Here is a 144,179-nt window from a genome sequence, read left to right as displayed (position 1 = left end):
AATAGTTGATTTTTGTAGAACAATTTTTAAGTAAAATTCAAGGGGCGACTGTTACATACATACTACTTTTGATTATGGGAAGTACCTGCTGCTTAAGGCGCCAGGAGCTTGGATGGGCAGACGGAACCTTGGCAAGAGTCGGCAGCCGGGGAGCTTGGATGGGCAGGCAGCCCAGGCCTAGACCAAAGTCTGCAGTCAAGGCGTTGGGAACTCCAGTGGGCTGGCGGCTGGAGGCCACGGTCACGGAGTCGGGAGCTCCAGTGGGTGGGCAGCTGGGCCTGAGATTTTTGAGCCAAAAGTAAGGGGCCAACTTTTAAGTCATCGACTATTACAAGCTTATACCTGACATTTTCACAAGATGGCACCAGTGTGTAATGACTCTGCGAGCCCTTGAATAGCACGCAAAAATAATCTCAATGCATGTGACAATAATACACACAAAAAAGAAATCAAAATCTGGGAAAAAAAAGTACTTTAGTAAAAGCATCGAAGAGCAGATTGTATATCCACACAAATGAACAGTCCGAAAATTACCTCCAACCACTTTTTAAACAAGGATACATGTTATTGGTGTCTGGAATTCTTCTAAACATACAGTGCAGGATATAATGCCTGTATTCCTTGCACGGTCCCTGGGAAAAGGCAGAGAAAGAAAACAACAAAAACACAACATTTGAATATGTTACTTCCAATATCAGACCAGCCCAGATCATGTGAAAATAGGAAACATTATTCTGCAACTCTACCCTTAGATAGTATCTTGGTACAACCAGATATAGAAATGATGACAAACAGTATTTAATTTGTAAGCATTGACATTTAGTTTTTTTTGGCTTGAAAAGACAGTAATTCCACTACAACTATTCACTGGCGAATCCACTGGTGCTTGGCGACTCGTCTGCTTCTCTTTCTCTTACTGAAAGGGGCTCCGAGCGACAATAATGGCTGCCTTGTCTCAAGACAGGCAGAAGACTATTTTGTGTATTCAATTCAGCTCAAAGATCATCTAAACAACTCACCCGTAATACAGAATAGAAACAAATATAGTAAGCCCCCCCCCCCACCCACGGTATCTGGCACCTATGGGGATTTGTAGATGCAGTTGCTTGAGATTGCCTGCTGTGTGTTTGGCAAACAGACCAGCTGGGGGTGGGAAGGGAAAAAAAAACACCAATTTTAAACATATTTATTTTCCACGATTTCTTCTGTCAGTTGCTTGAAATTCAGATAACAGGGATGTTAATGCATTCAGCTCTTAAAACCTCCAGTCTAACAATCTGAATAGGTAAAGGAATAAAATCCAAATGCATCAACTCCAAAATATTTCACCTCAAGAGTAGCATGCACCAGGTCAGAAAGTCTAACAAGAATGCCAATTATAGACATCATAGTGTGGAACAGTTTCTGCAGAGAAATGGATTGGAGGTCAATCCACAGGACCATAAGACTGGCATTAAAAAAAGAGAGGGAGAGAGACTCCAGTGATCCTCTCTGATCCACCAGGATCGCTCTGTGAAGAGGGTGCACAAAATCATTGAGGACCCCTTCCTCCTTGCACACAGCATCTTTTAGCTGCTCCCATCAGGAGAGAGATACAGGAGTATCAGAGCCAGCACCACCAGGTTGAGGATCAGCTTCTTTCCATGGAGAGTGAGAATGCTGAATGACCAAAGGAACTGTTCACACTAACCATCCGAGACACTTATATTCATGAATCAATAGTTTTTTTTGTATATATATTGTAGTCTGCATGTTATGTCTGGTTGCATGTCTGCTCGTTTTGCACTGAGGACCAGAGAACCCTGTTTCATCGGGTTGTTCTTGTACAATCAGATGACAATAAACTTGAAAATAAACACACTTACATCTTAACATCACATGACTTTTCGTGATTACAGAATGGACAAGTGAACTGTGTTTCTAGTGTGCCAAGCACTTTCTTCTTCGTGGGAGGCTTTCTCTTCGACTTTCTGCGACCCATTGGACCTTCAGTGAAATATAGACAAGTTGGAAAGCACTTCAAAGTTCAGATCATCTTGTAACCATATACAGTAAAAGCTATTGGTATCTATGTTGGATTGGTAGATACCAGATAAGCAAGCTTGTTTTTCTGAGACTCACTTTTAAAGTGTCTAATTAAGAATAAACAGTTTAAAAGACAAAAACTATACTGTAATCTCACTGAACAAACTTCACTTGCACGAACACATAAATCTTAAAGCATTACTTTATTTTCACATTCTTTGAAAACATTTAACCTCCCAAAAGACAAATATAGATAATTAAACCTGCCTTCCCCCAAGTTTACAGATAAAACCTTACTAATATACTTTATAATATATGAACAAAGATATATTCCCTATGCCATAGGTGCTCTGTGATTAGTAAGGTATGCAAGTGGAAAGAACCGGTTTGAAAACCATTGATGTAGACTCTTACGAGGACAAGGAGGTACTTTAAGAGTCATCCCCATCAACAAGCAGCATCAACCAGAGATTAGGAAGAACTTCTTTAGCCAGAAGGTCGTGGATCTGTGGAACTCGCTGCCGCACACAGCAGTGGAGGCCAGATCACTGGGAATATTTAAACAAGTATCTCATCAGCGAGGGCATCAAGGGATAGGGGGAAAAGGCCGGAAATTGGAACTAGTGTAGATTTATGGAACAGACTCGATGTGCCTCGTGGCCTGCTTCTGTTCCTTTATCTTGTGACTCCATTTTATTCAAGAAAAAACCTTATTCAAACAGCTACTACACGTAAAGCCTTATGTCGAAGGCTCTCCACTAGCTGAATATTTGCACCCATCTTCACCAAAGGTTTGTGTGTCACTTTAGAGAACATCAATTTTACACTTATTTAAATTTTTACTTATTCTTATTATATTTATTTTCCTTAATATTTTTACTGGTTTCTTGAGGTTGAACGGATTGAAATGTTGTTAAACATAAAACTTACAGTTTACACAAAAACACTGGAGAAACTCAGCAAGTCACCCAGCATTCTTTAAATAGCAAAAATACATAACCAAAGTTTCGGGACTGAGAACTTCATCAAGGTATGAGCAAAATATATAGGCAGGTGTCCGAATCAAAGGATGAGGGGAGGGAGAAGCACAATCCCAGAGGCAGGAGTTGAGAGGTGGATAAGGGAGGATATGGTGTGAATGGGGAAGGAAGGAAGGAAGGAGACAGAGGGATGAGGAAGAAAGGGAGACAGGGGAGTGACCAAATGGAAAGCAGAGAACTTCATGTCAATGTCATCCAGTTGGAGAGAGCCCAGACGGAATATTGGGTGTTGCACCTCCAATTTATAGGTGGCCTTGGTTTGGCAGAGCACGAGGTCATGGACTGACATGTCAGCACGGGAGTGGGACGCAGAACTGAAATGATTGGCCACTGGGAGATCCCCACCATTGCTGAAGACAGAGTAAGGTGCTTAGCGAAGCGATCGCTCAGTCTCTCTGTTGCAGAGGAGACCACAATGGGTACACCAGATGCAGACAATGACCTCTGCAGATTCACAAGTGTCGCTTCATTTGGAAGGAATGCATGGGGTACCAAATGGTGGTGTGGGTGCAAGTGCAGCAATTCGTGCGATCACAGGGGTAGGTACCAAGTGGGCTATTAGTGGGAAGGGATGAGTGGACAAGCAAGTCTCAGAGAGAGCGGTACCTAAAGACATGTCTAGTGGTTGGATCATGTTGTAGCTGATGGAAATTGCTGAGGACTGAAATGTGTTCACTTCAGTACAAGTTCTATTACAGAGACTTGGCTGCAAGGAGGACTGGATTGACTGATGCAGGTACCAGGATTTAGATGTTTCAAAACAGATAGGAAGGGAGATAAAAGGAATGAGGGAATAGTATTACTAATCAGGGATAGGATCACAGCTGTAGAAAAGGAGAACATTGTAGATGGAATTCAGAAGCAGGAAGGGAGTGTTCATTCCCAAAAATAGCCCTTGGAACACTAAGGAACAGTTAAGGAGGTAGATTTTGGAATAGGTCAAAAATAACAGGGTTGTTATTTTGGGAGACTTCTGTAATATCCACTGGCACCTTCTTCCTGCAAGAGGGATAGTTTGTCAGGCATGTCCAAGAAGGATTCCTGACAAACCATGTAGAAAAGCTGACTACAGAGGAGAGCATACTGGATTTAGTACCGGATAATGGACCTGGACAAGTGACAGCGGGGAAGCATTTCAGTGACAGTGGCCGCAATTCCCTGACCTCAGCGTAGCTATGACCTTAGCAATAGCTATGGGCCAGGGATAGGAGGTAAAAATGTCTAATTATGATGGGATTAGGCAGGAAATGGGGAGAGCAAATTGGGAAAGATGTTCTCAGGGAAAGCACAAGTAATATGGAAGATGTTTAGGGACCACTTGCATAGGGTTCTGGATAGATTTGCCCATCAGATGGTAGGGTAAGGAAACAGTGGCTGACGAGACAGCTCATTAAAGAGAAAGAAGGAAGCATATACAAGGAAAAAGGAAACAAAAGCCAGGAAGGGCTCATGAGAATTTTATGGTGGCCAGGAAGGAACTTAAGAAAGGGCTTGAGAACTGGAAGAAGCCACGAGAAACCTTTGGCAAGTAGGAATAAGGAAAACCCCAAGGTGTTTGTGCGCATGAGATAAACAGGATGATTGCATTAAGGTAGGGCCACTTAAGGGGAACAGAGTAAACATGTGTCTCAAGGCAGAGGAGATCCTAAATGAATACTTTGACTCAGTGTTCACAAGAGAGAAGGATATTGGTCAAGGGGAGGTCAGAATAGAATAGGCTTATGTGCTGGAACAAATTGAGGTTAAGAAAGAGGCAGTTCTGGATCATCTTGAAAACATTCAGATTGATAAGTTCACAGGACCAGATAATACATACCATCGGTTACTACAAATACATGAGGCAAGAGATTGATGGAGCATTAGCAATGAACTTCATATCCTCCCTGCAACACAGGAGGAGCCCAAGGATTGGGGAGTGGGAAATGGTAACAGAGAAAATCCTGGGCATTATAGACCAGTCAGTCATACATCAGTGATGGGAAAAATCTTGGAGATGACTCTAAGGGGCAGGATTTACAAGCATTTAGATTCATTCCTTTTCAGAGAATGGCAGCATGGCTATGTGAGGGGCAGGTCGTACCTCATGAGCCTGAGTTATTTTTTTAGGAAGTGGAAAAAATTGAGGAAGATGAGGTGTATGTGGATTTTAGTAGCAAGGCATTTGACAAGGTTCTCCATGGTAGGCTCTTTCAAAAAGTAATGAAGCATGGGATCCATGGAATCTGGATACCTGTGAAGTGATGCACTTTGGAAGGTCAAACTTGAATGTGGAGTGCATGGCAGGATTCAGTGGTATCAGAATTGGCTTGCCTGCAAAAAGCAGAGGGTCGTAGTAAATGGAAGGTCAGTGACTAGTAGAGTTTCACAGGGAGCTGTTCTAGGATCCCTGCTTCTAGTGATTTTTAGAAATGACCTGGACAAAGAAGTGGAAGGATGGATCAGTAAGTTTGCAGATGACACCAAGGTTGGAGGTGCTGTGGACAGTGTAGGTAACAACAGGATGTAGACAGGCTGCAGAGTTGGGCAGAGAAGAGACAGATGCTGTTCCATCTGGATACCTGTGAAGTGACGCACTTTGGAAGGTCAAACTTGAAGGTGGAGTACATGGCAGGATTCAGTGTGGAAGAACAGAGGGACATTGGGGTCCAAATCCATAGATCTCTCAAGGCTGCCAGGTTGGTGGATAGGGTAGTTAAGAAGGCTTTTAGCATGCTGGCCTCCATTAGTTGGGGGATTGAGCACAAGAGCCACGAGGTTGCAGCTGAATACAACTCTGATTAGACCAAATATGGAATATTGCATTCAATTCTGGTCACTGCATTACAAGAAGGATGTGGAAACTTTGGAGCGGGTACAGAGAAGATTTACGAAGATGTTGCCTGGAGTGGAGAACATCTTCTGAGGCAAGGGTAGATAGGGTGGACAACCAGCAAATACCAGAGGACATCTTTTTAAGGTGAGGGAAGGAAAGTTTAGGGAAGATATCAGGGACATTCTTTTTTTAAATAAACAGAATAGTGGCTGTCTGGATTGTATTAGCAGTCTGGTACAAATAGGACATTTAAAACACTTAGGCAGGTGCATGGCTGTAATTAAAAGAAATTGGGTTATGGATGCAAAGTAGGGATGGTTTCAATTATTCAGTAGGTTTATATAGGTCGATCAACATTGTAGCTGAAGGGTCTGTACTATTCTGTGAAGTTCTATTATCTATACAACTAAATACACTGTAATTAGATTTTCCTGTCACCATAAAAATCAACCAAATTGTTAGATTAGGATTTCACAAACTTATTAAATCTCAAACTAGAGTCTTTTTCCATCCTCTTATGCTTTGATTTTTTTGTAGCACAAGATAAAGAGGGCAGGATTACTGTAGGCGTGGATTCCCTGGTGCCCACAGTTGTTCATTTACACTGGCATAATGAGGCCATAATGGTCATTGACTTGATCTCCCACACATGGGTCATCGCAGATGTGTGGTCAACAAACCAGTGAAGTAAGGTTCTTTACACAGAATTATCCCGTCAACGGCAGTACTGACCTGTTCTGCAAATGTAGTAACAAACACTTCTCCAAGAACACTCAAGGCTGAAGACGTCAGCTTCAGGTTGGAATTTTAGCGGTTTATGGCTACAAACTTTTCATGAGAATTTCTCAGCAGCATTTCACTCCCTGTGAAGAGACAGGGATTTCAGTGAATGGAAAATGTTGTAGGTCAGAGTTCTAGGAGTTCAGGTTCACAGTCCCTTGAAAGTAGTGGCACAGGTGGACAGGTTATTGAAAGCATTTGGCATGCTTGCATTTGTATGTAGGAGTATTCAGTTCAGCAGCAGGACACCACATTAAAATTGAACAAGACATTTGGAGGACTGTGCGCTATTCTGGCAAGGGCGTTACCAAGTTAGAAAGGGTGCAGAAAAGATTCACGAGGATATTGCCAGGACTGGAGGGCTTGAGTTATAAAGGAGAAGCTCAATAGGCTGGCTCATTTCTTGTTAGAGCAACAGCTGAGGTTATAGAGCTATACATAATCATGAGGGGCATGTACAAATTAAATAATTACCATATGCACCAGCATATGACAGGATTTGAACCTTCAAAATGTTACCCCAAAACCAAGGTTATATTATATGCCAAGTATAAAATCTGACCTTGATATCCCGTGATTTAAAGTGCCCCATGGCAATGCAGAACAGCACAAAACACTGGCATACCTCCTGCAGTCCTACCACTAAATAATATTCCATTGAAACTTGCACTTGGGAAGCTGGATTAATAGTAATATTGAAACAATAAAAATGTATTATAAATGTATTTTAATGTATGTCTTAACACCACAGCAAACGAAGCTAACAGAATACACCAGTTACCATTTGCAACAGTGAACAAACAGCCAAATCTCAGGGATCTCCCTTCCGCCCAGTCCAACTGCCCTTGGCTCCGTACAGACTTCAAACAGCCTGTTAAAGGAGCTGGTGGTTTATTTTAAAATATGCAAATAAAATTTAAACCTTTACTGGCTAATTTGCTTTTAAAATATTGTGACAGCATCACTCCACTGGTCAGTGGGATGTGGTAAAAGACTATTGAAGAGCCAGGGTTGGGTAATCTTCTTCAGCAAGTACAGCTCAAAACCTACATGTTAAGTGGAAATTCTGGGGTCGTCTTGTATGGCAACATATACGTCGTCCATTTCCGCCCCCGCCCCCACCCACCCCAAGGATGAGAGAGTCTAAAACTATAGAGCAGAGATTTAAAATGAGAGAGGAAAACATTAAAAGACACAAGAAGTAGGTGGTGGATATATGGAAGAAGCTGCCAGAGGAAATAGAAGTGTACAATTGTAATAGGCAGAAGACAGATAGGAAAGATTGAAGGATTTGACCAAACACAGGCAAATGAATCAACTGATAGTCAACGTGGACAAGTTAGGCCAAAGACCCTACGTATTATAAAATTGTGACTATAATTGCAGGAGTCCTCTCTGTGCAAAGTGGTCAATTTGCAACTTCCATATCTCACATGTATTAAACACCTAGAGTCACATGACAAAAGCCAGTGATCCCAAGATTAAGTAAATTGCAGTGAAGTAAAAATTGGCCTATTCATTGCTCAGAATACAGAAAAAGTCTTAAAATCCAGATATGCTCAAGGGATCGAGTAAGTCCAGATTTTTACTTTTAAAATTCAAAGTTCTAGAGAATAAAGAAGAGATGAATAAGTAAATTTTGAAAGCTTATTTACAAAACTTTTTCATAGAACATACAAAGTGCAAAAAAAACAAATAAATATGTCAGTTTCTGCGCGTCTGTGGCGCTTACGCATGCACAAAAAAACCCTCTTAATTTTAAAAGTTTGAGAAGTCCAGATTCTAGGGTGGGCCAGATTTCTGGCATCAGGACTTTTGGAGTTTTACTGTACAAAGTGATTGATAGTTTGAGACCACAGGCACTTGGAATTAAGAGAGGTGGCAGGCAATGGAGTGAGGTCACCGGGGAAGTAATTGGGCCAAGATATCAAGCGTTATTGTGGGTGGATTTATGGACAGATAATAAACCTTAGACCTTACCTCCCCTTTTCGCACAAATTGTTAATTTTTAAAATATTGTATTTACAGAAATGTAATTTATTACAATTTTGCACCTTCAATGGACAACACGGCTGGAGCAAAACGCCAATGCCAAGTCGCCCAAAGCGTAAATGCAGTGAGGAGATTTGGAATGTCCCCAAATTTCTACAGGTGCCCAGCGGAGAGCATTCCAACTGGTTGCATCACTGGCTGGTCTGGAGGTGCCAATGCCCAGGGCAACACTAAACTCAGCCGGCGACATCACAGGGATCAGTCTGCACCCCAGCGATGGCATCTACAAGAGGCAGTGCCTTAAGAAAGCAGCCCCTCTCCTCAAGGACCCCCACCATCCAAGCAATGCTCTCTTCACATTGCTACCATAGGATGGGGGAAAAGGTAGAGGATCCTGAAGATGAGCAGGCAAAAATACAAAAACACCTCCTTCGCCTCCACCATCAGATTTATGGACAGATAATGAACTTTAGATTCTTCCTTGTTTCTTCCCCCCTTTTTGAACATATTATTATTTTTAATATTATAATTTATTGCAATTTTGCACCTACAATGCACAACACGGCTGGTGCAAAACAACAACGTTTGTGACATGCTCATGACAATGAACCTGATCCTGTCGCAAAGGGTCGGAGGAGTAGAGGCTCAGCCAGGATGACAACTGCGCCCAGGCCTCGGGGCCTCGCCCATCCACGCGGTCCCCCTCCACCCCGTGGCAGCGGCAATTGCCGCTGTGCAGGCTGGAGCTTGCAGCCATTCCCCCACCACCCGGCTGCTGCCACCCGGCCCGACCCGCCGAGCCTTTACCCTCACCCCAACCTAGTCTGGTCCACCGGGGCCTTCTCCCTGCGGGCCCAGCCCTTGCGCCAGTCAGTCCATTCATTATATACGCAGTGGCGTGATTGGTCGGCTCACCTGCCAATCACGACCTCCACCTCTCATTGATCACCATCTCAATCCGATCCACGCATCCTATTGGTCGGCGCGACCGTCAATCATACATTCAACACAGTCACCATGATCACCAACTTGAACGGCCGGCTTTTTTGACAAGCTCCATCGAAATGCACCCTCCATAGTGCGACCGAGCCCGCATTTTCTCCCTCCCCACGACCCCGAGCTCAGCATTTACCTCCTCCAACGACGTCCACGCACACTTCCCGCCGCCGCCGCTGTCCGGAGCAGTGGTCGCCTACCCAACGGAACGCCTACCTCCGTGCGCTGCCTCATTGGCTGCGTTGTTTCCACACTCAGCGTGTATTGGTCGGTACCGCTGTCAATCAGCCGAATGGCTTGGTGGGCGCTGCCAATTGCCTAACGCTGACGTTAAGCGGTCCGGCCAGGGAGCCCGCATACACCCATTGGGAGGGTGGGAAGAACCTTAAGCGGACCGTATGGCAGGCGCTGGATTCGAATTCATTCGCCAGCGCTGCAATAGAGTCTCACTGCCTTTTAAACACTGAATATTTTTTATTGTAATTTTATATTTTTCACACTGTGAACCATATCAACCAAAATATATACAAACGTTTCTCATTAAATATACACAGTGGCATTTTCTCCCTTTTTCCCCCTACTCTGCCTCCCCCTCCAAAACCAATAAATATTTAACATAACAATTACAGCACAGAAACAGGCCATTAGGCCCTTCTAGTCCGCAACGAACCAAACACCCCTTTCTAGTCCCACCTCCCTGCACAATGCCCATAACCCTCCATCTTCTTCTCATTCATATACCTGTCCAACCTTTTCTTAAATAATACAATTGACTCCGCCGCCACTATTTCTCCCGGAAGCTCATTCCACACGGCTACCACTCTCTGAGTAAAGAAGTTCCCCCTCATGTTACCTCTAAACCTCTGCCCCTTAATTCTTAACTCATGTCCTCTTGTTTTAATCTTTCCTCCTCTTAACGGAAATAGTCTATCCACATCCACTCTGTCTATCCCTTTCATAATCTTAAATACTTCTATCAAATCCCCTCTCAACCTTCTACGCTCCAAAGAATAAAGACCTAATCTGTCCAATCTCTCCCTATACTCTAGATGCTTAAACCCAGGTAACATTCTGGTAAACCTTCTCTGCACTCTCTCCACTCTGTTTATATCCTTCCTATAATTAGGCGACCAGAACTGCACACAGAACTCCAAATTAGGCCGCACCAACGTCTTATACAATCTCAACAACACCTCCCAACTCCTATATTCCATGCAATGATTGATAAAGGCCAGCATACTAAAAGCCTTCTTCACCACCCTATTCACATGAGTTTCTACCTTCAGGGAACGATGTACCGTTACTCCTAAATTCTTCTGCTCTTCTGTATTCATCAATGCTCTCCCATTTACTACGTATGTCCTGTTCTGATTCTTCTTACCAAAATGAAGCACCTCACACTTATCAGCATTAAATTCCATCTGCCATTTTTCAGCCCACTTTTCTAAGCAGCCCAAATCCCTCTGCAATCCTTGAAAACCTTCTTCGTTATCCACTATTCCACCTATCTTAGTATCGTCTGCATATTTACTAATCCAATTCACCACCCCATCATCGAGATCATTAATGTATATAACGAACAACAATGGGCCCAATACAGATCCCTGAGGCACACCACTGGTCACCGGCCTCCAACCTGACAGACAATTTTCCACTACCACTCTCTGGCCTCTCCCTTTCAGCCAATGTTCAATCCATTTGACTATCTCAAAATTTATACCTAAAGATTGCACCTTCCTAACTAACCTTCCATGTGGTACCTTATCGAAGGCCTAACTGAAGTCCATATAGACAACATCCACCGTGCTACCCTCATCCACATTCCTAGTCACCTCTTCAAAAAATTCAATCAGATTGGTCAAACAGGACCTTCCGCCCACAAATCCATGTTGAGTGCTCCTGATCAGACCCTGTCTATCCAGATGTTTATAAGTACTATCTCTAAGAACTTTCTCCATTAATTTACCTACCACAGACATCAAACTTACAGGCCGATAATTGCCAGGCTTCCTCCTTGAACCCTTTTTAAATAACGGAACCACATGCGCAGTATGCCAATCCTCCGGCACTATCCCCATCTCTAATGACATTTGGAAAATTACCATCAGAGCCTCTGCTATTTCCTCCTTTACTTCTCACAATGTCCTGGGGAAGTTCCTGTCTGGTCCCGGAGACTTATCCACCTTTATATTCCTCAAAAGCCCTAACACTACATCTTTCGTAATCACTATATTCTCCATATTTAACCAATTTGCGTTTTTTATCTCACATATCCCAATATCCTTCTCCTTGGTGAATACCGAAGAAAAGAAACTGTTCAATATCTCCCGCATTTCTCTTGGCTCCACATACAGTTTTCTGCTCTGATTCTCTAAGGGACCAATTTTGTCTCTCGCTTTCCTTTTACCATTAACATATTTGTAGAACACTTTTGGTTTAATTTTCACCCTGCTTGCTATAGTCTCCTCATACCTTCTTTTAGTTTTCCTAATTCCTCTCTTAAGATTCCTCTTACATTCAATGTATTTTTCAAACATCTCCTTAATTCCATGCTTCTTATACCTAATGTACGCCTCCCTTTTTCTTCGAACCAAGTTTCCAATATTCCTTGAAAACCACGGCTCTCTCAAACCTTTTGCCCCTCCTTTTAACCTAACAGGAACATAAAGCTTTTGCACTCTCAAAATCTGATGTTTAAAAGACTTCCATCTCTCTACTACATCCTGCCTATAAAACAAATTGTCCCAATGCACACCCTGTAAGTCATTTCGCATCTCCTCAAATCTAGCTTTTCCCCAATCAAAAACCTCAACCCTTGGCCCTGACTTAACTCTTTCCATAATGACATTGAAGCTGATGGCATTATGATCACTGGACCCGAAGTGATCGCCAACACTAACCTCCGTCACTTGACCCATCCCATTTGCCAACAGTAGATCTAACACTGCTCCTTCTCTGGTCGGCACCTCTACATATTGTTGTAAAAAACTATCTTGCACACATTTCACAAACTCTAACCCATCCAGCCCTTTCACAGAATGTGTTGCCCAATCTATATGTGGAAAATTAAAATCTCCCATAATTACAACCCTGTGCTTATCACTATCCACTATCTCCCTACAGATTTGCTCCTCTAGGTCTCGGTCCCCTCCGGGCGGTCTATAATACACCTCTACAATGTAACCTCTCCTTTCCCACTCCTCAGTTCCATCCAAATAGCCTCCGTGGACGAGCCCTCTAATCTATCCTACAATACAATAAAACCATTAAAAATGTCTTCACACAAAGGAAAATAAGCAAGAAAAATGTGTCATCTACTTTTACACACTGGATCAAGTCGTTTTGTCTTCTTATCACTTTAGGGGGTGGAGGTTCGAGGCAAGCTCTTTCTGTCATGTTCCATGTACGGTTCCCAAATTTGTTCATATAATGTAACTTTATTTATTCAATTATATATTATTTTTTCCAATGGAATACATTTATTCATTTCCATGTACCATTGCTGTATTCTCAGGCTCTCTTTCATTTTCCAAGTTGACATTATATATTTTTTTGCTACTGCTAAGGCTATCATAATAAATCTTTTTTGCATTTTATCCAATTTGAGGCCTAATTCCTTACCTCTTATGTTACTTAGAAGAAAGATCTCTGGATTTTTTGGTATGTTATTTTTTGTGATTTTATTTAATATCTGATTTAGATCTTCCCAAAACATTTTTACTTTCTCATATATCCAAATTGCATGTACTGTTGTTCCCATTTCCTTCTTACAGAGAAAACATCGATCTGATAATGTTGGATCCCATTCTTTTAACTTTTGAGGCGTGATATATAACCTGTGTAACCAATTATACTGTATCATGCGTAACCTTGTGTTTATTACATTTTTCAAAGTTCAAGAACATAACTTTTCCCATGCTTCATTTTTTATCTTTATGTTTAAATCTTTTTCCCACTTTTGTTTAGGTTTAGAGCTTATTTCATCATTTTCCTTATCTTGCAGCTTAATGTACATGTTTGTTATAAATATTTTAATTATCATTGTGTTTGTAATGACATATTCAAAGCTGCTTCCTTCTGGTAATCTCAGTCTGTTTCCCCATTTATCCTTTAAATAAACTTTCAGTTGATGATATGCAAACATTGTACCATGAGTTATTCCATATTTGTACTTCAACTGTTCAAATGTTATAAATTATTTCCTAAAAAACAATTTTCTATTCTTTTGATTCCTTTTCTCTCCAATCTCTAAAGGAAAGGTTATCTATTGTAAAAGGGATTAGTGGGTTTTGTGTCAATAACAATTTTGGTATTTGGTAATTTGTATTTTTTCGTTTCTAAGTGGATCTTCTTCCATATATTAAGTAAATGATGCAATACTGGTGAGCTTTTATATTGCACCAGCTTTTCATCCCACTTATAAAGTATATGTCCAGTACCTTCTCCCCTATTTCATCTAGTTCTATCTTAGTCCAGTCTGGTTTTCCCCTTGTCTGGTAAAAATCTGATAAATACCTTAATTGTGTGGCTCTATAATAATTTTTAAAGTTTGGTAACTGCAAACCACCTTGGTTATACCTCCCTGTTAATTTATCTAAAGCTACCCTCGGTTTCCCCCCTTCCACAAGAATTTCCTTATTATTCTCTTTCGTTCATTAAAGAATTTCTTTGTTTAGGGAATTGGCAACGATTGAAATAAGTATTGTATCCTTGGGAAGACATTCATTTTAATGCAATTTACCCTCCCTATCAATGTTAGCGGTAATTCTTTCCAATGTTCTAAGTCTTCCTGCAATTTCTTTATTAGTGGCTGATAATTTAGTTTGTACAGGTGGCTTAAGTTATTATCTAACCTGATACCTAGGTATCGGATAGCTTGCGCTTGCCATTTAAATGGTGATTCTTTTTTAAATTCTGTAAAATCTGCATTACTCATTGGCATTACTTCACTTTTATTTGCGTTGATCTTGTACCTCGATATTTCTCCATACTCCTTCAATTTCTTATGTAATTCTTTTATTGATATTTCTGGTTCTGTTAAGTATACCATGATGTCATCTGCAAATAAGCTGATTTTATACTCCTTCTCCTTTATTTTTATCCCTTTTATTTTATTTTCTGTTCTTATCAGTTCTGCCAATGGTTCTATTGCTAAAGCGAACAATGAGGGGGATAATGGATATCCCTGTCTAGTTGACCTACTTAATTTAAATTGGTTCGATACACATCCATTTACTGTTACCTTCACCAATGGACAATTATATAATGCTTTAATCCAATTTATATATTTTTCTGGTAGATTGAACCTCTGTAATACTTTAAGTAAATAGTTCCATTCTACTCTGTCAAAGGCTTTTTCTGTGTCTAAAGCAACAGCCACTGTAGGCTTCTAATTTACTTGTACTGCATGAATTAGATTAATAAGTTTACAGACATTATCCGCTGTTCGTCTTTTCTTAATAAATACAGTTTGATCTTGTTTTACTATCTTTGGTACACAATCGGCCAATCTGTATGCTAATAATTTCACTATTATCATATAATCTGAATTAAGTCGAGATATTGGTCTAAATGATGCTGGTGTTAATGGATCCTTCCCCATCTTTGGTATTACTATAATTATTGCTGTCTTACATGAATCTGGCAAGTTTTGTGTTTCTTCTATCTGGTTCATTACTTCCAGGAGAGGAGGAATTAATAACTCTCTAAATGTTTTATAGAATTCTATAGGGAATCCATCCTCTCCTGGCATTTTATTGTTTGTCAGCTTCCTCTATTTCAAATGGTTTTATCAGTTTGTTTTGTTCTTCTTCTTGCAATTTTTGCAGTTCAATTTTTGTTAAAAACTCTTCTATTTTATCATCTTTCCCCTCGTTCTCAGTTTGGTATAATTCTTCATAAAATTCCTTAAAGTCCTCATTAATCTCTATTGGGTCATATGTAATATGTTTGTGCTGTTTCCTTGATGCCAATACAGTTCTTTTAGCTTGTTCTGTTTTAAGTTGCCAGGCTAATATTTTATGTGTTTTTTCTCCCCGTTTGTAAAACTTTTGCTTTATTTTCATTCTGTTCTTCTCCACCTTGTACGTTTGTAATGTTTCATATTTTATTTTTTTTGTCCGCAAATTCTCTTCTTTTCATTATATCATCCCTTTTTACTAGTTCCTTTTCTGTACTTACTATCTCCCTTTCCAACTGCTCTATTTCCCGATTGTCATCCTTTTTCATCTTAGTTACATAACTTATTATCTGCCCTCTAATGAAGTCTTTCATTGCGTCCCATAATATAAATTTGTCTTTCACTGATCCTGTGTTTATTTCAAAATATGTTTTAATTTGACGTTCAATAAACTCTCTAAATTCCTGCCTTTTAAGTAGCATGGAGTTTAACTTCCATCTATATGTACTTGGTGGGATGTCCTCCAGTTCTTTTGCTAATAACAGGAGTGAATGATCAGATAGTAATCTAGCTTTATATTCAGTTTTCCTAACTCTCCCTTGAATATGGGATGACAACAAAAACATATAAATCCTTGAGTATGTTTTATGCCTACTTGAATAATACGAGTATTCCTTCTCTCTTGGGTGCTGTCTCCTCCATATATCCATAAGTTTAATTTCTTGCAATGATTTAACCATAAATTTGGCCACTTTATTCTTTTTGCTTGTCTTTTGTCCAGTTTTATCCAACATTGGATCCAAATTAAGGTTAAAATCCCCTCCTATCAATATATTTTCTTGTGTATCTACAATCTTCAAAAAAATATCCTGCATAAATGTTTGATCCTCCTCATTAGGTGCATATATATTGAGCAAATTCCAAAATTCTGAATATATCTGACACTTTAGCATTACATTACTTCCTGCTGGATCTATTATTTTCTCCTCTATTTTGATTGGTACATTTTTATTAATTAATATATCTACACCTCTAGCTTTTGAATTATATGATGCTGCCGCTACGTGTCCTACCCAGTCTCTCTTTAATTTGTTTTGTTCCACTTCAGTTAGATGCGTTTTCTGCACAAATGCTATATCTATGTTTTCTTTTTTCAGTAAATTTAATAGCGTCTTCCTTTTAATTTGGTTTTATATTCCATTAATGTTTATAGTCATATAGTTCAATGTGGCCATCTCATATCCTGTTTACACCTCATTTCTGCTTCCTCACCACCATCTTTCCCCTTTTCCCCATTTTCATCTCTCAGTTTTCCCTTTTTAAACTCAATGCATGATAACACATTTAAAACAAAAAATACTCCAACAAATCCCACATCCAATATTACCTTAACCCCAAGTGCCCCCCCTCTCTGAGTTGCCCCTTATCCCTTGCCAGGCAACCACAACTCCCCTTTCCATTTGGATTGCAATCCTGTCCGCAAGCGTCAACTGATTTCGCAGTGATGGTTATTCTCTCCCCCCTCAGAAAACACTTTTTTTACACATTCTCCCTTTTTTCTCCTTCCTTCCTTCCCTTCTCTTTCCCTTCTTTAGTTCTGTACATATACATTGTTTTTACAACTTTATATATACTTTATCGCCGTTCTTCATTTTTATTACATCCCTTCATCTTTCCTTCTGTCCTGCAAACGTTCTGCAAATTCTTGTACTTCCTTCGGATCTGAGAACAGTCTGTTTTGCTCCCTGGGGATAAATATTTCAAGCACAGCTGGATGTCTTAAGATGAATTTATAACTTTTTTTTTCCATACGATCGATTTTGCTGTATTAAACGCCTTCCTTTTCTTTAAGAGTTCAAAACTTATGTCTGGGTAAAAAAATATTTTTTGACCCTTGTATTTCATTGGTTTATTGTCTTCTCTAATTTTATTCCTTGCCTGCTCCAGTATATTTTCTCTTATCGTATATCTCAAAAACTTTACTAAAATGGATCTTGGTTTTTTATGTATCTGTGGTTTCAGAGCTTGTGCTCTGTGTGCCCTTTCTATTTCCATTCCTTCCTGTATTTCTGTCATTGCCAGGACCTTCGGGATCCATTCTTTTATAGATTCCTTCATATCTGTGCCTTCTTCATCTTCCTTCAGGCCCATTATTTTTATGTTGTTTCGCCTACTATAATTTTCCAACATATCAATTTTCTGAGCTAACAACTCAGGCATCTCTTTAATTTTCTAACACTTTCTTCCAATTTTCCTCTTGACATTTACTTCCATTTCTACAGCCGTTTCTCGTTCTTCCACATTCTCTACTCTTTTCCCTATTTCTGTCATGACTAATTCTAATCTTTGCATTTTATCTTCTGTTCTTTTCATTTTTCTTTTAATTACACTAAATTCTAATGACAACCATTGCTTTAATGCTCTCATTTGTTCTTCAAAAAAAGCTTTATCTATATTCTGTCCACCTGTTTTACCTTCTATTTCTCAGTGAAGATCTTGGTCTTCTTCCTCTTCTTCTGTGTCTGTACCTGTATTTGTGTCTTCTTCTTCTTCTCTTTGTATCTGTGTCTCTTCTGATTTTCATGATGAGTTGCTTGTCTCACTTTGTCGGGCCTCTTCTTGCTGGGCCTCTTACTGTTGGTCCTCTCCTTCTGAGCTGTTCATCTGTCAGGCCTCTTGCTGCTGCTCCTCTTGCTGTTCACCCCATCGACTTTCTTCCTCAGCTGCTACTTCACTTCCTCTCCCGCCGCTTTCCTCATCTTCCAGCTGAGAACCCTGGTGTTGGGAATCCCTCAGCTGGTCATGCCATGGTTGCCCACTCCTCAGCTGAGCCCCCCTCCCATCAGTGTTTTCTTTTACCTTAGATTGCGCACTGCTCATGCGCGAATACTTGCGCATGCGCAGTTGCGCAGTTTTGTTTGGCTCAGAGAGCCATTTTTGCAGTCCACCAGTTGGGGGTTGCGACTCCGCAGGGCCGACACCAACCTCAGAGATCAGACACTCTTTGCCACTATGGCTCCCTGTTCCTTCGTGCAGGTAAGGCCTTCTCCTTTCTTTTCTGGTGTCTTTTCTTTTTTTCCCGTTGTTTTTACTTTTTCCTCCTTGGGTGCCATCTTCTTTCTCTTCTCTGCAACTTTATCTTTTATTTCTTATATTTTATATTTGTTGAACTTTGTCTTTTCTTGACATTTTTTCTCCTTTTCTGGAGACGGCTGGTTTTAGCCGACCGGCAACTACTCCATCACGTGACTCCTCCTTAAACACTGAATTTCATGACTATAAATTCTGATTCTGATTTCCCTTATTGCACAATAAGGGATACTAATATCTAGTCCTACATAACATACCACATATCTAGGGATGACCTGTACTGAATTCGAACCCAAGAGCTGCAATAGGATCGTGTTGCCTTTTATTGCCTCACATTTCAGACGTTACACATTTATCATTAAAGCACATGGCATCTACTATACTCGATGTGTGGAAGCCAATAAACATTGTGAAAGGCTCCATGCATCCCGCACGTAAACTGTTCTCCCTTCTGCCATCTGGCAGGACATAGTGAAGCATTCGGGCCCTTACGTCCAGAGAGGGGAACAGCTTTTCTCCCCCCTCCCCCAGCCATCAGGCTCCTGAACTCCCAGTACAGATGTGCATAGTGCGCCATGGACTTTCAGTGTATACGCCTTAGTATCTTAATATTTTAATGTGTTAATTGCTTTCCTGACTTACATCTATGTAAATATGCTCCGTGGTCCTGGAGAAACATTATCTTGTCCTACCGTGCGAGTATGGTATGAATGATAAATGAAGGTGACTTGACTTGACATCAGTGGCGTCACTAGGGTTGGTGTCACCCAGGACGGTAACTCATGGTGTCACTCCCTCCCTCATGGTTATAGGTTACCATTATTATATAGTGTTTGCATTTGTCATTTACAAAATACTATTTAAATTTTATTTTATTTTTAAACACGTTGTGCATATATGCCAGTGTCGGTGCTGTGCAATTGGAGCTGTAAGATCAAAATTCAATTTATTATCATAGGAATAAAACAGTGTCGATTGCATGAAATTCCTTTTTGTATGCTGCAAGGCAGACAGATTCACCACCGATAGGAATTGCCAAAGCACCTCTTACAGTCAGAGAGGCAGAAGCAAAAGAGAGAACCCCCAGAGTCACCAAGAGTCCGTAGATTCACCTCCAGAGTTCCCGTAGCTACACAGAGTCTAGTCCAAGCCACTGGCGATCCGAGTTCCAGACCCAAACCTTCCATCCAACTGGGCAAGGTGTAGGACCTGTTTAGCCTCGTGTGAAGAAATGAATTGCAGATGGTGGATGGATTTTACAGCAGATTCTGCAAATTGGGATTACGGTTGTAAAACGAAAAATGCTGGGCAGATGAATCTGCCAATAAATGGCCAGGGTTTACCTGTCCAGTACAGATACTGCAACTAAGAAGGCGACGGGAAACCACTTCAGTATTTTTCCCTTTGTATAATCATGAACTCAACATCGACCACGGTCTCAGCTCAAAGTGGAGCCTTCGCCAAAGGAGAAGAGGCAACAACTACAATTAGGAGGGTCAGAGATCATGATGGATAGAGAGACATGATCATCCACACTGAACGGCAGAGCACCTGAATGAGAGAGAGAGAGAGAGAGAGAGAGAGTGCGTGCGTGTGTGTAAAACCACGTTCTCCTTTTGGAATGGATACCCCCACCATGGACCTCCTCCTGTACCAGACCATACAGAATCCTTAGTGATAGTTTTTGTACTAAAGCTACCCATAAATCATAATGTAACAGAGATAGTAATGAGATAGCAACTAGCAAAATTTAAATTACATCTTTAAATTACAATATGATATGCGCGGTCTAAAGGTATTTACATAGTTTAAGGTGGTTAAAGTGAAAATTCAGTAAGAAAACTCCATTCTCAAAAATGTTACTGATCTAGGTTCACAAATACTAATTGTAGCTAAAACACCAGAAAATTTGAAAAAAGCAGCGACTATAAAAACATCAGCAGCAACAAAAAGAACAGCGTGTGCTGGTGGCGCGGGCAGACGGAACCACGTGATTTGAAGCATCGTGGTAATTGGGTAATAATGACAGCTCTGGCCAGAGTGCAGTAGAAGGTTCAAAAAGTAAATGAGCATCGACTTTTAGCCTTGTAGGTGTATTGATACATGTAAGATGGGCTTACCAAGAATGTTTTTGCTGTTATAACAACAGGAATATTTTCATAAAGAATAATAAATTTCTGCTGAAATGCTGCACAAAAATTTTATAGACAGTCACTTTGGTGCCATCCTCTCTGATGGTGTCACCTGGTACGATCCTCATGCCCTGCACCCCCTCCTCCCCACAGTGACGCCAGTGCATCACAGGCAACACTGAGATTCTTTTTCCTGTGGCCCAGGATGAATGTCCTCGTATCGGCAGTGAAAAAACTGTACTGAAGAAAAGATATGTATACCAAAGAGAGAAATACTGCGAAGAAGAGAGAAAAAAAATCAATAAAGTGCAGAAGTAAGAATAAACACAATCATGGAGAAACTCAGCCAGTGTCCTTTATATAGCAAAGAAACAGATCATAACCAATGTTTCAGGCTTGAGCCCTTCATCAAGGAATCAAAGTTTTAGCCCAAAATGTTGGTTATGTATTTTTATATTTGCTGTATAAAGTACACTGTTGGACCAACTGACTTTCTCCAGCGTTGTGTTTTTACTTCAATCATTGTGCCTGCAGACTTTCGTGTTTTACTCTTGCACAAGTAAATGAGTCCCTGATTGAATTTTTCGTTGAGGAGTCTGATGGTGGAGGGGGAGCAGCTGTTCCTGAACCTGGTGGTGTGAGTCTTGTGGCCCCTGTACCCCTTTTCTGATGGCAACAGCAAGAACAGAGTGTGGTGCAGATCTTAGATAATTGATGCTGCTCTCCGACAGCAATGTTCCCTGTCGATGATGGAGAGGGCTGTGTCCATTACCTTTTGCAGGGCTTTACTTTCGGAGGGGTATTGGGTGGCCCCACACCAGACTGTGATACAGCTGGTCAGCACACTTTCCTCCACACATCTGCAGAAATTTGCCAGGGTTTCTGGTGCCATACCAAATTTCCACAAACTCCGGAGGAAGTAGAGGCGCTGACAGGTTTTCTTCACGATGCCATTTGAGTGCCGGGTCCGGAAAAGATCCTCTGAGATAGTGACTCCCAACAACTTAAATTTGCTCACCCTCCCCTCCTCTGATTCCACCATTGATTATTGGATCATGCACCTCTTCCTGAAGTCAACAATGAGCTCCTGGGTTTTGGTGGCATTGAGTGTGAGGTTGTTGTTGATGGACCAAGGTTTCAGGCAGGGCCCTTTACTAAAGGCTGAAGTAAAGGGAAGAGTAGAAGTACGCTCCAACAGAAGCCGCTTTTAGGCGGCCAGAATACCCCAACGTAAAGCCACCTAAAATACCCGAATGTGGCTGTTGGGAGGCCACCTGAAAGCGGAGAACCCTGACCCGAGGAATAGTTACCCCACCCTCCTCAGGTGGGTGTGTTCTCCGCTTCTGAGCGTTCCCCCAAGGCACCTGAAAGCGGGTGGGATTACGGCCATAGTCGACAGGAGCCGGCATTTGCTCCGCAGCGCCTCTCATCGCTGCGGTCCTTTCAGGTGCAAGAACAGCACCTTCAGTGCTGGCACCTGAATGTCATTTTGCACACACCTGCAGCTGGCTCCGGAGTCGTATTCTCCCAGCTATTCCACCTGAAAGCGGTGAGAGAAAAGGCGTTAATTGGATATGATAAGAGGACAGAAGAGAGGGAAAACATGGTGCTGGATAAACTCAGCTGGTCAAACAGTGTATTTTATATGGCAAAGATAAAGAACCCATGTTTCAGGCTTGAGCCCTTCATGAAGATATCAGCAAAATATAGATAGTCGCCTCCTTTAATCTTGAATCACGGTGTCTGCAGACTTTCATATTTTACTGAAGGAGAGAGAATTGGTTGGCACTGTGAAAGGAGGCAGAGGGAAAAGGGAAGAGAGAGAGAGATAGGCAACTAGAGGAAAGAAGACATGGGGGAAGATGTGTGGGGGAGGGGCTAATGGAAACTGGAGAATTTGATCTGGTTGGAGGGTTCCCAGACGGAAGAAGAGATGTTGTTCCTCCAATTTGCAGGTGGTCTCAGTCTGGCAGTGCACGAGACCACGGACAGACACATTGGCAAGGGAATGGGATAGGGAATTGAAACAGGTGTCCACTGGGAGATCCACGCTATTTCAGCGGGCAAAGAAAAGGCGCACAACCAAGCAATCTCCCAGTCTCTCCGATGTCGATGAGGCCACCGGATGCTCCCGATGACCCCCGCAGGTTCACAGGTGAAGTGCTGCTTCCCTTGGAAGGAATGTGTGGGGCCCTGTGAGGGAAGAGGTGTAGGTCTGCGGGGGAAGATACCAAGGGGGTGATTGGTGAGAAGAGATGAGTGGGCAAGGAAGTCACAGAGGGAGTGATCCCTATGGAAGGTGGAGATAGAGAGGGAAAGATGTGAAACCTGCAAGTGGAACACCTCCTGCGGACACAGGAGTGTCAGACTGAGACCACACAAATTGGTGGAACACCACCCCATATTCTGTCTGGGTTTCCTCCAACTGGATAGAATATTCTCTGGTTTCCGTGAAACCCTCCATCTTTTCCTTGTCTCCTTCCCTCTAATTTGGGGAGGGCAACCTTTTACCAAGTGTGGGCCGGATGGTGTGTTAATGATTGAATAGCGAGCTGCGCTGAAACGATCATAAATGAAATAAATAAATAGATAAATTAATGGAATAAATACAATAATGCCTTTCAGTTCAGGGAAGGCATCTTCAAATCTGGAAATGCACCAAAGGTTACGAGTTAGGTATTAAAATGACACAATTTTTAAAAAAAGCCGAAAAGGAGAAATATTAGTCATGTTGAAATCAAAATAATTAACCCCAAAACAGACAGCAGTGAGAAGGGAGAATGTCACAGTAGAGTAGGCGAATGTCACACAAAGAATGGGATTCACCCAGAGAGAGGGAGTCCAACCCGGGGAGAGGGAGTGCAATACACTGCGAGGGACTCCAACACAGAGGCAGATGACAGCAGAGAAACACACACACACACAGAAAAAGTCTCACATTCAGAAACATGAAGTGAGAGAGAGAGAGAGAGAGAGAGAGAGAGAGAGAGAGAGAGAGAGAGAGAGAGAGAGAGAGAGAGAGAGAGAGAGAGAGAGAGAGAGAGGAGTTCCACACTCAGATAAGTTGAAAGAGGTGGAGGATCTCACAGAAAGCGGGATAACGTCATTGTGAGAGGGGGAGAATGACACGGGGATGAAGAGGTTTCATGCAGAGGGTGGGGGGTTTCTCACTGAAGGTGGTGGGTGTCACATTTGTGGCCTGAAATGTGAAATTGATAACACCATCAACACATGATTTACCTGTTGAACATCAGCATGTCTTTATTTCTCTGCTTCCATTATTCCACCATTTCACGCCTGCATACAACGCGCGCATGCCCACTCACTTCCGGTCAGGTTAATACCTCAACCTCTATCTGCAAACATCTCATGCATATTCATTATCATGACATCCCTCCTTTCACCGGAAATAAATTTTATATCTTTATGTGTCTTAACCTTTCAATCTAAGTGTATATCTCATATGAATATCACCGAACATAATACATTGCTGTGTTTCTTTCTGTTTAAATGCAAACACTTTAACACTATCAATAGCATTTTTCTGCCTTCAAACCAACAAAAGCAAAATCAAATTCCCTCTTCATAAAATGTAACGTAACCATGTTATAACCAAATGTAATATAATGGCTCAACATTTCTTCTGTAGTTATACTAATACAATGGTCACCTCATATGCAAAATGTACAAGTTTAAAATTATACTTTTTTTTTCATTTAATACCAAATAGTCGACCAAAACAAAAATGCAATTCTTCCAGCACTCATACATGCACATTATGATGTATTTATCAAAATCACTGTCCAAATGTTCCCCATATCATTCCTCTTCCTGCATCAAAATACTTCTGATTGTTGGTTACTGCTACTGATGGTCCAAAGTCAAACCACGTCAAGTATAAAATAAATGTTGGGCGCACAGTTTTCTTTTTCTAATTACGCTAAACACAACAAAACACCGATGATCCAGGTAATCATAGCACAACTTCGCAAAGGTCTCTTTCTCGGAGTTCGCAATGGGTTCTTTCCTGACCTCCACATATACGCATTCACTGCGTTTTTCCACAAGGGCAGCGTTCAGCGTACACCCTTTTCATTATTTCTCTTTCTTTTTCACAATCATCACACATTTCCACTTTTCATTGGCGTGTATCATTACTGCGCTTCCAATGCACTTTTTTTTTCTTCATTGAAACTCATTCCAACTATCACAAACTTTCACTTTCATGATAATAACATAACATAACATAACAATTACAGCACGGAAACAGGCCATTAGGCCCTTCTAGTCCGCACCGAACCAAACACCCCTTACTAATGCGGGCACGATTAGAAATATGGCACAAAATCTTCATATCGCTTAGGTGGTTTCCTGTCCCGTCTCATCCTTCCTGCAATGCTACTGTCGCGACTTGGTTGCTCACCCTTAGCACTGGAAATACTGCTCGCTACGGCCTCTGGTGTTTCTGGTACTCTGGCCACTTCATCTGGAAAACTGGTAACTGGTCCCTCAGGTTGAGCAACTTGTACTGGAGTTCCAACCACTTCACTCGGTGCCATTCTGGATTGGTACTTTTTGACACCAGACACATTTCTTTTGTAGAGGACTCCAGCTGGAGACCTGACTGTCACCATACTGCCGCTTCTGGATACAACAGTGTAAGGTTGATGGTAATAAGGTGTGTCTAGCTTACCACCACTCTCTTGCCTCACAAGAACATTATCTCCGGGCATGATGTCCGAGTACCTGGCCCACGTCTCGAGTCTGCATCCAGCATTGCTGCCCCCTTCTTTTCAGCATCGTGGTCCCTCATCTCCTGGTCATCCCTGATTTCCTTCAGTTCGGGAATTTTTCTGCAGATTTTCCTCCCGAAGAGTACTTCTGCTGGACTTTTTCCTGTGGTTGCATGAGAGGTTGCCCGATAGACAGCTACATAGGATAGCAATGCTTCTCTCCAGTTCTGTCCTTCTGCATGAGCGATCCGTAGACGTTTTTCAATGGACTGATTTTGTCTCTCTACTTCTCCGTTGGCTTGCGGCCATTTAGGAGTTACTTTGTGATGATGGATGCCTGTGGTCCTCATATATTCAGCAAATGTCTCTGAGATGAACTGTGGACCATTGTCAGAGTATAGCGTAACAGGCAATCCATGTCTCGCGAAGATCTCTGCCAATGCTTGTATCGTTTTTTCAGTGGTCGTTGACCTCATCACAGAGTACTCATAGTATCTGCTGTAGTAATCTACCACTACCATGATAGACTCACTAGTTGGTAAAGGTCCGAGAAAATCAACAGCTACATCGATCCACGGTCCTGTCGGGAGTTGTGTACTCCGGATTGGCTCTGGGGGATTACTCCTACTTGTGAGTTGACACCAATGGCAGGTTTTGACAAATTTCTCTGTGTCTTTATCACAACCTGGCCACCATACTTTACTCCTGAGGTTTTGCTTGCTACCAACAATACCTAGGTGTCCTTCATGAGCTAATGATATGATCTTCGGTCTCAACCTCTTTGGTATCACCAATCTACAACCCCTCAACACACACTGCCCGATGCAACAAAGTTCGTCTCTAATGGGAACATATGCCTTGTGAGTGCACTTTTCCCATTGTCCACTTTGGATACATGCTCTAACTTCCATGAGTTCTGGGTCATGTTCGGACTCTCTCTCGACTTCCCTCGTTGTCACAGCTCCCGGTGTCGACTGGATAGCTATGAAGCGTACAAAGCTCTCTGCTTCTGTCCCCAGTTCTGACTTGAATTGTGGGCATCCATCTTTCAACAATCTGGACAGCGAATCAGCAATGTTTGCTTTCCCAGCAATGTGGACTACTCTGTACTTGTACGGTTGGAGTCTGAGCACCCATCGTTCTATCCTGGCATACGGTTTTGACCTGGCAACGTAGATCACCTCCAATGGTTTATGGTCTGTGATGAGTTCAAATTCAATGCCATACAAATATGCATGGAATCTCTCGCAAGTCTGAGTGCTTCTTTCTCTGTCTGAGAATATCTCCTTTCCACATCTGTCAAAGATCTGCTGGCATAGGCAATGATTCTTGTTCCCTCATCATACGTCTGGACCAACACAGCTCCTAAACCAACAGGGCTAGCATCCGCTATGACTTTGTTTGGTGCATCCGGATCATAATATCTAAGAGTATCAGCATTCGTCAGACTTTGTTTCAGAGCTGTGAATGCTTCCTTCTGTTCAGGGCCAAAATGGAATGGTACACCTTTCCTGGTTAGTTTCCTCAGTGGTTCTGCCAGTGTAGCAAAGTTAGGGATGAACTTTGCGCAATAATTGACCAATCCCAAGAAACTCCTCATCTCCATTGCATTCTGGGGTTCATGTGCATCGGCAACAGCTTTCACCTTGGCATCAGCTGGGTTCAGTCCTTCCCGTGTAAGCCTGTGTCCCATGAAGTCCATCTCTGAGACATCGAACTGGCACTTGTCTCCATTCACAGTAAGGCCTGCCCCCTGTAGTCTGGATAGCACAATCCTCAACCGTCTGTCATGCTCTTCCTGTGTAGCCGCATGGACTATCATGTCATCAGAAATGTTGGCGACTCCAGGAATGCCTTGAATCACTCGATGGATTTCGTACTAGTAGATCTCAGGAGCTGCATTGATGCCGAACGATAGCCTCTTGTACCGGTACAATCCATAGTGAGTCACAAATGTTGTCATGTCCCTGGATTCTGGGTCCAGCTCTAGTTGATGATAGCCCCATTTTAAATTGATTTTTGAGAACACCTGACTGGTTGTTAACTCCTGGAGTACTTCTTCTACTGTTGGTATGGGGTGTCGTTCTCGAATTATAGCTTCATTGGCCATCCTCATATCAACACACAGTCTCATGTCACCATTTGGTTTGGGCACGATCACTACTGGGCTGACCCATTGCGTTGAGTGTTCTACAGGTTCAATAATATCTTGCTCAATCAACTCTTTGATTTTGGCCTCGACTTTCCCACGAAGTCCAAATGGGGTTCTGCGCACTGGTTGCGCCTTGGGTGTGACTGTTTTGTCCACTGTTAGCTTTAGTTGTCGACCTTTCAGCTTTCCTACTCCCTGGAAAACTGCGGGGAATTCTTGCTTCATATCCTTGTATGACTGAACAGAATTGACACGAGCTCCACTATGAAGTATTGCCAGATCTTGTGCCGTGCATCTACTCAGCAATGGTTCTCCCCTCTCATTTATGACAAGAAACTCTGCTTCGGTGTGCTTGTCACCAGCTTCAACAGTGAAACATCCAATGGTCTGCAATGGCTTGGTTTGCTGTGTATGGATACAGTTTCTTTGAATACTTCTTTGACATACAAATGATCTTTTTTTTCAATTTCTCCCATAAGTGTCGGTCAATTACATTACTGTCACTGCCTGAGTCTACAATGACCGGAACTGGCACACCATCAATTATCACTGGGACTTTCTCATGATGGTCATCATTCAATGTAAACTGATAGTATTCCTGCCCATTCTGGTTGTCGTCATCATCGTCAATTTCTGCATCACCTTCTATATGGCGAATAGTGCCTTGCTTTCTGTCCATAATTGTCTTTCTTTCCAGGAGACTTTCCTTTCCCCCAAGCTTTGCCCTTAGAAGTTGTACTCTTCCCATTCTGGTTGGCATTTGACTTGCTTTTGCACTTCTTTCCAAAGTGGTCTTTACCTCCACACTTTCTACAAACTTTGCCTTTTGCTGGGCAGCATGGGTCTTTTCCAAAATGACCTCTGTCTCCACATCTGTAACACTCCAAGTCACGTGTCGGCATATTTCTTGGCTGGCTATGGCTATGCGAGAGCCTATTTACTTGTTGACCAACTTTGTCTTTACTGGGCTGGCTTGAGTTGTCTTTCAGTTTCATGGTATGAAATTGCCCCTCAATAGCCTCTAATGCAGCAGCAATTGCTAAAGCATGGGTAAGTTTCAACTCACCCCCTTTTTCCAGCAATCACCTTTTTAGTTTGTCTGATCTGCAGTGCTGCACAACTTGATCCAATAACTGGTTGTCCAAATCAGTTGCCACGTTATTGCATCCAACAGCCAGTTGTCGCAATCTCGTCACGTACTGGGCGACCGTTTCCCCATCTTCCTGTTTTGTTTTGCGAAACAAATGGCGTTGAAATGTGGCATTCAGTGTCACTATATAGTGTGCATTCAATGCATCTACAGCTTTCTGGTATTCCTCCTTCCTTCCAGTATTCGAAAGCGTCTTAAAAGTTTCCTGAACTGCAGGTCCTGCGGTGAAGAGAAGTAACGCCCTCCGCTGCGCTTTCTGCTCCACCGTACTCCCATCGAGAAATAGGCCACGACTGTCGGTGTAAGCTTCGAACTCTTCAAGCCATGCATTCCACTTCACGCTTACAGTGCTTGCATCGCCCGTCGGGTCAAAATGAGGAACACCGCGAAGTGCTAGAAATTCAGCTCCAGTGACTGCCATGATGAAACGTTCCAGCTCAAAGCCACGGATTCAAAATCCAAAATGTTTCTCCTCGTCGCCAATGTCACATTTGTGGCCCGAAATGTGAAATTGATAACACCTTCTTCTTCTTTCTTTCTTTGGCTTGGATTCGCGGACGAAGATTTATGGAGGGGGTAAAAAAGTCCACGTCAGCTGCAGGCTCGTTTGTGGCTGACAAGTCCGATGTGGGACAGGCAGACACGATTACAGCGGTTGCAAGGGAAAATTGGTTGGTTGGGGTTGGGTGTTGGGTTTTTCCTCCTTTGCCTTTTGTCAGTGAGGTGGGCTCTGTGGTCTTCTTCAAAGGAGGTTGCTGCCCGCCAAACTGTGAGGCGCCAAGATGCACGGTTTGAGGCGATATCAGCCCACTGGCGGTGGTCAATGTGGCAGGCACCAAGAGATTTCTTTAGGCAGTCCTTGTACCTTTTCTTTGGTGCACCTCTGTCACGGTGGCCAGTGGAGAGCTCGCCATATAACACGATCTTGGGAAGGCGATGGTCCTCCATTCTGGAGACGTGACCCATCCAGCGCAGCTGGATCTTCAGCAGCGTGGACTCGATGCTGTCGACCTCTGCCATCTCGAGTACTTCGACGTTAGGGGTGTAAGCGCTCCAATGGATGTTGAGGATGGAGCGGAGACAATGCTGGTGGAAGCGTTCTAGGAGCCGTAGGTGATGCCGGTAGAGGACCCATGATTCGGAGCCGAACAGGAGTGTGGGTATGACAACAGCTCTGTCAACACATGATTTACCTGTTGAACATCAGCGTGCCTTTATTTCTCTGCTTCCATTATTCCACTATTTCGCGCCTGCATGTCCTCTCACTTCTGGTCAGGTTAATACCTCAACCTCTATCTGCATACATTTCATGCATATTCATTATCATGACAGTGGGAGTCTCACACAGAGGGCAGGGGGAGTCGCCCAGAGGGTAGGGAGGGCTCACAGGGTGGGGGAGCCGCACATAGAGAGTGGGAGCCATGCCCTGAGGTGGAATTCGCAACGAGGGGTGGGGGGGGGGGAAAAGAGACGCGTACAGAGTCGGGGAGAGCCTCACACCGAGGGGGGCAGCTGCGAACTGGGCCAAAAAAATTTGGAGGTTGCCCACCCCTGCTCTAATTCTTTCTCTCTCTCCTCTGTCAGACACCTTTTGTCTGTTGGTCTGTACACTCCCTCTCCCATTCTTCCCATTTCACCAGCTTTTTTTAATGTCTGCTTTTTGCTGATGGCCCGAAACGTTGGTAATATTATCTTTACCTCTTACAGACACTGAGAGACCTGCTGAGAACCTCCAGCATTTCTGTGTTTTTACTACAATCTCAGCATCTGCAGACGTTCATGTTTTACTTAGATGGTTGAATTTGAATTGAAGTCCTGTGGACCATCTAACACTTACCTCAGACTCCTTCCAGCCACCTCTTTCTGCCCACCTCTTCAGCCTAAAGTTCAGATTTATTTGTCAGGGTCATGATATCACATATGACCCTGAGATTGCTTTCACTGCGGGCCAGGCCAGTTCATGGGAACCAAGTATCGGAACCAAGATTCGCGAGGGGGCTGAGGACAAGAAGGGCTCCTGAAGGGCCTCGGGCACTGAAGGCTTCCAGATCGTGTGAGAGGTTTAGATCTGGGCTCTGGTCACCAATGGTGTGAACTGAACTGGAGTCTCGTGTGGCTGCAGGAGGGCTGGAGGCAAATCCATGGAAACCTCTGACACTGAGGGGACTCTTGTTTTGCTTCTCGGACTGTAAGGTCATGCCAATGGTGAATCTTTTTCTGCCTTATGACAGGGTAAATTTTGTGCAATCTTATATTTCTGCCTTATTACATGACAATAAATACATATCATCCGATTTCTACTTCAGATTCAAGATTCCTTTATTGCCATGTAATAAAGACGGTGCCATATTACACAGAATTTACTTTTGTCTGCCATAAGGCAGACAGATTCACCATTGGGAGAAATTGCCTGAAGTGCCTCTTCCAGTCAGAGAAGCCAAAGGAAGTTCTCCCCGAGTGCCTGTGGATTTATCTCCGGCACTGCCGCAGGCAGACCAATTTCAATCCAAAACACCAGCAATTTGAGCTCCAGATCTGAACTTTCGACACAATCAGGAAACCTCCAGTGCTCTCAGCACCCTCCGTGAGTAACTGCATAGCAGTGAGTAGAATTAAATATACACACAAGAACCTTTACTTGTGTGTGAAGAGTGTTACCATAGTCAGATCAGTAAAATGACAAGTGCTGTTTGGTTCAACACAGTGTAGTTATAAACTCTTCTGTAACATTACAGCACAAAAAAACTGGCCCTTCGTCTCATCTAGTCAGTGCCAAATTATTATTCTGTCTAGACCCACTGATCTGAACCCAGTCTAGAGCCCTCCCATCTATATGTCCAAGTTTTCCTTAAATGTTAAAATTGAGCCCACGTTCTTCTGGCACCTCGTTCAACACTCCCATCACTCTCTGTGTGAAGAAATTCGCCCCAAACTTCTCCTTTTAACCCATGCCCACTGGTTTGTATTTCACCTAACCTCGATAGTTTAAAGCCTACTTGCATTTACTCCAGTGGATGTCAACCTTTTTCTTTCCACTCACATCCCACTTTAAATAATCCCTGTGCCATCAGTGCTCTGTGATTAGTCAGGGATTGCTTAAGGTGGGATGTGGGTGAAAAGAAAAAGTTTGAAAACCACTGTTTTAATCATACCTCATTGACTCGTTATGTGCACGGTTTCAGAACTCCAAAGGAAATGGCCAAAGACCATTTTTCTCAAGCCAAATATTTCAGTAACAATTGGGTCTAGAGCAGTGGTTCTCAACCTTCCCTTCCCACTCACACACCACCTTAAACAATCCCTTACTAAGCACAGAGTACCAATGTCATAGGGATTATTAAAGTAGTATGTGAGTGGAAAGAAAAAGGTTGGGAACCACTGATTTACTCTATCTACACCCCTCATAATTTTACATGCCCCTAACAAATCTCCCCTCATTCCATACTCTCGGGAATAAAGTCCTAACCTTTCCCTGTAACTCAGTCCCCCAACATCCTAGTAAATGAGAAGATTTTGAAACTGTTCTGTAAAAACTAAATCTACAAATAATAACTAATTAGTCTTCAATCCTAGTCACAAACGGCATAAAAGGAATTGGCTGTTCAGTTTGTGTCCAGCTGCGGCCACGTGTTGCAGCCTAACGTGTGCTGGTGCTTGGCTCGTGGTCAATGCTCAATCAGCGTGATCCGATACTGAGCTTCGAGCGCATGTAAACAAATCTGACTCCTTCAACGCACAATTTTAATTTAGAAATGACAATAAAATGAGGCAACTATTTTAAGATCTATTCAAAAGCTCCAAAGTCACGAATCAACAAAGAATCTGAGAATTTGGAAGGGTTTACATCTGAAATCAGATTTTAAAAATGTACCAAAAGTTCAAACATTGAATCAGGATGAAGGTAAAAGTCTGAAAATCAGGAGATTGCATTGGTCTGGATTTTTACATTTTTTTGGGCATTACTTTTAAAAATTCAAGTTTAAGGAGGAATAAAAAAAAAAGATGAACAGGTACATTTTGATAGTTTATTCATTAGCAAAAACAACTCGCTTCATTTATCAAAATTAGCAACTTTAAAGAAAAATAAAGTCAACACTTGACAAAAATGAAAAGATAAAATGTTAATTACAGAAAAAAATGTCTAATGCTTGAAATTATGTTTAAAATTGAACATTGTGAAAGAAAAATACATATACAAATGAATTTCTTTGTATTAAGCGTGGTCACTTGTTGCTGCTGTGCATCTGTGGCGATTACACACGCATGAACGCTGGCATGCACACAAAACCCCGCTAAATTTAGAAAGTTTGAGAGTCCCGATTCTCAGGTGGTCTGGATTTTTGGACTTTAACTGTGACATGAGCTGCAGCAAATATAGTCATAAATTATATGAAATGCTGGTATAACTGGTATTGTTTTGACTGTGGTACCAGCAGTCAGGACCTGATTACCCCCAGTGGCTGCAATGTGGGTAGTGAGTAGTTGGGATTTATCTGCAAATAAAGCTTTGTAACGGGTTGAAAATACTATTGTAGAGAAACCTGCTGGGTCACAAGTGCTATCAGAAGCAGAGTGCTTGTTGCTTGCTGTTCAATATGGCCAATGCAGTTTGATATATCTATATATATCAAATTACATTTGCAGTTATTGAAAAGCAAGCAACAAGCTTGACTGTGTTTGCAACCACCACAAAAAATAATGAGATGGACTAACCAGGGATACCTGGAGAAACTTAAGAATGAAATTTGACATCCATATCCCAGCGGGACAAAAAGTTTCTGCTGGAGCCACAGTCATTCATCGTGTCTAGTAACTGCTCAGATGCCAATCATAAATGTAAATGGCATTAAAAGCCAAGATCAATGGAAGTGTTGGAAGGCATTGAGTTAGAATTTGATGGGTGGTGGGGTGGGGAACATGACTAGTTTCGGGTCATGTGCTTTGAATTAAATATTAGAATGCTGAGTAACACAAAAACGGCAGTTGCTGGAGCCTAAAGCAGACAGAGTTGCTGGACGAACTTAGCAGGTTAGGCAGTAACGATGGTCTCGACAATGGGCCTTAACCTGAAATGTTGCCTGACCTTTTGTTGGTTTGTATTGTGCCCCAATTGTTTGAGCTCTGAGACTTTCTGATAGATCCTGCCTTTTCTGATTTCTCCTACAGATGCTGAATAGACCGTCTGAGATCCTCCAGCATTTCGTTGTTTTTACTACAATCGCAGCGTCTGCACCCTATCGAGTTCCCACGGCAGCTCATTGTTTGCTCAATAGATCAATGCATTCTGAAAAGCCTTAAATGAAAGCTGTAGAGAGAAACATGACAGGCTATATGAATCAGCCCTCCTGGGTCCCAGGTGCAATTACTGGGGCAAAGGTACGTCCAGCACCTTTTAAGCTGCAGGGGGAAATCGACCATTAAGTCGCAAAACCACGCAATTTAAGGGGGATCCCGCCCCCGCGATGATGCGTTAAGTGATGCGTCACACACTCAGGGGAACCATCTTAAGCCTCCTTCCCCCCCCATCCCTCCCTTCTCACCCCCGCGGCAGCGACCCCTCTCCTGCTGATTGTAGCAAACATCCCCCCTCACCGCGACATTGACCTCTTCCCCCATGGCAGCGACCACATTCCCTTCTGAGGTAGGTCAGGGACCCGGTTGGATTTGGACTACGCTGGTTGGACCCTTCCAAGCTGCTGCGTGAGTGGGGCGCTAACCGGGCAAATTGCCGGTTAAACCCATTTTACACGGCAGCTTGAAAATAAAGACCAATGAAGTTGTATATTGAGGGAAAAAGGGGAAATATAAGGCAATAAAACTTTTCTCTGAGGTGTACAAAATCCTGGAGGATTATATGCTGTTGCAGACAATGTGTTAGCTGTATAGATTCCCTGAGAAAATGCAAGAAGAAAAAGCAGACCAACTAAATCCCATTCCCTGGAATTTGTAAGATTAAAAGGGGAGATTTGGGTGTGAAGTTATGAAGCAATTATTTCTGACACTATGTAAATTAAAATTGACTAACAGCAATGACTAATCTTAATTTCAATAGGCGACAGGTGTTTATTAATTGATGATATTGAAGGATATGGAGCGATTGCATGTGTACGGGATTAGATTACAATAAAGACAATAAATGCTTTTTCATCTGGCAAGCACCCAGCCAATTTTTTCTGGAACTGAGTGCAAGAGGTCGTAGTTTTGAGCAGATGATTGTGAAAGCACAGCTCTTTATTCTACTCAAGGCCTTCCCTCTAATACACTCCGTAAGTCTGCATTACTGCTAGCCCATCACCAAGTGGGTCTTGTTCTTCCTCGATCTGTGGTCTAATCTGAAATGAAATTATTCTTCTGATGCATTTCTGGCATTGGCACACCAGTGAACCAAGGATATAGGAGAGTAATTGTCAAAACACCTGAGTGCAGTGAAAGTATTGCAGAGATGGAAGGAAAGGAATCCTCAACACTCGCCTGCCTATGTGCAGCTTTTGTTGTCAGGTCCCAAATATTTGTATGGATAGGAAATTGATGACTGTTCCATTTGAAAGATTGGGCTAAAGAGTACAAAGTTTCAGCAGACAAACCAGCTTCAAGAGCAGGATTTGTCTAACCCGTCGGTTAAATGAAGCAAGGTCTTTTATTTTCCCTCTTCAGGCGCTAAATGGCTTGAAATTTCACCTGCTCGATCGTCTAGGGATGGTAGTCCGATACAGTGATTTGCCGTGTGCCTCGATGTAGGTGATAATCATCTGCTCCGGAACTATCTCCACATAAACAAAGCCCCCGAAGGAGCTAATATCCGCGTAGAAAAATTTCAACCAACCCTCTGGAACATGGTGCTTGTGCTTGGTTGAATTTTCCATGAAGTTTCCAGCTCCACTCAAGACATAACCAATCCCATCACTATCCCGAATAAACTGAAACAAAAGAAGAGGAAATTCTCAAACTTTGGATTTAAATGAGCCCTATACACTGTACCTAGAGACTCTGTCATTCTCTTTACCACACAAGGTTAGAAAGGCAACCGATGACGGGAGCCACTGTATTCAACAAACTATCAGTTTAACTTTGAGAGATCATAATTTTCCCACGGATCGGTCAATAACTATGTCCAGCATGCTGGTCCATTTTGGTAGATGTGGGCAAAATGGTTTAAGCTTGTGCCAAAAGGTTCTGCTATTTCTTCACCCAAATGGTCCAAGGATTAGTCTATGCTGAGGTAGTTAGGTTAAACCAAGAGAAAGAGGTAGAGGTGCCACAAGACTCCTCCCACTAGGTCCACCATCACACTCACGAGACTCATTTAAGGACTCTTACTTTGCACGTTATTTATCATTGAATCTTTATTTTCCGTGTTGCACAGTTTGTTTGCACTTTCAGCTTTCTTTACATTTCTCTCTTTTGTATAAGTATGTTTCTCGAGTACAATTTTTTTTTGCACTGCCGATAGGTAGAAATTCTGCCTGGCCCACAGGGAAAAGGATCTCAAGGTTGTATTTGATGTCAGGTATGTCCACTGACATTAAATCTGAACTTTGAAGTTTGCTGATGTCCAATTGAATTCAGTTCTCTAACCAAGGAAAGAGGGAGAATCACACAGGGGTCCTTTTATCCCATTAAATCAGTATGTCAGATGCTTGTAGGCCAGTCCAACCATTAGCCTGTTCTTTTGCTATAGTCCTGCAATATATTTTCCCTAGTGCCTTTCCAATTCACTTTCAAAAACCACCTTGAAGGTTACAAGTTCCAGACCTTAAATACTCACAAAAAAATCCTCCCATTCCCTTATACCTTTTGCCTAAAATTTTAAGCTTACATCACTAGGTTCTTGACCCAGTCATTATTGGGAACAACGACTCTCTAATTATTCTATTCAAATCCTCCACAAATGCATCAAGTTTTCTCTCAGTCCCAGATTGAGGAACCCCAGATTCTACAGTCTAACTGAACGGTTAGTGTCTAACGACGCAGTTACAGCACCAGTGACCCGGGTTCGAATCCGGGTGAAGAGTTGGTACGTTCTTCCTGTTTCTACGTGGGTTTCCCCCGGGTGCTCCAGTTTCCTCCCACCCTTCAAAACATATGGGGATTGCAGGTCAATTGGGTGTAACTAGGCAGCACAGGCTTGTGAGCCGGAAGAGACTACTAGCATGCTGTACACCTACATTAAAGTTAAATTCCAGCAGATCTCTCTCAACACTCTCTAGAACCTTCACATCCTTCCTCTGCGAAAGAAGGTCAGGAATATAACATAATATTTTGTGGCTGAACCGATGTTTTATGCACATCGAACACAACTTCTGCTTTTCCATGCTATTCCTCCACTGACAAAATCCAGCCAGGATTTAAACACTCTCATCCAATGTTGTAGAAAGCCGATATAAATATGGAACAAAGGCTGAGTATGTCCAGTCATGACTGCCCCACGGTCAGCTTATTGTCAAAAACAATTCACTCAATTGCTTGAATGAAGGCTGCAAAATTCTACAGAAAAGCATTTAATGTCAGTAGATTTAGATTTCAGATTTATTATCGGATACATACATGACATCACATACAACCCTGAGATTCCTTTTTCCTGTGGGCACAGCAGAATTACCACTAACTGGTAGTGCAAAAATACATTTTACACAGTGTGAACATGTAAACAAATAAAGAACTGTAAACAGATAAAGAAAATCAATAAAGTGCACAAGTAACAGCCCTTAAATAAGTCTCTGAGTTTGTGGTTCTGGTATATGCAGTATATAAGCACCAGTAGAAAATTCTCAATCTCATCTATAGTAAAACCCCAGTTTTCTGGAATTCAAGCAACTGTCAGCCTCAAGCAACCGGCAAAAATATTTCTGAAAATAAATAGGTAAAAAATACTGATGTTTTGGCACGCCTCGCCATTAGTTTGCCAATCATGCAACATGCAATCTCAAGCAACTGGAAAATTCACTTATCCGGCATCTACCAAACTCCATAGGTGCCAGGTTATCTACTGTATTAGTGGATAGTATTCACAAGATGTTATGCAAGTTTTGGGGAGACTGAATACAAACAGTAAAATATTATTGACCTGCACACCTCTCACTTTTGCTGAACCCTACCTGCAGGTTGTGGTCATGTCCACAGAAGTATGCACTGACCCTGTACTGAACGAGCAGCGGATACAACTTCTGAACCAGACACTTGGTGGGCCCATGTTCAGCAATTGACCAAACAGGATAGTGACCAGCTACAATCAGGAAGTCAGACCTGTGAAAAAAACAACTTAAATCAGTAAACATTGACCCAATTTTCTCTATTTGCTTTCCCAAAATCTCAAGAGACATTTTATGCCTTAAAGACACTATAAAAATTCACATAGAGGATGCAAGTCTGAGGGATGTAGGATGGGTTGTCGGATGAAGAGGAAGCCATGGTAAGATTTATAAACCAGTATAGGGTTTCTGGTGACATGGAGCAGGCCAGGAGATCTGGAACGCATTACATGTAAGATAGAAACATTTGTTACTTTACATCTGTGAATTAAGTTCCAAACTGTGAGAGTATACGAGGCATTAATAGATCATTCCTCTGCCTTCATTATTAAATAGCTTTCTAAAAAATTACTGTAATTACTCAACAACTAATCCTTTCCAAGAGTGTGGAGAATTTATCTCGAGCTCATAGATATACAATGTTCTCGACATTTTTAAAACTAAGTACTATCTGCTTGGAGTGAAAACACACAAAATACTGGAGAAACTCAGCAGGTCAAACAGTGTCCTTTATGTAGCAAAGGTAAAGATACAGAACCAACGTTTCGAGCTTGAGCCCTTCATCGAGGTTTGAGAAAATGCCGGAAGGTGTCCCAACAAAAGTGCGGGGGGGGGGGGGGTGGAGATTTAAGCATTTTATTACACCAGATTATTGGGAAACAATTGCCCCAAAGTCCACAATTGTTTCTACAAGGAAATATTATGGACATAAAACCTAAAATTAGGCTGTCCAACTACCAATTAGAATCTCTTAAACTTGCACTGGCAGTGGCCAGGCAATCTATTTGCAATATTCTTGGCACTTGTCTAACAGCAAATTATTCAACATAAATCATTTACAATAGGAAACTGGTTTAATGTCTTTTCCCATTAGTTTCATATCCAGACATTTGCATCACGGTACAGGTGGTCCCCACTTACAACCATCTGTAAATGGGAAAAAAAATAAAGAAAAAATATATGTAAATATAAAAATTATGCTTTTGGGGTGAAAATAGGGGCTTATCTATGGAAAATAGCACCTATAGCAGGGGTTGGCCAAATTCTCTTGAGAGCTGGCCTCGGTGGTCACCATGTTGTATTTGATGACTGATAAAAACGAATACAGTGAAATTCCGACTTGCGTCCATTTCCAGATCTGACTGGTCGGTCAGAATGGAACACGGTTGAAAGCTGACGACTACCTGTACATTATTACATTCCCCTCTATTTTCACCTCTGGGCCTTAGCCCCTCGATGCATAGTGATGGAAGAACCAGACATTCTCAACGGGAGCCCTACAGCTACCTTGGGGGCCACAGCGTATTAAAGTAAAAGCCTTGTTTTCTTTTTACCTCTTATAACATTATTTTTATGCATAGGAGAGAAGTACTAATGAAACCAAAACTGGATTGATTCACAGGGAAGGGGGCCCACAAGCTTTGAGCAGAGACCAAAGGGGACCAAAGCCAAGTAAAGGTTGAGAATGGCTGCTCTGTGGTCCTTCTCCGCAGTGCCCTTGTGTTGGCTGCACCAAACCTCAGTACGTCCTCCTGCAGCCTGGAATGTGTCAGTCAGCAGCAGCGTTCCTGTCCCGATGTCTCTGTGTGCTGGCAGAGGTTTCAGGCAGACCAAAGCGCATCTTTCACCATGTCAATGGTCTCCCAGCAGTTCTGGATGTCTGACTGTTTGCGTCCCCTGGGAATAGCCCATAGAAAAGAGAGTCCTCTGTCACGCTGCTGCTGGGGTTGAACCGTGGCAAGGACCTTGCATCCTTCTCCACACGCTCTGAGCCAATCTGCATTCTGCAAAGAGGTGGATGACTACCTCCACTCCACTGAGGTCCTCTTGGGGATGGCGCATGTTGTGGATGATGTTCTGGTTGTACAGGAAGGATCTGACTGGGAGGCCAAATCCTGGAGCTGGTTTGTGATTTAGCTTTATGCCAGATGTCTGGACGGTCTACTCCACAGTGCCCATTGAGTCCTTGTCTCTCAGTTGTCTGCAGGGCTTCTTGTGCTGACCACTCTCTGTTCCTTCTGCATTGGAAGGGTGAAGAACAGTGAGAGTGAAGCCACATTCCCCTTTGCCAGGGTTGTAGACCATTTTCTGCCATTCTGCCAATGTTTTGAATGTCACATTGAGGTAAAAGCGGGCCTGCAGGTGCAGCAGGCGGTGAGGAAGGCGAATGCTATGTTGGTGTTCATAGCAAGAGGATCGGAGTACAGAGATCCTGCTACAGCTGTACAGGGCCTTGGTGAGACCACATCTGGAGTACTGCGGGCAGTTTTGGTCTCCTTATCTGAGGAAGGACATCCTCACTGTGGAGAGGGTGCAGAGAAGATTCACTAGAATGATACCAGGGATGGAAGGACTTGCATATGAAGAAAGATTGGATAGACCAGGCTTGTATTCTCTGGAATTTAGAAGATTGAGGGGGGAATCTTATAGAAACAAAAAAAATCTTAAGGGGTTAGACAGACTAGATGCAGGTAGGTTGTTTCCAATGCTGGGAAAAAAAACAGATCCAGGGGTCACAGTTTAAGGATAAGGGGGAAGATTTTTAGGACTGAGATGAGGAAAAATTTCTTCTCTCAGAGGGTGGTGGATCTGTGGAATTCTTTGCCACAGAGAGTAGTTGAGGCCGGTTCCTTGTCAATAGTTAAGAGTAGGTTAGATTTGGCCCCTGTGGCTAAGGGGATCAGGGGGTATGGGTAGAAGGCAGGATGCTGATCAGCCCATGATCATACTGAATGGTGGTGTAGGCTTGAAGGGCCAAATGGCCAACTCCTGCATCTATTTTTCTGTTTCTATGACTGTTATTCTGGACGTCCTAGGGGGGTGGGGGTCGTAGAAGTCTTTGCTTCAAATTGGCAGTATTGCATCAAGATCTTCCAGGTGAAAAGGCCCCAGGAAAACAGGGGACCTTCTCTACCACCTTGATTGTGATCCAGATTCTTTGTCCTCCCCAGGGGTTAGCCACAGCGGCCTTCCTCATGAGACTGGTGGAGATATACAATCAACAATTTGGGGCTGAGCCCTTTGTCAAGGTATGAGCAAAAAGCAGTCAGGCACCTGAATAAAAGGTCTGAGGTCAGGAGCAGTGCTGGCCAACAGGTGATCATTGAACATGGATAGGAGGGCAGGAGAGAATTGGTTAGAGGAGGGTAAATACAGAGCTGGAGGAAAGGAGAGGGAAAGCTAGGGGAAAGGAGACATAGGGATAGGGGAAGAGAGAGGCAGGTTGCGGGGAGGGGAGATGGAAACTGGGGAAGATTTAATGCCATCTGGTCGGAGAGCGCCCAGTCGGAATATGAGGCATTGTTGCTCCAATTTGTGGGTGATCTCATTCAAGCAGTGCATGAAACCAGAGACAGATATGCCAGCATGGGATGGCAATGGGGTGGGGAATTGAAATGGGTTTCCACGGTGGGGGAGGTCCCGGAATTGCAACAGACAAAGCAAAGGTACTCAGTGAAGTAATCTCCTAGTCTGCGCACAGTCTCTCTGATGTAGAGCTCAGCAGAAGCATCGGATGCCAAGTGTAGGTGCCAAAGGGGGCAATTGGCGGGAAGGGAGAAGTGAATGAGGCAGTCATGGAGGGAGGGAGGTCCTGATGGAAGGCAGAGAGGGGAGGAGAGGGAAAGATGTGTATGGGGGTGGCAGACATGGTGGAGGATAATGTGGAGGCTAGTAGATGAGGAGGTGAATCCTGTCCTTGTTGAACTTGAGGGCAGACGGGGGCAGGGCAGATGTGCAAGTAATGGAGGATATCCGGGTGAGGGCCAAATTGATGCTAATGAAGGGGAACCACGTGTTTTGAAGGAGGAGGACATCTTGGAAGTCCTCGTCATGGGAGGAGATGTAACAGAAATAGAGGAATTGTGAGAAAGGAACAGAATCCTTACGGGGCATGGGGTGTAAGAGGTACAGTCAAGCTAACAGAGATGCGCAGGGATTTCTTCAGCCAGATAGTGGTAAATCTTTGGAAATTTCTGCCTCAGATGCCCAAGACATTGATTGGGTGCATTTAAGGCAAAGATTGATAGGCATCTGAATAGTCATGGTATCAAGGGGTTATGGGGAGAAAGTAGGGGAGTGGGGCTGAGTAGGGGTGAATGGTTGGAATGACAGAGTGAACTTGATGGGCCAAGAAGCTTATTTCTGCTCCTACCATATGTCTTACGAGGTTAACAAGTTGTGGGTGCCTATTGATCAGCCTGAATGTGGTGGCCATGCGCTACCACATGCTGATTCTTTGATCTAGCCTAATATATATTCTTTCAATGTTGCATTTTGCTGTGCTCTCTACAGGACAGGTTAACAATCAGAAGCAGCTGAGTTCCTGATCCTGTAGCTCAGAGATGAACTGCTTGCTCAGTTGTGTCAAATCAGCCTGTTGTCTAATCCTGTATGAGTAATTTACACCAATGCTGACATTTAACAACTCATCACCAGGGAACAAAGGCTGTTCGCAGATCTTAAGTGCAAGTTCCCAAATTTAAAAACAAACTGCACTGTCGGATCAGTCATCGGACTCTTGCCCAATTCCGATCATCACTGGTTGAAGTCCAATTCCTGGACTTGAGTGCACGACGTAGCACAGTTCTGAGAACCATAGCATTTATAAAATAAATTTAAATTTAGACATGTCGCACAATGACAAGCCCTTTTTGCCCACAAGCCTGTGCCGCCCAATTACACCCAAATGACCTACAACTAGCGGTAACATTTTGAAGGATGGGAGGAAACCAGAGCCCCTGGAGAAAACCCATGCAGACATGGAGAGAATGTACAAACTCCGTGCAGATGGCATGGGATTCAAACCCTGGCCCCAATCGTCAGTGCTGGAACAGTGTGGCACTAACAACTGCGGAAACCGTGTCATGACCCCAGAATATTGAAGAATCACAAATTGCCCTGTTCTCCAAGTGTGGATCCTTTTGCAACAATTTGTCCACAAAGCTGGTTACAGTGACCATGCATGATAGCATATTCACAAGGAGTTATTTGTTGATGTGTTTTGACAGGCGTCTCCAAGTGATACATGAAAGTTCGCAGGCGCTGTGATTGCAGTAAAAAACACACAGAAATGTTGGAGGATTTCAGCCGGTCTCGCAGCGTCCATAGGAAGTAAAGATATATCACTGATGCTTCGGGTCTGAACCCTCTTCAAGGAATAAGCAAAGAACAGGAAGGTGTCAAAATAAAGACTGTAGACTGGCCTGGGGAGGAGTCCAGACCAACAAAAGATACTAATTGGATATGATGAGGAGAGGTGAGGATGGTTTTTGGCTCTGTTAAAGGAGACTGAGGGAAGAGGGAGAACTGGGGGTAAGGTGACAGGGTAGAAGAAGGAGGGGTGGGTTTAACTGAAATCAGATGTCGATGGAAAGAGAGAAAGAGCTGGGGGAAAGGTGATGGGGAAGAAGGCGGTGGGGGGGGGAGGGGGGGAAGAGGGTTTAACAGAAACTGGATACGTTGTTTTGCAGCATTCTCTGAGACTGAAACAGTTGCTAAAGTGTCTCCTTATCCCTGCTTGGTAAAAGTCACTCTGGTCAGAGGCTTTATCTATAAACATTGGCGGGGTGGGGTGGGAGGGGTGTTAATTATCTATAATGTTATTGTTCGTCTTTCGGGCTGCTCCTTGGAGGGGGAGGAACCTGCAGATGCAGCGATGGTTAAATGTTTTCAAAGAATGTGACTGAAAATATAGTAAAATGCTTTAAGGTTTATATATTCATGCAAGTGAAGTTTGTTCATGTAAGTACAGTAGAGTATTTTTGTCTTTTAAACTGGTTATTTTCAATGCAGGTGTAGTAGTTAGGCATTGTAATAGTCTCAAGCTAATGGAAAACGCACTTATCCGGTGTGATAGTACAGGTCTATCACCAATGTACATAGTGTATATAGTTACTGTATCTAGACTGTGCTTACAGCGATTGGCTGAGAGCTAAGCCACTCCTATTGTCTGGGCCTTAAAGGGTTGTGTCCCTAGCCAGGTCGGATCATTCCGGACTGGTCGGCCACCTGTGAAGAGCTCCGGTCTTTTGCTAATAAAAGCCTTGGTTTGGATCAACAAGTCTTTGGTTCTTTCGACGAGCTCTACATCCGGTATCTACCAATCCACATAGGAGTATTACACAGGAGCAGGAAGTATAAACACTCCATACCTCAGCTCTGATTGCAAACCTAACCACGTTCCTAACCTCCGATGTTTGAGACCCTGCCCCTCATTTATTGCACATATCTGGCCCCCGGTCCATGATCTAGTCACTGGTTCCAGACCACTGGACTGTGGCTGCACACCCTGCCCACGATTCTGGATCCCTGGTTCCCTCCCTGATCTAATAGTTCGGCTCATCGACATGATTTCTGAACCATTGGGAGCTGCATCAAACTCATTAGTGCCTTTAGAAAAGTTGAAAAGGTCTTCTTGGTGGGCAGCAAAGTAGAGAAAGCCGTCACTATTCCTTGCTCAAGGATACCATAAACTTAAACATGCAGCATGGTAATAGGTCCTTCAATCCCATGAACTCGTGCCACCCAATTACGCCCAATTGACCTGCAGTCCCCGGTACGTTTTTGAAGGGTGGGAGGAAATTGAAGCCCCCGGAGAAAACCCATAAAGACACAGAGAGAACCTACAAACTCCTTACAGAGAGCGTGGGATTCGAACACCGATTGCTGGCGCTATATCAGCATTGCGCTGACTGCTACACTAACCATGCCAAACATACTGACAGAAAGAAATTGGGTAACATTTCAAAACTAACTATGGAGTACTAATAAAATATTCCAAAAATATGAAGTTACAAATGCAATTTTTGTCTCTTCAGAAGAGTTAAACATTGCAAGTTTACAGAACAGTACCACAAAGACTGCTCAGTTATTGCAACAAAAAAAAAAGCGGCCTGTTTACATACCTGGAAGTCTTCAATTTCTCCTGAACCCACTGAAGTTGTGCGTTGGCCACACGATGATCCGATGGTCCCTCTGGTCCCATTCCCATGAAGTCGTCAGAATTTCCACACAGCAGGACGGTGTCCAACATCAGTATTGTAATGGTGGTATTGGAGCCTGCTATGGCAAAATTCAGGTCGTAGTAATAATGTGGAAAATTCCTGAATTAAAATAAAATTGTACAGAATTTCGTTCAGAGTAAAATGAGTCAGGAAGAGTGGAGATGTTGGAGAAGTGGGAAACTGCAGGGAATAACCCATCTCACCATCGCTTGGACACTTTGGAATACTTGATCTGTGCAGTGACATTGCCTGAGTGATCATGGTTTCCTGCCACAACATACCAGGGCTTGTCCTTCAATGAGTTGGCAGAAAAGATATCCTCAAATGTTTCCTGTGATCACAAAGAAACACTGCAACCTCTGAACATCAAGCTGTTTGTCTCAAACTATTTCACCAGTGTGTGCCTTTTGAAACTTATCTCACACCAAGGTGGGGAATTCTCACTCCACTCCTTTGAGATGCCAAGTTTGGTGGAGATCTCTGTGTATCTCACCACTGTTGAATCTCCATACCCTCTCACCTCATCTCTATAACCTGTTCCACCCCTTTAATCCTTCATTCTCTGCTCCCTTCCATCTCTGGCCATTGACAGATAGCTGAATTTTGGGGACCAATTTTCTGGGTCAAATTTAGGGGGTCGATTTTTACACAGAGTCGACTTTTGACCACAGTAAGTACCATTCAAGGTGCTGGGAGCTTAGACGGCTGGGACCAGGTTGTAGGTCCGCGTTCGTGGCGTCGGGGAGCTTGGACAGGTGGGCAGCCGAGGCGAGGATCCGCAGTCCAGGCATCGGGAGCTCCAGGGGTGGGGTGTGGGGAGTCAACTTTTACACGAGATATATGGAAAACACACAATATTGGAACAAAAAATGGGGTCGACTTTTACACAGGATCGACTATTACAGGTGCAAATATTTCATTGGTGCCGTACTTAGGATCCTTCAGTTACATGGGCCCCAATCTACAGTACCTAAACCACCATCTTACTCTTCAAGTGCTCTATTAAAACTTCACTTAACTTGTACTGAGGTCTTGCTTTGACCTCAATGCCAAATTTTTGTAATGGTCCTGCAGCATCTGGAATATACATCACACTTTTAACAAGGTGAGACTGTGACTGTTTGGGTCAGCGCCAACTACTCTCGCACTATTCTTTGTCAACCTCCATTCTCGCCTCTATTGTGCCTATTGGCATCGGGTTAACTGGTGTTCACTAGCCTTGTTCACACACAACTTGTCCACCTGCAGGTAGGGCTATTGCTGTTCTCCCCGGGATAAGAAATTTACAAATCATAACAGTACCTGAAATCTGTGGTCAGTGACGTTGTTAACTCCACTGTAATAAAAGTTATCCCCCAGTGATAGAATAAAGTCAATGCCCATTGTCTCGGCTACAACCCCCATTTGATGGGCTGTATTCTTCTCCACAGGCGTTGTGTACGGTTTAAATGGGAGTCCACCCCAATCACCAAGTGCCAAGAAACGGACAGATTTGGAGTTATCTGTAAGGGATAATACAACAGAGTTACACAGATTATACAACTACAGAAAACCCTTGGTATCTGGCATCTATGATAGATAGGAATTTTTCGGTTGCTTGAAACTAAATGTTTGGCAAACTAACTGCTAGGTGGCGCTAATTTTACCCATCCCTGTATTTTTCTACCTATTTACTTTCCGTGATTTTGTTGCCGGTTGCTTTGAGTTAACAGGGGTTTTACTATATTCATCAAATAACTGATGTAATGAGTTGAATAGACTTTGCCTCTGCTATAATTTTACAAGGTAAACATTTGATTTGTAATCCATCTTTCCCCACCTCTTTTGGTTTCTCTCTCCCAACCATCAACCCACAATCAGAATTTGTAAGCTGCACAAAATCTCAAGATGAAAACGGGAATTCCCTGGGTTTTGAGATTGGGAATATAAACATGAAGGAAGAAATTAGCAGATCAACGAGACGACCGAAAGTAACAAACACGGGCACACAGGTTTAACTCTCATCCAAAGCCCACAAACTTCAAGGAATTTCAGTCCACTTGTGCCATTTTGCAAGGAGTTTCCCAATTGCCAAACATCATCCAGATAACCTACAGCAATTCTCTCACCATACCTTGAGTTCTTTGTAAACATCTGGACAGATGGGGCATAGAATAAAATGGTAGCGCGGCTGCTGGGTTGGACCCAAGCAAGTGAAGTGTCAGCGCTCTGCGTCAGGGGGTCCAACCGCCCAGACCAACTGCCGTTGGCTCTATAGAGGCTTTAAGAGGCCTGTTAAAGGAGCCAACGGTGGTTTATTTTAAAATCCCGCGACCGCGGGTTCTGGGCCCAAGATGGCAGTGCCTGTGATCAGCAGCTGCCACAAGGGTTTGCAGACTCCAGGGAAACAGAGGACTGGTGCAGGCACCAAAAAACAGGGAGACCATCCCCTGCTTGAGAAAGAGAAGCAGAGGAGATGACCCACGGGATGGTGACCACAGTGGCGGACCAGCGAGGGTCTCGGAGACTGAAGTGCACGCAGGAGGCAGGCTGCCGTGACTCGAGGCGAGGTGCCCACAGAGGATACAGACTGCTGGCGACTGCAGTCAAATGGCTTGCACTGGGCTGTGGACTGCTGGAGACCATCTCGAGACTGGCTGAAGGGGTGCCAGGTATCAGAAATGGGACGAGAGGAGGGTGCCGTTAGTGCTGGAGACTTCCTGATCATGCCAGAGCTTTGCACCTGGAGCTTTGTTTGCTGATGGTTCAATCTGAAGGCTGCGTGACTGAGGGAGTGCTGAAGGTGAACCCATGGACACCCAATGGCCCTGGCAGTTTTTTCTTTTGCTTTTCTTTCTTCGTACCTTGATGAAGGAACAGCTCAAGCCCAAAACGTCAGTTATATATTTTTATCTTTGCTACATACAGGACACTGTTTGCCTGCTGAGTTTCTCCAGTGTTGTGTTTTTACTTCATCCACGGTGTCTACTGACTTTCGTGTATAACTTTGGGGGCTAGGCAATCTTTGCTGAAGGTGAATCTTTTGTCTGCCTTACAGTAGTCTAAAAGAAATTTAGTGTAATGTCACATTTTCTGTTTTATAACATGAATCTTGAAGAAACACTGAACAGTGCAGCCTTGCAAAGAGTTGGAAAAAATAATCAGTAGAGCCAAGTCCCAAATTTTCATTCAAGCATTGAAAAATGTGAAAGTCCCTGCACTTAATCAACATGGATGAGTAGCTGCATAGACAAATATATTGGGAATGTTACAGTGATCATACGCTACACAGCTGGGGCAAATTAAAACCATGGCTAAATGCCATGGTTAGAGCAGTGGTTCTCCACCTTTTTTTCTCCCACTCATACCACCTTAAGTAATCCCTTGTTAACCACAGAGCTCCAATCCCATAGGTGCTCTGTGGTCAGTAAGGGGTTACTGAAGGTGGTAACCATGGGGCTAGTGTATTGCTCAGAGCTCGTGATGCTGCCTTCAGATTGGGTAATCAGCAAGAAATGCCTCTGTGCAATTGGGAATACAAAGTGTGGCTCTGAACGGAGAATCCACAGATGCCTGGGTGACATTGGCAACACAAGGTGAATGTAGCAGGGTATTCAAACCAGAGACAATGATGCCTTCCTCCCTGACAGGTTGAATACCTTCTATGCACCATTCAAAGAGGAAAACGACGCCACAACCCAAGAGAGTCCCATCTCCCCCCTGCAGAGCAGGCACCCTGCGTACCTGCAGCTGAGGTAAAGGAGGATCCAATCCAGGGTGAACCCAGGCAAAGCAGAAGGATCAGGCCACATATCTGGTCGGGTGCTGAAGGACTGGGCAGCCCAGCTGATCTACAGCATCTTACTGGAGCATTCCTCTGTCCCCGCAGGGTTCAAGGCAGCCATTGTCATCCAGGCGCTCAAGTGAATGACATTAACTGGACTAAATAGTGCCCAGTGGCACTGACCTCTGTGACCATGCTGGAGAAACTCAGTGGATTAAAGAGTCTACTTTATATAGCAAACTTCAAGCTACATAACTAACGTTTCGGGCTCAGGCACCTGCCTACATTTTGCTTAGAGCTCGACGAAGGCCTCAAGCACAGAACACTGGTTATGTATCTTTACGTGCACTGTTTGACTTGTGTTTTTAATCCAACCAGACCTTCGGGTTTTACCTTAATGATCATGAAGTCCTTTGACTGACTGAATGGATCAAATTGCACCTTCCAGCCACACTGGACCCACTCCAGTTTGCCTATCATCAAACCAGACTACTGATGATGCAATAGCCTCGACATTCCAATCTGTCCTGACCCACCCAGAGAACAATGCCTCATACACCAGGCTGTTTTTTTTAAACCAGCTCAATATTCAACACAAGATGAACTGTCCTCCCTGGGACTTAATGCCCGTCTGTGCAACTGGATCCTGGACTTGGTGACTGAAAGACTACGCTCTGTCTGTGTTGGTAGCTGGCAGGAAAACCTCAAGCCCCTTCAAACTGAGCACTGTCACACCTCATTACTGTTTACACACCACTGACTGCCCGATTCAGTTGTAACAGAATCATTGACCATTGTCCATTACACATCACTGGTTCAGTCAAAGTTCCTTCGTGTGCATATAAAGGACAACCTACCCTGCACCCTCAATGCCTCTTCATTGTCCAGGAAGGCACAGCAGCACCTAATCATGCTAAGGAGGCTGAGGAGACGGCAAGGCTACCGGCCCCCATCTTAACAACATTTTACAGGAGCACATTTGAGTGTCCTTCTGGCTGCATCGTCGTGTGGAACGGTAGATGCTAAGTGTTGAACTGGAAGTCACTACAGAGGATCATCAAAAAGGCTGAGAAGATCACTTGGGTCTCCTTTTCCCCTAGCGATGACATTTACTGGGAGCGTTTCTTAAATAGGGCTCAAAGGATTATAGAAGATCCTTTCCACCCCCATTATATATCTTTGACCAACTACCGTCAAGCAGGATTGTCAGGCTTGGAAATGATTTCTTTCCATGGGCAGGGAGACTGATAGACAGTATCCTGTAACTGAATAAATCAATCCAACACACACACATTCTCTCAATCTCCCTCTCACACACACACTCATTCTCTCTCCCCCTCTCTCACATGCACACACTCACAGTCATTCTCTCTCTTCCCCCTCTCTTGCACACACAAACACGCGCACACCCACACTCAGTTCTCTCTCCCCTCTCTCTCACTCACACACTCATTCTCTCTCCCCCTCTCTCACACACTCATTCTCTCTCCCCCTCTCTCACACACTCATTCTCTCTCCCCCTCTCTCACACACTCATTCTCTCTCCCCCTCTCTCACACACTCATTCTCTCTCCCCCTCTCTCACACACTCATTCTCTCTCCCCCTCTCTCACACACTCATTCTCTCTCCCTCCCCTCTCTCGCACACACTCATTCTCTCTCCCTCCCCTCTCTCTCGCACACACACACTCATTCTCTCTCCCTCCCCTCTCTCTCACACACATTCATTCTCTCACACACACACACACACACACACACACACACACACACACACACACACACACCTCGAGACTGTGATTATGATGTACGGACCAGTAAAACACTGTTTCGTCAGGTTATATATGTACAGTCAGATGATAATGAAATTGAACTTGAACATTTGCAGAAGTGTTGACCACTTGTTTCTTCAACCCTACTCTCATTGGTCATAAATTTATCTGCACCACATTCCACTGATAAAACTAAGGAAAGCAGTCTGCAACATCACAGTTGCCATATCCTACACAAACAACTTGGTAACAGCACTTTGTGTGTTTCCTCACTTGTGGGCATTGCTTGTTTATTAGAGAAGGCAAGCTAGCAGCATCATTTGGGCAAATATGGAGCTGCGTGGTTAGCACAATGCTGTTACAGTGATCCGAGTTCCAATCCTCCGCTGTCTGTAAGGAGTTTGTAAGTTCTCCCCGTGTCAGCGTGGGCTTCCTCAAGGTGCTTGCCGCCCTTCAAATCGCACCGGGGTTGTAGGTTCATTGGCACGGGCTCGTGGGCCGAAAAGGGCCTGTTACCGTGTTGCGTGTCTAAATGTAAATGAACAATACTTACCCCACTTTGCAGCAGGCCTGGGGCTTACCACTACACCCTGGAGCATGAGTGGGAACATCAGTGCAATTTTTGCAAATACGGCCATCTGAAATTGTTACACATTTTGGTTAATACCCCGGTGAAATTTACCCTGTGGGAATCTTAATACCCAGACAATTCCTCCCACCTGGCTCTATGAATATACATGTCTTCTGCAATTTCCAGGATGCATCCCCAAACTTGCAGAATTAAACCTTTTCCAGCATATTGACTCAGCTCCAGGTTCACTTCCTGTCATTTGATTTCACAGAGATTTTTTTCCACCCCAGTGACCCAATTATCTGCTTTCTTTGGTCTGACAACCTGGGGCCGAGGATTTGGACTCTGCTCCAGAGCAGATTACAGCATGCTTTGTTTCTGCTTTAATCACATTCTATGGCAATTGTTCCAGCTTCCAAGGTTATTCCTGCTGACTAAAGCCTTTGTTTAAGGTAATGTAATGCAGGGGACAGAGGCACATGGAGCAGGAACCAGCAATTTAGTCCCAGGCTCTGTTTTGTATTCTGCACTTCCGTTTTTCTAAATTTGTTTTCATTTTCCTAATTTTGCTGCCTTGTGAGATCTATACATTTTAGTCATAAACTCAAAGTGAACATTATCCCTCCCACCTTCAATTTCAAGGTTTGTGGCTTCTTGTTCCAATTTTCCACGTTAAAAGAAATAATTCATCTATGTGCAGTCTATGATTTTACACAGATTGCCATTCGATCTAAACTTAAGGAATTGGAGGCCGGGTTTATAACCTCTGAAGATGCAAGAGATTTATGGAATTTAGAGCAAAAAAATAAATGTGCGGCTGGAGGGTTTATATTGGTCGGAGGTGAAGGGAATAGTCGGTTTCGGGTCCAGGCCCTGCATCAGGACTGGGAGTGCAGAGGGAGAGGGGTGAGACAACGGTCAGTAGGACCGAGGAATCTCGGGCAGATGGAGCCAGAAAAAAAAATATGGAGTTGACCTCTTTTTTTAACCTTCTAAAAGCCCTGGTACTAATTTACTGATTCCATCCAAGGCTAATATATTATTCTACCAAGTTGGAAACCAAGTATCAAGGGCTGTTGTCCAACAAACCTTTACTTCAACTTTCTCCTTCCCCTATCTCGCTTGTTCAAAACTCATTTATCGTTAACCTTTGAATCATAACGGAACTAGAAACATCATTTCTTATCATCTCCCCACAGATGCTCCAAGATCGAAGTACTTCCAGTCTTTTCTATGTAGTCACCCTCCAAGCTTTGTGGGTTGCTTTTGCAAACATTATTTACCCACTAGAGTAAATAATAACTCACTAGAGCAAATATTGACTCCACGAAACAAAGCTCTGGAAAATTCTTCTCAGCGCCAACAGATGGATGAATCTGTCCACTAGGCTGAAACCAAGCCAAATGTCAGGATGAGTGAAGGGATCTGGAATACTTTTAGAACATAGAACACTACAGCACAGTGCAGGCCTTTCAGCCCATGTTGTTGTGCCGACCTATGTATACCTAAAAAAATAACTAAACCCTTCCTTCCTCATAGCCCTCTATTTTTCTTCCATCCACGTGCCTGTCTAACCCCCTTTCACACTGCCATCCCTCCTGGGAAGTGAGAAAACTTATCAAGCATGCTTCTTCACTCAGGAGTCTTTCCCCCTGCACCGACTTACCTTGTTAATCGGCAACCTGGTAGAGAGCAGGTTGTGCTTTCACACCACTAGAAAGCGATTAGTAACCATATTTATAACCACAAAGCAATTAAAGCACAGAAGCAGGTTAGTTCAGTCCTTCTAGCCCATGCCAAACATCTTCTCCCTCCAAGTCCCATTGACCCGCGCCTTCCATACCTCTCTCATCCATGTACCTATTCAACTTTTCCTTCAATATTAAAATCGAGCTCACATCTACCACTTTGGCCAGAAGCTCATTCCACACTCCCACCACCCTCTGAGTGAAGAAATTTCCTCTCATGTTTCCCCTAAACTTTTCCCGCTTCAACCTCAATCCATGTCCTCTTGTTTGAATCTCCCCCACTCTCAATGGAAAAAGCCTATCCATATTTACTCTATCTGTCCCCTCATAATTTAAAATTCCTCTATCAAATCATCCCTTAATCTTCTACACTCCAGGGAATAAAGTCCTGGCCTGTTTAACCTTTATCTGTAAATTCAAACCCTGAAACCCAGACAACCTTCTTGTAAATCTTCTCTGCACTCTCTCTATTCTGTTTATATCCTTCCTATAATTCAGCGACCAAAACTGCACACAATATTCCAAATTTGGCCTTACCAATGCCTTATACAACTTCAACATGACATCCCAACTCCTGTACTCAATACTCTGATTTATGAAGGCCAACATACCAACATCTTTCTTCACCACCCTATCTACCTGTGACTCCACTTCCAGGGAATTATGTACCAGAATTCCTAAATCCCTTTGTTCTACTGCACCCCTCAATTGTTTACCATTTAACGTGTATGACCCTTGCTGAGTATTCCTACCGAAATGTAGCACCTCACACTTCTCACTATTAAACTCGATCTGCCATTTTTCAGTCCACTCTTCTAACTGGCCTACATACCACTGCAAGCTTTGAAAACCTCCCTCATTGTCCAACAATCTTAATATCGTCTAGATACTTATAAATACAATTTACCACCCTATCATCCAGATCATTAATATATATGACAAACAACAATGGACCCAGTACCGATCCCTGAGGCACTCTACTAATCACCGGCCTCCAATTTGACAAACAATATTCCACCATAACTCTCTGGCATCTCCCATCCAACCATTGTGGAATCCATTTCACTACTTTAACATTAATATCTAATGATTGAACGTTCCTAATTAACCTTGTATGCGGAACCTTGTCAAAGGCCTTACTGAAGTCCACAGCCTTCCCTTCTTAGTAACTGCCTCAAAAAATTCTATAAGAATTGTTAAGCATGATCTACCACACACAAAACCATGTTGACTACTCCTAATCAGTCCCTGTCTATCCAAATAATTGTACATTTCATCTCTAAGAACACGCTCCATTAATTTACCTACCACCAACACCAGACTCACAGTCCTATAATTTTCAGGTTTACTGTTAGAGCCTTTTTTAAACAGTGGAACAACATGAGCCACCCTCCAATCCTCTGGCACCTCCCCCGTGGCTAATGACATTTTAAATATTTCTGTCAGAGCCCCCGCTATTTCTACACTAACCTCCCTCAAGGTCCTCGGGAATATCTTCTCAGGACCCGGAGATTTATCCACCTTTATTCTCTTTAAAATTGCCAGTACTACCTCCTCATTAATCTATATATTATTCATGACCTCACTACTAGTTTTTCTTACTTCACTTGGCTCAACATTCCTTTCCTTAGTGAATACCGAAGAAGAACAAAAATCATTTAAAATTTAAAACTCAGAGCCCACCCATCTTATCCTCAAGGGAATTAACTCAGTGAAGTGTGTCAGAGCCCAGTTGAATTTAACTCGCCCTGTTAGGTTGGGAAGGTTCACACAGCGTGATTACCAAACGGACCTGCTAAATTATCCGGTTCAACCCACCGGTAATCGGAGTGCGTGACAGCCTCTTCAATGTCTCTATTGAACCAGCCTCCACCATCACCCCGGCAAGGCATTCCAAGCACCCACCACTCTGTGCAAAACAAAACTTACCCTTGCCGGCTCCCCTAAACTTTCCTCCCTTCACTTTGTACAGGTGTCCTCTAGTGTTTTCTCCTCCAGCCCCGTGGAAAACAAGCTGCTGGCTGTCCACCTTACCAATGTCTCTGTTAATGGAAAGGGAGCAGAGCTCGTCAGCTTAAAATGTGGACCACATGTTACCCCAGGAAGGAACCAAAGAGCACAGGACACTACAGCGCAGGAGAGCCCTTCGGCCCTCAATGTTGTCCCGACCCATAAAGAAAACGAAGCCTTTCCTCCCCCTCGAAGTCTCTTAAACGCCCCTAATAGTTCCAGTCTCCACACCACCACCCTCTAGGCACCCACAACTCTGCTTTAAAAAAAAAACAACTGTCTCCCCTAAAGTCAGCCTCTGTTCAAAGTTTGAGAAACTGACAAGAGACGTTCACAGGGTCCTGGGCCTCTCGTTGTCTCTGCAGCAGACAAATTGCTCGAAGTAGCACCCACCCCCTCCCCGAGCCCATTCGGATCTCATCTCGCCTCTTTCTTTCTCTCTCTCTTTCTCTCTCTCTTTCTTTCTCTCTCTCTTTCTTTCTCTCTCTCTCTGTCCCTGCTCTCCTTTATAAAAGTTGGAAGACCGATCCTGCGATCAGAAAGTGCTTCTTAAGTACGCAAACCCACCTCCTCCTCCCGCCCCCATCTCACCAGCTCGCCTGGACCTTGCCCCGTGCCTCTCCCCGGGGAGCGCTGTTCCTTGACCGACCGCAGGCCAGACTTCGAGGTGAACCCACAGCCTGGCGTGGCGTTTACAAAGTGAGCAGGGTGTGGGGGCAGGTTCCACCTCCTGCCCTTCCGTGAACTGCGAGCCGCGGTGGAGCCTTTGCTCCCCGCCTCTGTCATGTTACGTCCTCTTGCCGGGGGTGGTGGGGGGAGGCGCGAAGGTGCACCGCCCAATATTGCAAACCCCCTGTCCTTTCCGCAGACTTCAAACCACGAACTATTGGAAATAGAACGCAATGCAGGCCTTCCATATGGTTCCGACCCATCTCTTCCTTTAAAAAAATACTTCCCCCTTCTTCCATTCATGTGCCTGAATCTCTTAAATGCCCCTCCACCACCATCCCTGGCAAGGCATTCCTAACCCTAACCCACAGGCTCTGTGTATAAAACTTACCCCTGATCTTCCCTCCCTTCACTTTGTTCATATGTCCTCTGCTGTTTGCTGATCTTGTCCTGGTGCTGGCTGTCCACCCTATCTATGCCTCTCATAATCTTGTAGACCTCTATTAAGTCTCCCTTCTGCACTCCAAAGAGAAAAGTCCCAGCTCTGCTAACCTTGCCTCATAAGACTTATTATCCAATCCAGGCAAAATCTTGGTAAATCTCTGCACCCTCTCCAGAGCTTCCGCATCCTTCCTACAATGAGGTGACCAGAACTAAACACAATTCTCTACCTGTGGTCTCACCATGGCCTCTCGACTTCTGAGCTCAACCCCCCCTATTAATAAAGCTCAACAGCACACAGGCCTTCTTAATTATGCTAGCAATCTATACAGTGATCCCGAGGGATGCGTGGATTTGGATCCCAAGATCCACACTCTTGTCACTGACCATTAACCCTGTGCTCAGCCTTCCAAAATGCATCACCTCACACTTATCCAGATTGAACTTCATCTGCCACTTCTCCGTATGCTGTCCATATCCTCTTGTAACCTTCAACTTCTTCCACAGCTCCTCAAACTTTTGTGTCAACCTCAAACTTACTGACCTTAAACTTTTGCCTCTTCATCCAGGTCATTTATAAAAATCACCAAGAGCAGGGGTCCCAGAACAGCAGTACTTCACTAGTCACTGGCCTTCAGGCAGAATACCTTCCTTCCACTATTAGTCTCTGCTTTCTAATTTCAAGCTAATTTTCTCTGCAAGTTTGAAAGAACCAAGAAAACAAATATACTATCCTTCAAAAACATCATTTAAAATCTTTCCCATCTCTTCTGTCTTTACACATAATGCCTATCTTGAATCTCAAGGGGACTTCTTCTTTCCCTCATGACCCTTTTGTTCTCAGTACAGTAGAATCCCTGTTACCCGGAATTCAAGCATCAGGCAGACTCAAGCAATGAACAAAACAATCATGGAAAGTAAATTGGTAAAAAATATGGAAATTTTAATTGGTGTGCCTTGCCGTTAATTCTCTAATGCACACAATATGCAATCTCAAGCAAGCAGAAAATTTGCTTATCCAGCAACTCGCAATCCCCAGAGGTGCTGGATACCAGGGGGCCAAAGTCACCTCAAACCCTCTTTTAGCCCACCTTTACAATCACAAACTATGCAAAAATATTTTTCCTTTGCCCTGAAATGACAAACCAGTCTTCATTGAGGGTTCAGTGATGGAGAGGGTAAAGAACTTTAAAGATCTATTCTGGGGCCTTCAACTCCATGCACTCATGAAGAAGGCTCACCAATGGATCTATCTCATTGGGAGCTTGAGGAGATTTGTCACCAAAGACTGGCAAATGTCTACAGGTCTACTGTGGAGAGCATTCTGATCGGTTGCATCACTGTCTGTACGGAGGTGCCAATGCACAGGACAGGGAAAGGCCTCAGAGGGTTGTAAACTCAGCCAGTGCCATCATGGGCATTAATCTTCCCTCCATTAAGGATATCTTTAAGAGAAGGTATCTCAAGAAAACATCCACATTACCCAGGCCATGCCTTTTTTTCATTGCTACCATCAGGAAGGAGGAACAGGAGCCTGAAAGCACACACTCAATGTTGCAAAAAACAGCTTCTTCCTCTCCACCATCAGATTTCTGAAGACAATGAACGATTGACACCACCTCAAATTTAAAATTTTTTTTTACTGTAATTTATTGCAATTTTCCACCTATAATGCGCAATCTTCTTCTGCAAAACAACAAATTTCAAGACACATGACAATAAACCCGATTCTAATTCTGATTCTAAGTGCTACTCATTATCAAGACAAGGAAAAGAAGTCCGTTAAGAGACATTAGCCACTTTTAAGCTGCAGCACCCAGGTAGCCCTCCTGCGACCTACGTGTGGTTAGTGGAGCAAAGGTGCTTCCAGCACCTTTTAAGCTGCAGAGGGATGAATCCATGAAATCACCAACCCGGTGATTTAAGGGGGATCCCACCCCCATCCCCGCAATGACGTGGTAAGTGATGCATCATGCACTCATGGGAACTATCGATAAATCTCCCCCACGTCCCCCACTGGCTGTCAGTTGCCCCCCCCACCAGCAATCACCATCCCCCATCAGTCGTGACCTCCACTGTCAATCAACATCCACCCTGTCAATCGTGCCCCACCCCCCCACAATGTCCCGCTGCCGTGACTGTTGATCTGTCATAACCGGAGTGGTGTTCGCAGCAGTAGCAGTTTGCGACACCCCCCCCCCCACTCTTCCCCCCCACCCATAGCAGCGACCCCTCTTCTCTCACCCCCATGGCAGTGACCCCTCTCTTCCCCCTACAGCAGTGACCCCTCTCCCCCACCCCCGCAGCATCAACCCCTTTCCTCTCTCCCCATGGAAGTGACCTAACTACCCCCTCTGTCCCACTTGCGGCAGAGACCTCACCCCTCAACCCTGGGGCCTGCGTCAGCGACCGCTCTCCCCCCCTGATCGCAGCAGGCACTTCACCCAGGGATTTCTCTGTGACGTCAGCGGTGACATCACATGAGTAACTGTGTCGGCCATTTTGTTGTTCAAGCCACCGGAGGACCTGTCCTGGTTAAGTTTAACTGGGTTCCCTGACTACCTCTGAGGTAGGTCAGGGACCTGGTTGGATTATGACCACGTTGACCGGATCGGACCCTTTCAAGCTACCGCATGAGTGGGGTGCTAAACAGGAAAGTTGCCTGGTTAACCCCATTTTACATGGCAGCATGAAAGGGCCTATTGAAGAGGTATTGGCTTGCTTTTGTGCAAGGGAGATTATGTCTCACAAATGTCATTGAATGTTTTGTGGTTGTAAGTAAGAAAATTAATGCAGGCAATGTGGTAGCTGTTGTTTACATGGACTTTAGCAAGGCCTTTGACAGTCCCAAATGCTGATGAGGAAGGGTAAGGCAAATTGGATCCAAGTTATATTGAAAAACTGGATCCAAAATTGGCCTGGAGGCAGAGGGCAGTGGTTGAGGAGTCTTACTTGTGGTGTACTGCAAGGATTGATGTTGTTTGCCATGTATACATCAATAATCTGGATAAGAATGTCAGTGGACTGAGTCATGAGTTTACTAATGACTCTGCGCACATTAACAATCCGAGACTCTCCTATGTACAAAACAATATTTATATATTTGTATATATTGTTACAAGCCCAGAGGACTCCAAAACCCAGGAATAATAGATATTCACCAAGACAAATGGTTACTTAAACAAAGGTTGGTTTCGATTATCTTTAAACATGAAAACAGGATCAAACTTTATCTTATCACTATTAACTAACCTAACTTAACCCCCTTCTAATTCTAAGTGCATGTGTATGTACTGTGTGTGTAAGTTTAGAAAATTTATTTGGTTAACAGTCCAATCTCATTTCTCATTCCTCTAAGTTTACTGGTTGCAGGCAATTCTTATACTGTGCACAGAATTTAATATTTATGAATTTCACCAGCTTTGGTGCTTGAAAGGTAAATGGTTACCACTCAGGAAGGTTCTTGTCAATTTTCAGAGAGTGATCTGTTGTTTCTGGACACAAACTGATCCCTTTTAATCAGCCACGTCAGTGTCTTGCCAAATAAACTTTCCCCATCAGGGTTTTCCAGATGATGACCTCCTTTTTGTTTCCCTTATTTCAAGTGAAATATTAGGCAGCCAGTCCTCTCCTCTTGCATGAACCACAAGGTCTTTGACCAGGCTGAACTAAACACTCACAACCCATTTTCCAAATGGGTTTTTTTCTACAAGGTTTCCAGCTTGTCCTGTTCCAGTCCCAGCTGCTGCTGCTGAACTGTAAAAACTGCAGAACTGAATTCTCTCTCTCACCCTCAGAGAAAAACCTGTTCAACTCTCTCTGCTTGCAAAATCCACATGACCCTCTTAGACTGGCAAGCTGCACTTCCAGATAGCCTGCACCTCTGAACCTACTCCTCAGAGTTCTTTCATCTGTTGCTTCATTAGTGAAGTCTCTTGGGCACTCCCCAAAGTGTTTTTGCAAATTCCCCCAGGAGCTGCCCTGTCTGGCTTGAGCAGAACTCCAGTATTTTAAATAAAATCTGTTTTAAAGTGTTTTTACGTGACCTACGCTAAAATAAACCGGCCCCAATTTATCTCCCAAAAACATATCTAAATACAATACAAATAGAACATAATGTCAAAATATGAATACTTGTCCTGCATGTGTATTATTTGTCTGTACGTGTGTTATGCCTGGTTGTGTGTCTGCGCGTCTTGCACTGAGGGCCGGAGAATGCTGTCTCGTCGGGTTGTACTTGTGACAATAAATTTGACGAAAAATTTGGAAGAGGTATAGATGGCAAAAACGTTGTGAAAGGGTACAGAGGGCCCAAGATCAGTTAGAAAATTGGATGGGAAATGTAATCCAGTGAAGTATGAGGCAATTCATCTTGGGAATCCATTTTTGCACAAAAGTTAGGACGGAAGTGCATACCACCCTTAACATAGTAACACAGGTGGATAAGGCCACAAAGAAGGCACTCAATGTCCCTTTCCTCGTAGGCCAAAGCTTTGAGGAGAAGAGTTAAGATGTCTTGATGCAGTTGCACAGAACATTAGTCAGGTTGCACTTGGATTATGGAGTAGAGTCACCACACTCCAGGAAGGGCATGGTAGAATTCAATAAAGATTCACCAGGATGTTGCCTGGAATGATGAGTTTGTAAGGATAGACTAGGTTTGGAAGCTAAGAAGTGACATAAATAAAGTTTTGAGAGGTATTGGGCAGATAGAGTCTTTTATATAGAGTGCTGGAATCTAAAAGGGTAGGTTGCGGTGGGGGGGGGAACACAAAACTCTGCAGATGCTGTAATTGTAGTCAAAACACAAGAGATGTTGGAGGGACACAGCCAGTCTCGGAGCGCCCTTGGGAGGTAAAGGTACATTACTGATGTTTCGGGCCTGACCTTGAGGAGGAGCTCAGAACTGAAACATCGTAATATTCAAGATTTTTTTATGGTCATGTAATAAAACAGAAAATGAAATATTAGGCAAAATTTCTTTGGGTCTACCGTAAGCCATACAAAGATTCACCATAGGCAGGAATTGCCAGCACCCCTTACAGTGAGAGTAAAAGAAGCAAATAAGTCACTCCCAGAGTCATTGAGTGTCCGTGGATTTGCCTTCAGTCCTCCCTCAGGCTCTGCAGATTCCAGTCCAAAACATCAGCAACCCAAGTTCCAAATCCGAACTTTTGGCACAAGTTCCATAGGTACCCTTTTGTGTCCCTGTTCCAATACCTGGTACCTCCTCATCTCGTCCTGAGCCAGTCTCCAGCAGTCTGCAGCCTGGTGTGAATCCCTTGACTGCAGTCACTAGTAGCCTGCAGTCTGCTCGAGTGGCCAACAGCCCAGCCACCTGTTCATTCATCAGCCTCAGAGCCCAATCACTGGACCGCTGCAGAGCTTACCGTCCAATAGAATTGTCACTTCTGCTTCTCCTTCTCAAACAGTAGTGGGGGCGGTGGGGGGGGGGGGTGGTCTCCCATTTTTCTGGTCCCATGCGCCAGTAGTCTGCTTCCCTGAATCTGCAGCCCCTCATGGCTGCTGCCAAACATCGGCATCACCATCTTGGGCCCAGACCCCGCAGTCGCTAGATTTTAAAATATATATCTTTGGGTGCTGAGAGACGGGCTAAATTCCTCCAGCATCTTTGTGTTTTGTCTAAAAGGTGGGATATTGGTTTGAGGTGGGAGAAGAGAAATTTGAGGGGTAAGTGTTTCCACTCACAGGGTCATGGTACCTGCCAGAGATGGTGGTGGAGATAAACAGAATTTCAATGATTAAAAGGCAGTTAGATGGACATTTTGGGAGAGAGATGCAGGGAACATGGACAGGGACAACAGTCAGTGTGGTGGAGTTGTGCAGAAGGGCCTCTTTCCTTCCTGCACGGCGCAAGGATCCTGTGCTGTTGTAAATCTTATTTCTAACTTTAATGCCTTGGGGCACCTTCAGCATTTTAGATCATTTTGAAATCTCCATGGAGATAAGCGTGATTGGCAGGCAATATACAAAGAATGATGGTGATCATTGCAGGTTGTGAGGATAAACGTTGAGAACATAGAGCATTCCAGCACAGTACAGGCCCTTTAGCCCTCGATGCTGTGCCAACCTGTACATTCCCACACCCTGTTCTCGCTGCTGCCATCAGGAAAGAGGTGCCACAAGACTCGGACCACCAGGTTCAGGAACAGCTGCTACCCCTCCACCATCAGACTCATCAATGACAAATTCGATCAGGACTTATTTAAGGACGCTTACTTGGGCACTTTATTGATTTTTAAAACTTTCTTTGTATTGCATGGGTTGTTTACATTCATTATCAGCTTACATTTCTTAATTTGCTTTAGTTGTGTACAGTATTTTTGTGCACTACCAAAAATGGTAATTCTGCCTCACCTGCAGGAAAAAGAACCTCAGGGTTGTATGTGATACCATGCATGTACTCTGAAAATAAATATGAATCTAAAAACAATGTTCAGGCACTGTAGCTTCAACAGTATTGAGTTTAAGTTCTGATGAGGTGTGGGTCAAAGTATCAACCCATCCTGTTCAGAGGATTCTTGTGGAACTGGATTGCCCAGATGAGATTGGCTTATGAATCCGCTGTGCCCATTTCCAGGAAATTAAATTTTAAATTTAAATTTGGGCATACAGCATGGTAACAGGCCATTTCGGCCCATGAGTCTGTGCCGCCCAATTACAACCAATCAACCTACACCCCTGGTATGCTTCGAATGGTGGGAGCCAGGTAAACCCACGCAGACATGGGAAAACATACAAACTCCTTACAGACAACACAGGATAAGTACACCAGTCCTGATCGCTGGTGTTGTAAAGCTGTTACACTAACTGCTACACAAACAGCGAGTGGCTGGAAGGAACTGGTGGTCAGGCAGCATCCACAGGGAAAAATGGACAGCTAGCATTTTGGAAGGGTGTCAACCCGAAACATTGGGAACCGACCACTTCTACATAAGAACATAGGAAGAAGGAAAAGGAGTAGGCCAAAAATGGCCCATCGAGTCTGCTCCACCATTCAATACGATCATGGCTGATCTAATTTATGACCTAACTCCATCTACCTGCCTTCTCCCCATATCCCCTAATTCCTCTATCATGTAAACATTTATCTAACCGAATTTTAAATATGTTTAATGAGGCAGCCTCAACCACTTCCCTGGTTAGAGAATTCCAAACATTCACTACTCTCTGGGAAAAACTATTTTTCCTCATCTCTGTCCTAAATCTACTCCCCCGAATCTTGAGACTGTGTCCTCTCGTTTTAGTTTCCCCGGCCAGCTCAAAAAACCTTCCTACATCTATCCTATCCATACCTTTCATAATCCTATATGTTTCTATAAGATCTCCTCTCATTCTTCTGAACTCGAGCAAATACAATCCTAGACGATTTAATCTTTCATCATAAGTCAACCCCTTCATCCCAGGGATCAACCTAGTAAACCTCCTCTGGACCATCTCCAAAGCCAGTATATCCTTCCTCAAATATGGAGACCAGAACTGGACACAGTACTCCAGGTGCGGTCTCACCAGTACCTTATATAGTTGGAACATTACCTCTGTACTCCTGAATTCAATTCCTCTAGCGATGAAGGCCAACATTCCATTTGCCTTCTTAATAACCTGCTGCACCTGCAACCTAACTTTTTGTGATTCATGCACAAGCACTCCCAAGTCCCTCTACACAACAGCATGCTGTAGTTTTTCACCCTTTAAATAATATTCAGCTCTTTTATTTTTCTTGCCAAAGTGGATAACCTCACACTTACTAACATTGTACTCCATCTGCCAGACCTTTGCCCATTCATCCAGCTTAACTATATCCCTCTGCAGACTCTCCACATCCGCAATACAATTTGCTCTTCCACTCAATTTGGTGTCATCCGCAAACTTGGCTACACCACATTTTGTCCCCTCCTCCAAGTCATCAATGTAAATGATGAACAGTTGTGGGCCTAACACTGACCCCTGCGGCACCCCACTTACTACTCTCTGCCAACCTGAAGAACTCCCATTTATCCCGACTCTCTGCCTCCTGTCAGACAACCAGTTTTCAAACCAGGCCAATATACTTCCCCGGACTCCACTTTCCTGTAAGTCTCTTGTGCAGCACCTTATCAAACGCTTTCTGGAAATCCAAATATCCCTCTCTCCACCGCAAGAATCCTAACAAGTTTGTCAAACAAGATCTTCCCTTTCTAAAACCATGCTGCGTGTCTGATTGAACCCTTACATTCCAAAAGTTTCACTATTTCTCTCCAGGGACATGGCCTCAGCCATTCAGTAACCTTCAGGTTCTCACAGTTTGCCCAGGAAATTAAACCAAGCAGTGTACACAAAAATGCTGGAGAATCTCAGCAGGTCACACAGCATTCCTATGTAGGAAGGATAAAGATATGCAACCATCATTTTGGGCCTTAGCCCTTCGTCAAGCAGACAGGCATTTGAATAAAATGTTGGGACAGGAGGAGGAGCACTGGGCCAAAGGAAAGAGGTCATAGGTGGATAGGGGTTGGAGGGCACATGAAAATAAAAGCTGAAGTGATGGGGGAGAGGGTATATATCTAAATGGAGAGGGAATGTGGTGGAAGCTGGAGGAAAGGAGATAGCGGGATAGTGAGAGAGAGAGAAGAGATGGGAAAATGGAGGATTGGGAAGTCCAGGAGGTCAGTGAGTGGAGATGGTAGGTAAGGGAGAATCGGGAAGGGTTCTTAGGAGAGAGCTGGGTGGGAAGAAAGGGGAGCTCAGAGGGGAGTGGGAAGGGGAGGTGAGGGTGGTCTAAGGGCTGTGGGGTGGGAAGAAAAGAGAGTTCATTGGGGTGGGGAGATGAAGGTGTCTGAAGGTTGGGGAGATGAAGGTGTCTGAGGGCTTGGGAGTGAGAAGAAAGGGGAGGTCAGAGAGGAGATAGGGATCTGAGGGTGGGGGTGGTGAGAAGGGGAAATTCACAGGGGAGTTGGGGGAGATGAGGGCCCTGAGGGTAGGGCTGTGAAGAAAGGGGAGCACAGAGGGATAGGTGAAGGGGTCTGAGGGCTGGGGGAGGTGGGAAGGAGAACCGAAGAGGGGAGTTGGGGGTCTGAGGACAAGGGGGCAGGAAGTAAGGGGAGGGTCAGGAGGGGAGTTAGGGAGATGGGGATTTTGAGGGATAGGAGGTGGAAAGAACGGGGGAACTCAGGATGGGGATGGGTGGGTAAGTAGGGAGAGGTGTGAGGGGATAGAGAATTACGGTGGTGGAATGAGGCAATGGGAACCAACAGCAGAGAAATGGGTGGCTGAGGTCGGTGTGGGAAGCGGGTTACTCGGGACCGGGATCAGCTTTGGAGCCGCTTGTTGACCGGGAAAGGGAAGCCGTGGTTTCATAGCAACCGGTTTGTTGGTTATTTGTCGGGAGTAGGATACATAGAGCGAACTGAGCCGCGCAGAGAGGCGATCGGCGAGGGAGGCAACGGAGGGGAGCGCGGCCAGGTCCCGTCCTGTCCAGGAACGCAGAGCTCAGTACCCAGAGGGACGGGGGCAGCCCTGAGGTTCGACCATGCCGGGGGTGCGAGTCCCTCTGCAGGAGCAGATCTGGGATCTGCAGAAAAAGATCCAGCTCTTGGGTGGGTGTTCTCTCTGTGTGTGTCTGTGTGATATCTGTGTGATATGTGTGGATATATCTGTATGATGTGTGTGTGTGTGTGTGTGTGTGTGTGTATATATATATGTGTGATGTGCATATATAGGCATCACCTATGGCTCCTAGAACGCTTCCACCAGCGTTGTCTCCGCTCCATCCTCAAAATTCATTGGAGCGACTTCATCCCTAATATCGAAGTACTCGAGATGGCAGAGGCGGACAGCATCGAGTCCACGCTGCTGAAGATCCAGCTGCGCTGGGTGGGTCACGTCTCCAGAATGGAGGACCATCGCCTTCCCAAGATCATGTTATATGGCGAGCTCTCCACTGGCCACCGTGACAGAGGTGCACCAAAGAAGAGGTACAAGGACTGCCTAAAGAAATCTCTTGGTGCCTGCCACATTGACCACCGCCAGTGGGCTGATATCGGCTCAAACCGTGCATCTTGGCGCCTCACAGTTCGGCGGGCAGCAACCTCCTTTGAAGAAGACCGCAGAGCCCACCTCACTGACAAAAGACAAAGGAGGGAAAACCCAACACCCAACCCCAACCCACCAATTTTCCGCTGCAACCGTGTCTGCCTGTCCCGCATCGGACTTGTCAGCCACAATCGAGCCTGCAGCTGACGTGGACTTTTACCCCCTCCATAAATCTTCGTCCGCGAAGCCAAGCCAAAGAAGAATATATAGTGGTGTGTGTGTGTGTGTGTGTGTGTGTGTGTGTGTGTGTGTGTGTGTGTGTGTGTGTGTGTGTGTGTGTGTGTGTGTGTGTGTGTGTGTATGTGTGTGTGTGTATAGCGGGCAGAGCGGGGTATCACGAACCATCTTCAGCAAGGTTCTGCGGGCTTGAAAAACCATAGTACCGACAGGTGAATACTCACCTAATGGACCTCACACCAGCAGTGCTGCGTACCGAGGAACAATACATTGATCCGCTGATTCTCCTGCCGGAAGGCGTGGGACACTCACAGGGCTTAACTTAGACCTGCCAGTCCTGTGGATCAGCAGCAAACTCATAAGGACGTCCCACCTTGTCCCGTGGAGCCCAGGACATGCGGTATATAAAAGAAGCTTGTGAAGTCTGAATAAAGTCAGCCTTGTGTAGATTAACCTGGTGTGTGTATTGCTCTAGTAGATTTACCGAAGTAGCCGCTATATATGTATATATACATATATATATATATATATATATATATATATATATATATATATATATTATATATATATATCTGTGTGTGTATATATGTCTCTGTGTGTGTGGTACCTATAGCTATTTTCACACCACAGGCAAGTAGTGACCCTACTTTGTCTCAGTGAAATTATTGGGAATTCATGACCTCCTGGGCTTTTCACAATGCAATCCAAATTCCTGGGAATTTGCTTCCCTTGGCAATTTAGGGTGGGGGGGGGGATCCCATCCCCAACCAATGATGCGTTACGCACTCACAGCAGTAGGAGTAAGTTCACCTTCCCATCTGTCTCATTCGCTGGCACTGAAAAGGCATTGCACTAACTTCTATGCTACCATTAATGACTTCTCTGGCTTTCATTAAACCTTCCTTCCAGCCCTGTCCCTCTCCTTGTCTTCTTTCGCACAGACATAATAAATTCTCACCTCTCCCCTCATCAGATCCAATTTACACCTTTAGTTTGTCCGGATTCCTCCCCCAGCCGGCACTGTCTGAATTCTGAAATTTCCTTCTCTTGGCTCATTCTAATTATTCCTTGAAGAAGGGCTCAGTCTCAAAATGTTAGCAATATATCTTTGTCTACTCTGGATGCTGAAAGACCGGCTAAGTTCCTCCAGCATTTCGGTGGGTTTTCACTTCAATCTCAGCGTTTGCAAACCTTTCGTGTTCACGTCGCATATCCTCATGTACCTCTTGCTATTTTTCAGAGGGTGATCGAAAGGTTTATTATGAGACTTCGCAAGACAAAATCAAGAAAAATAAGGAGACAATTCAACACCTGAGACAAGAGAACAAACGATTGCACAAAGCGCTGGCTGCAGCATTGGTGGTAAGGTTGGGCACCTGTCAACTGCTCAAACGTGCACGTCTCTCAGATGGGCAAGCCTTGATTACTTGGTCAAATGCACCTCAATATCCTTACACTCCAGTGACAGTGGGAAAGACAAACTAGAATCAATAGCCCCTTTTCCACTGGCACCTTGCTCCAGGAATTAACTAGGACAGGGGCCAGTGGAAACAGAAAACTGTCAGCAAATCAGTGTCAAATGGATTAACCACCTTGATCCCTACTTATGTCCCCGGCGTGCTGATAAAACCAGTGGAAAGTCATCCGTTTCCAATTGAAGATAGAACACTCCATCCCCAGGGATGAGTTGTGTCCCAGTTAGGGGTGGCCCAGTGGAAATGGCATAAAGGGCTTCCTATCCCGGGACACTGCACAGCCAGTGGAAAATGGACTTATGACATGCTTATGCCAAGAAACTGTCTTGAGATGTTCCACGGAGGGTAAAGGAAAGAATGAGAAACTGCATCAAAAAGGGAGAGATTAATTTGAAAAGTTTTAAGAGTGCAGCCGGAGGGATTTTGGAAGGGAGCTTCGGCAAGAAATTATGTGGGCAGAAGGATAATTTGCCAATATTTTTTTAAGTTGGGGAATGTAGGAAGGCTGAGAGTCAGTCAAAATTTCTGCCAGTAGCTCAAACCTCTGCCTCAAAGCTGGTGTTGACACCTGCACTCAAACCTTCTGGGCTCTGGCCATATCCTTCCTTTCTGTAAGCATTCCTATTGCTGCAATGAAAGCTGGGAAACTGGCCAGGGATCACAGGCACTGCAGACGACCATTGCGTTGGGCATCTCATCCTCAGAAGGTTTAGCCTGATTAACAAGCCTTACGTCTGCCAAGAACAAGTCGATTTATGCCATGTCAACTTGCTGAGACCCACGTGCTCATGAACATCAAGAATATTTTCCAGCATAGCCTTAATTCTGCCACTGCACTCAGTGATCTTTGCAGAGCATAGAATATAGAACATTACAGCACAGTACAGGCCCTTTGGCTCACACTGTTGTGCTGACCCATATTAAACCTACCCAAAAAACACCAAACTCTCCTTACTAAGCATCCATGTGCCTATTTAAGAGTCTCTTAAATGCCCCTATTGTTCCGCCCTCCACTACCACCCCTGGGAAAGCATTCCAGGCACCCACAACTCTCTGTGTGTAAAATAAAATTTAAATAAAATTGATCCCTAATGTCTTTCCTAAATGTTCATCCCTTCACTTTGTACAGATGTCCTCTCGTGTGAAAAAAGTCCTCTCTGTCTACCTTATTATGCCTATCATGATCTTCCACATCTCCAATAAGTCACCTTTCATCTTTCTTCACTCCAAAGACAAAAGCCCTAGTTCTGCTAACCTTGCCTCATAAGACACATTGTCTAACTCTCCTCTGCACCCTGCCCAAAGCTTCCACATCTTTCCTGTAACAAGGTGACCAGAACAGAACATAATATTCTAAGCTTTCTAAACATGCAATGCTGTTTTTAGGAAGGTATGATGCTTAAAATATCCTACTATCTCATTTGCTCCAGTCTGCTTCAAATATCTTGGATATTTCTGGACAATCATAAAACTTGTGCCTACCTTGAAGGTAAAGTAAGCAGACCATGGACCTTAAATAACACTCCCCACTGTAAAACCATCTTGTCCACACTCTCTCGTTTCACCTCAACATTCACAAAATACATGCTTATTTCAACATTATCTGTTCCAAAAAAAAAAATTGTGGTCCAACACCGTTTGACCTGGCAGCAACATTTAACCACACCTTTGACATTGAACCTATAAAGAAAATTCTTTGAAGATCTTGTGAGGAATGAGTGTAGTGCAAAAACTTCTCAAAATGAGCTTGGGACCACCTTGGTGAAACACTGGATCTCTGCTATGCCATTGATCTTCTCAATGGCCAAGTAGGTGCACCCCTCTGGGCTGCAGGTGCTCATACCAAATATGTAGATATCCATTCAATTCAACATCTACTAAAATCTACACAAATTTAAGGCTGCACATGCTGGGCAGCATTCATCTTGCAAATATTAACCACAAAGAGATCCTATGTCGAGAGTCCATTCACTTATGATGGGCTCCCAGCCCATCCTTGTTCATTCAAATTTAAAGAACCTCCAATTCAGGTGGCATTAACATCGAATTCTCCAGTTTCTGCTGGATTCCGTCTGGGCTCTCTCCAACTGGATGGCATTAACATCGACTTTTCTGGTATCTGCTTGACCAGTCGCCATTCTCCCTCTCTTCCTTTCCTCCAGCTCTCTACCCCCTTCCCTCTCCATTCACATTTATCCACCCCCTCCGCCTGTTTACTGGTGTACTGTCTGAGGTTACTTTGCCACTGGCACTGCATCCTTGTGTATGGCTGGTCTGCCTTCCCTCTGTGACTCCTCCCCCTTGAATCCCTTAATAAAAGCGTTTATGTCCAAGTCCCTCCCTTAGCACAAGTCCTGGAATTGGGCCAGAACAGGAGCATGTGTCCAGTCTTACGGTAATAAAAGCCTGCCTTCCTATAACTCCAGTCTTTTGATGTAATTGATAGTGCATCATGTGCCCTCCCTCCCTTATCCACTCCCTGCCTCTCCCCCTCCCCCCACCCCACCTCTAAACCCTTTTATTCAGGCACCTTCTCATAACTTGATGATGAGCTCAGGCTTGAAACGTTGGTGATGTATCTTTTTCTTTACTCTATAAAATTGATTACTAATACTGAATACAAACATTATACAAATAATACATATAAAATTCCCTCTATAGGACATTTTATATAAAATTCCCTATAATAAGATATTTTATATTTCTCTGATGTGATCATGTTATACCATGTTATATTCATGACCTCCTGGGCTTTTGTGTGCCCAATGGAGATGTGGGGGGGCAGTGATATGTAGTTAAACCTAGCTTTACTTCTCTGAACTGGCACAGTTAGTGTCGCGGTTAGCGCACCCTGTTACAGCGCCAGCAACCAGGGTTTGAATCCAGCATTGTCTGTAAGGAGTTTGTCTGTTCCGGTTTGTCCCACTGTTCCAAACATACCAGGAGTGTTGGTTCAATGGGGGTAATTGGGCGGCTCAGACTTGTGGGCTAAAAGGGCCTGTTACCATGCTGTATGTCTAAATTTAAAATTGAATTTAAAATTAAAATTTAAAGTTTAATCGACTCTTTTAAAATGACTTCTTTTACTGATTTTTTTTTGATTGGATGTTAAATCTCGCAATAATAGTTCTACAAAGCATCTTTGCAAATTGAATGCACCTTGTTTCAGTGGTGATTGGATGACCCCAGCATTTGTTTTTTGCGCGTCTGCTCACACTAAGGGCACCAATGCTTTGAAAAATAGGATGGCCCAGCAAAATTTGTCATTTGTGTTTTAGAGCGATGAGAAACTTGTTGAAGCCTCATTTCAAGATCATCATGAGAAAATGGCTCTGAGGCGCAAGAGTGGAAAGGTACATTTTTTGACATTTCTGGAAACATTGTCCCTCCGTTAATGGTTGTTTCTAAATATTTTAGAAATACTGGAAGGTGAAAAAATGAAGTTGTAATTTTAATTCCAATAGAGATTTGAGGTTGGTCTGAATCTAAAAGGACATTGATGAGTTGTTAATATTAACTCTGATGTTTGCTGTGTTTATGGAAAAATAGATAGTTGTTAACAGTTGACATTAATTAAATTGAGAGTTCAAAGTTCAGATTTATTGTCAGAGGACATCACATACATCCCTGAGATCCTTTTTCCTGCGGGCCAGGCAGAATTTCTACTGATCGGTAGTGCAAAAAGACTTTACTTAAGAAAATAATCATATGAAAAAGTGAAAAATGTAAACAAAAAAAGAAATACAAACAGACTGACTTTGCAAATATAGAAAAAAGATAATTATTAATTAATAAATAATGTGCAAAGTAAGAGTCCTTAGACGAGTCCCTGATTGAGTTTATTGATCATGAGTCTGATGGTGGAGGCACAGCAACTGCTCCTGAAGTTGGTGTTATGAGCCTTGTGGCAGCTGTCCCGGTCTATTTCCGTGACCTTTTGCAGGGCTTTCTGCTCAGGGGTATTGGTGGTCCCATACCAGGTTGTGATGCAGCTGGTCAGCTGGTCAGCACACATTTAACGACACACCTGTAGAGGATCATAACGTCATAAGGTTCTGATGTCAGCGCGCACGCACACACACACACGCACGCATGCACACACACACACACACACACACACACACACACACACACACACACACACACACACACACACACACACACACACACACACACACACACACACACACAAAACCACCTTATCTCACAGCTATCCTGCTTCCTGCATCAAAGCCAGAAGGTGATCTGGTCTAGATCTGAGTCATTACAATTCAATCTCTTTCCTTCTTTGGCTTGGCTTCGCAGATGAAGATTTATGGAGGAGTAAATGTCCACGTCAGCTGCAGGCTCGTTTGTGGCTGACAAGTCCGATGTGGGACAGGCAGACACGGTTGCAGCGGTTGCAGGGGAAAATTGGTGGGTTGGGGTTGGGTGTTGGGTTTTTCCTCCTTTGTCTTTTGTCAGTGAGGTAGGCTCTGCGGTCTTCTTCAAAGGAGGTTGCTGCCCGCCGAACTGTGAGGCACCAAGATGCACGGTTTGAGCCGATATCAGCCCACTGGCGGGGGTCAATGTGGCAGGCACCAAGAGATTTCTTTAGGAAGTCCTTGTACCTCTTCTTTAGTGTACTTCTGCCATGGTGGCCAGTGGAGAGCTTGCCATATAACACGATCTTGGGAACGCGATGGTCCTCCATTCTGGAGATGTGACCTACCCAGCGCAGTTGGATCTTCAGCAGCGTGGATTTGACGCTGTCGGCCTCTGCCATCTCGAATACTTCGATGTTAGGGATGAAGTCGCTCCAATGAACGTTGAGGATGGAGCGGAGACAACGCTGGTGGAAGTGTTCTAGGAGCCGTAGGTGATGCCGGTAGAGGACCCATGATTCGGAGCCGAACAGGAGTGTGGGTATGACAACGGCTCTGTATACGCTAATCTTTGTGAGGTTTTTCAGTTGGTTGTTTTTCCAGACTCTTTTGTGTAGTCTTCCAAAGGCGCTATTTGCCTTGGCGAGTCTGTTGTCTATCTCGTTGTCGATCCTTGCATCTGATGAAATGGTGCAGCCGAGATAGGTAAACTGGTTGACCGTTTTGAGTTTTGTGTGCCCGATGGAGATGTGGGGGGGCTGGTAGTCATGGTGGGGAGCTGGCTGATGGAGGACCTCAGTTTTCTTCAGGCTGACTTCCAGGCCAAACATTTTGGCAGTTTCCGCAAAACAGGACGTCAAGCGCTGAAGAGCTGGCTCTGAATAGGCAACTAACGCGGCATCGTCTGCAAAGAGTAGTTCACGGACAAGTTGCTCTTGTGTCTTGGTGTGAGCTTGCAGGCGCCTCAGATTGAAGAGACTACCATCCGTGTGGTACCGGATGTAAACAGCGTCTTCATTGTTGAGGTCTTTCATGGCTTGGTTCAGCATCATGCTGAAGAAGTTCCCCACAGTCATCAATTCCCTGATCTTTCAAAAATTTGATTTACTTTCTCTTTAACTACCGCCAGCCTCCATAATTGTCCCACAACTTCATCACCCTTCAGACACCGCTGTTCCACAATGGATGTCCGCTTCACTATTCACCTCGGGCACTGTCCTTGTGGACCTTGTATGTTCTTTCTGTGACCATTTGTATTTCCCAGAGGCACTGCAGTTTCTTCCTGCATCCTAGAGACATGTGGGTTAGTTAATGGACTCCAGTAAATTTCCCAATTGTAAGTAGATGTCAGGAGAGTCTGGGAGTTGATGAATATGTGAGGGGGAATAGGAAAATAAATGGTGTATATGAAACACTTTGAGAGAAGATATGGACATCTAGGTGAGATAGATCTCTTCAATGTTAGATCTATAGAACCATGGAACATGACAGCACAGAAACAAACCCTTCAGCCCTTCTAGTCTGTGCCAAAATATTTTTCTGCCTAGTCCCACTGATTTGCATACCTTGAGAAGGGCTCAAGCCTTTACCTCCTGTTCGAGATCTGCTAAGATACTAAATCATTTCTGTGTTTCACACGTCCATCCATACCGCTCCCATTCACTCCCCTGTCCACATTTTTCTTGTCAAAATTGAGTCTGCATTCACCATTTTAGCTAGCATCTCGTACCACACTCCCACCACTCTCTGTGTGAAGAAGTTCCCTTTAAATTTTTCCCCTTTCACCCTGAACTGATGCCCTCTGGTTTGTATCTCACCTCCCCTCAGTGGAAAATTCCTGCTTACTTTATCTATCCGCATCATAATTGTGTACACCTTGATCAAATCACCCCCCCTCATTCTTCTATGCTCCATTGAATAAAGTCCAAACCTATTTAACCTCTCCCTGTGTTTCAGTTCTTCAAGCCCCAGCAACATCTTCTGTAATCTTTCAATCTTATTGATATCCTTCCTGAGGTTAGGTGACCAAAACTGCACACAATACTCCAAATTTGGCCTTACCAATGCCTCATACAACTTCAACATAACATCCCAACTTTGATTTATGAAGGCCAATGTGCTGAAGCTCTCTTTATGACCCAATCTACCTGTGACGCTGAATTCAGGGAATTATGTGTCTGTATTCACAGATCCCTCTGTTCTACCACACTCCTCAGTGCCCGACTGTTTATAGTGTGTCCTTTCTTTGTTTGTCCTTCCAAAATGCAATGCTTCACATTTGCCTACATTAAATTTCATCTGCCATTTTTCCAGTTGGTTCAGATCCCTTTGCAAGCTTTGAAAACCTTCCTCACTGTCCACAACACCTCTAATCTTAGTGTTATCTGCAGACTTACTGATCCAATTTACCGTATTATCATCCAGTTCATTAATATAGATGAGAAACAATAGTGGAGCCAGCATTGATCCATGAAGCGCATAACAAGTCAAAGGCCTTCAGTCAGCAAGGCAATTGTTCACTACCACTCTCTGGCTTCTCCCGTCTAGCTAACGTCTAATCCAATTTACTAACTCACCATGAATACCTAGTGTCTGAACGTTCCTGACTCCTATGTGGGACCTTGTTAAAGGCCATGAAGACAACATTCATGATTTTCTTTCATCATCTTTCCTGTTAAGATTGGTTAAACATGACCTAACACACACTGAGCCACGTCAACTATCCCTAACCAGTCCCTGCCTGTCCAAATACTTGAATATCTGATCTCTTAGAGCACCTTATAAATTGGATAAATATGTGGAGAGGAGAGGTCTGGAGGGTTATGGGAATGAGAGCAGGTCAATGGGACTAGCTAGCTTTATTGATTGGCATAGAGCTGAAGGGCAGAATGGCCTGTTTTTCTGTGCTTGTTCTAGTGTTAGGTTCAGCAGCCTATAATTTCATGGATTATTTTTACAGCCTTTTTTTTCGGCCCAGACCAACATGAGCTACCCTCCCATCCTCCAGTACCTCTAGTGTGGCTAAGGGCATGTTAAATATATCTGCCAGGGCCCTAGCAATTTCTACGCAGGCCTTCTTCAAGGATTAAGGGAATTCTTGAGAGGCCCTGGGCATGTTTTTTGCATGACAGCAAGCACCTCCTCTATAATCAATAATTGATTAATCCATATTAGTTCCTTGACCTCACGGTGTTTGCTTCACTTCCATAGCCTCGATGCCAATTTGCTGAGTAAATACAGATGCCATTAAAAAACACTTAAGATCTCCCCCTTCTCTCCTGACTCCACACATAGCCAACCTCTTTGATATCAAGGACCAATTTTATCTCCTTTACTATCCTTTTGCCCTGAATATACTGTGCCTACAGAATCCCTTAGGATTTTTCCTAACCTTTTTGCCCTCCTGATTTCTTTCTTAATGTTTTTCTTGCATTTTTATGTTCCTCATCCTTGTTGCCTAAACCTGATGGACTCCTCTCACTTTTTCTCACTTTTCATCATGATCTGCGTCACAGAATGCCAGAACATTGGTTTCTTGACTGTCTGTAAGTTCGGGGGAACGCAGACACAGAGAACTTGTCTAATTCCAGCACGTGATAGCCTGAGATTGTCTGATCTCGGAAGCTAAGCGGGTACAGGCCTGGTCAGTACTTGGAACACCAGGTGCTGTAGGTTTTTTGTGAGGGGGGCTGGACAAAGTGGCGACTCCCTGTCTGCCTCACGGTGGACAAAAGGCAAAGAATTTCATGTATGTAGTATTACATGACAATAACAGAACCTTTATCTAATTTCAAGTAAATTCAATATTGTCTGATTAAAATAGTGCTCTGGCTCGATGATAGACAGACCTAACACTGGCAGGTGTCTGCATTGCCAAGAATTTATTCACATATTCTGCTTATACCTAATATGCATTTTAACATTTTGATTTGTTGCAATCTGTAAGTATCATTTAACTATTTACTATATCTCATTCATTGCCCAGGATGTCATTATAGTCATGGATCAGAAGGTTTGTGACAGAGCGAAACGCCTGAATGCTCTTAAACATGATACGGAAGTGAAGAAGAAACATCAGATGGATCTGGAGTTGCAATACACGCGGGCGATGGAGGAGGTTGCCTTCCTGCAAGAGGTAGAGCAGAGCACATCGGAGGATGCCCAGGTGAGACTGGCATCCCAGGGAATTGTGAAGCATTTTATAAAATGCAACGGTCCTCGCAGTCCGATGCTCTGCAGCTGCCGTCCCACATAGTGATGCAGCCGGATCAGATGCTCTCAATTGTGCTCCTCTAAAAAGTTCTCAAGGTGGGGGCCGGAGGCCTTGCCCTCCATCACCGCCTTTGGATGCTGTGCCTTCCTGACTAATGAGGTGGTGTTGAGAGGCCAAAGGAAGTCCTTTATATGCAAACCGAGGAATTTTCTTTTCTCCACTCTCTACTACTCATTGAAGCCATTTATGTGTCATGGAGAGTGGTTGACCTTTGTGATCCTGAAGTTCCAATCATCTACATCTTGTCCAGGTTGTTGTTCTCACACCATTTTACGAGCTGCCCAATCTCTTCTCTGACAGCCAACACCACTGTTGTTGATGAGCCCAACTAATGTTGTATCTTCTTCAAACCTGATGATTCTGCAATTGAATCTCATAGTGCAGTTGTCAGTGAGCAACATACACAGTAGCAGACTGATCACACAGCCTTGAAGTGCACCAGAGCTCAGCTTGATGGGACTTGAGATTTCACTGCTAGCCTGGACGGTCCCACAGCAACCGATCAAGTCCTGCTGATTTGTCGTCAAGTTTATTGTCATTGATTGTACAAGTACATCCTGATGAAACAGCATTCCTCGGTGCAAAACAAGCAGACACAACCAGATATAACACACTTTCAGACAAACAATTCATATGCAGGACAAGTATTTCATCTATACAAATAAAAAAATATTATTTCCTGTCTATGAGAGTCTCAGATGGTGAGTGTGAGCGGTTCCTTTGGTCATTCATCTCACCGCCCGTGGGAAGAAGCTGTTCCTCAGCCTGGTGGTGCTGGCTCTGATCCTCCCGTATCTCTTCCCTGACAGAGCAGCTGAAAGACGCTATGTGTGGGGTGGAAGGAGGTCCTCAATGACTTTGTGTGACATCTTCAGACAAAGATCCCAGTAGATCATGTCGCTGTTGGTGGGGGTGGGAGGGGGGGTGGAGGGGTGGTGGGAGATGGAGAGACACTCCAGTGATCCTCTCTGCCACTCTTGTGGTCCTGTGGATTGACCTCCAGTCCATTTCTCTGCAGCAACCGTACCACACTGTGATGCAGCCATGCTGCTCTCGATACAGCTCCTATAGAAGGTTAACATAATGGTATCACAATTTCAAGCAACTGGCAAATACACTTATCCGGCATCAATCAATCCCCATATCATCTGGATTTTGGGGATTTTACTGTACATTGATATCCATGAGTGGAAGAATCCCTAGATATACAAAACAATGTTTGGTGTTTCTTTTGGGCTGATTAGTCAGGGCATCAAAAGTTATAGGGAGAAGGTTGGGCAGTGGAGCTGAGTGGGTCAGCTCATGGTTAAATGGTGGGGCAGACTTAATGGGCTGTATGGCCTATTTCTGCATTTATGTCTTATGGTCTGGTTCCATATTTTATCAGTGTAACAAAACAATTTCATGTTTCTTGTGCTCTCTGCCATCCTGAAATCTTTCACTGGCTTTTTTGTGTTTCAGACGTTGAGGATGTTGGAGAATCGACTGGAGAAAACAGATCTGAAATGTCGTGAGGCAGCACATGTGATGAAGGTGTATCAGAGACTGAAGGCCCTTCTTCAGGTGTGGTCACCTTCTCTTCCTGAAGACGTGATTCCTCGAGTCACTGCGGTGGGAAGGAAAGCAGCTCACTCAGACCCTGTTCTGTCCAGACAACCTGCACCAGTCATTGTCATCGGGATGAGTTCTGGACAGTAATTACTGTGACCATTCTAATTTGAAGGAATGGGATTTGGAGGGGATCTGTAGCATGGAGAGATGGTGAATTCATGCAGCTTCTTGGATGCTGACATGTGCATTTAGTGATATTAAGATTAGAATCAGAATTAGGATTTATTGTGGGGGGTACAGAGGCCTCGCATTTGTATTGAAATTCAATGTTTTTGCAACTGCATCATAGTCCCAACATTCATGTTATAACCATCTTACAACATTACAATGATATTGCATGAAAAGTCAGGCCGTGTCTGTGGTTCATTGATTATCCAGGAATCTGACGGCAGTGGGGAAGAAACCATCCTTGTGCTGCTGAGTGATCGTCTTCAGACTCCTGTACGTTTTCCCCGATGGTAGCAGAGTGAAGAGGTGGTGGGGGTCTTTGAGGATAGAGGCTGCTTTTTTACAACATTACAATGATATTGCATGAAAAGTCAGGCCGTGTCTGTGGTTCATTGATTATCCAGGAATCTGACGGCAGTGGGGAAGAAACCATCCTTGTGCTGCTGAGTGATCGTCTTCAGACTCCTGTACGTTTTCCCCGATGGTAGCAGAGTGAAGAGGTGGTGGGGGTCTTTGAGGATAGAGGCTGCTTTTTTAAGACTCCGCCTCATGTGGATGTCTTCAATGGAGTGAAGTCTGGTGCCTGTGATGTGGCAGGCCAAGCTAACAACCCTCTGGAGTTTATTCTTGTCCTGAGAGTTGGCGCCTCCATACCAACCAGTGATGCGACCAGTCAGAATGCTCTCCACGGTATATCTGTAGAAGTTTACAAGAATCACTGGTGACATATCAAACCTCTTCAGGCACCTCACAAATTACAGCCGCTGGCGAGCCTTCTTTTTGATTGCATCAACGTGGAGGTTCTAGGACAGATCCTCAAAGATGTTGACACCCAGGAATTTAAAGTTCTTGGGCCTCTCCACTACTGAGCTCTCAATGAGGACTTGATCGTGTTCCCCTGACTTTTTCCTGAAGTCCACAATCGTCTCCTTGGTTTAGCTGACTTTAGGTGCAAGGTTGTTGTTGTTACACCATTCAACGAGCTGATCTGTCTCCCTCCTCTATCTTCCTCATTGCCGTTTGTGATTCTGCTGACAATTGTGGTCAGCAGAAAACTTGTAGGAAGCATTGGAATTGTGCCTGCCACACAGTTGTGGGTGTATAACAAGTAGAGCTGCAGCCGAAGCACGCATCCTTGGGATAATCAGTGAGGAGAAGACGTTATTTCCAATTTGTACTGACTGTGATCTTCCAATGAGAAAGTCAAGGATCCAGATGCGGGGGGTGGGGGGGGGGGTGGTACAGAGGCCTATCATTTGTACCTTGACCAGCACTGAGGGGAATAATGATATTGAAGGTCAAGCTGTAGTCGATGAAGAGCAGCCGTATATATGAATTGTTTCTGGTGCATTAATTTTAAATTTTAAATGTAATTTACAGAATGATAGAACCAATTCCAACTATTTAAACCATGCTGCCCAATTACACCCAAATTAACCTACAACCCCTGATGGGAGGAAACCAGAGCACCCAGGGAAAACCCACGCAGGTTACAGGGAGAATGTACAAACTCTTTACGGACAGCACAGGTTTTGTGTTTGTAAAGTATCAGTTTCAATGGATTTACGAGAGACAAGTCGGTCACAAAATTAAATTTTTACAATTATAGGTAACTTTATTGAATTCACAGGAGACAAACAGGAGAGAAAATCAAATGATACTTATTCTAGTACTAAACAACTACATAGACATTCACATTGGACCCAGGTTGGACTCTGATACCAGTAGCTGTCAATCTTCTACATGTTCACGCACGAGTACCCACAGAGAGGAACTTTCATACAATCCTGGTTCCTTGACCAACAGAGGTTCAGCTCTCTGCAAGCACTGATCTATCACTGTATTATGGCTTAGTTCAGTGTACTGCACACCTTACCTTCCAGTGATGTCCACAGTAATGACCTGGCGTGGACTGATGTGTGAGGCTTGGGCCATGAGGTAGAGCTATTCATGAATGTTTTATACAGTTCTGAACTGGGCATCTAGCCAATGATGAACTATGTAATTTGAATGAGCCAATGGCAAGGTGTGCACTAATGGATGGCCAGAGTACAAACTTAATTGGATGAAGTTGCAACTTCCGAATAAGTTTCAGACAGGGAGGGGGGGGGTTACATGACCCTCCACAATCTACAATATTCCAGACAGACAGGGAGGCCACAGGTTTCTCCACAATCCATGTATGACAATGGGATTCGAACCTGGGTCACTGACACCGTAATAGCGTCTCACTAGCTGCTATGCAAACTGTGCTGCCCTGTTAGTCAATCATGTGCTACAAATTTTGATCCACATTCCATTTGTTTTTGTCCAGGAGGAGAGTGTGACCTTTCAGAAGCAACTGGACACTCTGGAATCTGAGATCCTGCATCAACGGCAGCAACTGAAAGACCTGCAGGTCATGAATAACGATGCTCAACTCTCTCGCAATGCTGCTAAGGTACCAGTAACAACACACCTAACACTCATACATTCATTAGCACTGAGAGTCCAATGTTTGTTAGGTGATTGGCAGGTGCAGTGTTTCCTGCTTGCCACCATCTCAGATCTCCATGATAGAGGACATGAAGTTTAAGAGGCCTTTCTATCTTCATGTTATAAAAGTATCAGCAGATCCTCTGTGCACCTGTCCGCGAGAATATGGCTGAGCCATGCTCTTCCTTAAGGCTGTGGATCACAGAATTCCCTCTGTGGACGATTTGGAAGAAGAAATGTGAGCGCGTCTCATCCTGCTCCCCTGTGCGGACTTTGGATTGAAAACCATCTTGGAGGACTCTGAGATGAATAGCATGGCTTGCTGGCTCCTCATTCCTTGGAGTGTTACCCTCACATCCACCCCTTCTGAATGCAGGAGGAGGAGCTACTGGCTACTGCAGATCAATCTGGAGTTGGCTCCGTTCCCTCTGCTTCTTTCTTGCTCTCTGAACCTCTTTGATCCACTTGGTGGCTTCCAACCAGGTCACTGGGGAACCAAAGAAGGGTTTCACAGTTCCCCAACCTGCCTCTTCCTTCTTTAGTTCCTCGACGATCTCTCAAGTCAGCAACTTCTACGTTTGCCTAAGTGTCATTATCAGAGGGTAGAGACAGAGGAGCCAGGTATCACAACGCTTATTGTCATGAACTGGAGCAGCCATTCCACGCCTTTTCTCGGGTATGGCTCCCTCTGTGACTCTGCACTAAGTTTATGGGCCCACTTGCCTGTGAAGCAGTCCAAGTTTGGTTTCTTCTGTATTTCTACTGATGATGACATAAAAAAAAAGACAAGATATTACGTGAGGAGAAAAGAAAGCAAGAGTTTTACTTAAAGGCGCTACGCCCTCTCTGGGGGTGGGGGGGGAAAGCAGTTGCAGGACCCCTTGAGAATAGCTGATCTAGAACACTGTGCTGAAAGTACAGTAACTCCTCGAATAATGCTATAATCTTGATGAGAAGCAACAAAAATAAAAGTACCACGATTATTTACCGTGATATAAAATCGGTTTTTGTATACATATGGGGGTCCTTGTGCAGGATACTTTAAACGTTAACCTCCAGGTTAGATTGGCAGTAAAGAAAGTGAATGCTATGTTGGCATTAATTTCAAGAGGAATAATATATAAGAGTAAAGAGGCTTTATGAGGCCTTGGTGAGACTTCATGTGCAGTTTTGGGCCCCTTATCTCAGAAAGATATACTGATGTTGGAGAGAGTTCAGAGAAGATCTATGAGGATGATTCCTGAAATGCAAGGGCTAACATATGAGGAGCATTTATTGGCTTGGACTGTATTCATTGGAGTATAGAAGAATGAGGGGAGATTTTGATTGCTGAAAGGATTAGACAGAGTAGATGCGTATAAGTGGGTGAATCCAGGACAAGCGGGCACAGTCTTAGAATTAGAGGGGACCCAATGAAAACAGAGATGAGGAGAAACTTCTTTAGCCAGGGGGTCATGGATTTGTGGATCTGTGGAGGCCCAATCATTGAGTTTAAGGAGGAGATTGACAGGTATCTAATTAGGCAATGTATCAAGGGAAAAGGCCAGAAATTGGATCTAGAGGTGAGAATGGTTTTAGCTCACATTGGCGTGGAGGAGCAGATTCGATGGGCTGAGTGGCCTACTTCTGTTCCTTGATCTTGCCATATCTTTCTGCCTGGCCTGCAGAAAAAGAAAAGAATCTCAGGGTTTTCTGTGATGTCATGCACGAAGTCTGACAATAAACCTGAACTTCCCATGGTTATGGGAGAGCAATGGAGTGGATTAAGTTTCAGCATAGAATGGCTTCAGGAACCATGGCCCCAATGTCATCCAATCACAGCGTATTTCTTAATCATTCGAACATGCAGAATTTGAAGGCTTTGCTTTCACAGAAAGGTTATTAACTTACAGCAGTATTGAACGATAGGTTTCTGTATCACTGCCATCTTTGTGGAACGTGCCACTTCCTCCAACTGTGTTGTTCTGGTAGAAGCCAAATTGAATAAGTACTTAAAAGGAAAAAGATTTAGAATCACGTGAAATTTCTCAGGGTATGAAATTATATGGATTGGTGGATTTTTGAACCACAAGGTTCTGTGCCAAGAACTTATACAATTCCAAGCCACAAACTTTCTGCCGAAAACTACTAAAATACTGGAGGCCAAATTTTAAAAATAATAGTGTCCATGGGTTAAGGAAGGGAGCTAAAACCTGCCAGAGTGAAAGGGATGAGTACACTGTATTTCAAGAGAAGCCATGCATGAAAATGAATTATTTGTAGAAGAGGATTTTATGTCAATTTCTGGGCCATTTTACATCACTGTGGAAACATGATAGAGCGCATTCTTTCAGAATCAGTTATTTTTGGCATTCGACGCTGGCCTAGTGATGATGTCATTCCTCATGTTTTAAAGTTTGCCGGTTAAAATTTGGTCATGTTTTTCACAACCAATATCTGTCTTTGGACTTTTAATGGAACCATCTTCTTGTAACATGGTTTATAGTGCAGTTTTCTGATCCGAAAAACTGTTCACACACTCAGTTCTTTCTTCTATAAGCAGCTGCCATACTCTCTGGAGATCAATAGGGCCTTCTAATGTGTTGGCCTGGACTCCTCCCCCAGCCAATCTTCAGTCTTTATTCTTACACCTTCCTGTTCTTTGCTTATTCCTTGAGGAAGGGCTCAGGCCTGAAATGTCGGTAATTTATATTTACCTCCGATGGACCCGGAGTTCCTCCAGCATTGCTGTGTGTTTTTTCTTTTGATGTTTTTTTATGGCATTGGAACGTCATGGTTTGGATGGTTGAGCTGAATGATTGGGAACTGCTGCAGAAGCCATGAAAGTGGTACAAGCATGGACAGGATCCGTAGGGCCAATGTCCATGGATGACATGCTTAAAGCCTACATTCTGATCACCACTCTAGCCAGATTTCATTCTCAACCTCTCCAAGGTGCACAGACAGGGACAGGGTCCCTGTTGGAGGTGGCATTGTAGTCCTCACCCTCATAGATCAAGACATCAAGTTTACTGTCATCTCATTGCACAAATTCTTTTCTTTCTTTGGCTTGGCTTCGCGGACGAAGATTTATGGAGGGGGTAAAAAAGTCCACGTCAGCTGCAGGCTCGTTTGTGGCTGACCAGTCCGATGCGGGACAGGCAGACACGATTGCAGCGGTTGCAAGGGAAAATTGGTTGGTTGGGGTTGGGTGTTGGGTTTTTCCTCCTTTGCCTTTTGTCAGTGAGGTGGGCTCTGCGGTCTTCTTCAAAGGAGGCTGCTGCCCGCCAAACTGTGAGGCGCCAAGATGCACGGTTTGAGGCGTTATCAGCCCACTGGCGGTGGTCAATGTGGCAGGCACCAAGAGATTTCTTTAGGCAGTCCTTGTACCTTTTCTTTGGTGCACCTCTGTCACGGTGGCCAGTGGAGAGCTCGCCATATAATACGATCTTGGGAAGGCGATGGTCCTCCATTCTGGAGACGTGACCCATCCAGCGCAGCTGGATCTTCAGCAGCGTGGACTCGATGCTGTCGACCTCTGCCATCTCGAGTACCTCGACGTTAGGGGTGTGAGCGCTCCAATGGATGTTGAGGATGGAGCGGAGACAACGCTGGTGGAAGCGTTCTAGGAGCCGTAGGTGGTGCCGGTAGAGGACCCATGATTCGGAGCCGAACAGGAGTGTGGGTATGACAACGGCTCTGTATACGCTTATCTTTGTGAGGTATTTCATACTACCTGATGAAACAGCGTCCTCCAGTCCTTTGTGAAAGACATGCAGACACACAATCAGGCATAACACACATACAGAAAAACAATACACATTCAGGACAAGTATTCATATATACAAATAAATATTTTTTCTTGAATACGAGAGTCTCAGATGGTTCATGTGAGCAATTTGTTTGGTCGTTCAGCATTCTCACTGCCTGTAGGAAGAAGCTGTTCCTCAGCCTGGTGGTGCTGGTTCTGATACTCCTGTATCTCTTCCCCGACCGGAGCAGCTGAAAGATGCTGTGTGTGGGGTGGAAGATAGATGATATTGTGACCCCACTTCAGACAACAATCCCAATAGATCACATGATGGGGGAGAGGGAGACTCCCATGATCCTCTCTGCCACTTTATCATCCTGTGGCTTGACCTTCGATCCATTTCTTTGTAGCAACCGTACCCACACTGTGATGCAACTAGCCAGGATGCTCTCGCAAGAGCTTCTGTAGAAGGTTGACAGATGGTGGCCGGTAGCCTTGCCCGCTTCAGTTTTCTCATGAAGTGCAGTCTCTGTGGTGCCTTCCTGGCAAGTGAGGAGATGTTGAGTATCCACAATAGGTTATTAGTTAAGTGAACCCCAAGGAAATGCACAAGGGCCCTCATTTCCTGACTACACTGAGGCCAAGGTTTAGAAGATCTATCATTCCTGAGATGAACATTCTATGACTGACCTTCTGGTTCACAGCTGCAGTCTCCAGGCAAGATCACTGGCACATTAAGCTTCTTTGCCTCCAGATCCTTAGGCTGTTGCAATTAATCTGTGGTGCAACTTAACATTTTCTAAACATTCTGACCACACTGTGACACTGATCTCATGATTTTCATATGATTTGAAAGTTTCTCATTGTCAACCACATTATGGAAGTTGAAAGCGATGACTCTTGTGGTTCATCAAACACTCCAGAGAACACAAGAAATAGGAGCAGGAGTCGGCATTCGACCCATCGAGCCTTCTCCGCCATTCAACAAGATCACAGCTTATCCACTCTGCTTACGCATCATTTCCTGAAAGTTCATAATTCAAAGCCATTATGCTAAGTATTTGCATTTAATGAGGATACAATAAATTCCATAGATTCTCTACTCTCTGGGAGAAGCAGGCTGATGGCATAAAATGGCCTTTAAGTTCAGAAACGCTTCCTGGCATGCATCTGACCAGATAAATTTTTCTTTCTTTCCAAGTAGTTTTGTTAATGGGAGTGCAATTTCTGCAAAGTTTTTACAAAATCTACAATAGTAGCCAATCATACCTAGAAATCTCTGATGAGCTTTCATATTACTGGGTATAGGGAACACAGTGATACCCAATACTTTTGCTCCAACCATTGCCACCTGTCCCTGTTCTACCACATAACCCAGATAAATTACAGTGGCATGCCCAGACTCACTCCTGTGCAAATTCATTGTGAAGTGCACTTCCACCAGTCTCTGAAATAACTGTTCTAATTCAAGCATGTGTTCTTCCCATGTATCCATACTAATTACTAAACGTCGATATAGACTCCTGTATGCTCTAAACCCTGAATTACCTCATTAATCATTCTCTGAAATGTGCCAGGTGCATTTTGCATCCCAAAAGACATAACATTATACTCATACAATCCCGACAGTGTAACAAATGCAGAAATCTCCCTGCATTTCTCTGTCAAAGGAACACATCAGTATCCTTTTAAGAGATCAATCTTTCTAAGTACCTTAGCCTTCCCCACCTTATCTAGCCAATCATCTATTCTGGGAATAGGGAACGCATCAGTCTTTGTCAACATGTTTACCTTTTGATAATCTGTACAAAACCTAATTGAGCCATCTGGCTTAGGCACCACAACACAGGGTGAACTCCAATTTGAACTTGATTTTCAGATTATGTCATTTATAAGCATATAATCCACCTCTTGATCCAACAATCTGCTCTTATCCTGATTAACTCGGTAAAGATGCTGCTTAATAGGCTTAGCATCACCGACCTCCACATCATGACAAGCCGCAGTAGTTCTTCTTGGAACATCTGGGAATATATCCTTAAATTTCATAAGTAATGTCATCATTTCTTCCCTTTCTGATTTAGTCAAATAGATTAACTTGGTTTCTAAGTTTTGCAAAACTATGGAATTTTCCAGCCTGGGGCTTATCTCTTTCTGTGCTCCATGACCTTCATGAAAACTTATCTCTATAACTAGCATCTTGGTTGGAATCCTAGTCTCCTCCTCAGTCATTTTCTCAAAGTAAGGTTTAAGCATGTTCACGTGATAGACCTGTGTCTTTCTTCGACGATCAGGTGTCTCAATTACATAGCTGACTTGGTTAATTTTTGATTTCACCTTATATGGTCCTGAAAGCTGAGCTCTCAAAGGGTTTGACTGCATTGGAAACAAAACCAATACATTGTCACCAGGTTTAATGTCCCTAATTTTTGCTTTTTGATCATACTGAATTTTCATTTTTAACTGAGGAGTTTTAAAATTTTTCCTTGCCATCTTGCAAACCTGATGTAATCTGTTTTTAAATTTGAAAACATAATCCAACAGATTTGATTGTATATCATTATGTATCGTCTGTTCCTTCAACAATAATAATTGACCCCTGTCTTCATGACCAAACACGAACTCAAATGGACTAAAGCCAAGAGACTCCTGAGTTGCCTCTCTAACAGCAAACAATAACAATCCTTTTTTATTTTCCACGCAATAAACCCTCATCATATTTTTCACAATTAAATTTAACCTTTCCAAGTCCCCTTGACTTTCAGGATGATAGGCAGATGACACAATTTGATGGGCTCCCAATTCATACATCACCGGTTGAAATATTTCAGACATAAAATTACTCCCTTGGTCCGATTGAATTTCCCTTGGTAGGCCAAACAATGTGAAAAATTTTAGTATAGCCTTCACAATCGTTTTTGCTTTAATGTTTCTCAGGGAAATAGCCTCTGGAAACCTTGAAGCTGTACACAAGTGTTAACAAATATTCATTTCCTGCTTTGGTTTTTGGCAATGGGCGAACACAATTCACTATCACTTTTGCCAAGGGCTCCCCAAAAGCAGGGATGGGTTGTAAATGTGCCACTGGTGGTCCTTGATTAGGCTTGCCCACCAGTTGACAAGTGTGACAGGTTCTACAAAAGTTCACAACATCCTTTCTTAATTTTAGCTAATAAAACTGTTTACTTACCTTTTCTACTGTCTTCTTCACTCCAAGATAACCTCCAAAAGGTGTATTATGAGGCAACTTTAATATTTCATTCCTGTAAGTTTTGGGAAATACCACTTGCCTTATTACCACCCAGTTTTCACTGGCAGGTATCACTTGTGGTCTCCACTTTCTCATAATATTCCATCTTGAGCAAAGTAACCTACTGGCACAGTTTCAATTTCCTGGTTAGACAGAATCTTATCTCTTATCACAGCAAGATCAGGATCATGCTTTTGTCTGGCTATTAATTCTTCTCTTGACAACAGCAAAGCTGGATCCTTAGGTTTGTCCTCAATGCTTGCCTCCACTACAGGATCATCACAGACTTTCTCTACCTCTACTTTTTTTCTAGACATGGCTCTAGTAATGGCACATGCAGCGTAGATTTCCAAATCCTTTTTGGACTCATAAACCAATGGATTACTTGTGAGTTTCACCATAGGTATGACTTTACCCTCTGCTAAATCATTTCCTAACAAAAGAGAAATTCCATCCACTGGCAGACTTGATCTTATCCCTATCGTAACCAGGCCATTAACTAAGTCTGATTTCATCACTATTTTATGTAAAGGTATAGGCTCTGCTTCATCATGAATGCCTTTAATTAAATTCGCATCTCCAGTATTGGTCTCCTCACCAAAATTCAAAACGTTGCTTAATACAAGCGATTGGACTGTTCCAGTATCATGCAGGATTTTAAATGGCACTTGATTGGATCCTTCTTTAACTGAAATGAAACCTTCAGTCATGAATGGTTTAAAAATATCCCTAACTTTCTCACTCTGAACACAGGCAGTTGGTACCACCCCTTTCTCTTTCTTCCCTTTTAGTACAGGACAATTTGCTATTATGTACCCTGGCTTTTTACAATGGTGGCAAATAACACTAGAAAATTTTTCCTTCACCCATTTCTCTTCCTCTCTTCCATTAACCTCACCTAGATTTTCTTTCTACTCTACTTGGATTATCAGCAGTATTCCTTTGAAAGGTTTTCCATGGTGTCCACTTAGACTCATGGATGAAAGCATATTCCTCTGTGAATTTAGCCAATTCTTGCCAAGTTTTTATATTTTTCTCTGCCAAGTACACTTGAATATCGTCAGGAACACAATTTTTAATTTCCTCAATCAGAATGATTTCCCTCAATAAATCAAATTTATTTTTTAATTTCATTGTGGAACACCACCGATCAAAACACACAACCTTCCTATAAGCAAAATCCAGGTAAGATTGGGTGTTGCTTTTTTTAAACTCCTGAACTTTTGTCTATAAGCCTCTGGGACTAGTTCATAAGATCAGAGTAGAGCCTGCTTTACAAATTCGTAATCAGCTGCTTGTTGTACAGTGAGACACGTGTACACCTGTTGGGCTTTCCCTTTACTAACACTTTGTAGCAGAAGTGACAACTGGTCTGGTGGCCATTTTAAATTTACAGCTACTTGCTCAAAATGCTGAAAATACTGATCTATTTCAGCTTCCTCAAATGGAGGAACTAATCTCACTTCTCGACTGACCAGAAACCTCTCCTCCTGACCAGCACATGGGTTTTGGGCTTCTCCTTTTCCTTGCATTAGGGTCAGCTTTAATTTAGCTAGTTCTAGCTCATGCTTCTGTTCTTTCTCTCTCTCTCTCCTCCCTTTCTGTGTGCCTTACTGCTTCCTGTTCGGCTTTCCTTTCTGCCTCTCTTTTTTCCTCTAACTCTAGTTTTCTCAAAGCTAACTTTACTTCCTCTGAAGTTTTCTCCTTTGGAAACTGTTCTAATGCAGCTTCTTCAAATATTCCCTTTCCTACATAGTGCCTAACAATCTTTTGGGCAATTTCCTTTTTTTTCATCCCAGTTCTTACTGTTTTAACTTGCCAACTATAACCATCAGTTCTGACTTTTTAGCCATTTTAAAATTAACCACTGAAAGGTTCGCTATGAACTGGTCAATATTCATAGTTGCTGGTGATTTATACACTCACCGTTTATTTTTAATTTCAAGCTGGAGGTTGAGACAAACTCAGACAACTGATAACTAAGCACAAGTCAATCGGCCCAAAAGCTTCCAAATTGGTTTGATCCCGGACGATGGCCCCAAATTATGTTACAAGATCAAACCAGCAACCACAAAGAAGGCATATCACACAGGGGTAAAGATGAACAATTACTTTATTAACAAAAATTCACCTTCAAACTTTAATTCAAAAATCCCCCCTTTTATAAAAATGCCCACTGGTTACTATGCAAATTCCTATAACAGTGTAAAACTAATAAATTTCCACAGATGCAATTAAAGTCTAAGTTATATTTCCAACCAGTCCACAGAAAACTTAGACATAAAACAAACACAAAACACACAAGACTCACAAAACATCAATCTCAACCGAACCAAAGATCATAAACAAAATTCAGTTTGTTTGGTAAACTGAAGCCAAAAGATATTTGAGAGAGAGGAGAGAGAGAGAGAGAGAGAGAGAGAGAGAGAGAGAGAGAGAGAGAGACAGAGAGAGAGAGAGAGAGAGAGAGAGAGAGAGAGAGAGAACAAAATTCGAAGTTGTCTTGTGTTGTTGCAGAGAGAAGAACAACTGGCTTGGTCCGGATCCTTCTGGCTGCCTTCGGAATGTTCATCCTTTTTGAAATCCCAACATTCTAAATTGTCTTACAGACCATGATTCATGCTCTGGACCTCCTTCCACTCCACAGCACCACCCAGTGGTGGTTTATCATCCAAGTCCAGAAATTTTTAGATCATTTTCTGCACATGCTCAGTCTGTCTCCCACTCTCTCAGCAGTCCACCTTCACCTTGGCTCTATAAGACAAAGAGTCACTTTTTATCATAGAACCACACAACACATAGGCCAATACACAACACAGAACTCTGTAAAAGTGAGAATTAAACATCATTTTAATGCTTAAAAATCCTTACATTGTTTTTTGCTGTTTAAACCAGTGGTTCTCAACCTTTTTCTTTCCACTCACATACCACTTTAAGTAATCACAGAGCACCGATGACATAGGGAATACTTAAAGTGGTATGTGAGTGGAAAGAAAAAGGTTGAGAACCACTGTTTAAATACTGTTACAACTGATTTGTTGTTGCTACTGGACTGTTTTTAAAAATGACCAGTTCTCCAAAAGAAATATATTTCTCCAACATAGGCCCGGTCCCAAGCATTTTGGATAATCGGAGTTGTACTGTACGTGTTGAAAAATACTCCACTCCAACAGGACCTCAGCAAATTGTCCTTTACCTCTTTAAACCTTAACTGCATATATAATGGGGAATAAGGAAATGGCAGACCAATTAAATTCTTACTTTAGTTCTGTTTTTACAAGAGAGGATACAAATAACCTCCCAAGGATGTTGGGAAACATAGAGACTAATGTAAGGGAGGAACTGAAAGAAATCAGTATCTCTAAGGACATGGTCTTGGGGAAATTGATGGGATTGAAGGCAGATAAATCCCAAGGGCCTGATAATCTACATCCTAGGCTACTTAAAGAAGTGGCCATTCAGATAGCAGATGCTTTAAGAATTATTTTCCAGAACTCGATAGACTCAGGATCAGTACCCATGGATTGGAGGGTAGCTAATGTTACCCCACTATTTAAAAAGGGGGTAGAGAAAAAGTGGGGAATTATAGGCCGGTGAGCCTTATATCAGTAGTGGGCAAAATGATGGAATCCATTATTAAGGATGTAATAGCGGAGCATATGACTAGCAGAGAAGGGATCGGACGGAGTCAATATGGATTTACAAAAGGTAAATCGTGCTTGACAAATCTATTGGAATTCTTTGAGATGGTGACAGGTAAAATAGATGGGGGAGAGCCAGTGGATGTGGTATACCTGGACCTCCAAAAGGCCTTCGATAAGGTCCCGCATAAACAACTGGCTTCCAAAATCAAGGCTCATGGGATTGGGGGCAAAGTATTGATGTGGATTGAGAACTGGCTGGCAGGTAGAAGACAGAGAGTTGGGATAAATGGCTCATTTTCTGAGTGGCAGGTGGTGACCAGTGGGGTGCCACAGCTGTTCACAATTTACATTAATGATCTGGTTGAGGGGATGAGGGGATTGGATGTAATATCTCCAAATTTGCAGATGACAATAAGCTAGGAGGGGTTGTGTGCATGGAAGAGGGGGTCAGGAAGCTCCAGTGTGATTTGGATAAATTGAGGGACTGGGCAGATACATGGCAAATGCATGACAATGTGGATAAATGTGAGGTTATCCACTTTGGTCATACAAACCGGAGGGCAGATTACTATTTGAATGGCAATAGATTAAGAGATGGGGAAGTGCAGAGAGACCTAGGGGTACTTGTACACCAGTCTCTGAAGGCGAGCATGCAGGTACAGCAGGGGTTAAAAAGGCAAATGGTATGTTGGCCTTCATATCAAGAGGGTTTGAGTATAGGAACAAGGATACCTTACTGCAGCTGTACAGGGCCTTGGTGAGACCCCACCTGGAGTATTGTGTGCAGTTTTGGTCACCTTATCTAAGGAAGGATGTTCTTGCAATGGAGGGAGTGCAGAGGCGATTCACCAGGCTGATACTTGGAATGGCAGGAATGACTTAGGAGGAAAGATTGCGCAAATTGGGATTGTACTTGCTGGAGTTTAGAAGATTGAGACGGGATCTCATAGAGACCTATAAAATTCTGGCAGGACTGGACAGAGTGGATGCAGATGGGATGTTTCCAATGATGGGAAAATCCAGAACCCGGGGCCATGGTTTGAGGATAATAGGCAACCATTTAGGACTGAGATGAGGAGGAATTTCTTTACCCAGAGGGTGGTGAATCTGTGGAATTCATTGCCACAGAGGGCAGTAGAGGCAGGTTCATTAAATATATTTAAGAGGGAATTAGATCTATTTCTTCAGTATAAGGGTATTAAAGGTTACGGAGAGAAGGCGGGGACGGGGTACTAAACTTTAAGATCTCGTTGAATGGTGGAGCAGGCTCGAAGGGTCGAATGACCTACTCCTGCTCCTATCTTCTATGTTTCTATGCTGTTTTCTCTTCCTGCAGATGGTTAATTATTTTTGCAATTGCTTTGCAAACTATCCTTTACACTTTGAACATTGCTTATTCATTGTCTTGATGGAATGCACCATGGAAACAATTCAAGTTACCGCTATTTTGTTTCTGACTTTTTGGATGTCCATTCCTTTTCATTGCAGTTACTTCTCTCTCTCTCTCTCTCTCCCTCTCAACCTCTTTACTAATTACAGATGCAGTTTTTGAATTATAATTCGATGAACAGAATCTTGCCATTCGATTGTGCCATTACCTTTATGTGTGCCCCATACAGGAATGCTTGTGCTCTGCCATTAGCGCAACAAATATGCTTTGATGGTGTAATTTTATTTTTTGAGTTTGTCAGAAATCTGAAATCTGTTTCTCGCTGTGGCAGGGCTTGCGTAGCAGTTAGCGCAGTGCTCTTATAGTGCCAGCAACCTGGATTCCAATCTGGTGCTGCCTGTAAAGAGTTTGCATGTTCTCCCTGTGTCTGGATGATTTGCCTCCTGGTGCTCTGATTTCCTCCCACCGTTCAAAACATACAGGGGTTATAGGTTAATTGGGTGTAATTGGGGGCTGGAAGGGCCTGTTACCATGTTGTATGTCTACACTTAAAACATTTAAAATTTAATAGTATTTCCACATCTGTAAATGCCAATTGAGGAGAGAACACTAAAGACGAGAGTTATCTTGTTATTTATGTGGTGAAGTGCTGCATACCATGAATCCAGAAAAAATATTGTTGTCTTTTCAATAATCTTTTAAAAATTTAGACGTACAGCACAGTAACAGGCCAATTTGGACCCCTGCATCCGTGCTGTCCAATTTACACCCTATTAACCTACACCCCCTTTTTGTAAGGGTGGGAGGAAACCAGAGCCCCAGAAAAAAACCCCTGCAGACACAGGGAGAATGTACAAACTCTTAACAGACAGCGTGGGATTCGAACCCAGGTCCGGTCCCGATCGCTGGCGCTGTAACGGCGTTGCTCTAACTGCTCTACCAAAAAAGACGGGATTTCCTGTCCAGCTAACAGTTTGTTTGAAAAGTTCAGTGTGCCTCTTGGCTCCAAGGCATCTTGAGACAGATATTTCAGTTGAGCTTTTTGTCAATATTTGGTTCACTGCGAATTGTGCATTCTAACTGCAAGCAACTGATACCATCCTTATAAAGATTGATGGCACAATGTTTGTACATTCTTCCTGTGGCTGTGTGGATTTTCCTCTGGCTGTACCAGTTTCCTCCTATCGTTCTAAACATATCAGGGGCTGTAGGCCAATAGGGTGTAATTGGATGGCCCGGCTTATCTGCTGAAGTGGACGTTTCTAAATTTTAAAAAGACAAGTGGTGTGGGCAAGGGGATGACAGAGATTGAGGAAAAAGACGACTTGATTCACATCTCAGAATCTGGTCCATGCTTCTTGGGGTCACCTAGAGGGGATCTTGGCCGTTAACACCAACACATTTTTGCCTTTGAAAACCCCCTGACTCGAAGGGCCCCACTCTGGCAGTAAATTTTATCAACTTCAAATTTCAATATTCAACTCCATCTGATCTCCCCAATGACCACACATTTGTCACCAATGGGCATGTATTGCTGTAGGCTTGATGTATTAGCTAAGCAATTCCAGTCGAACGGAACTGAGTTAGGAACTGACATGACAGGCATTGCTTCACTTATGAGGTACTCATGTCTTGTGTAACTATTACCATGTTATTATTGATTCCATTTATAAACATGGAAAACATGATTATACAGTTGCAAGTTAAATCACGCCAGTGAGCATCTCAATGATATGTTAAGACTCTTATTAAGGATCTAAATAATTTATAAACACCTTGCTTTGGAAGGTGTTTCTGGAAGGTTCCTTTTACTGCAAAAATATGTAATTTGATTTAATTTTAATTTAGATATACAGCACAGTAACAGGTCTTTCCAGCTCACAAGTCCACACCACCCAAATAGATTGGTAGATGCCGGATAAGTGAAATTTCCAGTTGGTTGAGATTTGAATATTATGTGGATTGGTGAACTGACGGTGACGTGCGCCAATTTAAAACTTTTTACCTATTAATTTTCCGCAACTTTTTGCCGGTTGCTTTAGGCTGCCAGTTGCTTGAATTCCGAATGGCAGGGGTTGTACTATACACCAATTAATGTACCAAGCTCGTACTACTTTACCACATGGGAGGAAACCGGAGGCCCCCAGGGGAAACCCACGCAGACACGGGGAGAATGTAAAAACTCAGACAACACTGGATTCAAACCCGGGTCGCTGGCGTTGTAATAGCATTATGAAAACCATGTCACCCAATTATGCACAAATTACTTCAAAATTTGATCACTGCAAAAGAAACCAAGGAGTCACCAAGAAAGGAGAGAGGCAAAAGAGAGTGCTAAGTCCAGGAGTCCAGGATGTCTATGGAACAATGGAAATGGAAGGTGTCTGCACATCAATGGACAATAGGTGATGCAGAGAAGAAGATGGGGAGAGTGTGAAATTATGGTCTAAATTTGCTGAGAGAATAACATTTAGTTTTTGATTGTATTCTCAGTTTGTAGATAATAAAGGATAGTTGAGAAGGACAGGAGCATTTTTCCACAGAAGATTATAGTTTTGCAAGTGAGATATTGTAATAATATGTCTTTCTTACATAGGAACATAGGAAGTAGGAGCAGGAGTAGGCCAAAAATGGCCCATCGAGCCTGCTCCGCCATTCAATAAGATCATGGCTGATCTAATTTATGACCTAACTCCACCTACCTGCCTTCTCCCCATATCCCCTAATTCCTCTAACATGTAAACATTTATCTAACCGAGTTTTAAATATGTTTAATGAAGCAGCCTCAACCACTTCCCTGGTTAGAGAATTCCAAACATTTACTACTCTGTGGGAAAAACTATTTTTCCTCATCTCTGTCCTAAATCTACTCCCCCGAATCTTGAGTCTGTGTCCTCTCGTTTTAGTTTCCCCAGCCAGCTCAAAAAAAACATAGCTTCCTCTCTACTGCTAGCAACTCAGCTCTGACTCACATATCCTCCATTTCCCACATCCGCCCTCCACCCTGAGACACAAACAAGGACAGGATTCCTCTTGATTTTACCCACCACCCCACCAGCCTCTGCATCCAACATTTCATCCTCTGCCACTTACTACACGATCCCATCACCAGAAACATATTCCCCTCTCCACGTTGCACCAGGACCCCTCCCTCTGCAACTCCCTCTTCCTCTCCTCCCCCCGATGCACCTTCCCCCTTTGACCACAGGAAGTACCACACTTGCGCCCACACCTCCTCCCTCACCACCATTTGGGGGGCCCCAAACAGTCCTTCAGTGTGAAGCAACAAGGGTTATCTGCTGCATCTGGGACTCTTGTCGTGGTCTGCTCTACATTCGGAGAGACTGAACACAGACTGGGAGATCACTGAGCACCTTCACTCTGACCACTGCAATAACAGGGTCCTGCCAGTGGCCAACTATTTCAATTCCATGCCATCCTTCCCACACCGATATGTTTGCCCATGGTCTCACTCACTGCCAAACCGAAACTATCTGCAAATTGAAGGAACAACACCTCATTTTATGACTGGGCACTCTCCAACCAGACAGCATGGTGGGTGCAATGGTTACAGTGCCAGTAATTAAGACCAGGGTTCGAATTTGTATGTTCTCTCCCTGTCTGTGTGGGTTTACTCTGGGGTGTCTGGTTTCCTCCCTCCATTTAAAACAGTCCGGGGTGTTAATTGGGTAGCACAGATACGTAGGGCTGAAATGGCCCTGTTACTATGACGTGCATCTAAATTTAAAAAAAATATTGAAAAGACAGCTATTTTTTCTGGATTCATGGTACTCAGCTAAATAACAAGATAACTGTGGTCTTTAATGCTCTCTCTTCAATTGGCATTTACAGATATGGAAATATTCATTATTAAATTTAAAATATTTTAAATGTACAGCACAGTAACAGGTAATTGCCACCCAATTAACCTATAATCCCTGTACATTTTGAAGGGTGGGAGGAAATCAGAGCACAAGGAGGAAAACCATGCAGACAGTGGGAGAATGTGCAAACTCCATGCAGACAGTGCCACACTGGAATCCAGGTTACTGGCGCTGCGTGGGTTTTCTCCGGGGGATCTGGTTTTTTCCCACCGTTCCAGGAGTTGTAGGCTAATTGGGTGGCAAGGGCTCATGGGCTGAAATGGCCTGTTACTGTGCTGCATGTAAAAATTTTAATTAAAAAAAAATTAAATTTAAATTTAAAAATCGATCCCCCCCCCCCCCCCCCACCTCTCTCCCTTTCTATATCTCTCTGTCTCCTGGCCTCCAGCTCTCCATTCAGAGAGCTATCCCCTCCTCATTCCTTCCCAGCTTTCTTTGCTTCTGCCCTCCCTCCCATATTCACCTCTTGCCTGCGGCCATGTGTGCTTCTCAGTGCCCCTCTTACCACCAGTTTATGCTGCCGGCTTTTTGCACACACCTTGAGGAAGGGCTCAGGCCTGAAACAATGTATCTTAATCTTTGCTACATCATGAACGCTGTGAGATCGTCTGAGTCCCTGCAGCATTTTTGTGCATTAAACTACAATCACAGCGTATGCACACTTCGTTGTTTAAGTGTATGGTGAGCCATGTATGTGGTCTAAGGATTCTGCTTTTCTTGTCAACACTCTAGAGTAATGTGTTGAGGGTTAGGACCATCAGCCAGAGGTTATGGTATAACATCACTGGTTTTTATATTGAAATGTTTGCCAGTCTATGTGTGATTGTGTTTCCCAAGGCAGAACTCCGACAGCATGAGGAAGCTACCCAGAAAGAACGTCAGGATCGAGAAAATATTCTTAGTGAGTATAAGAAGCTGGCGGAAGAGAAGAGAACACAAGCAGAACGTGCAGAGAGACGGGTAAGTGTTAGAACATAGGAAATAGGAGCAGGAGTCGGCCATTCGGCCCGTCGAGCTGGCTCTGCAAGTCAACGAGATCATGGCTGATTTGATGATGGGGTCATCTCTGCCTATTCCCCCTATCCCTTAATTCCCGTTCATTGTAAAAACTCATCCAACCTTGTCTTAAATACATTTACTGAGGTCGCCTCCACTGCTTCAATGGGCAGCGAATTCCAGATTCACCACCCTCTGGGTAAAGCGATAGCTCTTCATCCTGTCCTACCACCCTGAATCTTGATGTTATGTCCCCCAGTTCTAGTCTCCCCCACCAATGGAAACAACTTACCAACCTCTATCTTATTTGTGTCTTTCATAATTTTATTCAAGATCCTCTCTCATTCTTCCAAATTCCAGCAAGTACAATCCCTGATGACTCGATCTCTCCTCATAGGTGAACCCCCATCTCAGGAAAAATCCTGTAAGGTACATTTATGGAGTTGGGAAAGAGGGGTCGAGTAGGACCTCCAAGGATTACTCCACAAGCTAGGGAAGATCAGGAAAGGAGGATAGCGCAGACAAACATGGCTGAGGAGATGGTGCAAGGTGCAAAGCTGGTGGAGAAGTTGTCCTTGCTGGGACTCAACACCCCTCACTGTAACTGGATTCTGAACTTCCTAATGGAAAGACGGTAGCAGAGTGTGGAGCACTCTCATGCTGAGCACTGATGCACCTCAGGGCTGTGTGCTCAGCCCGCTCCTATCCACACTACTGACCCACATCTGCATCCATCGGAGTCATCAGATTTGCAGATGACACAACATTAGTTGGCCCCATCAGCAACAACGATGAGTTGCACTACAGAGAAGAGATGGAAAATCTCGTGATATGGTGTAAGAGTAACAAGACCAATGAGATGATCGTGGACTTCAGGAGGATCAGAGACGACCACCCTCCACTACGCATCAATAACACTGTAGTGGAGAGAGTAGAGAGTACCAAGTTCCTTGGAGTCCACTTAACTAGAGACCTATTGTAGATACACATCTCCTTGCTTGTCAAGAAGGTGCAACAGAGACTGGATTTCCTGAAAGGACTGAAGCGGATAAGGCTACAGTCCACCATCATGTCACCCTTCTATAGGAGCTCGATTGAGAGCGTCCTGGCCGACTGCATCACAGTGCGGTACGGTTGCTGCAGAGAAATGGATCGGAGAACAATCCACAGGACCATAAGAGTGGCTGAGAGTTTCCTTCCCACCCTGGCCATCCGGGATCTACCGGGTCTGTTGTCTGAAGAGGCCATAGAAAAACATTGAGGTCCCCTTCAACCTCACACACAGCATCTTTCAGCTGCTGCTGTCAGGAGATACAGGAGTATCAGAGCCAGCACCACCAGGCTGAGGAGCAGCTTCTTCCAGTGCATGTTTTTCTCCGAGGACGCTGTTTCATCGGGTTGTACTTATATAATCAGATGACAATAAACTTGACTTGGCTTCAAATTGGAACCTTTTCTGGGGAAGAAGTGACCTGCACAAATGGGATAGGATCCACCTGAACTCAAAGGGAACCAAACTCCTGGCAGGGAGGTTAGCTAATGTTGTTTGGGGAGATGTGATTTAAACTAGTGGGAGGGGGGTGCACAGAATGGGGTGGAAACCAAGGTGAAGAAGCAGAAGAAGAGGTAGTTGGGCCACAAGTTGAGACAGCTGCGAGGGAATTTGTTTGGAGAGACAGGCAGATTGGGCAAAATTGCAGCCATGGGGATGCGTTGTAATGCAATAGGGTCACAGAGTCTATTGCCACAAATAAAGGGCAGAAGGTCTTGTATTTAAATGTATGCAGCCTAAGAAATTAAGTGGATGACCTTGTCATACAACTACAGATTGACACCTATGCTGTAGTGGCCATCACTACAGCAGGGCTAAAATGGATGTCATTGGGAGATGAATGTCCAAGGATACACTGTGTATTGAAAGGACAGGCCTGGAAGCAGAGGCAGTGGTGTGGCCCTGTTGGTAAGGAATGACGTTAAATCAATAGAAGTAGGTGACATGGGATCAGAAGGCATAGAATTATTGGCAAGGATAGAAAAACATTGTTGGCTGTCATACTGTTCATGGAGCTCCAAACAGTTGTTGGGATGTGAACAACAAATTGCCACAGCAGATAGAAAAAGTGTCTCAGAAGGGCTTCAGGAGGACCAGGAATGACCACTCTCCACTATGGTAGTCATGAGCGTTTTTGATGTGAAAGTAGGTTTGGGCTGGATCTCAAGAGAGAGCTTTTGTAGAAAGCCTATGAGATGGTGTTTTCGAGCAGCTTGTTAATGAGCCCTCAAGGGAATTGGTGCACTGGATTGAGTGTTGTGACCCGAGGTCTTAAAGTAAAGGAACCACTAGGGGGCAGTTTGAGATTTAACAAGGAGAAACTAAAGTCAGATGTGTCTGTATTTCAGTGGAATAAAGGGAATTACAGTGGCATGAGAGAGGGACTGGCCAAAGTAGATTGGAAGTGGGCACTCGTAGGGTGGACACCAATGGATGGAGTTTCTGCAAGAAATGGATACAATGTCCTCCAAAATGTTTGGGGCAAGGACACTTTTTATCCTTTATTTGCTTTGTTGCAACACAGTTTTAAATTTGTAATCAAACAATTCACGTGTGATTGAAGTGCACATTCCAGATTATATTCAAGATTATTTCTATCCCATTTTGAAGTGACCATGGACCATGTAGAAATCACAGCATTTTTTTAATACATAGTTCAACCATTTCAGGGCACCATAATGTTTGGGAAATTTGGCTTCACATATATTTGTGAGTACTCAGGTATGTTTAACTGGTGCAGGAATTAGAGAGCTAGGCTTGCATCTGAGCTTTTGATCGCCTTTGGAGTCTGGAGTTGCCATTTTCAAACATGAGGACCAGAGTTTTGTCAATGACAGTCAAAGGAGCCATTATGAGGCTGAAAAATCAGAATAAAACAGGAAGAGACGTCGCCCAAATTTTGGGATTGCCAAAATCAACAGTATGGAACATCATTAAGAAGAAAGAGGGTACTGGTGAGCTGAGTAATCGCAAAGGGACTAGTAGCCCCAGAAAGACCTCCACTGCTGAAGAATTCCCATCAAAACGAAGAAAAATTCCTAAACGCCTTCAGAAATACTCTTCAGGAGTCAGGTGTGGATGCGTCAATGACTAATGTCCACAGAAGGCTTCATGAACAGAAACAAAGAGGCTACACTGCAAAATGCAAACCACCAGTTAGCAACAGAAAAAGGATATTTATCAAGAAGGATTTAAAAGAGCCTGCAGAATTCTGGAAAAAAGGTATTGAGGATAGACGAGATCAAGATGAACCTGCATCAGAGTGATAGCAGGAGCAAAGTGTGGAGGTGAAAAGGAACAGCCCAAGATCCAAAGCAAACCACTGTAGTGGGTTTGCTATGGTTACAGCTCGAGTTTGAAAGAAGTCTGGAACACCAGGGGAGTGTAATCGACACTGGCTTCATTGGGCTGCAGCTCTGCCTTTTATAGGCAGCCGACTATGTCACCACTGGGACGTGGCTTGAGCGAGGCAGGCTGCTGATTGGCTGTCCTGGATTGGTCCCCCTGAGATCCACTTGCGGTGATTGGTGGTTTCGACTGCTATTCCTGCAGCCTATGGGAGTGGGCGTCTCATCCTGTGTGCTGTCTACCCAATTGTCGTGTTTGATGGCTGCTTGCCGTGTCATCCCGTGGAGTGGGCCGTGGGCTGGTACACCACCCCATTAGCGAAACATGGTAGTGGGGTGTTATGGGCTGGGCATGTATGGCTGCCATAGGCACTGGTGTACTTATCTTCACTGATGATGTACCTGCTGATGGCAAAATGAATTCTGAGGTATATAGAAACAGCTCATCTGCTCCACTTTGAACAAATGCCTCCATTGGATGGTGCTTCATCCTACAGTAAGACAATGATTCCAGACAGACTGCTAAAGCACCAAAGAGGTTTTTCAAAGCTAAAAACTGGAAAATTCTTGAATGGCCAAGTCAGTCACCTGATCTAAAACCAGTAAATCACAAGAATTCGGTAGACATCCTGGTTGAAGTATAAACACAAAATGCTGGGGAAGCTTAGCAGGTCAAACAGTGACCTTCATGTAGCAATGGTAAATGCTTGTCGGCTTTTTCTCATACTTTGATGAACAGCTCAAGCCGAAACGTTGGTTCTGTATCTTTGCCTATGTAAAGGACATTGTTTGACCTGCTGAGCTTCTCCAGCATTTAGTGATTTTACTAAATTCAGTTGAGCATGCCTTCCATATGCTGAAGAGAAAACTTAAGGGGACAAACCCCAAAATAAGTTGGCTGCAGTGGAGTCCTGGCAGAGTATCACCAGAGAAGATACTCAGCTCCTGGTGATGTCTATGAACCACAGACCTCAAGCAGTCATTGCATGGAAGGGATATGCAACAAAGTACTAAACGTGACGACTTCGATATACATACCATTGCTATGTCCCAAATATTATGGTGCCCTGAAATGCAGGGACAATGTGCTGAATGAGTCTATGATCAATGTAACTGCTATATTTAGTTGAATCACAAAATGTTTATAATATCCAAGGAAAGCATCCTGTCCGGCCGAGTTCTGAAAACTTGTGCCGACCAACTGTCCAGGGTATTCATCAATATCTTCAACCTTTCACTCCACAGGGCCCAATACCCACCTGTTTCAGACATGCTTGAATTGTGCTGGTGCCCAAGGAAAGTGTGGTAACCTGCCAAAAAGATTATTGACCAGTGGCACTCACAGTAATGAAGCTTTTTGAGAGGATATTATTGAAGTGTGTCAGCTTCGGTCTCAGAGGCAACATGGATCCATTCCAATTTCCCTACCACAGCCACAGGTTTCACTAGCTCGACACAAAATCCTGGATACAAGATGCATACACCAGGATGATTTACATTGCATTTAACACCATAATCCCTGCAAAATGATCAGCAAACTCCAAGACCTGGGCCTGAATACCCCATTGTGTATCCTGCATTTCCTTATCTCCAGACCCTGGTTAGTTCAGATTGGCAAAAACATCTCCTCCACAATCTCCATCAGCACTGGAGCACCACAGGGCTACATACTTAGCTCCCTGCTCTACTCATATTGTACCTATGATTGTGGCTGAATATATATATATATATATATATAAGTTTGCTGACGTTGCCACCGTAGTGGGTTCGGGTTATAAAAGGAGATAATGAGTTTGCATACAGAAGGGAAATTTAAAAACTTGGCTGAATGGTGCACTAACAACAATCTCTCACTCAATATCACTGAGAACAAGGAACTGATTGAGGGCTTCAGGAAGAGAAAACCAGAGGTGTATGAGCCACTGATCATTGGGTGATCAGAGGTAGAGAGGGAGAGCAAATTAAAATTCTTAGGAATCACTATCTCAGAGGAACTTTCCTGGAACCAGCAGGTTAATGAAGAAAGCACATCAGCGTCTCCAATTCCTCAGGAGTTTGCGGAGGTTCAGGATGTCTTCAGAAACCTTGGCAAACTTCTACACGTGCAGTGTTGCATCGTGGCCTGGTTTGGGTGGTCCAATGTGCTTGAGCGAAATATCCTGCAAAACCTAGTGGCCCAGTACATAACGGGCAACACCGTAGTGAACATTCACATGGAACGCTGCCATTGGAGAGCAGCAGCAATTATCCAGGGTCATCACTACCCAAGTCAGGCTCTGTTCTCTCATGACAATAAATTCTGATTCTAATATAGAAATGATTAAACCTCGCTGCAGGAAAAGAATTTCAGGGTTGTACGTGATGCCATGATTGTACTCTGACGATGAATTTGAATAGAAAGGCCATTTGTTCTGTCGTTTAATACCCACTTTCTGTAAATGTTATCCAGCAGATCCCACTCCTCATCCTCCCCACCTCCATGTCCCCTTTCAGTTATATATCCAGCTCTCTTTTCAACTAGAAAAGTGATAGTTTTAATTTAAGTTTCAATGACAGACTCCAACAGCTCCTGAATTGTGATAAGATTTCAGATTTATTGCCAGAATGCATAGATGACATCGGATACAATCCTGAGATTCTTCTTCCTGCCAGCGCAGCAGAATTATCACTTATTGCAAAAAAAAGTATACATTTAAATAAATAAACAAATGTAAACAACTGACTGTGCAATACAGAGAGAAGTACAAAAAGAAACAAAAGTGCACAAGTAAGAGTGCTTGAATGAGTCCCTGATTGAGTTTGTTGTTGAGGAGTCTGATGGTGGAGGGAGGGAGAGTAGCTGTTCCTGAACCTGGTGGTCTGAGTCCTGTGGCACCGATACCTCTTTCCTGATGGCAGCAGTGAGAACAGAGCATGCGCTGGGTGGTCTGGATCCTTCATTATTGCTGCTGCTCTCTGCAGGCAGGGTTCCCTGTAGATGTTCTCAATGGTGGAAGGGTTTTTGCCTGTGATGTCCTGGGCTGTGTCCATTACCTGTTGCAGGGCTTTATGCTCAGGAGTATTGGTGTCCACATATCATATTGTGACGCAGCTAGTCAGCACACTTTCCATCACATTTCTGCAGAGATCTGCCTGGGTTTCCGATGTCATCCCAAACCTCTGCAAACTCCTGAGGAAGAAGAGGCGCTGATGTACTTTCTTCATGATGTTATTTGTGTGTTCAGAAAAGATCCACTGAGATAGTAACTCCAGGAACTTAAAATTTTCTCACCTTCGCCACCTCTGATTATACATCTCTGATCTTCCCTTCCTGAACTTCTAAGTTTTGGTGACATTGAGTTTGAGGTTGTTATTGGTGTACCATTCAGCCAAATTTTCAATCTCCATCCTAAATGCGGACTCATTTCCCCTTTTTATACAGCCCACTGCCATGGTATCAACAGCAAATTTGTAAATGGAGTTGAACTGAGTCACACAGTCATCTTGAGACATTGTGCACATCTACCCAAAGGTAGTGGACACAGTCCAGGACATTGGAGGCAAAACCCTCCCCTCTATTGAGAACCTATAGAAAACACTGCCATCGGAGTAAAGAAGGTGGACATCTCAGATGTTCTAAAATGGAAGACCTCATCCTGGGAAGAGATAAGACGGAGATGGGGGATTTGAGAGAAAGAATCCTTTCCGGGACAGAGTGTGGAGGTGTAGTCAAGGTAGCTGTGAGATTTGGTGGGTTTGTAGAATATATCTGCAGAGAGTTGGTGACTCCCAAGATGGATCAAGAAAGTGGAGAGTGTCTGGCTGTTTCTAAAAAGTGTTTAGCTATGATGTGGAAATCTGACTTGGTTTTAGGGATGAAAATATGTCATAGTGAAATGAAAGCCTTTAGAAAAGATTACGTTTAATTTAAGAGATAAATATATTTTCTTTAAAAAAGTTTGGAGCCCTTATTTGAAAACTATTGGTGTTAGAATTTGACCTCTTGGCCTGTTCCTGCAGCCAAAAAGTTTAAATGTGATTGTAGTAGATGTGAATTTAATACTGGGCTGAAAGTCTCCTTTCCTCGAGCTCCCACCCTCTTTCCTCTCCATTCAATCCTGAGATTAGATAGATAGATACCCATCCCCATCCCCTATCATTTCCCAGCTTTTTTCTCTTCTGCCCTCCCACCCACATCCACCCATGACCTCTTGCTTGCTTCTTGTTCAGACCTTGAAGAAAGGCTCAGGCTCAAAATGCTGGTTCCTCCTTTGGATGCGGAGTTTCTCCTGCAGTTTTATTTATCAGACAACGATGAGTGCATCAGCAGATTTGCCTGTTTAACTGTCATTTATTGGAGAACTTGAGTATCCGAGGTGACGGTGACCTGCTACTCCGATGGTTTCCTACAGGCATTGCGAGCAGTTGGTCACTCTGACGAGCTACACCTTGATCGACCGGAAACCGAGGAAGCTGCAACCGAGGAGAGATCCAACAACACACTAGAAGATTCCTTCCAGTTGATTAAAGCAGTGACCGGCGTCACTAATGTCCAGGTGAGAGCAACTCTTGGGGCGGAGGGCTGGCATGCTCTTTAAACCTATATTTGTCTAAGGCCTCATCTGTTCAACGATTACGGGCCCCCTTCCCTCTGAAGTGGTGAAGTTATGTTTTCTTCCGTATTTCTCTTCTATCGATGACATAAAAAGCATTTATGCAAGATCAATTAACCAAAAGACTGAAGTAACAGGAACTGAAGGCCTTTATTACAAGGGATGAACAGCATCCCTTGTGTTGTTGGCTCACAATGACCTGGGCTCGAACTGGGGTCAGGGTTGCGGCATGACAGCCTTATGGTGGATAAAGGGGAGGAGTCCCAAGCCAGCCAGTGAGAGGAGAGTCAATGTACAAGGTCATGTTATTTACATACAACAGTGGTTTCATCACAGTTATGTGTCTGCCACAGATGCAGCATAACCTTCCCCTCTAGCAATGAAGGATGACATTCCACTTACCTTATCGATAGCCTGCTGCACATGCATTCGCCCTCCCAAGTCCTTCTGAACAGCAGTATACTGCATTCGCTTGCTATTTAAATAATAATCTGATCTGCAGGACCTGCTGAGTTTCCATCAGCATTTCTTTTTTTAAAAATAACTTTTAAAATTTTCGATCCACATGGAGTTACAAGGAACATCCTAGATCTATACAATAAAATACCAGAACCCAACTCCACGTTGATATGCAAAGGAGGATCAACACATGATCATAAAGATCCAATTCTGCACAAAATTATACACTGAGCCGGTCCTTCAAAGAACAGCAGTAAACAGAGAAAAGACAAAAAGAGAAAGACCCCCCCTCCCCCAAAGGAAAAGCAAAAAAGTGAAAGAAGGGGTAATTCTTCTTTATAATGTGACAAAATCATCTATTTTCCAAAAGCAGTAATTACATACAGATGAAAAACTATGTGATTCATCCAGACCTTCCTTCCTTCCTTCCTTAAGGGATAAATGTCTTGATATAGACATCACTCAGGATATTGGAGATAGTGGTGTTGGAGACCAGAGGGGGAATCATCACAGGATATCTCCTGTGTACCTTAAATACAGGTTCCATATTTTTAAAAACATGTCGTAACAATTTCTAAGTAATCTTCACCACTAAACCTTCAGCATTTCTTGGGTAAGACAAAATATTGCTGGGAACCAGTGAAACCTGGGCTATGGCCCTAAAATCAGAATAAAGGAACAAGAGGTCGCGGCCGTGGAAAGTGGCGTTGAACCTTGTGATATTGTTAGTTCTACGATTAAAATACAATGAATCTTGAGGATTTTCTGGCTTTGGCCTGTCATGTTCTTGCCTTCAGGATATAGTAAAACACTTCGTGATGCAGGGAGAGACCTTGAAGCACCTGCAACAGCTGGAGGTGGGCAATGCGACACAGCTGGTACAATTGAAGGAGGAGAAAGAGTGGCTGCAAGCAGAGTGTGATCATCTGAAATATTCTGGTGAAACCAAACTCTCCAGGTATAAAGAACGCAGAACAATACTGCATGATATAGGCCCTTCGGCTCCAAAAAATACTAACCCCTCCCTCCCTCATCCTTTTCCGAGAGGGTGGTGGATCAATGGAATTCTCTGCCCATGAAAGCAGTGAAGGCGATATCAGACATATTTAAGACAAGTTTGGATTGATTTTTGCATAGCAGAATTAAGCGATATGGCAAAAGTAGATAGGTGGAGGTGAGCCTGTCATCAGATCAGCCATGATCTCATTGAATGGAGGAGCTGGCTCGTCGGGCCGAATGGCTGGCTCCTGCTCCTATTTCCTATGACCCTCTGCTTTTTATTTTATCCAAGTGCCTCTTAAGTGCCCCTGTTCTTCCAGCCTCCACCACACCACTCCATTCCAGGCACCCACACCCATAAGCAAAATTATCCCTGATGTCTCCCCTCAACCTTTCTCCCTTCACTTTGTACAGATATCCTCTGGTGTTTCCTACTCCCACCCTGGGAAAAAGGTGCTGGCCTCTCACAATCTTGTAGATCACTCGTCCATCTGCACTCCAAGGAGAAAAGCCCCAGCTCTGCTGACCTTGCCCCATAAGACACATTCTCTGATCCAGGCAACATCCTGCTAAATCACCTCTGCACCCTCTCCATAGCTTCCACATCCTTCCTGTAATGAGGTGACCATGGCTGAACACAGTACACTGTATGGTCTCGCTGAAGATTTGTAGAGCAGCAGTTGTCCTGTTAATCAGTTTCACCATCAGATAAGATAGTGATTGGCCCAAATTCATATCACCAACTTCTACCCATGCCTCTAAACCAGTGGTGTTCTGTGATTAGTAAGGGATTGCTCAAGGTTGGATGTGGGTAGAAAGAAAAAGCTTGAAATCCACTGTTTTAATTGCACCTCATTGACCGGTTATGTGCCCAGTTTCACAACTCCAAAGGAAATGGGCCAATGACAATTTTTCTCAAGCAAAAAATTTCAATAACAATTGGATCAGGAGCTGTGATTCCCAACCTTCCCTTCCCACTCATATACCACCTTAAGCAATCCCTTATTAACTAACCACAGAGCACCGATGGCATAGAGATTACTTAAAGTGGGATGTGGGTGGAAAGAACCACTGCTCAAAACTAATTTTTAAAAATTTAAATTTAGAAATACAGCACGGTAACAGGCCATCAAAATACCCCAATTAACCTATAATCCCTATATGTTTTAAAGAGTGGGAGAAAACTGGAGCACCTGCAGGAAAACCACGCAGACACGGGGAGAACGTACAAACTCCTTACAGACAGCACGGGATTCAAACCCGGGGGCTGTAAGAGCGTCTTGTTACCTGCTTTGCTAACAGTGCCACCTTGCATAAAACTGCAATTTATATTAACAATCGAGGTAGCCATAATTTCTGCTTGTCGAAGTAAGATCCAAATGCCCTCCTCCCGTGGCATGTAGAATTGTTTCCCAGCATCACCTATAGTTTTAGAACACGTTTCCTAGGTTCCCCAACCACAGGGTGTAGTACCCAGCTTTTATTTCTTTTTAATACTTTCAGAACTTCAACGAGTGACTGATTTCCAGGCAATATTAACCTGGTTAGTGGCAAATCGTCAGAATTTTATGCTATTCTGGTAAATTTGAATTTTACTTTCTGCAAGGCCTGTGTAGCCTACCAAAGCGGTTCTGTCCAAAGCTGTTCACAGTACTCTGGCTATGGTTTAATCAGGATTTTATGTAGCTAACTTCTGTCTTCTTTTACTCCAGTCAACTTGACATTAAAATGAATTTTTAAAGCCTTTTTAATGATTTTGCTAACCATTCTTTGGAGTCAGCTTAACATCAAATTATTGGGGGGAAAGATCCCAAGATATAGGTTCAATTTTCTTTTATTGCTGTGTGATAAAACAAAAACTTATTTTAGTCTGCTGTAAGGCAGACAAAGAGTTGCCAATTGTGTTGCCTGACACCCCTTTGAGTGTCCATGGATTCGCCTCCTGCGCTCCCGCAGTCCTTGATCTCATGCACTAATTGGAGGAACATCATCTCGATTCCCCTTCATCAGTCCCAACCTCTTAAATATGAAAAAAAATCGTTAAATCCAGTAAAAAAAATAGTACTTGATTGAATATAAGAGGAACAACATCTCATGTTCTTTTCACAGGTTCAAGCCCAAAACATTGGTTGTGCATCTTTATTCAGTTAAAAGTCTCTGCTACAATGGTAGCTGTACTGGTGGCTCCCGAGTGATTGGCTCGGGAGGGGCCGGCTCAGGATTATATTCTGGGTGGTTGATTGACAGCTGGCCAGGTGGAGTTAGGTCTATTCAGGTCGGCTGAGTGGCAGCCGGCCAGGTGTGGTCTGTCCTCCGGTGATCTTTCTGCAGGTACAGAGATCGCACCCCTGCAGTTGGCTAGTGGTGTATCATCACAGCCTCTGCCTGCTTTTTGCTCACACCTTTGAGGGCAGGGCTAAGGCCCAAACATCAGTACTATATTTGTGAGGTGAAACATGAAAGTCTGCGGACATTGTGATTGCAGTAAAATACGCAGCATCTAGTGGAGGTAAAGATACTGATGTTTTAGGCCTGTGCCCCTCTTCACGGTATAAGCAAAAAAGCAGGCAGGTGTCTGAATTAAGATGGGGGAGAGAAAGGGGGAAGAATTGGAAGGGGATAAGTCCAGAACAACAGTCAAAAGGTGTTAATTGGATATGATAAAAGGAAAAGTTCATTTTGGGTCTGTGAAAGGAGGCAGAGGGTAAAGGGGAGAGAGAGACAGACAGACAGAACTAGAGGAAAGGAGGCAGGAGGATGAGGAACGATAGGCTTTAAGGAGGCAGGTGGGGTGTTTAACAATATATCTTTACCACCTATGGACGCTGGGAGATTTGCTGAGTTGCTCCAGCATTTCTAGTTTTTAATAGTTAACAGTTTTAGTGATTGAAATCATGCAGTTTAAATTCGTAGGGGTAGGAGCTTAAAACATTTGTTCTTTGTGGTATAATTCGATAATTTAGATTTTTGGTACTCACTGTTTGGCTGAGAGCCAGTGTGGTGATATGTTTCCTCCATTATATATAGTTATGTATATATGGAGCTGGCCCGCCCACTGATGACTCATACCCTATGACTCCTCTCCTGTGGTCCTGGGCCATAAAGGTCAAGCCACCTCTTCCTTCCCTCCATTCCTATACCTGGATCTGGGCCAGCAAGGTTTTTCTGTACATTAAAGCCTATCGTTCCCTTAGCCTAGTCTTGGTGGTTACTGGTAGTGCACTACAGCCAGGATCATCCCAACTCAATGCATTGAGACTGGTCCCTGTTGCAATGACTTGAATATAAAATCTGACACCTGATCAAGATACAAACTTTGCTGCCAAATTAACTAACTTCTTGGCTGTTAGAAAAATATTCACAAAAGTAATAGACTATTTAAATTCAATGAATTACATTTTAATTAAAATGTTTATTTTTTAAAAATTACAGTTGTTGAAACCCTGGAAAACACGAAATCAATAAAACTTGTATTCGGCAAGTACCTTGCTTTATTATGTAAATTTAAGTTAACTCAATTAATTAACAAAATATAAACATACAATGATATTTCCCTGCCAACTATTTTAGTCACTTCTTCAAAAATTCCAATTAGATCTGACTCTGAACAAAAGAAGTTCCATGTATTCAGTTCCTCTATCCTTACGGCTCCTACGGCTCCTAGAACGCTTCCACCAGCGTTGTCTCCGCTCCATCCTCAACATCCATTGGAGCGCTTACACCCCTAACGTCGAAGTACTCGAGATGGCAGAGGTCGACAGCATCGAGTCCACGCTGCTGAAGATCCAGCTGCGCTGGGTGGGTCACGTCTCCAGAATGGAGGACCATCGCCTTCCCAAGATCGTGTTATATGGCGAGCTCTCCACTGGCCACCGTGACAGAGGTGCACCAAAGAAAAGGTACAAGGACTGCCTAAAGAAATCTCTTGGTGCCTGCCACATTGACCACCGCCAGTGGGCTGATAACGCCTCAAACCGTGCATCTTGGCGCCTCACAGTTTGGCGGGCAGCAACCTCCTTTGAAGAAGACCGCAGAGCCCACCTCACTGACAAAAGGCAAAGGAGGAAAAACCCAACACCCAACCCCAACCAACCAATTTTCCCTTGCAACCGCTGCAATCGTGTCTGCCTGTCCCGCATCGGACTTGTCAGCCACAAACGAGCCTGCAGCTGACGTGGACTTTTTACCCCCTCCATAAATCTTCGTCCGCGAAGCCAAGCCAAAGAAAGAAGAATCCTCTTTTATTTACTGTCAGCAGAAATTGGGCTGTATTTTACCCTCTTGCTTTTCATAAATAGTAGTTATTTATCTGTTTTTAACAAATTAATATATTTATTGTTACATTTTGTATAAATTTAAAGTCCATAAGATTTTGGAACAGTAGTGGTCATTTTTAACCTTTCATAATATATACTGTGGACTGGATCCATGGGTAAACTACAGAATGAACACCAGTCTGAACCACCTGGAGGTTGGGTGTAAGGCCAGTGCCTGAAAACTGGGACACGGAGTCCAAAGGATTAAATGTCAGGCTGGTACCTGCTTCCATCAGCTCCCCCCATTGGTCAGGCACTTAGCCGTCTGTGCATTTAAAAAAAAACTTGCTTCCACCTCACCTTAAACGTACACCCTCTTTGTAATCACCATTTCCTCTCTGGGAAGATGACTTTGACTCTTAGTTTTATAGATTATGGAAAATATCAGGTCTCTGCTCAGCCTCTGACACTCCAGAAGGCAAATAAAGTCTGTGTAATTACTCCTTACAGCTAATACTCTCTAACTTGGGAATTTCTGCATGAACTGCAATGCAATTTTCCAACATTTGTACTCAATGCCCCCCGTCTACATCAATGGTCCTGCTTTTTACTATTTACTTTCCCTTTGTATCTCACACTCATCTAGATTAAACTCTATCTGCTATTTCTCTGTTCAAATCTTCACGATCCAAAACCCCACCAATTGTGTATTGCCCGCAAACTTCCAAATCAGCACATCTACATTCTTGTCCATTGCTTTAAATCGAATGTCTGGTTTTTTTTTTGACCCAGTGAGCAGAAATTGTTAACTGAGCTACAAGCTCACCTGGAGGATGAGCAACAGCGACGAGATAAATTATTGGAGCACCTTGAGTACATCAACCGCATCCTTCTGTCCATTAAAGCTGGCGTGGAGCACATCTCTGAAAAAGTGCAACATGTACAAGTTGTAAGTAAAGGCACAACTCATTATACCAACGTGTTTCAGGCCATGAGTAACCTGCACTAAATGTAACTGACCAGAAATAAATGGACAGATTCCATGGTGTTCCGGAACTATCCAAACTGATTTCAGACAGGGTGGAAATAATCTGATTGATACAGAAATGCTGGAGGAACTCAGCAGGTCTTGCAGTGTCTATCGGAGGTAAGGATATATAACCAACATTTTGGGCCTGGGCCCTTCTTCAAGGAATGAGTAAAAAGCAAACAGGCACCTGTATTCAACTCAAACCAGATGGCATTAACATCATCTTCTCCAGTTTCCATTCACCGTCCCCTTCTCCTCATCCTTCCCTCTCTCTCCTTCCCTCTAGCTCTGTCTCTCGCTCTCTTCCCTTTTCCCTCTGTCTCCTTTACCCCAGCTCTGAATTCACAGAATCACCTCCCCCGCACCCTCCCCCCCCGATTGATTTTTTACCTTTCACCTCTCCTGACCTCTCCATATGCAATGAACACCTTTTGCCTGTTGGTCTCCTCCCCCTGCCTTTTACCTTGAACAAGGGGTCAGGCCCGAAGCGTCGGTAATCTATCTTTGCCCCTTAATGGACGCTTCAAAACCGGCTGGGTTTCTCCAGCATTTATGGCCATTTGTTTTTACTACAATCGCAGCATCTGCAGACTTCCATGTTTCACTCTTCTAATCCAGGCGCCAGCCTACTTTGTGCTCATTCCTTGAGGAAGGGCCCAGGTCCGAGACATCAGTTACATACCTTTACCTTCCATGGATGCTGAAAGACCTGTTGAGTTCCTCCAGCATTTCTTTACCTATACCTGTTGTGTTGTTATTGGGTTGAAGTCATGACCTGCGCTTGATTTGGATTACAGTGAAGGAGAGTTGCGCGGGTCATCGGCCTTACTCTTTTGTCCCAACCAGTGGCAAGACAGAGTCAAGACAGCCAGAGACAGGTCAGGATGCAGTGGATGGTCAGCAGTGTTCTTTGTGCGTCTCACTCTTAGCACTCCACAACACAGTGCTGAGAATCGCCTTTCTGCCCGTTGAACTGGCGATGGCTTCTTCCGCACAGTCCTCCGAATCCAGGTAGATGAGCCCTGAGTGTCGGGGGTCCATGACAGTCTTGTGGCATGCTCGCAAGCCTCCCCCACCCATTGTTGGACATCCTCATCCACCTTTGCAGCCGTCGGGAGATGACCCCTCATCCCCTGCTCTGCTGTTGGGATGATCATCTAGCAGTGTTGTAATGACACCGTCCCCTCGCTTGTTTTCACCCGCTAGCTGAAGCGGTTTCCAGGGTGTGGCCCGAGGAGCCAACAAGGGAGAGATTTAGGAGATAAGTGAGGTCCAGTGGTGCCTACCATCCCTACCTTAGTGAGGTGCAGCTATCAGCACCAAAGGTACTTCGTCTCCTCAGAGTTCCTGTACTACAATCACAGCACCATCTTATTTTTGTGGTTGACAGTGATCTGATTGATTCCAGAGTGTTTCAAATAGGAAACAATCTGATTTATTCCTGTGTGTTTTGGATGCATAAGAAGAGATATCTGAAGGGATCCAGACACAGAATCATCTGATAATTTGCAGAGACTTCCAGATTTGTGACCTGTTTCATTCCTGACAGTGAGCAAATAATTCTGAAGGATTTTAATTGGGGGGGGGGGAGGAATAATCTATTAATTTCAGTCAAATTGCAGTCAGAGACTAATCTGTTGCATTCCAGATGATGAATATTCTCATCTGTTCCTCTCGGGAAATAATCTGATAGAACTCGATATGTTTTAGATGATGACACACTCAGTCATCCATCAGATGAATCAGAATCAGTATTTATTGTCATGAAATTCATTGCATCACAGGGCAAATATTGTTATAAATTATATTTAAAAATACTAGGGAAAAGGAAAGAAAAAGAGAGGTGGTGTCTGTGTTTCATTGTCCGTTCAGAAATCTGATGGTAGAGGGGAAGAAGCAGTTTTTTGTAATGTTGGGGTTTTTTTCTTCAGGCTCCTGCACCTCCTTCCTGATGGTAGCAGAGTGTGGTGTGCTGTTAGCCAGAATCAGGCACACACAAGGTAAAGACTGTACAGCAAGCTTTAATCCACAAAGACTTCTACCAATCCAGGCTGGCTGTGGCTGCAGCAACTCAGTGTGAGGCCTCGGGATTACATCCGACTGGATGGGGCTTGATCCATTCAGGCCGACTGATTGACAGCCGGCCAGGTGTTGTCTTGTCGCCTTACACTCCTGCAGGTACAGAGGTTGCCCCCTGCAGTAGGCTGGTGGTAGGCTCTTGCAGGTATAGAGGTTTCCCCCTGCAGTATGCCGGCAGTACTCTCTTGCAGTTACAGAGGTTGCCCCCTGCAGTAGGCTGGTGGTAGGCTCTTGCAGGTATAGAGGTTGCCCCCTGCAGTATGCCGGCAGTACTCTCTTGCAGTTACAGAGGTTGCCCCCTGCAGTAGGCTGGTGGTAGGCTCTTGCAGGTATAGAGGTTGCCCCCTGCAGTATGCCGGCAGTACTCTCTTGCAGTTACAGAGGTTGCCCCCTGCAGTAGGGCAGTGGTGTACCACCACATTCACCCCTTCTTCAAAATTGTTCTGGGGGGGCAGTAACAAAGAATTGTACCCTCTATACAAAATACAATATTTACAAATTGAGACAATCTGACGGCTGCTGGGGTCTCTGTGACCATCATAGGACTGGCTCCTGGTCACTGGCCGGAGGGGAAGTGGGGGTCTGGCGGCAGGGGTCTGTGTGACTTGTGTGGTGGCCAAGGGGGCCAGGGTTGACGTGTGAGAGTTGTATTGGATGAGTGGGGGGCAGGTTCGTCCCCCAGGGCTGAAGCAGGCCCCTGGTGGTCAAGGAGGTCCTGCGCACCCCATAGCTGCCTGGGGATGGGGATGTATGCCCGGTCGGTGTCGTCCTGGGTTGAAGGATGCTGTGGAGTGGTGGGTGCATCTGCTGGTGCCAGGGACAGGAGTTCATACGTGCTTACGAGCACTGGTCCCAGGGACAGGAGCCATGCTGGGAGGGACATTTCACCAACTTCCTGGGGTATGTGAACAGACATTCATGAGGGATCTCGTTGGTACATAGCAGTGACCGAATGGCATGGATCGCCTCGGGCAGGGTGTCCTGCCAGTACACAATGGTCCACCCTTTTGACTTGAGAACCAGGAGGACTGCCTTCCAGACCACCCCGTTTTCACGTTCCACTTGCCCATTGTCTCTCGGGTTATAACTTGTTGTGTGGATAATCGCGATGCCCCTCGCCATCAGGTACTGACGCAGCTCGTCACTCATGAAACTAGACACCCGGTCGCTGTGGATGAAAGCGGGGTAGCCAAACATGGTGAAGATCTGCCCCAGGGCTCTGATGACAGTGGCCGTGGAGGTGTCCAGACAAAGGATAGCGAAAGGGAACCATGAGTATTTGTCAACTACCATGAGGAAGTAGACATTTAGGTTCATGGAAGGCAGGGTGCCTTTGAAGTCCATGTCGAATCGCTCAATGGGCTGAGTGGCCTTTATGACATGGGCCTGGGGCGGGCAGAAGAAACGGGGTTTACACTCCGCGCAGACCCGGCAGTCCTCGGTCATGTCCCTGATGTTCCTGATGGTATACGGCAGGTTCTGGGACTTAATGAAGTGGTACAACCTGGTGACACCCAGATGGCAGAGGGACTCATGCAATAGCTGAAGCCTGTTGTCATGCATAGATGCGTAGGTCCGAGAGAGGGCATCAGGGATGTCATTAAACTTCCCGGGGCGTTACTGGATGTCGTAACTGTAAGTTGCCAGCTCGACTCTCCAGCGCAGGATCTTGTCGTTCTTGATCTTGCTCTTGGGGGTCATGTTAAACATGAACGCCACAGCCCACTGGTCTGTAAGGAGGATGAATCTACTGCCGGCCAGGTAGTGGTGCCAGTGGTGGACCGCTTCTATAATCACCTAGGCCTCCTTTTCAATGGCGGAATGACCTAGCTCGGAGTCGTCGAGGGTCCTAGAGAAGAAAGCGATGGGGCAGCCCCCTTGGCTGAGGGTAGCAGCGGAGGAATCACTGTCCAACTGGAAGGGGGAGTCCTCATCCAAGGCCTGCATCGTGACGTCCGTGATGTCCAGCCTGATGTGGATGAAGGCTGCCTGCACCTCGGGTGGGAGGGGAAAAATTGTAGCTTGGGCCAGTGGGCGGACCTTGTCCGAGAAGCGAGGGACCCACTGCAAGTAATAGGAGAATAGGCCAAGGCACCTGCGAAGGGCCTTTAGCATGGTGGGGGGGAGAAGTAGCTCCATTAATAGACGCACCCTTTCTGGATCTGGGCTGATGATCCCATGGGCCACGATATACCCCAGGATGGCAAGGCGGGTGGTGTTAAACACACACTTCTCCTTATTGTAAGTGAGGTTCAGCTCCCCGGCCGTCTGGAGGAATTTTTCCAGGATAGCATCGTGGTCCTGCTGGTCATGGCTGCAGATAGTGACATTATCCAGATATGGAAATGTAGCCTTTAGCTTGTACCAGTCTACCATGCGATCCATCTCCCGCTGGAAGATGGAGACCCCGTTCGTGATCCCAAAGGGAATTCGGCAGAATTGGAACAGGCACCCATCTGCCTCAAAGGCAGTGTAGGGCTTGTCTTTCAGGTGGATTTGGATTTCGTGATACGCCGACTTCAGGTCAATCATGGAGAAAATCCAGTAGCGGGCTATCTCGTTGACCATGTTGGCGATCCTCGGCAGGGGGTAGACGTCCAGTTGGGTGTACTGGTTAATGGTCTGGCTGTAATCCACGACCATCCTCGGCTTACTTCCCCCTTTGACCACAAGGACTTGGGTTCTCCAAGGACTATTATTGAGCTCTATGACACCTTCCGCCAGGAGTCACCGCACCTCCGCCTTGATGAAGTCTCTGTCTGCGGCGCAATAGCGACTACTTCTGGCAGCGATCGGCTTGCAGCCTAGCGTAAAATGTGGAAAGAGCGCCGGTGGGGTGATGCAAAGTGTGGAGAGGCTGCAGGTTGGCCGGGGCTGGTAGGTTGGTGTGCTGTGTAATGTGAGTGGAGGTTGGGGCCCCCCGAAGGAAAGGGTGACACTCTGCAGGTGGCACTGGAAATCTAGGCCCAGGAGGACTGGGGCGCAGAGTTTTGGCATGATCAGGAGCCTGAACCCTGTGTAAGTCTCCCCTCCCACCATTATATCAGCCGAGCAGCGCCCGAGGGTACCAACAGTCTTATCCTTGGCGGCGAGGGCAATCGAGCAGGTGGTGGGGTGGACTTTTAATCTCAGGGAGTGGGCCACACTCGGGTGAATGAAGCTCTTGGTGCTGACACTGTTGAACATGCACATTGTTACCTGCCCGTTGACTTGCACATCCATCATAGAGCGTCTGAGGTCATGAGGGATGTCCCTGGTCAGTGTGGTGGCAGCCAGGACCGTCTCAGGGTCAGAGTCATCGCTCTCTGATTGTGCGTGGTGATTTATAGTGTCCAGAGGCATGGGGAGCGTCAGTAGGGCAGCCTGGTCATTGCCCATGTTGACCACGTCGATGTCAGTTGTGGGGTGTGGCGTGTGGCAGCCGATGGCGTCTAGAGGCATTGGGTGCATCAGTAGGGCAGCCTGGTCATCGCCTGTGTTGTCCATGTCGACATCGGTTGTGGTGCGCGGCAGCAATGGCATCCAGAGGCATGGGGAACGTCGATCGGGCAGCCTGGTCATCGCCCGTGTTCACCATGTCATTCTTGTCATCGTCGGGGGCCCTCTGTGTCGGCCACTGCCTGCCCCATGATGGCGGTGGCACGTGGGGGCCCGCTGCGTGGCTGGCCTTCTTCCCCAGTTGTGTTCGATGCACCAGGGGAAGTGACATCGTTGCGACCAGCGGCAGTTACTTCATTACGTCAGCCGGAAGTGACATCACACCGTGAGCGATGTTGCTGTAGTTCTCGGCGAGCGGCACTGGCAAGAGCTGGTCCAGGTGCTCAGGACATATGCTACGATCATTGCTGATGGAGCTGGATGCTGCACCATCAGAGTCGGGGAAGGCGGAAGTTATAGCGGGGACAATGGCACCGCATGGCACGCACACGTGCAGGGGTCCATGGGGGAGCTGGGGAGGTCATAGAAGGTCGCTGAGCTGCCGGCTGGTTCTCGGCACTTTCAGGTGGCCAACTGCCCCACATGTAAAGCCACATATTTAGGAAATATGCAGCTGTTTTGAGGCCACCTGAATGTACAGGAGGCACTCTTGAGGTGAGCTACGTAACCCTCCTCTGAGAGGAATAATCAGCTCAACTCAGTGATTTCCCCCAGCCACCTGAATGCAGCTGGCTGAAAGCGGATATTAAAGGGTCAGGCTGCTGATCACAGCTGATACTGGGCAGGAGCTGGAGTGTGCCCAGAGCTGCATTCTGTGTAGCTGTGTCCTTCAGGTGGGCAGCGATGCGCTTTAAACGCAGCCACCTGAACGGCAATTTAAAGGGCTGCTTTTGCTTCTTCAGGCACATTCTTAGCGTAGAATGCACCTGAAAAAGCCTTTTGAGAGCCACACTTTAGCAAAGTGGCCTCTCTTGCCGCATGAGGAACAGTATTGGTTCCTCGCCGGGCAGTTTCGGCACGATCGTCAGTCTGACCCACACCAGGACTCACAGTACTTACAGGGGCGCCAGGCACCTGTGCAGTGACATTCTCCTCCCCAGATCGGTCTGGGGCTGCAGCTGCAGTGTGAGAGGGCCATGAGGGAACCTGAGGGTACCTGGAATCGAAGGCTTCGATGTGCAAGGCTGCAGCTTCCAAGGTTCGGACCATTTCCACTGTCTTGGTCAGGGCATAAATACTATCTTCCAGCAACTTCTGCTGGATGGCTCTCGAGCGTTGCCCTCGGACGAAGGCATCCCGGATCAGCCTCTCAGCCTCCTCTGCGCCTACCCCGGGTTCAGCCAGACATGGTCGGGCCAACTCTCGCAGGTGTCCTAGGTAAGACTCAGCCATCTCCCCAGGTTGCTGGGCTTGGGTGTTGAGGAGGTACCTTGCACAGACCAGATTCATGGGAGGTTTGTACAAGTTCTCAAGAGTGTCCATTGCGCTCTTGTACATGGAGCAGCCTTTGGTTGCCTGGAAGGCATGGGGACCCAGCTTTGACCAGAGTAGGACCAGCCTCTTCTGATCTGAGTCCAGGATGCCGCCTGCGTGCGCCTCAATGATTGCCTCGACCGCGTGCTGCCAGATCTCGAAGCATGTCTAGACTTTTGGGTGGCGTGGGTCGACTTCGAGGCTCCCTGTGCTCAGGAGTTTTTCCATGGCATCCATGGGAAAATTTTGTGGATTAAATTGTGGTGCGCTGTTAGCCAGAATCAGACACACACAAGGTAAAGACTGAACAACAGGCTTTAATCCACAAAGACTTCCACAGAGCCAGGCTGGCTGTAGCTGCAGCAACTCTGAGTGAGGCCTTGGGAGGCCAGCGCAGGCTTATATCCCGGAGGGTGATTGACACCCGACTGGGTGGGGCTTGATCCATTCAGGCTGACTGATTGACAGCCAGCCAGGTGTTGTACTGCCCCCTTGCACTCCTGCAGGTACAGAGGTTGCCCCCTGCACTAGGCAGATGGTGTACCACCACACAGAGTGAAGAGCATGGTAGGGGTCCTCGAGGATAGAGGCTGCTTCCTTGAAACACTGCCTCTTGTAGATGTCCTCGATGGAGTGAAAACTGATGCCTGTGATAGCGCTGGTTGAGTTCACGACCCTCTCGTTTTTTTCCTGTCCCATGCATTGGCACCTCCAGACCAGACAGTGATGCAACCAGTTAGAATGCTCTCCTCAGTACACCTGTAGAATTTTTCTAGCCTTTGGTGACATACCAAATCTCCTCAAACTCCTCATGATGTATGGCTGCTGGTGAGCCTTCATGTTTGCATCAGGATAGATCTTCAGGTGTGTTGACAGCTTGGGATTTGAAGTTCTTTATCCTCTCCACTGCTGACCCCATGATGATGTGTTCTCCTGCTTTCCCCTTCCTGAAATGCAGTTATTTGCTTGGTTTTACTTAGTTAAAGTGCAATGTTGTTGTTGGGACACCCATTGATCTCTATTTCTGGTATCCTTCCTCATTGCTGATTGTAGACTTTAAGAAGGGAAAACCAGAGGTGTACCGTCCACTGATCATTACGGGATCAGAGCTGGAGAGGGTGAGCAAATTTAAGTTCTTGCGTGTCACTATCTCGGAGGATCTTTCCTGGACCCAACACACTATTGGCATTGTGAGGAAAGTACATCTGTACCTCTACTTCCTCTGGAGTTAGCGGAGGTTTGGATTGACATCAGAAACCCCGGGAAATCTCCAGAGAGATATATTGGAAAGTGTGCTGACTAGCTGTATCACGTCTTGGGTCGGAGGCACCAAAACCTCTGAGCGGAAAGCCCCTGCAACAAATAGTGGACACAGCCCAGGACATCACAGGCAAGAAAGTCTACATGGAACGCTATCATTCGAGAGCAATGACAAATATCAAGAACCCACACCACCCAGGACATATTCTGTTCTCGATGCTGCCATTAGTAAAGAGGTATCGGTGCCACAAGACTCATTACACCAGGTTCAGAAACCAGTACGACCTCTCCACATCAGACTCCCAATCAAAAGGTTCAATCAGAGACTCATTTAAGGAATCTTACTTTGCACATTACTTATTACTGAATATCTTTTCACTCTGTATTGCACAGTCATTTTGTTTACATTTCTTTCTTTGTTTACATTTCTCTCTTTTGTATACAAATTATTTCTTGTGTACATTTTACAGTTAGTTCATAGAAACTCTGCCTGGCCCGCTGCTAAAAGAATCTCAGGGTTGTATGTGATGTCAATACATTAGAACTTAATTTAATATGATCAATTGTAAATAAGTCATTATCGTCCATATGTTTGTAAGTTGTTTGTAATGCTCATCATTGCTATGCTCATATCACTTCCTAGCTAGTGGGGAGACTGGACAAAGACTGAAAGATCACTTCGCTGAGTACCTCTGCTCTGTCCGCATCAATGACAGGAAGCTTCCAGTGGCCTAACATTTCAATTCTGCACCCCACTTCCACCCCAACATGTCTGTCACTGGCCTCGTGTATTGTCATAACAAGACCACACGCAAATTAAACAACACTTAATTTTCCGTCTGGGCACTCAAGAGTGGCATTGACATGAACTTCTCCAGTTTCTGCCAGCCCACTCTCTTTTCTCCCCATCCCTCTCTCTTATTTCCTCCAGATCTCTGCCCCCTTCCCTCTTCATTCACAGAGCCCTCCCTCCTTCCCCTGTCTACTGGCGTGCCTTCCCTCCCTTATCCACCAACTATCTCTTGCTTCTCCCCCTACCCCTACACCCATCATTTTGTTCAGAAGCCTGCCAACATTTTAATGAGGGGCTCAAGTCTGAAACGTTTGTGATGTATCTTTATTTTTGCTATATGAAGTACCCTGTTTGACCTGCTGATTTTCTCCAGCGTTGCGTTTTTACTTCAATCACAGTGTCTGCAGACTTTCATGTTTTACTAGAGGATATTGCCACCTAACTAAACTGTCGATCTTGTGCAATCACAGGATAATATTGCCACTGTTGTCCCGAGCTCCACCTCAGACGAGTATGTGTTGGACTTGCTGTCAGTGACTGAAGTGAAGCTGTTGCATCTCTATCAACAGCTCCGCTCCCTTGACCTGAACAAGATGCTGCAGCTGATGGAAGATGATGAGGTGCGAGATCATTTGATCATTTCCACTAATTGATTAGGATCCAGCTACATTCTGCTATCCATTCTGGGTGTGGACAGGGTGCTGTGAAGAGGGAGGAGATTGGCATTCAATGACAGTAAAACCCCCGGTATCCAGCACCTTTGGGAATTGGTAGGTGCTGCACAAGTGAACTATCCAGTTGCTTGAGATGTTGCGTGAATTGGTGTGCTGACCATTAATTTTAAATTTTCGTATTTTTTTACCTACCGCAGTCGATTTTTTGGGACCAATTTTTTTCGGGTAAAATTTAGGGGGTCACTATTACTACTTCTGACCGAGGTAAGTACCCGCATCGTTCGAGGAGCCGGCAGCTCGGACGGGCAGATGAACAACTGGGGCCGGGTGGTAATTCCACCGACGCAGCGTCGGATGGGTTAATGGCCGAGATGAGGATCCGCAGTTGGGGCATAGATGGGAGGGTGGCTGGAGCCAAAAATAAGGGGGTGTCGACTTTTACCCACGTTACAGGGAAAATATATTTTTCTGCCAAAAATTGGGAGAGGGGTCAAATTTTACACGGTATTAACTGTTACACATATACACTCATAATTTCTTTTGTTTGAGGTTGTCGGTTGCTCGAATTCAGATAACAGGGATTTTACCATACCTGGGGACGGGGGAGTGTGGGATGCATTCGTTCGCGATAATGGACTGAGCATTCAATTCCTCAGGACATAGGAAAGTACTTACTTAGAGATGAGGGAGGACTACAGGAACTTGCATGGTCAGTGGGAAAGTGCTCTAACACTTGAGGAGGTTGCGAGAAAGGTGGCGGGCTCCTTTACAGGAGGGAGTGTCAGTTGGGAAAAAACCTGAGTAAAACCCCTGTGATTGTCAGTTCCTGTTGCGAATCTAATTGCTGGTAACGAGCTGGATATCTGATTTCTTGTTTTTCAGTTCCACGCCAGCATTGAAGGCAAACTCCCGCCTTACAACATGAAGGTGAAACTGCCTGTGATCCAAAAGCTCGATATCTATGAGGGTGAGAACCGCAATGTTCCCTGCACACTGTCTCATTGGCTTTGGTTCCATTTGGTTTGTGCTTCTGTAGCCAACTATAGCATATGTTATTACTGCAATTATCAGTAAGTTATACAGGAAAAGCTATGACAATAAACTTAAGAGTGTAACAGGAAAATCCCTCATTTAAATACAAGGCTCGGATATTACTGCCGTTATCTGATCTTCTCTGCTGCTTCAGTTAGCTCCTTACCTCAGAAAGTCCACAATAAAACAGAAAAAGTTTGTAATTTTTGCCTCTTTCGCAACTGTCCAGCGTCTAATTGCAGTTGTGCCTCGCGTTTCATACTTTGGTTTTTACCTGTGTTTGCAGCATCTCAGACCTGCTGTAAAAGAAAAAAAGAATGTTCTTTGAGCAAAAGGTGGCATGTATTAGAACCTTAGGACATTAGAGCACACCAAACGGGCCCTTTGGCCTTGACCTTCACCTAGTCCCTAGCCTTCTATAGACCTCCTATCCACGTACCCATCCAAATTTTTTTTAAATGTGAAGATCGAACCCGCATTCACCACTTCAGCTGGCAGCTAACCCTAACCCTAACCCTAACCCTAACCCCACACTCCCACCATTCTCTGTGGGAAGAAATTCCACCTCCTGTTCCCCCTTAAACCTTAGCCCATGTCTTCTGGTTTGCATCTCACCTAACCTCAGTGGCAAAAGCCTAGTTGCATTTATTCTGTCTATACCCCTCATAATCTTGCACACCTCACTCTTCTATGCTCCAGGGAAAAAAAAGTCCTCACCTGTTTAAACTTTCCCTGTAACTTAATTCTTAAAGTCCCTGCCACATCCGAGTAAATCTTTGCACTCTTTCAATATTATTGCTATATTTGCTGTAGTTTGGTGACCAAATCTGCACGCAATACTGCAAATTTGGCTTCACCAATTCCTTATACAACTTTGCCATAATATCCCAATTCCTGTACTCAGTACTTTGATTTATGAAGGCTAATATGCCTTATGACTCTATCTACCTTTGATGCCACTTTCAGGGAATTATGTATCTTTATTCCCATATCGGTGTCCGACCTTGGCTTGTCCTCCCAAAGAGCAACTCCTCTCTTCACACTGGATCTCACACTCTCTCCAATGGGTGGTATAGTGAACCTGGAATCAACCTAACCTCGGCGCTACTTCTCCCTCTGATCACATTGGATTTCCTCCCAATCTCAGGCCACTGTAAATTTCCCCTTATTGACAGGTAGAATCTAAGGGAATTGTTGCACAAAAAAATGGGATAATTGTGACTGAATGGTTGATGATCAGCATGGACTTGTGCTAATGGCCCTGTTTTCATTTATGTACAACTTAATTTCTCTCCCCTCTGATTTTGCGTTTTGAAAAAAAAAATTCTCTGATGTTTAGAGGAAAAGGAGGTAATGTTATCAATACAAATAAGGTTCTGAAGTTGCTTTTCAGAGTACGCTCTGCAAGGGTGTTTCACCTCCTGGGGAATTTAGAACTAGGGCACCTAATCTGAGAGTAAAAGGATATCAGTTTAACATTGAAAAGTTGAGAAACGTCTGAGGTTACAATTCTTTGAAATTCTCCACCATATCCAGCTGTGGAGAGATTCTATAAGACTGAGAAGGAAACGGTAATGGGGAAATGGTTGATGAAGATATCAGATCAGCCTTAACCTGATTGAGAACTGCCTGTAGGGGTAACGTGGCTCCAGTTTCTTTGGCTATCTTTTTTAAATCTCTCCCTCTACGGACCTCTTTCTTTGTGTCCGCATGTGTCTCTCTTCAAGAATCAGGATTTAATTTATTGTTATGTAATAAAAACAGTGTCATATTACACGTAATTGCCTTTTGCCTGCTGCAAGGTAGACCGATTCGCTATTGGCCAAAATCACTTGAAGTGCCTCTTGCAGTCAGAGAAAGAGAAGCAAAAGGGAGTGTGTGTCGCCCCCCTTCAGCGCCCTCGGCATCCTCTCGCATCCTGGTTCCCATACCTGGTACCCCTTCAGTTTCCAGCAGTCCACCACCCAGTGTGAATCCCTCAATTGCCATCTCCGGCAGTCCGCCACCTGTGTGTTCCTCAGCTGCAGAATCCCTCACTGGTCTGTCACCATCCTATAACCGTATATAACAATTACAGTATGGAAACAGGCCATATTGGCCCTTCTAGTTCCCACTGATTTGTAAAACTCCACTAGTTCCACTTACCTGTTCCCTGCCCATAACCCTCTAACCGCCTCACATCCGTGCACTCATCCAGCCTCCTCTTAAATAACAATATTGACCCTACTGAAACCACCTCTTCTGGAAGGTCATTCCACTCAGCCACCACTCTCTTCGGTTACTTCTGAAGTTTTTCCCCTTAACCCTTCATATATGACCCTTCATTCCAATCTCTCCTACCCTCAAGGGGAAGAGCCTATTCACATCTACTCTGTCTAACCCCTTCATAATTTTATATACCTCTATCAAATCCCCAACCTTCTATGCTCCAGTGAATGAAGACCCAGTCTACTTAATCTTTCTCTGTATTCTAGATACTGCAATCCAGGCAACATTTTAGTGAATCTTCTCAGCATCCTCTCGAGCTTATTGATATGGATTTTAAATAAAACCACCCTTGGCCCGTTTAAAGCCTGTACGGAGCTGGCGACAGTTGGACTGGGGTGGTTGGACCACCATGGGAGAGCTGTGCCTCCACTCCCTGCTCTCCACAGGTCTATACTGATGGCTACACTGCCAATACAGTCACTGGTTGCCTGTTCCCCTTCTTCTCTGTCCCCACCCTTGTTCATTAACATTCTAATGGATCCATTACCATTCAGTGACGAGTAACTGCAGGCTTCCTTACTCCAGGTGCCGATGTGGATGACGCCAATGAAGATGATGACAGCGAAGACGACGCTGGTGATATCATCACGAGAGCAATGCTGAAGCGGCAGTCACAGCAAATTGTCGACTGGAAGACGAAAAGGAAATCTCGCCCGAAAAAGAAGAAAGCAAAGTACAAATCAGCTCAAGAGGGAAGCACCCTACCTCTTCCCACCCCTGTTCGCTAGTCCTCGCACACCTCTGGGTCCCAGCCAAGCAAAGGTTGCCAGAGGGACTGGGGGATAGAATTCTTTACAGCATTCATCTTCAGAACAGCCGCTGGGTATTTGAATCAGTGTGCAGTAAGCAGTATCAGGCAATGGACTAGAATCCCACCACAGAACACCAGGGTTAAACCCAAAGTAGAACATGAGTACATAAGAAATAGGAGCAGCTGTTGCCCATCTGGCTCCTCTGTTCAATGGCTGTTCTGATGATAGGCTCATTTCCACCAACCTGCCTTCCTTCACATCCCTTAATTCCCCTGTTATGTAAAAATCTATCCAACCTTGTCTTAACTATATTTACTGAGGTCACCTCCACTGCTTCAATGGCCAGCGAATTCCATAGATTCACCACCCTCTGGGAAAACCAGTTCCTCCTCATCTCTGTCCTAAACCTACTACCCTGAATCTTGAGGCTACGTCCCCTGGTTTTAGTCTCCCCCACTAATGGGAAAAACTTATCTATTTCTATCTTATCTATAATTTTCATAATTTTATATGTTTCTATAACATCCCCTCTCATTTCAGTGAGTACAATCCCAGACAACTTATTGTCTCCTCATAGGCTAACCCCACTCATCTCTGGAATCAACCTGGTGAACCCCCTCTGCACTGCCTCCAAAGCCAGTACATTCTTCCTCAAGTAAGAGACCTTAAGTGCACGCAGTCCTCCAGATACGGCCTCACCAGTTGCAGCATAACCTCCCTGCTTCTAAATTCAATCCCTCCAGCAATGAAGGCCAACGTTCTATTTTCTTTCTTGATAGCCTGCTGGACATGAAAGCCAACCTTTCATGATACATGCACAGTCACTCCCAAGTCCTTCTGCCCGGCAGCATGTTGCAATCACTTTCCATTTAAAGCAACAGATATTCTTTCACAGATGTTCCCAAACTTACAACCATAATTCAGACTGAAGTATCAGTTGTATCTCAAAATGGACAAATGTCAGAATTGCAAATATTTGTTAAAAAAATTATAAATAAAAAATATAAAATTTGCATAGTTTATGTTGTATTTGACAAACTATAACAGGGATACAGGGCACGTAAGAGTCAAAATGTGCGTACCTACCTTGTTAGTCGGGGTCCCAGGGTCCGTAGGCTGGGTGCAGCCATCTTGATTCCTGAGCGCACGCGCGAGTCTTCGGTTGGTGCATGGGTGGTGAGTTTGCGCATTGGAGTTCGGTTGGCACATGTGCGAGAGTTAAGAGTACAAATTCAATATCGTTAGGGTGCTTAACTCTTGCACATGTGCCAACTGAAGTCCAATGTGCAAATTCACCACCCATACACCAACCAAAGACTCGCGCATGCACACAGAATTCAAGATGGCCGTGCCCAGCCTATGGCCCTCGGGACCCCGACTAACAAGGTAAGTACGCAGATTTTGGGTCTTACGTGCCCTGTATCCCTGTTATAGTTTGTCAAGTACAACTTAAACCATGTAAATCTTATATTTTTTCTTTATTTTTTTAAACAAATTTTCTGTCGTATGTGCAGATGGATGAAAGTCACATAAATTACAAATAGGGGAGTACCAGGACTTCGACCCACACCATAATATGCAATAAGGTCAGAATGAGAATTTATTGCCATGAACATGCTCCAAAATATGTTACCCTGTAGTAGTATCACAGTGCAAACATTTATATAAAGCACCTTACAAAATAAATTTAAAAATAGTGTACGAAAAGTAAGGCAGTGTCTTTGGTTGATTGATTCTTCAGGAATCTGATGGCAGCGGGGAAGAAGCTGTCCTTGTGCCACTGAGTGCTCGTCTTCAGGCTTCTGTACCTTTTCCTGTTGCAGAGTGAAGAGGGTGTGGCCTGGGTGATGGGGGTCCTTTAGGATAGAGGCTGCTTTCTTAAGACACTGCCTCGTGTCGATATCTTCGACGGAGTGAAGTCTGGTGCCTGTGATGCTGCAGGCCACGTTAACAACCCTGTGGAGTTTTTCCTGTACTGGCGTTGCCACCTCTGTACCAGACAGTGATGCAACCAGCCAGAATGCTCTTCACGGTCTACCTGTAAAAGTTTTCGAGAGTCTCTGTGACATACCGAATCTCCTCAAACTCCTCACCAAGTATAGCCACTGGCAGGCCTTCATCATGATTGCATCGACGTGGAGGCTCCAACAGTTCTTCACTGATGTTAACACCCTAGAATTTGAAGTTCTTGACTCTCTGAACGCTGACCTCTTGATGAGGACTGGGTTATGTTCTCCTGCCGTTGTTCTGAAGTCCACAATCATCTCCTTGGTCATGGCTAGAGGAAGAGAGAAAAAATACAAAAGAGAAGTGAATTCTGTAAATTTGCAGTTGGACCATCTGCCTCTGAGGGAGTGATATTTTGGAGATCTTTAACTGGGGGCGAATTGGCCTCCTCTTTTTGTTCCAGAATTTAAATCATGACTGCAGATGTGTGCTGGAGTGTGCTGACCAGCTGCATCACAGTCTGGTATGGGGACACCAATGCCCCCAAATGAAAAGCCCTACAGTAGGTTGTGTACGCAGCCCAGGATATCACGGGTAATCCGCACCACCGAGAACATCTTCAGGGAACGCTGCTGTCAGAGAGCAGTGGCGATCATCAAGGATCCACACCACCTAGCACACGCTCTGTTCTTGTTGTTGCCATCAGGAAAGAGGTGTAGATGCCACCTCACACCACCAGGTTCTGGAACAGCTGCTACCCCTCCACCGTCAGACTCCGCAACGACAAATTCAATCAAGGACTCTTACTTTTGCATTTTAATGATTTTTTCTCACTGAATTTCACAGTCAGTTTGCTTACATTTCTTTTATTTGTTTACGTGTGTACAATTTGCTTTTGCACTACTCACCTGCAGGAAAAAGAATTTCAAGGTTGTATGTGGTGTCATGTTTGTACTCTGACAATAAATCTGAATCTGGTCAGCACAACTTTGTTAGGCCATGGCCAACTATATCTACTGGACAGTTATAAAATTAGAAATAGAAAATAAAATGAGTGGTGGCATGACTAAGTGGACCAAAATTCACCCAAAAGTTACATAGGATGCCAGGGATTTGAATTGACAGGTTCAGCTTCAGGCAGCAGCCACAAAGAAGGATGGTATTGCTGGCCTGGGAGCAGCATTTGAGACAGGGATTGAAAGCAGCTGCTCCAATCCTCTAAGCAAAATCACAGTGCTGAAGAAACTCTGTAGGCCAAAGAGCACACTTTATTTTCTTTCTTTGGCTTGGCTTCGCGGACGAAGATTTATGGAGGGGGTAAAAAAGTCCACGTCAGCTGCAGGCTCGTTTGTGGCTGACCAGTCCGATGCGGGACAGGCAGACACGATTGCAGCGGTTGCAAGGGAAAATTGGTTGGTTGGGGTTGGGTGTTGGGTTTTTCCTCCTTTGCCTTTTGTCAGTGAGGTGGGCTCTGCGGTCTTCTTCAAAGGAGGCTGCTGCCCGCCAAACTGTGAGGCGCCAAGATGCACGGTTTGAGGCGTTATCAGCCCACTGGCGGTGGTCAATGTGGCAGGCACCAAGAGATTTCTTTAGGCAGTCCTTGTACCTTTTCTTTGGTGCACCTCTGTCACGGTGGCCAGTGGAGAGCTCGCCATATAATACGATCTTGGGAAGGCGATGGTCCTCCATTCTGGAGACGTGACCCATCCAGCGCAGCTGGATCTTCAGCAGCGTGGACTCGATGCTGTCGACCTCTGCCATCTCGTGTACCTCGACGTTAGGGGTGTGAGCGCTCCAATGGATGTTGAGGATGGAGCGGAGACAACGCTGGTGGAAGCGTTCTAGGAGCCGTAGGTGGTGCCGGTAGAGGACCCATGATTCGGAGCCGAACAGGAGTGTGGGTATGACAACGGCTCTGTATACGCTTATCTTTGTGAGGTTTTTCAGTTGGTTGTTTTTCCAGACTCTTTTGTGTAGTCTTCCAAAGGCGCTATTTGCCTTGGCGAGTCTGTTGTCTATCTCATTGTCGATCCTTGCATCTGATGAAATGGTGCAGCCGAGATAGGTAAACTGGTTGACCGTTTTGAGTTTTGTGTGCCCGATGGAGATGTGGGGGGGCTGGTAGTCATGGTGGGGAGCTGGCTGATGGAGGACCTCAGTTTTCTTCAGGCTGACTTCCAGGCCAAACATTTTGGCAGTTTCCGCAAAGCAGGACGTCAAGCGCTGAAGAGCTGGCTCTGAATGGGCAACTAAAGCGGCATCATCTGCAAAGAGTAGTTCACGGACAAGTTTCTCTTGTGTCTTGGTGTGAGCTTGCAGGCGCCTCAGATTGAAGAGACTGCCATCCGTGCGGTACCGGATGTAAACAGCGTCTTCATTGTTGGGGTCTTTCATGGCTTGGTTCAGCATCATGCTGAAGAAGATTGAAAAGAGGGTTGGTGCGAGAACACAGCCTTGCTTCACGCCATTGTTAATGGAGAAGGGTTCAGAGAGCTCATTGCTGTATCTGACCCGACCTTGTTGGTTTTCGTGCAGTTGGATAATCATGTTGAGGAACTTTGGGGGACATCCGATGCGCTCTAGTATTTGCCAAAGCCCTTTCCTGCTCACGGTGTCGAAGGCTTTGGTGAGGTCAACAAAGGTGATGTAGAGTCCTTTGTTTTGTCCTCTACACTTTTCTTGGAGCTGTCTGAGGGCAAAGACCATGTCAGTGGTTCCTCTGTTAGCGCGAAAGCCGCACTGTGATTCTGGGAGAATATTCTCAGCGACACTAGGTATTATTCTATTTAGTAGAATCCTAGCGAAGATTTTGCCTGCAATGGAGAGCAACGTGATTCCCCTGTAGTTTGAGCAGTCTGATTTCTCGCCTTTGTTTTTGTACAGGGTGATGATGGTGGCATCACGAAGATCCTGAGGCAGTTTACCTTGGTCCCAACAAAGCTTGAAAAACTCATGCAGTTTGGCATGCAGAGTTTTGCCGCCAGCCTTCCAGACTTCTGGGGGGATTCCATCCATACCTGCTGCTTTGCCACTTTTCAGTTGTTCGATTGCCTTATATGTCTCATCCAGGGTGGGAACCTCATCCAGCTCTAGCCTTAGGGGCTGTTGAGGGAGCTGGAGCAGGGCGGAATCTTGGACTGAGCGGTTGGTACTGAAAAGAGATTGGAAGTGTTCTGACCATCGGTTGAGGATGGAGATCTTGTCGCTGAGGAGGACTTTGCCGTCTGAGCTACGCAGCGGGCTTTGGACTTGGGGTGAGGGGCCGTACACAGCCTTTAGAGCCTCGTAGAAACCCCTGAAGTCGCCAATGTCCGCGCTGAGCTGTGTTCGTTTGGCGAGGCTAGTCCACCACTCATTTTGGATCTCCCGGAGTTTGCGCTGAAGATGGCTGCATGCGCGACGGAAGGCTTGTTTCTTCTCTGGACAGGACGGCTTTGTAAGGTGAGCCTGGTGGGCAGCTCGCTTCTTTGCCAGCAGCTCCTGGATTTCCTGGCTGTTTTCGTCAAACCAGTCCTTGTTTTTCCTGGAGGAGAAGCCCAGTACCTCTTCAGTGGATTGCAGTATGGTAGCCTTCAACTGATCCCAGAGGGTTTCAGGGGACGGGTCCGTGAGGCGGGTTGCAACGTCGAGCTTTGCTTTGAGGTTTGCCTGGAAGTTTCCTCTCGCTTCGTCTGACTGCAGTTTTCCAACATTGAACCTCTTTCTGGGGGCTTTATTGTTCCTGGGCTTTGGCTTGAAGTGAAGGTTGAGCTTGCAGCGAACCAGCCGGTGGTCAGTGTGGCATTCCGCGCTAGGCATGACCCTGGTGTGGAGCACATCTTGTTTGTCACTTTCTCGCACCAGGATGTAGTCCAGGAGGTGCCAGTGTTTGGATCGGGGATGCATCCAGGTGGTCTTAAGGCTGTCCCTCTGCTGAAAAAGGGTGTTTGTAATGACAAGCCGCTGTTCTGCGCAGAGCTCCAACAGGAGGCGCCCATTGTCGTTGCACTTGCCGACGCCATGCTTGCCCAGGATTCCTGGCCAGGTTTCTGAGTCTTTGCCGACACGAGCGTTGAAGTCGCCCAGGATGACAACCTTGTCGGCTGTAGGGGTACGTTGGATGAGGTTGCGCAGGTCGGTGTAGAACTTGTTCTTTTCTGCTGGTTCCGCCTGGAGGGTTGGAGCATAGACACTGATGAGGGTGATGTGACGCTTGTTTTGAAGTGGGAGTCGCATGGACATGATTCGGTCCGAGAGGCCTGTCGGAAGGTTTTCGAGTTTGGAGGCAATGAAGCTCTTGACCATGAAGCCTACACCAGATAGGCGTCGTTCATCCGAAGGCTTGCCAGACCAGTAGAGTGTGTAGCCCGCGCCGCGTTCTTGGAGGCTGCCTACATCTGCCAGGCGGACTTCACTGAGAGCGGCTATGTCGATGTCAAGTCTGAGGAGTTCATGTGCAATGAGGGCAGACCGACGTTCAGGTCGGTGGCTGTCAGTCTTGTCTAGCATGGTTCTGATGTTCCAGCATGCTAGCTTGAGTTTGTGAGCATCTTTTGAGGGGGAGGACGTGGAGGGGGAGGACGTGGAGGGGGAGGACGTGGAGGGGGAGGACGTGGAGGGGGAGGACGTGGAGGGGGAGGACGTGGACCTGTCCTCGGGCCTGCGCAAAGGAGCTTTTAGGTGGAGTGCAGTGCGCGCAGTACTGGCCCCACCCTTTACACCCATGGTTCGTGTGCCGTGGCCAAGCAAGCTGGGACGTGGCAGCGAGGTCCTTGGGTCGTAGGTTTTATATCGGAGTGGCCTTCTCCTATGCAGGTTTCTAACCCGGGCTGGAGGGGCCTGCCTCCCCTCCTAGGTCGGTCCATACTGCCCGGACCGGGGCCGAGGCCGCCGCAGTTCACCCTGTGCCTGGACTGGGGCCACCGCCTCCCACTCCCTGCCCGGACCGGGGCCTCCGCCTGCCTCACTCGACCGAGGCCGGGGCCGCCGTCTCCCCCTTGCTCCTGCCCGTATCGGGGCCGCCGCCGTCTACCCTTCGCCCGGACCGGGGCCGGGGCCGCTGCTGCTCTCCCTGTGCCCGGACTGGGGCCGCCGTCTCCCCCTTGCTCCTGCCCGGATCGGGGCCGCCGCCGTCTACCCTTCGCCCGGACCGGGGCCGGGGCCGCTGCTGCTCTCCCTGTGCCCGGACTGGGGCCGCCGTCTCCCCCTTGCTCCTGCCCGGATCGGGGCCGCCGCCGTCTACCCTTCGCCCGGACCGGGGCCGGGGCCGCTGCTGCTCTCCCTGTGCCCGGACTGGGGCCGCCGTCTCCCCCTTGCTCCTGCCCGGATCGGGGCCGCCGCCGTCTACCCTTCGCCCGGACCGGGGCCGGGGCCGCTGCTGCAAAGGTAAAGATACATAATCAACGTTTCAAGCTTGAAGCCTTCATCAAGGTATGTACCTTGAAGGGCTTAAGCCCAAAACATTGGTTGTGTATCTTTATCTTTGCTACCATATAAGAAGATTCATGCATAAGATGACCCCAAGTCTGGCACTTATCGCAGACCATTGGAGTCATGCTTTTTGGCACATTTAACATAGTAATTCACAATATTTTAAAAGGAAATTACCCAATAGAGGTTTACATTTTATCATCATATTTTAAAATAAACCACCGAATGCTCCTTTAACAGGCCAAATAAAACTTGCACAGAGCCAATGGGAGCTGGATTGGGTGGTGGTCCCCTCGGGGGAGAGCTGAGACTTCACAGTTAAGGTTCATAGTTTACACTTGACGCAGAGGAGAGCTGAGACTTCGCGGTTAAGTTGGCATTTTATACTCGACACACAAAAATGACCTGGTTTTGGGGTGACATTGTTAATGTTCAAGGATAGTTTTATATCCTGGAGTATATGGTATTTAGTTGGTGTCATTGAGCTTCTGCTCACTGGTGAACTGCGGAGGCATCCTTCCTCCCTTATCTACATGTTACCTCCTGGCTTTGGGACCGTGCTCCTCCTCCACCCCCCCCTCACATAATTTTGTTCAGGCACCTGCCTACATTTTGCTCATACTTTGATGAAGGGTGTCATATACTGAGGAAATCTGGGACTATTTTATGCTGGAGCATGAACACTAACACTGTAAGAACCACATCACACTTGAGAGTTGTGCATGCGCGGTGAGACACAATGAATCAGTATGCGACCCAGTAGCTGGATGTGAGTAAAGAAATGTGCTGTTAAACTTGCAAGCCTTTGCAGTGTTGATTAAGACCTCCGATGGTACTACCCAGATACAACATGGTGGCAGCGATGGGATCGATCGAAGCCCACACCATAGAGAAAAAAAATAGAAATAAATACAGAGAGAAGGAAATGAAATAAAAGCCCCATTTTCTGATTACCAGTGCTGGAGAAGGAAATGGTGGCGGCAGCAGGATTACACCCAGTAATGGACGGGGAAGCCGACAATATCATAGTGGCTTTCAAAAAGTTCAAGCAGAAGTGCAACCTGGCATTCAAAAGTTTCCTCAAGGGAGATGCACTAGAGGGAAAGGTTAGTTACATCCTTCTTTGGTTGGGGAAGTGAGGACTAGACCTATTTAATAGCTGGGAACTGGCTGAAGGGGGAAAAAAATAACCCAGAAAGGATATTAGAAAAATTTTCCTCTCATCTGGAACCACGATCGAACCATAGAATAAAGTGATTCCAGGGATTAAAACAGTCGTTAGAGAATTTCCTCACAAGGCTAAACAATATTGCTGAAAAATGCAAGTTCAGAGGAGAGAATCACAAAGGGATTAGTATTTGAAGGAAGACCTCCACCGCTGATGACAGAAGAATTCTCATCGTCATGAAGAGATATCCCCAAACATATGAAACACTTCAAGATGCAGGTGTGGACAACGACTATCAATGACTACTGTCTTCAGAAGATGTCATGAACAGAAATACAGAGTAAACACTGCAAACCATGGCCAAGGTGGTATGCTTTGGTTTAGGGCAGTTGTTTATGCCTCCACACCTTGCCATCACTCTGATCCAGGTTAATCATGGTCACTTCTGTCCACAAGACCTTCCTCCAGAAGTCTGCAGGCTCCTTTAAATACGTCTTGTCAAACTTCAATCTGGCCATCCTTTCTGCGGCTAACTGGTAGTTTGCATCTTGCTGTGAAGAAACTGTATTTCTGCTCATTAATTCTTACAAGGACAGAAATCATTGATTTCAACTTTAAAACTGTGAGCACAACAGCAAGTAAAGGAAAAAAAATGTATTTGTTCCAAACATTATGGAGCGTACTGTGTGCAGAAAAGAGAGAGAGGGAGAATAGGCCTGAAAGAATGAGAACAGGAAGGTCAAACAAGAAAGAGTGTGATTGGGGGGTGGGGGGAGGGGAAGGGAGAAGGGTGGAGAAGCAAAAGAGAGAAGACCAAGGGGTGTGTGGGAGGGAAACATAGGACAATGAGAAAGGGAAGTAGAGATAAGAGAAAAGTGAGATAAGTTCCAGTCAATGAACACAGGAAGAGAGAGAGAAATCTCGACATTGATGCAATCACAAAGAAGGCTCCCCGGTGGCTATATTTTGTGAGGTGTCTGAGAAGATTCAGTATGTCACTGAAGACTTTCATAAACTTCCATAGGTATTCCGTGAAGAGCATTCTGGCTGGTTGGATCACTGCCTGGTAAGGATGTGCCAACGCTTAAGACAAGAATAAACACCAGAGGGTTGCACAGGCACCAGACTTCACTCCATCGAAGACGTCTACATGAGGCAGTGTCTTAAAAAAACAGCCTCTATCCTGAAAGACCCACCACCCAGGCCATGCTACCATCAGAATAAAGGTACAGGAGCCTAAAGACAAGCACTGAACAGCACAAGGACAGTTTCTTCCCTGCTGCCATCAGATTCATGAATGATCAGTGAACCAGACACAGCCTTACTTTTCATTCAATATTATTTTAATTTTTTTATAGTAATGTTTTAAGATGTTTATAACATGATGCTGCCACAAAACACCAAATTTAATGACTTGTTCACGATGATGAATTCTGATTCTGATAATGTGAGAGTATAAACTGAGGAGAAGAGAGAAGTGAGTGAGATGCGTTACAGGCTTGTGTGAAACCCTAACCCAAGTTTGAATGTGTGAAAGAACAATAGGGGGAGGAAGAGGAGGAAGAGTCCAGTGAGAGAGAGTGAGTGTGGGAGAAAGTAAGAGGAACAGCATGCAGGAAGCCAAAACCTCAGCCAAGAGAAGGCCTCGGTGGATGCTGTCCCCTCCTTGAAACAATTCCCAGATGAGGAGGCATAACCTTAAAAGCTGGAGTATGATCATTTGTCAGGAAAGTTGAAAAAGGTTGATAGAAATCAGAAATTCTCTTCCCCATGTGACTTTCACATCCTGAATCTGATATTCTCTGCATGGGACCTTTCTGGCCTGTCCAGTACTGTATATAGCCAGAAGTGTACTGTTACTTTCCTTCCATTAAAATAGAATCGTGGCATTATTATGGCGCAGGAATTAATCCAATTGAGTCTTGCTATCTATGAAAAACAAGCCACTTTTCCTCTTTCCTCCATTCCTTTAATTCTCCCTCCATCCTTTTCCTCATGCTTATCTGATATCACCTTAACTACATCTATGCACACATTCTAATTGAGTTGATAGATTATGTTGAACAGCATGCACAGGAACTTAGAAGACGACCTTAGCAAAGAGAAGGAAACTGTCACCAAATTGATGTACAACGGAAAACCACCGAGGCCACTGGAAACTGCACCGTATTTGTGCTGTGGCTGAATCATGGTTTAATCAGAGTACATTCTTTATTAAGCCACCCAAGGTCGTCGAAACTATCATTCAATTTGGGGTTTTGTTTAGCAATTTTGTTGCTCTTTTTTTCCTCCTTAATTTCACACATTTGTTTTCTTTTTCTCTTCAACAACAACTTCTATTCAGAGCTATAATCAGCTGCAGCGCAGGCGGCCGCTCAAAGATGTACGGTGGTTAAATGATTGAGCTAACCAGTAGTGTCCTGGAGCATTGACCCTGTGGTAGATGAAGATAAAAATTCTTGAATTTTGAAAGCTGATCTTTGGTGACTATGAAACTATTTGATTAGAACAAAGAACATTGCAGCCCAATACAGGCCCTTCAGCCTACGATGTTGTGCTGACCTATATAAACCTGCTCAAAAAATGTAAACCTTCCCTACTTCATACCCAAAACCCTTTATTTTTCTTGCAACCCTCTACCTATTCAAGGCACCAACTACTTTCTGTCTAAAACAGCTTACCCCCTGATGTCTCCCTTAAACTTTCCTCCCCTCACCTTATGCAAATGTCCTCTGGTATTTGCTACTCCTGCCCTGGGAAAAAATATGCTTGCTGTCTACCTTATCTAGGCCTCTCATCATCCTGTAGACCCTTATTAAGTCACCTCTCGCCCTTCTTCGCTCCAAACAGAAAAGCCCCAGCTCTGAAAACGTTGCCTCATAAGACTCGTTCTCTAATCCAGGTAACATCCTGGTAACTCTCCTCTGCATCCTCTCTAAAGTTTCTACATCTTTCCTGCAATGATGTGACAAGAGTTTCGAGAACTGAAACTTTACCTGTCGACTTTTGAACTCAATCCCCCAACTAATGAAAGTCAGCATGCCACATCAATCTGCATGGTAACCTCGCTGGATCTTTGGATTTGAATTCCAAAGATCCTTCTGTTCTTCCACACTGTTCAGAATCCTTCCATTAACCATGCACTCTGCCTTCAAGTTTGACCTTCCAAAATGCATCACCTCACCCTTATCCAGATTGATCTCCATCTGCCACTTCTCCACCCAACCTATGGCAACCTTCTACACTATCTGCAACACCACCAATCTTCGTGTCATCTACAAAGTTACTGACCCTCTGGGTCATGTGTAAAAATCATAAAGAGCTGGGGTCCCAGAACAGAACCCTGCGGAACTCCACAAGTCACTGGCCTTCAGGCAGAATACGTCCCATTTATTACTTGCTTTCTGCAGCGAAGCCAATTCTGAATCCACTCAGCCAAGATTCCATGGATCCTATGCCTTGAGACTTTGTGAATGAGTCCACCATTGACTCATCCTCAAAATGATCATCCAAGCTAGGAGATGGTGACAGGAGGTAGAGATGCAAAGGCAGCTCAGTGAGTTGTGAAGAAAATGGTCCATTTGGAATGCCAAATGGAGAATGGGAGGGGAACATTTATGGAATTTCTTTGAAGATGGCAGGAACACTTTATTAACTATGCCCAGGGAGAGAAAGTAACATTTAAGGAAAAAGGAAAATATCTCAGTGAACCCTATGTGGGAAATGATGTCATCAGAGCCAATATAACACAGACATGAACTGGGCTAATAATGGAACAGAGTCCTTATAGAAAGACTGTGGGTTTATCACAGTGTTGGCACCAGAACAAATGTTAGAGGTGGGCATTAGCATGTTAGAGGGAGGCAAGGTGCAAAGCTCATAAACTCACTCAGGGAGGGGAAGGGAGGGGGTGCTGTTACCATCATCCACCTCTCTCCAATGTAGGGGCCAAGAGCACTGTTTTTCAGGCATCAAGCATCATTAGCCACTAGTGACGTGGCCGGGGGCAGGTGGAGAGTCGCTAGTGTGCCTCAAGGGAGACACTAATGATGCTAGAGGGAGTAGGGGCAGGTCTGGAGACTGATGGCCATGACTGTATTGGAGGCAATGCTCGTGGATGGCCCCCTTAACACCGACCCTGGTTTGTCATGGATATTTGTCATTAACCCATTCTTGAGATGGAGATCCAAAAGAGGAAAGAAGGGTCATTGATAAGAAACAAGAAGGCGGGATTGAGTTAAGAAGAAGAAACTGAAGTCAGACGTGTTGGTGTTTCAGTGGAGTAAAGGGAATAACAGTGGCATGAGAGAGGAACTGGCCAAAGAGCCAGGGGCCACTAGCAGGGATGGGTCACTAACAGGGAGGACGGCAGAGCAGCAATGGATGGAGTTTCTGCTGGAAGTGTGGAATATGCAGGATAAATACAGACCAAAAAAACTGGAAGTATTCAAATGGAAAAATGTTACAACTGTGGCTGACAAGGGGAGTAAAGCCAATGTAAAAGTAAAAGGGATACAAAAATTGGTGGGAAGATAGAGTCTTTGGAAACTTGCAGAAGGTAACCGAAAAACTCAAAAGGAGGGAGAAGATGAAGTATGAAGGTAGACTGGTAAATAATATCAGAGGATGCAAAAAGCTTACTCAAGCATATAAAGAGTAAAATAGAGGTGATAGTGAATATTGGAACACTAGAGAATGATGGTGGAGAATGAAGCGATTAAACATAAGAAGCAGCTGTGAAGCCAAATATCCCAAACATTATGGTGTGCTGAGATGCGGGGAATATATCGAAAAAGTGTGGTCATTTCTACAAGGTCAAACCAAAATGTTTACAAATAACCTTGAGCAAAATCGAGAATGTGCACTTTAATTACATGTGAATCGTTTGATTACAAATTTAAAACTGTGGAGCACAGGGGCAAATAAAGGGAAAAAGTGTCTTTTCCCCAAACATTATGGAGATCAGAAATATTGGCTCTCAGTTGTGCTGGAGTGAACCTGAGATAAGGGTTGACTGATTCCTTGAAATTTTCAAATTGCTCAGTGTGATGGCACATGTCCTGCAGGTGTTTTGTCTGCTTTTCCAAGACCAGAAGGTGACAGGAGGTAGAGATGTAAAGGCAGCTCAGTGAGTTGTGAAGAAAATGGTCCATTTGGAATGCCAAATGGAGAATGGGAGGGGAACATATATGGAATTTCTTTGAAGGTGGCAGGAACACTTTATTAACTATGCCCCAGGAGAGAAAGTAACATTTAAGGAAAAAGGAAAAAATCTCAGTGAACCCTATGTGGGAAATGTTGTCAACAGAGCCAAAAGTTGGGGGGGGGGGGAGCAAAGATGGGTAGAATTAGGGTTAGCACCATGCCTTTAAAGTGCCAGTGATTGGGACTGGACCGGGGTTCGAATCACATGCTGTCTGTGAAGAGTTTGTTATTCTCCCCGTGTCTGCGTGGGTTTTCTCCGGGGGGTCCAGTTTCCTCCCACCTTTCAGAACATACCAGGCGTGTAGGTTACTATAACCATATCACCGTTTTCGGAGCGTAAACTGGCCATGTTGGCCCTTTAAGTCCACATCAGTTCACTTGAACAACTCCACTAGCTCCCCCCTCCTGTTCTCCGCCCATAACCCTTCAACCCCCCTCACATCCATGTACACATCCAACCTTCTCTTAAATGACAGAAGGGACCCTGCTGTAACTATTTCTTCTGGAAGATCATTCCATTCTGCCACTCTGAGTGACAAAAACATCCTCTAATATTTCTCCTAAAGTTTTTCCCCCTTATCCTTAACTTATGCCCTCTTGTTCCAACCTTCCCTGCCCTTAGGGGAAAGAGTCTATTTATGTCTAGTCTATCTATTCCCTTCATAAATTTAAATACCTCTGTCAAATCCCCTCTCAGCCATCTATGTTCCAATAAATAAAGTCCCAGTCTCCTTAATCTTTCTCTGTAATCTCGATGCTGTAAGCAAGACAACATCCTTATAAATCTTTTCTGCACCCTCTCCACCTTATCTATATCCTTTCTATAATTTGGAGACCAGAACTGAACACAATACTCCAAACCTGGCCTCACCAATGCCTTAAACATCTGCAACATCACTTCCCAGCTCCTATACTCTATACTATGATTTATGAAGGCCAGCATACCATATGCCTTCTTAACCACCCTGTCTACATGGGAATACAGCTTCAATGAACGCTGTACCATAACCCCCAGGTCCCTCTTTTCTTCTGCGTACCTCAATGCCCTCCCCTTAACTGTATATGTCCTATTTTGATTACTTATTTACATTAACTTGTCTACATTAAATTCCAAACAAACCAAATCCTTCTGTAATCCAAAAAAACCTTATCATCTGCATATTTGCTTACCCAATTAACCACACCCTTCTCCAAATCATTAATAGAAAAGGGGGGGGGGGTAAATTGGCCAAAATGGCCTGTTACCGTACTGTTTGTCTCAAAGAAACTCCTGCACGAGTACAATGAAGACACAAGGAAGGCATTGAAAGATGAAAGAGGTGAAAGAGGTGGAACCACAAACAAATTAACCCATTTTCAGTAACCATCAACTTTATGTGATATATATTTTTTTTATAATGTTTTTAATCTAGTCAGTAGGAGAGAAGTATGGAAGAAAAGTCACTACAGGGAAATGTATCAGGGTAAGGAAGAGTTAACAAACTGTGTTGCACAAAGAGGGAAAATGAGAAAAGAAAGAAGTGAAAGTGAATTATCTGAAAGCACAGGCACAAGTTTGTTCCAACAATACACATGACATTAATATGAAACCGAACTGGAAAATCACCAGAACCATTACTGAAACAACATAAAACTTTTAGCTGAAAACAGAGTCACTTCCCACAAATTACCACCTCAGGAATCATGAAGTAGGCACACCAAAGGCTAGCAAAGATTACACAGAGGATTTATTTATCAGTGGTTTGAGAAAATGTAGGAAGATCACAGACAAGAAGAATGAGATGGGATCTTATGGAAACTGGGTGGCTTGGTTATCGGGGCGGATAGGGCAAGTGTCAGCGCCCGGATTTGAACCCAGAGCTGTCTGTAAAGAGTTTGTATGCTCTCCGCGTGTCTGCGTGGGTTTTCCTCCGGGTGCTCCTGTTTCCTCCTACCTTTCAAAATGTACTGGGGTTGTAGGTCAATTAGGAGTAATTGGTGGCAAGGGCTTATGGGTCGGAAAGGCTATACGTCTAAATGTAATTTAATTTTAAAAAATTTATCATTGTTTATAAATATAAACATTATTCCCAATACATTCTTTACAAAAAAAAGAAAAATATTTGAAGTCTTTTGACATCCTTCGTGTCATATCCAGACATTTCCATTAATGCACATTGTTATATTTGTTCCTTGTTTAGCAGAATTGCCACCACTGTGGCCCCTTGTCGTTGCTCCCCCCTCTGTTTACATTTTAAAAATGCCCACGCAGACATGGGTGGGTACAAACCCACGTGCAAACTCCTCACAGACAGTGCGGGATTCAAACCTGGGCCACTGGCACTGTAACAGCATTGTGCTAAATGCTACGCTGGCTGGTCCTCGCTTGTTTGAAGGTCTGCCTCTCAGTCTCAGCCCCTCAGTGCCTGGGAATGGAAGGACTCGAGACCAGCCCTTCTCAATCTTGTTTTAGCAAGTGGACTCCGATTGCTAATTATATGCATTTAAGTTTGATTTAAGCGTAATATTTTAGTATTGACAATTTTTTTTTGTTGTTAGAATTTTTTTTAGGTTAAGTTTTATCTCTTTTTTTGTAAGTGGGTATTTTTTTTCATATATAATATTGTTAATTTTATTAACTCTTCACTCTTTATTTTGGGGGGGAAGGGTTGGACTAATTTTAAGTTAGACTATTAATATTGTGTTACAATTAATGGGAGGGGGTGTTATTTTGTGTAGTTTTCTGATGTAATATTCTAATCATACTATTTTAATTTTTTTAAATTTTTCTTTAAATGTAATTCTCTATTGTATTCATGTTATAAAATGTTAAATAAAGTCATCAAAAAAAATCTTGTTTTAGCAATAACCTCTCTTAGAACATTGGTCAAAGTTTATGGGTTACTTTGCCGCAAAGCAATTAAGTTCTGGTTTCTTCCGTACTTCTCTCCTACTGACTAGATTAAAAACATTATAAAAAATTTATGTCACATCAAGTGAGAAGAAACAAAGCTATCACTTAAATGTTCTAGGCCCCTGTTGAGAATGGCTGCCCTGTGGTCCTTCCCCACAGCGCCCTCGCATCGGCTGTGCCAGGCCTCAGCACATTTCTCAGCCCATACCCCTGCAGGCTAGAATGAGCCCAACGGCAACATTCCCTCACCAACACCTCCATGTGCGTCTTTCACTGAGTTGATGGTTTTCTAGCAGCTCTGGATGTCTGTCTCTGCAAGAAGAAAGTCTGGAGGTGCTGTGTTTATTGGGAATACACAAAATTGCTGGAGAAACTTAAGTGTCCACCTCGTCACTTGGAGATATGGACAACTTTATGTATTTAGATAATGGTTATTTCTTAATACGTGTTTGACCACAAAATTTAAAAAAAAAGAGTCCTCTGTCATGCTGCTGTTGGGGATGAACCGTGACAAGAACCCTTGCATCCTTCACTCACTCTCAGTATATCTGCATTCCGCAATGACGTGGCTGACTGTCTCCACTTCACTATAGTCATCTTGGGGACAACATGCGTGGTGGGTGATGTTTCTGTCATACAGGAACGGTCTGACTGGAGGGCTCCTCTCACCACCAGCCAGGCAAAGTCAAGGGCCAGAAACATGTTTCTTCCAAATAAAAATACTTAATTCATGATAATGTGGCAGCCCTTCGCAGCTCCCCCACGGGGCCTCACAAAATGAAGGATGAACGCGACGATCCAGCAGGCTGCACGAGGCCTGCAGCGCTGCCCTCCAATTGGCTGTAAGCAAAAGGGTTTAACTGGCAGATCAGGGAAAGCGGATCACAAACACACTAATCAATGCTGAGAGGGTTTTGACCACGCCCCTCAGCTTGAGAATAAAAGCAGGGCTGTGAGCCCAATAAAGTTCATTGTTAACTCCACTCAACTGGGTGTCATGATAATGAATATGTATGAGATGTACCGGAAGTCACGTGGTATGAGAGGGAGATAAGAGCACAAGCAGGAGAACAAAGGAAACTGGAAAATAAAGACACTGAGAAGTTTACCTGATAAAACTTGTGTTCGATGTTTTATTAACTTCACATTTTGGGCCACAAATGTGACATTGGCGACGAGGATGGGATAAGCTTGAAGAAAATTAAAGACTGAAGAAGATTACAGAGGATTAAAGAGAACTTCAAGGTGATAAGAATTTTCTCTTTGACTCAATACTTTTGGGGCTGGAATATTTCCTCATGGCTGGGGCAGACGGTGACTTTCTAACACATAGTGGAATTGCTCATTTTGACCCAACGGGTGATGCAAGCACTGTAAGTGTGAAGTGGAAGGCATGGCTGGAAGAATTTGAATCCTACGCCGACAGTCGTGGCCTATTTCTAGATACCGGTACGGTTGAACAAAAAGTGCAGAGGAGGGCGTTAATTCTTTTCACTGCTG

The 144,179-nt window shown here is 44.5% G+C and overlaps 3 protein-coding genes and 1 long non-coding RNA gene across 11 annotated transcripts in view; 1 reads left to right on the top strand and 3 right to left on the bottom strand.

Annotated features, from left to right (window-relative positions):
• elof1 (elongation factor 1) overlaps window positions 1-9,874 on the bottom strand; it is a 12,832-nt gene extending 2,958 nt beyond the window's left edge. Inside the window, exons 1-4 of one of the 3 annotated variants that reach the window (XM_069922944.1) lie at window positions 9,782-9,874; window positions 6,610-6,740; window positions 1,866-1,986; window positions 562-632 (exon numbers count right to left, since the gene is read on the bottom strand). In XM_069922944.1, coding sequence (XP_069779045.1) covers window positions 562-632; window positions 1,866-1,981 — 187 coding nt within the window. In that variant the 5' untranslated portion in view covers window positions 1,982-1,986; window positions 6,610-6,740; window positions 9,782-9,874. Of the gene's footprint in view, window positions 1-561; window positions 633-1,865; window positions 1,987-6,609; window positions 6,741-9,462; window positions 9,550-9,781 lie in introns of those variants that run through there. The other 2 variants (XM_069922945.1, XM_069922946.1) reach the window with 2 other exon arrangements.
• A 24,966-nt stretch (window positions 9,875-34,840) lies between these two features.
• On the bottom strand, window positions 34,841-55,715 carry LOC138758563 (tartrate-resistant acid phosphatase type 5-like). 5 transcript variants are annotated; one of them, XM_069927659.1, is made up of 9 exons: window positions 55,506-55,594; window positions 54,834-54,946; window positions 52,464-52,544; window positions 51,139-51,223; window positions 46,356-46,555; window positions 45,257-45,384; window positions 44,955-45,152; window positions 37,897-38,044; window positions 34,841-35,718 (listed from the first exon to the last, which is right to left on the bottom strand). In XM_069927659.1, the coding sequence occupies exons 4-9, from the start codon at window positions 51,221-51,223 to the stop codon at window positions 35,476-35,478; spliced, it is 1,002 nt and encodes a 333-aa protein (XP_069783760.1). In that variant the 5' UTR covers window positions 52,464-52,544; window positions 54,834-54,946; window positions 55,506-55,594; the 3' UTR covers window positions 34,841-35,475. The 5 variants fall into 5 exon arrangements, with proteins under 5 accessions (XP_069783760.1, XP_069783762.1, XP_069783758.1 ...); XM_069927661.1 differs by having other exon boundaries at window positions 55,482-55,565; XM_069927657.1 differs by lacking the exon at window positions 54,834-54,946 and having other exon boundaries at window positions 55,506-55,715.
• A 9,722-nt stretch (window positions 55,716-65,437) lies between these two features.
• Window positions 65,438-127,067, top strand: LOC138758559 (outer dynein arm-docking complex subunit 3-like). Of its 2 annotated transcripts, XM_069927653.1 has the most exons (13): window positions 65,438-65,620; window positions 67,534-67,655; window positions 71,047-71,121; window positions 76,118-76,297; window positions 77,867-77,968; window positions 80,499-80,624; window positions 97,395-97,517; window positions 105,344-105,487; window positions 106,801-106,961; window positions 112,051-112,207; window positions 121,802-121,951; window positions 122,888-122,972; window positions 125,831-127,067. In XM_069927653.1, the coding sequence occupies exons 1-13, from the start codon at window positions 65,554-65,556 to the stop codon at window positions 126,031-126,033; spliced, it is 1,695 nt and encodes a 564-aa protein (XP_069783754.1). In that variant the 5' UTR covers window positions 65,438-65,553; the 3' UTR covers window positions 126,034-127,067. The 2 variants fall into 2 exon arrangements, with proteins under 2 accessions (XP_069783754.1, XP_069783755.1); XM_069927654.1 differs by lacking the exon at window positions 71,047-71,121.
• On the bottom strand, window positions 79,774-83,400 carry LOC138758562 (uncharacterized). The gene is made up of 3 exons (XR_011354349.1): window positions 82,550-83,400; window positions 82,243-82,320; window positions 79,774-81,421 (listed from the first exon to the last, which is right to left on the bottom strand). It is a non-coding gene; the product is annotated as an uncharacterized lncRNA (long non-coding RNA).
• Window positions 127,068-144,179: the final 17,112 nt, after the last annotated feature.

The sequence above is a fragment of the Narcine bancroftii genome, chromosome 3, assembly GCF_036971445.1.
Source record: "Narcine bancroftii isolate sNarBan1 chromosome 3, sNarBan1.hap1, whole genome shotgun sequence".
Classification (NCBI taxonomy): Eukaryota; Metazoa; Chordata; class Chondrichthyes; order Torpediniformes; family Narcinidae; genus Narcine; species Narcine bancroftii.
The sequence above is the reverse complement of the archived record's forward strand: the minus strand, read 5'-3'. Positions and strand labels throughout refer to the sequence as shown.

What these genes read in the sequence shown, in the direction of transcription:
- LOC138758563 (XM_069927657.1), bottom strand. Translation starts at nt 55,700, where the DNA reads ATGACAGAGGCGGGGAGCAAAGGCTCCACCGCGGCTCGCAGTTCACGG. An exon ending in GAGAAATTGAAGACTTCCAG is followed by an intron (nt 38,045 to 44,954) that starts GTATGTAAACAG and finishes TTTTTTTCACAG; the next exon opens with GTCTGACTTCCTGATTGTAG. An exon ending in GACATGACCACAACCTGCAG is followed by an intron (nt 35,719 to 37,896) that starts GTAGGGTTCAGC and finishes CTTTTGTTTCAG; the next exon opens with TTTATTCGGGATAGTGATGG.
- LOC138758559 (XM_069927653.1), top strand. Translation starts at nt 65,554, where the DNA reads ATGCCGGGGGTGCGAGTCCCTCTGCAGGAGCAGATCTGGGATCTGCAG. An exon ending in CAGAACGTGCAGAGAGACGG is followed by an intron (nt 97,518 to 105,343) that starts GTAAGTGTTAGA and finishes GGTTTCCTACAG; the next exon opens with GCATTGCGAGCAGTTGGTCA. An exon ending in AGCTGATGGAAGATGATGAG is followed by an intron (nt 121,952 to 122,887) that starts GTGCGAGATCAT and finishes CTTGTTTTTCAG; the next exon opens with TTCCACGCCAGCATTGAAGG.